The sequence below is a fragment of the Megalops cyprinoides genome, chromosome 23, assembly GCF_013368585.1.
Source record: "Megalops cyprinoides isolate fMegCyp1 chromosome 23, fMegCyp1.pri, whole genome shotgun sequence".
Taxonomy (NCBI): Eukaryota; Metazoa; Chordata; class Actinopteri; order Elopiformes; family Megalopidae; genus Megalops; species Megalops cyprinoides.
The window spans coordinates 23,496,519-23,638,587 of record NC_050605.1 but is presented as its reverse complement, the minus strand read 5'-3'; the positions used below and the strand labels follow the sequence as shown (position 1 = coordinate 23,638,587).

General features: G+C 49.1%; 5 protein-coding genes across 7 annotated transcripts in view; 2 read left to right on the top strand and 3 right to left on the bottom strand.

Moving 5' to 3' along the window:
* Positions 1 to 180, bottom strand: part of LOC118770321 (ATP-sensitive inward rectifier potassium channel 8-like) — a 2,186-nt gene extending 2,006 nt beyond the window's left edge. The window contains exon 1 of the mRNA XM_036517923.1: positions 1 to 180. This exon is cut by the window's left edge and continues 356 nt beyond it. The gene's annotated coding sequence lies outside the window, so the exon portion shown is untranslated.
* Positions 181 to 21,298: 21,118 nt separating this feature from the next.
* On the top strand, positions 21,299 to 101,814 carry plxnb2b (plexin b2b). 3 transcript variants are annotated; one of them, XM_036517532.1, is made up of 37 exons: positions 21,299 to 21,658; positions 57,140 to 57,274; positions 81,535 to 82,652; positions 82,893 to 83,081; positions 83,558 to 83,683; positions 84,244 to 84,344; positions 84,582 to 84,708; positions 85,684 to 85,840; positions 86,361 to 86,472; positions 86,929 to 87,040; positions 87,155 to 87,256; positions 87,487 to 87,582; positions 88,515 to 88,602; positions 89,024 to 89,187; positions 89,556 to 89,704; positions 90,079 to 90,190; positions 90,636 to 90,772; positions 91,248 to 91,430; positions 91,882 to 91,990; positions 92,802 to 93,011; positions 93,325 to 93,504; positions 93,894 to 94,030; positions 94,151 to 94,251; positions 94,469 to 94,698; positions 95,286 to 95,467; positions 95,599 to 95,665; positions 96,172 to 96,318; positions 97,465 to 97,621; positions 97,786 to 97,886; positions 97,978 to 98,062; positions 98,436 to 98,587; positions 98,729 to 98,889; positions 99,583 to 99,730; positions 99,823 to 99,887; positions 100,039 to 100,114; positions 100,917 to 100,991; positions 101,080 to 101,814. In XM_036517532.1, the coding sequence occupies exons 3-37, from the start codon at positions 81,537 to 81,539 to the stop codon at positions 101,182 to 101,184; spliced, it is 5,559 nt and encodes a 1,852-aa protein (XP_036373425.1). In that variant the 5' UTR covers positions 21,299 to 21,658; positions 57,140 to 57,274; positions 81,535 to 81,536; the 3' UTR covers positions 101,185 to 101,814. The 3 variants fall into 3 exon arrangements, with proteins under 3 accessions (XP_036373425.1, XP_036373426.1, XP_036373427.1); XM_036517533.1 differs by lacking the exon at positions 57,140 to 57,274; XM_036517534.1 differs by lacking the exons at positions 21,299 to 21,658; positions 57,140 to 57,274 and adding an exon at positions 79,115 to 79,177.
* Positions 101,815 to 106,938: 5,124 nt separating this feature from the next.
* Positions 106,939 to 108,144, top strand: LOC118770750 (achaete-scute homolog 5). Its single transcript, XM_036518514.1, has 2 exons — positions 106,939 to 107,337; positions 108,073 to 108,144. The coding sequence occupies exons 1-2, from the start codon at positions 106,939 to 106,941 to the stop codon at positions 108,142 to 108,144; spliced, it is 471 nt and encodes a 156-aa protein (XP_036374407.1).
* Positions 108,145 to 115,610: 7,466 nt separating this feature from the next.
* sapcd1 (suppressor APC domain containing 1) lies at positions 115,611 to 120,704 on the bottom strand. Its single transcript, XM_036518528.1, has 4 exons — positions 120,263 to 120,704; positions 117,437 to 117,583; positions 116,504 to 116,665; positions 115,611 to 115,960 (listed from the first exon to the last, which is right to left on the bottom strand). Exons 1-4 carry the CDS (start codon positions 120,347 to 120,349, stop codon positions 115,880 to 115,882), a joined length of 477 nt encoding a protein of 158 aa, XP_036374421.1. The 5' UTR covers positions 120,350 to 120,704; the 3' UTR covers positions 115,611 to 115,879.
* Positions 120,705 to 121,847: 1,143 nt separating this feature from the next.
* On the bottom strand, positions 121,848 to 141,367 carry smc1b (structural maintenance of chromosomes 1B). The gene is made up of 25 exons (XM_036518222.1): positions 141,259 to 141,367; positions 140,562 to 140,753; positions 140,336 to 140,448; positions 138,966 to 139,169; positions 138,586 to 138,824; positions 137,532 to 137,790; positions 134,636 to 134,776; positions 134,360 to 134,442; positions 133,408 to 133,615; positions 132,552 to 132,737; positions 130,809 to 130,994; positions 129,487 to 129,633; positions 128,856 to 128,993; positions 128,186 to 128,302; positions 127,751 to 127,857; positions 127,193 to 127,334; positions 126,753 to 126,898; positions 126,260 to 126,413; positions 126,033 to 126,131; positions 124,700 to 124,856; positions 123,893 to 124,047; positions 122,908 to 123,059; positions 122,733 to 122,802; positions 122,310 to 122,420; positions 121,848 to 121,952 (listed from the first exon to the last, which is right to left on the bottom strand). The coding sequence occupies exons 1-25, from the start codon at positions 141,365 to 141,367 to the stop codon at positions 121,848 to 121,850; spliced, it is 3,720 nt and encodes a 1,239-aa protein (XP_036374115.1).
* Between the last annotated feature and the right edge of the window lie 702 nt (positions 141,368 to 142,069).

Genomic DNA, 142,069 nt, shown 5'->3' with positions numbered 1-142,069 from the left:
GCATAGTACTTAAGCTTTTAAAACATTACTCCTTGACACTTTGGTAACACGAGATACCGAACTTACATTAAAGGTCTTAAAAGGAAACGTTAACAATTATCCATTTTTGATCTGTCAAACAAACTAGAAATACGAAAGAAGATTTTCATTTTGCACCATAATAAAATATTGCTACGCCATCTTCTGTGTTCCTGTAGATGGAAAAAAAAATCTTTTAAAATTCCAAAGTAGTATTAGTTATCACATTCGCAATAATTATTAGCGATGCAAAAACAACGAAAAACACAGATTTTCTGACGACCGTTCCCAAAATTCCTTAGAAGTTTCAGCGGCAGATCAGAGAGTGTCCGGCTCTCCTCGGAAATCTGTGCAACCCAAGTTCTGTTGATGTTCTGATTGTGGGCGGGAGACCTTTCAAGACTTTAGGATGCGTTTCATCACAGGGAATGCAATGATTCAGTTAGCATCGCTGTTCTTTTAACTCTGACTCGTTGTACATCCCACCAAAAGTTTCCCTCTACAGCTGTAGCGAAATATATCAGCGAAGACTTAATTCATGCAACATTTATGGAATGTTCACAATTTTCGAGCAGTGCAGTGTCAAAGTCGTAAAACCCATTGTTAATATATTAGTTGAAAAGTTATCTTCGGTTAAAAGTTGATGGCTCTGGGTGCTTTAACGCATCAGTTGAAGAGTTGTCTCGGAGTGTGCTCTAGTTCGCAACCCTCAAAATTCAGATAACTGATCTTTTTTCCAGCAGGTGGCGCTTATGAGGACATGAAGTGCCGACTGATACTTATGTTGTTACTATAGACTAAGACTATAACTGTGGACCAGCTGGATGGGGGTATTTGTGTCTTATCTATGAAAGCAACTTAGAGAATGATATCTCATTGCATTTTACTAAGTCCATTGCAGTAATACTGTAATAAATGTGCAATTCTGAGGCATTTGGCGCTGTAGTCAGCAGCAGTTCTGTCTTTTTGATGTCTGAATTACAATCCAGAGGCAGCGCATGCACCTCTGCAGTTAACTCACTCACTGTGTTTCTGTCGTGTGAATTCTGTCTCAGAGATTACCAGCCCATTGATGTAATCCCCTGTATGACATGCACAATCAGGCAGTGTTAATTCAGTGCCATACAGCAGCGTAATCCACACACACCTCAGTAAACACAATGATCGAAATAACACAGCCACACATTTGCCAGTAACAAGATCCCCCAGTGGCAACTGATCAGTACTGTAATATCCGGGCAAGACATGCAACACTATGCCCACGTTTTCATGGCAGATATCCTGGTCAGGCTGCTGTGATATCGCACAGACCCCCCTCCCAGGAGGGGGCACACTGGCAGCCTCAGAGCGCCGACGCTGAAAAACACACGAAACCCACATGAGTGATGGCCTGCACACGGAGCTGGGAATCTTCAGCCTTATAAGGGCAAGAATCCAAATGAAACATTTAAAAGCAGCTCCATTGTGAGTCATTCCATGTACACAAAGAGGAGCGGATTGAGTTACCCTGCTGTCAGAACGTCCTCTCAGACATGATAGATAGGAATGAGCCCATTTGAAGATGCAGGGAGCCGGGGACAGTGCTGCTTTTATTGGGTCTAATAGATCACTTACTTATGAAGTCACTCTGTAGAACTTTTTAAACGCAAGACAGCATTCCCACTGGGGCCGCACTGAATATCTGACTTCTCTTAAAAAGAAAAAGAAGCAACAAAACGTTCAAGCTAAAATCACGGAAACAGTCGATGGTTTTACGCACGGGTAATCATATTAAGTTTAAGTATGGTAATTGTTCTACGTTTCTTTTTTATGATTTTGTCTTTCATTAGGGTCCTGCACTGAATAGCTCTGTGTCCACTGTGAGTAAAAGTTGTCAGGATTATACATTACTCTGACAGACACACAGACAGACATGCAGACAGATACTGCACAGGCTCCGCTGTAGCCCGGACAATTTTCCACAGTGTCTGGATAAGAGTGTCTGCCAGGTGAATAAATCTAAATGTAAACCATAAGTCATAAGAGGTCGAATAAGTCTCAGTTTCTCTCTACCTCAATGCCTCAATTCAATGTTTATTATAGTAGCTGTATGTACTGCAGGGAAAAATACCATAAAATGAACACACGTTTTCTTTGATTGTTTTGGTATGTTTATCGTGTAATACCAGAGCATAGATAAATATGGATGAAATGGAGATGAACAGCAGAGTAAGAGTTAAATGTCCTCGGTTCCCCGCTGAAAGAGCCGGAGAGAGAGAGAGGGCTGGAGCGTCTGAACTGAGTCAAGTCTCCTCCGGGCCAACGGCCCTCTGCGGCCTGTTCCAGCTGCAGTCTAACTTCCCTCACCTTGTGATCAATCAGCTGGATACCTACAGCGAGGACACATCATAGCTGGGTACCCAAAACAGGAATACGTCACATGACATCAGGCAGTCTCTCCTCAGTCACCGACAGTTTGAGCCAGTCAGTCTCTCTTGATTTTCCTGCTACAAAAGCAGTTTATGACGCTACTGAGACATAATGGGGTGTAATTCTATCCCTTTTAAACGTAATGTAGAGTGTATAATGTAGAGCACTCAGTCATTTCCCCCTGTGCACTGAGGAAGCGTGTGTTTACCGCCCTCGGCCTTCTCCTGGATAATTGCGTTTATTGTGCTGGCCCTTGTCTCTATTATCCTGAACATGGTATCCTCAGAGGCCTCGTCTGTGTGTTTATTCATACTGAGAGAGAGCAGTGACTGCAGTCAGGGCCTGAGGCACACTCTCGGTCTCACAGTAACCGGACCGACCCGCTGAGCGGAACCTGGTCCTGCAGGATTTGGGTAATCATGGACCACAGCGTCTGCAGTGGTAGCTTGCAGATATCAATGCTTTCAGAAAGCAAACGCTCAAATCCCTGCTGATATATCACCACAGAGCCCTTCCTTTATATTAATACATGTCGCACATGTTTGTTTGTGGGTAAAATCATGTCATATGATACAACTTATATCATATATGCAGTATTATATCATTATTATGCAGGTATATGTACAGTATTGTGGCAATGCATCCAGTGTGTATATACATATTTCATATGTGCAGAAGTGTATTACTTATACCTTTATTACCTCCTTTAGTGTGGTTCTTTTTGAGGCTGAAGCACAGGAAGTGAGTGAGAAGAGCTCCAGGTGCACAGCACTCTGGGAGTTCCCATGACTCTGTGTTAGGACAAACCTTCAAACCCATCGGTCATGTTGAGAAAGGCCAGGGGCAGTGAGGGGTTTGGGGAGTCTGTGTGCTCTCAGAAGCCCACCTCCTGGAGACCGCAGACTCCAGCCCTGGGAGCTACAGCTTCCCCCTAGCACACTCCTTCCATAAACAACCTGACAGCTTGGCTCAAACCTCCTGTATTTCTTTTTAATTTCTCTACTGTGGCTGTGCGTTAGCTGGACAGTCATTCCCCCCCGGGGCATGGCTCATGAAATACTTAACCCATCTGTTTTAAGCATCTAATCTTTACCTTCCTCTGTATCTGAACTTGTGCTGGAGAGTTACACAACAGCCATTTCCAGAGGGATTCCCATATACAGTACATCACCACTTTGCTGAAATTAGAACAGAATTAGTGTGCTGAGATTGAGACGTTCTGTGTGACAGAAGAACATCTTGACAGAGACCGTTCATATCATCCCTACAGGAATGTGAGTAAGAGTCAGGACTGGACATCAAATAACCCTGCCATGGCAATAGGCCTATGGAAAAGTGAGGATAGAACTGGGAATAAGATGGGGAAAATGACCAGTCACTCACAGAGGTCAGCTTTGAGGAGTTCATTTAGAACATCGTCCATCAGGCTGATGAGTTCCAGTAAGAAGGTGATCCACACAGGTAGACTTTGGCCTCCATTAGAGTAATTTGTTGAGTTCAAGTTTGACGTGTTTGTACGTTTTCCCTGCAGTGAATGACCTGCCATCTGAGGGTGATGAAGGCATTGACGTGTTTACAGACAGGCCTCAGCGTCGGATCATGCCACACACCTGGAGGGATTACCCTGTGCTAGAGCCACTCCTCAGGTACCTGGGACACACCTGAAGCTCCCACCCTCCACACAGACACACACGCACACACACACATACACACAGCAATGATTACACAGAGGACCAGACGTCAGCAGCCCACACCAGCCAGCACCTCCTGCACTGCTAACACATCTGAGATGCCAGTCAGATTTCATGGCCATTCAGAACAGATGCTTGCTCGCAGAATCATACGGAGCTGTTTTTTTTTCCTCCGCTGAGGCTACCGCCCTCCCGGCAGCCCCGGCTTTGTTTCTCACAAGGGGGGGTGCTGTACGCAGCTCTGCCTGGATGTATAATCTGCTCCATCCAGGCAGAGATGCACTTGGCACGTCTCGCCTTGTAAGCGATGCTGGGAAACATTGTGTTGCACCTTCCTCTGAAATTCCCTCCGGGCGAATACATTACCTCAGATGCACTGGCAGATCCAGATACAGCAGTAACTGCACTACACTTCATATAATCTGTGGCTCGAACAAATAAATCCATCAGTGTATTCAATTAAAAAAAAACACAAAATAAAAGTTTTTTGCTTGTTTTGAATTGATCTAGAATTTTCACTTAGTGATACAGTCGGCTCAGTGAAAAAAATGTGTCTGCACCTTTATAAAAGTCATACGCATTGTCCCCGTTTACATGGAGATTAAAATGAGTTGTTTTCAGATGTGTGAATAACCGGAGTGTATTACTGATATTAATTCATGTGTTTTTGCAGATCACAGTACATCCACTGCCCTAAGTCTCTATTTCTGCATAATAAGAAAAATGCAGACTATCTCAGAGAAATGAGTTTTGCAGGAGTACACGTAAAAGGAGGCCTTATACAGGTCAGTGAGCTGTAAAAATACCACAGATGACCAGTCAGCTCTGAAATGAGGTGATATCATGGAGCTGTTCCGCAGTTTTGGCCTCTCACCAATATCAGTCATATTCTCCTACTGCATCACAGAGGGTGAAAGAGGATTCTTGAGCCGTCGTAAATCTGTGGGGGTTTAAGGCTATCGCTGTCGAGACAATCTTCCCGTGCAGAGTCTGGCTCCTCTGGCTCCCACGAGACATATCTCTCTCTCTCCCTCTGTTTCTGTCTGTTTATCTCTCTCTCTCTCTCTCTTTCTCTCCACCCCTCTTTCTCTCTCTCTCTCTCTCTCTCCCTCTTTCTCTCTCTCTCTCTTTCTCTTTCTCTCCACCCCTCTTTCTCTCTCTCTCTCTCTCTCTCTCTCTCTCTCTCTCTTTTTCTCTCTCTGTCTTTCTCTCTCCCTCTCTCTCCCTCTCTCTCTCTCTCCCTCTTTCTCTCTCTCTCTCTCTCTCTTTCTCTCCACCCCTCTTTCTCTCTCTCCCTCTCTCTCTCTCCCCCTCTTTCTCTTCCTCTCTGTTTCTCGCTCACTCTTGCTCTTTCTCTCTTATCATATTGTTTTGGAAACTGTACACATAAAGAGCCGCCTCTTTCAGCGGAAACCATAAATTGTATTGTTTTCTTTGTTTATTTATGTTCTTGTTTATTTATCCACTTACGTATTTTGTTCTCCCTCAGTGAAAATGATTCCGTGCGAGGTTATAAGTGTTATAATATGATGAACACTAAGTGGAGTGTTGTGATGAGCCTGTCTGTCACCAGAGAGAGCCATAAAACCTGACACTGACCTCCCCATGAAGCTCTTAAACAGACCAGATCATTAGCATGGATGACTTTGTCAAAATTTAAAAACACAGTGTGTCAGAGTTGAGCCTATCATTAACATCATGTGTACTTTTTGAAAATATTCCCCCCAAAAGATTCAGGGTGATGGTTTTTGTGCTGATATTTTCCAGGGTTTCTTTCTTTCATAGGGAAACCACAGGAAGTGTCTGTCACAGCAGCCAGGTACCCCTGGCACTCCCTGAACCTCTGAAACTCTACAGGTTTACATTTCTAGAGGAATGAATCAAGTTGAACGTCGCTGTTACAGACCTGTACAACCATCATCCTCGTGAAGAGCCACAATGTCTGCACTGTTTTCAATGCAACAAGGAAATCAGCCACCTGATTCAGCTGATCATTGCCTTGGTTGATCCAGTTTAACCCCCCCTCCTGAGTCCCGTCAGAGTGAGTTATACAGTTATACACACCAATCTGGAGAGTCTGCTGGAAGCTGGCACTTGAGGATGAGGGCTGAGGATTTCTACTCCTTCCTTACAAAGTACAATAACGAGGCACCATAAACAGGAAGGACTGACAGCATTCAGCGGATAGCCAACCAGGAGTCACCACCGAGGAGAGCTGCGCTTGCAGGAGTGTGCTGTCTCAGGAGTGTGCTGTCTCAGGAGTGTGCTGTCTCAGGAGTGTGCTGTCCAAGGAGCGTGCTGTCTCAGGAGCGTGCTGTCTCAGGAGCGTGCTGTCTCAGGAGCGTGCTGTCTCAGGAGCGTGCTGTCTCAGGAGCGTGCTGTCTCAGGAGTGTGCTGTCTCAGGAGTGTGCTGTCTCAAGGGTCTCTCTGGGTGTTTGCTTGTAACCGTCCCTGTTTGAGCTTGGCACCATTCCATATTCCCAGCTGCAGTTGTACAGCAGAACAGGGCTAGTGTTAGCGTGAGTATTACACCGCTACACATACACCATGCTCAGGAAAAGGCCCATATGGGTACATATATTGCATTTGTTGATTTTCATATTCCTAGAAATGTCTTCAATGTATGCCTCCATGAGTAGCAAGGCACTACAATATGACACTTTTTTGATAACACAGATTTAATCATAATGGCCACAGTTACTGTGCAGTGTGTGTTGAAATATGTCTTAAATGTGTGTATGTGGACTGATTGCACCTGTGCGTTGATGAGGATATTCAACATCAGAAGTCATAAATATGTTGGAAGGCAAAGGTGGAATGAGTGAACTTTGGCCAGACGTTCCTCCTCCTCTCTCTCTCCTGCAGTGGGCCAGAGAGGGGCGTCATCACCCTCCCAGACTGCGTGGACGAGGAGCTGCAGCTCGACAGTCAGCAGACCCCCTCATGGAGAACCCTCAGGATGCTCTCCTGGGCAAGACGGTCACTCAGGTGAGTGTCCAGGGCAGGTGTGGGGTCATTCTGGCTCAATCGCCAGAGTGCAAAACACATGCTGTTTCAACTGCTTCTCTCCTTCATAAGAAGGCCTGCTTTTTCTTATTTTATTTGGGTGTGGGGCATCATATTTTATTGCATCAATGTATCTTACACAGATGCCAAGATATGTGAAAATATGATCCCGGGTGAGATGTTATGGGTGTGTGTAAAAAAAGGCTGAAAATGAAAATCTGCTGTTTCCACAGGAAATGATCTCGGAACACAAACAAACGCCTGTGCGATGCAGACTTTTCCGTTCTCTGGAATCACGGCACGGCCAGTCCTGTCACCCCTCAGGCGAAACTCTCTCTGGCGGCTGGTTCAGGAAGAGATACGCATCTGCGGAGCCGGGCAGTGATCTGTCCCACATGCCTGCAGAAGCCTTCTATTCCCACACTGCATGGTCCACTACCACAGCCTTCCTGCCTCTGCCAGTGACAGTCTCTGACCTCTGACCTCTGACCTTTCCCCCCAAAATTCCAGTAAATTACTCCTTATTTCAGTGGTATTCCAACTGTGGAGCGTGCCCCCTTGGGGGGCCAGGATGGAACAGCAGGAAGTGGGGGCAGGGGGAGAATTTTGTTAAAGCATGGAAAAATATGCTAAGAATATAGCCAATTCGAAATCAGTTTTTACTGTCCTCTCTCTGGATTGGTTCTTGGCCTCCATTGTGAAAAAGCAGCATTAAGCAGAATTAATGGCTGCCCGTGGCATTTCTGCAAAACAGAATTTACTGGTAGTGCTATTCTGAGTACGTGATATGCCTGTGGAGTTTGGCAAATAACATGGTGGAGCGTATATACCAGAGCACTGAATTTGGCAATGATGTGTTCCCATTCTACATGTATAAATGAAATCCAGTGGAGAGACTTGACAGTAACAACCCTAGAGTATCTTGAATAAGTGAGAGAGCGTTAAACAGGCCAAAACAAAAAAGAGGCGATGATGAGATTTGATGGACAGTGAGAACATGACGTGACTTTGCTCGTTCCATATGCGACCCCCGCAGCTCTGATTCTGCAATTCCACTCACAAACACATGGGGGCAGCATTTCCACTCCCACCCATCTACAGTATGTTCTTCTACCAGGATGCAGTTTCTCTGGTGTGAAATTCTTTTGATTGTCTGTAGCTCTCACAGTACAGACCATACTTTCAGTAATTATGTCATAATGTGGTTGTACGGAGATACGGTTCCTGAAAGATTTCAAGAGCTTCATTTGTGCTGGATGTCACTGGTTTTCAACGAAAGTCCTCCTTTAAACTCAGAGTGTTCACCATTTTGAAGCCAACGTCTGCCTCATTTTGATGTTTTGTAAATAGACATGAAGTCTGTGTTGAGCCCTCATCCAGTGTAAACACCATTGCAAAAATATCCCAGCTGATGAAATCCCTCCAAAAATGAAACTTGTTTTGAAGGTTGGAACACAGCAGCCGCATAACGACCACCCTCTGTGCTCCAGTGACCCGCTCCCATTGTGTTTACGAACATGCTGCGAACATATCCGTATTTCCCTTGCGCGAATGTCTCAGCAGGGAGATGGAAACGAGAGGAACACCCGGAGAGGAAGCCCTGTCTGTGCTGTCCCACTCTGAGAAGCTGGTGGTTACACGAGCAGCTGAGACCTCGTGTTTATCTGCCATCTCTCCGGGACCCAGGCCTGAGAACAGGCATGGCACTCAACTGTCACTGTTTATTTTAATGCAGCGGTGACTGGCTTTCAAACGGGAGGGGGAAAAATGTCCCTTTGAGAAATTGCTGAAGGCACTTTCCCCCATTGTTTTTTTTCCCACAACGTCTATTACCTATGTATTAGGCATCCCAGACTTTTTACCCTTCTGGGAGTTGCCTTTTATATAACATCTTTAAATGCACAGATTTTGTTTGCTTTTTACTGACTGGCATTCAGTAAAGTCATTATCACTCAAGAGAGTCAATTCCCACAGGAATGGAGGGATAAAGTTGTGGGTTCTGACAGCTGAAGCTGTAACCCGAATTGTAAAACTCAGTCAAGGTTGGACCTGCTGGCAACTGAGAAAGTCTCCAGAGTAGGCCTTGGATTTGTGTTCCTACTGCATAAATCATGTGACAGTTCTGAAATATGTCAATCAACTGGTGCAGAAGCGAAACAGAATATGAAAATAACAGAGAGACTGATCACCAGTCAGGAACACTAACAGAAACTGCTGTTGAGCGCTTGAATCAGTAATGCTACATTTTCTGTTAGCCTCTCCTTGAATATAAAGTATTTTGTGCTTAAAGTGATTCCCAGAGTGGATGGAAATTTTGTTGAAAAAAAAAGTTAAGAGAGCAGCTAAAGGAATAAAGGTGACAGTGAAGGATCTGTGACACAGAAGGCTGTCGAGGAAGGACACAAGCCTGTGATCGTCCTTTCAAAAGCAGCCAGGTTCAGCAGGCGGAGAGGAAGCATCCCGGGCCTCATTACGGACAGCCATGCTGGGAAGTGGGGGGGGGGGGGGGGGGGGGTAGCAGCACCACAGGAAGTGGCATATGTGTGGCCTGTTCGGGGGGGGGGAGGGGGGGGGGGTTCTCAGAAACAGAGTATGAGTATGGGATGAAGTGATGGAGAGCATATGGAGAAGACAGGAGAGAAAGAGATGAAGCAAAGGGGTGTGGACCTAAGACGAGCTTTCTAAAGTTGTGACTGCAGTCAGACCGAAGTGGGAATCACACACACCAGTCCCACACCACTGTGCATATGGCTGTGCAAAGAATGAAGAAATAAACCAAGGGGAAACACTACAAACAGGCACTATTTGTTTTTGCACACAAAGAGAACAGAAGAGACGCCACATGTATAAACACAGCTCTTATTTGTTGCTAGAGATCCTTTAAGGATAAAATTTGTGTTTACTGCCCAGCTGCACACGGACTGAACAAGCACCGTTCCAAACCAACATTCCTACTTATGTTTTCTATATTCCTTATTGTAAATACGCTCCGTGTTTTTTATCGTTTATTTTTCAAACTGTTTGACCGCACGTTTGTGACCGAGTAACTTCTCGTACTGAACGAAAAGGCCATTCTCAGCTCTCACCGTGGGTAGGACAGCAACTCTACCACACATGCCTCCGCCCCAAATGAAAAACAGCAGTAGTGACCAGAGGGCAGAGCAGCGGTTTGGATCGTGCCCCGAGGCGATTGGCTTGTGCTGGTTTCCATGGTGACCCTGCGTGAGAGCTGGGATCTGTGGTGAAGCTCTGGGATGCTCTGGCTCCCAGCGTGAGAAATTTGAGCTGGGCTGCCTCGCTCCCCACCCCACCCCCACCCCCCTGCCGAACACTAACTGACACAAAGAAGCTGTCTTTCCTTCTACGCTGCTTTCAGGAAAACATGGCTGCTTGTTTTATATGATGTCTATATGCTGTCCGAGACTACCAAACTCTCACCTGTGCCAGAGCTGTGTGTGAGAGCAGTGGTGTCCTGTAAGTATTTGGAATGGGGGAGAGAGAAACTTAACAAGTGAGGGAATTATGCTGATTGGCCTCACATTAATACTAAAAGTGGAGTTATAGTATTTAAAAAAACATGTATCGGAGACTGACTGTAATATCATACACTTCTCACACTTTTCATAGTGCCTTGTCAAAGACCAGTGCAAGAGAGCCATGTTTGAGGGGGCTGATTGCTGAGTCCCAGATGCTGTTACTTTTTCATCTTCATTTGAGCTTAATCACAGTCATTATACTGTAAGTGCTCATGTGTATATTTACCTGTTTTGCATGAGATCTAAAGTTAGAAACCGCTATTACGGTTAAAACAGTCATTCAGCTCAACCCTGCAGGTGTGCTGGCTGCCAGCCTCCTCATGAGCATCTCTGTTACTGTTTATATATATATATATATATATATATATATATATATATATATATATATATATATATATATATATATATATATATATGTGTGGTGTGTGTGATGCAGTTTTAATGAATACCCCTTCTGTCAGTATTAATAATGCCCAGAGAAATTAATGTGTCCCCTCCATGGAGCACAGTGTGTTACAGGGTGTTGGATGGAGCGCAGTGTGTAACAGGGTGTTGGATGGAGCGCAGTGAGTGTTGTGTGAAGGTGTCTCTGGCCACAGTCTCTGTTTATTCTGGGGAGTTTTGCTGGGGCTGGAGCTCATGCACTGACCAACCCCCCACCCCCCCCCCCCCGCATAAACATGTGCTGAATTAGCATGTTGGCCTGACATTTCTCCTCTCAGACACACAGCCCCAAACATGCAATCCTTTGATAATGTGAGAAGCCTGGGACATGGCTGTCCTCACTAACACAAGTCTAAAGCTCAGTTCAGACCATACCACACCGTACTAAAATGCAGCACCAAGCAGAGTGGTTCTCTGTGAGGTGCTGTCACTGGTTTTGAACAAATGGCCATACTTTCAGGAACATACAAATGACTTAATTATAGGTTCTAAGAATTGTATTCTGAGCAGCTGAGGATTTTATGTGCATAATATGCTCCATGACATTAGGCCCAGACGTTGTTCTGGCCTGAGATGAATGCGTTTGAACTGAGCACTGAACAAGCGCTGATTGTACCGCCAGTCAAGGGTCACTCAGCTACTCAGTCCTGCTTCCCAAGCCTTTCTGAAAACGCTCTGAAGGCAAAGAGCAAGCTGTTAGCACCATCTGTAGGTAACTATTGTGACTCTGCTAGAACTATGGTCTTATCTCAGGATATTACGCTAATGTTGGTATCCGTTGTTTTGGCTTGTGGCTGTCGGCATAGCAACTCGCAGGTTTTGCAGGGATCGTGTTACAGCTTTCTCACGCAAATGGGAGCGTATGCTGACTGGGGACCAGTATGGTAAATTTGTGAAAACAACGCAGAACAGTGTTGCACCTTTCGTCTGAAGACACATTCTTATGCTGTACATCGCAGATCACAAGCTGATGGATATCCTTTGGTATTAGTATATATATACTGTATATATTTTTTTATGGTAACAGACAAGACTCTATGGGAGGAACTCTCAAATTGCCTTATATAGCAGGCTCCAGGTGAACTGTAGCTTGTCAGTCTGTCAAAATCATGCAACTTTCAAGGAATCCTAATGAGTTAAACCCTTTGTTATGTCTGTTTTACGTACTTATAGTATTAATTAATAAAGGGGCTTATTGATCTCGGAGGTCAAATGTACTGATATTTACAGCAGTGTGGCGTAGTGAGCATGGCTTATAACCAGAAGGTTGCTGGTTCCATTCCCCACGGGGGCACTGCTGCTGCACCCTCGGGCAAGGTACTTAACCCACCATTGCCTCAGTGAATATCCAGCTGTACAAATGAATAAAATTGTAACCTATTGTATGTAAATCGCTCTGCAAAAGAGCATCTGCTAAATGACAATAATGTAATGTAATGGTAAGTAAGACCATTATGTATCAGAATGGTTTACATATATTATGCAGTGCTTTAGTATATTTCTCTAAAATACTGCCAGAATATTGAAAAAGTATGATATAACACATGTAGGTTATCTGAAAGACAAATCTACCCTTTGAACTTCATTACATTTTTGTCATGAGCTGCTCTATAGGATCAATGTCAATCAGCCGTGTATCAGCCCATCAGAAATGGAGTCCTTTTGAGGAGAGGACATCCTACCTAAGCAGATTATGAAAATTAGACAGGGGACTTTTGAGCATTAAACAAATCAATCAGTTTTCCTGAGAGTAATATGAGTTGCATTTGGAGGGCATCACTTGAGAATAGGAAGGTACTGTTACTGAATTGAGCAGACCTGCTTTGCATAATTTAGTAAAATACAATTCATTGGCACCTAATGGCGTAAATTAACAATTATATTTACTACCTTTAACGTGACATACCTTCGATTTGGAGGAGCTTCCCTGAGGGAATATGGAGATAACTTTAATTATTCTTTAATTCTTTAATTAGAATGTGGCTGATCTTCAGGGTTGATGGGGCTAATTGAATTTTGATGAGACCGAACTGATGCGCAGAATTAATTTTGGAATTTGAAAAAAGATCAAATTATCTTCTTCTTCTTTTTTTCTTTTTTTTTTCTACTTCTTTACACCTGTCTTTTTAAATCACAGAATTGTTGAAGCTGGACAGTGTGAAACTTTTAAAGGTCAGCGTAATTGTAATGTCATCTGATCAGAATGCACAAACAGACAGGCGGAGTAATTGACTGGACCGAACTGCATCCAGGACCGCCAGCGATGGGCTGCTTTGTGCTGTAATGCTGGAGAGGCTGAGAGGGCAGTTTAATCTCCGCTTTGCACATTATGAATAGCTGTAGGGCTATCAGCAGTAAATGCATATTTCCATTGTTGGAAATGGAATGAATCACTGGAAATGAGTTGATATAGTATTTAGTTTAAAACTAACTTTTTATTGATTTTTTTTCTTCTCACTTGGTGAGGTGATACATGCACACGGTGATGGCAATATGAATATGAGAGTTTGTCTGTTATTTTGGACTTTTGCTGATACGGTCATGTGACTTCCTTGCCCTTTTTTTTTAATAATGCGATTTTGGCTTTAAATCTCTGCAGTCATCTGGCTATCTGGGTAATCACTGGTACCCCACAGAGATCTGAATTAAATCAGCTCCTCTGTCTAATTGTCTTGGCTCACACACCTCTCAGGCTGAAATTCAAAGACACACATGTGGCAGACTGATTGCATATATGTGTACATGCATATTGGAAACCTTCCATAACGGCTGAAGTCTGGTTCCATAGCGGAAGCATGGCTGTGATGTAGTGTGCAACCTCCTGTTTGGACCTGGAACCGCTCGCTGTGACCTCAGTAGCACGGAGGGAGGCCTCGGTTCGGCCCGACAGATAAATATTTGACTTCCACAGTTCATAGCATCAGCGTGAACTCTGCTTGCTCCCGTTCCGCTGACAGAAACCCAAACGGATGCGCTCGGATTCAGAGCAGATAATTAGATCTCCTGCGGTTACAGAGTGGGGGGAAAATCGGTGCGGCAGCCTCTTAAATCTGAACCCGGGATGAGCTGTTAGCGCAAAGGTTTCGCTGCTGTTTGCCGCTGATGGCTGAAATTGTTGAAAAGGCTGGGCGTGTGGGCTTTGGGAGGCGTTTGCGTCTCTGCGTGAATGAGCAGAGGCGAGTTTAGAGGGCTGATGAGTTGGAGAGGAAATGGCTTTTGTCAGGGACACACCGGCAAGCCTCCCAAGCCGTGAGCGGAATTACAGTAAAGCAGGGACAGGTATGCGGATAAGTGGATTACATGGTGTTTGTGCTCTAATCTCCACTGACTTCTGTGCCTAATATTCCTCCCTGGTCTTGCATCATATAACCTTCCTCAACCGGCTGCAACAGAAGAGATTTGGAGGAAAGCGTGAGCTTCAAAGGGCATTTTTAGTGAGTATATTTTATAGCAGTAGCCTGCTCTAGCGCTGCTGATGATGTTAACAGAATTGAATTAGCCAGAGTTTCCTCTGGTTTCAGGATCATCATTGAGTGAGGTGGCAGTGAGAGATGGTCAAGGAGTTGATACGGTAGTCTAAATGCACGTTTGAACCTCAGGTTCAGCACGGCTGTTGTACCATTGGGCAAGGTTCTTAGCCTGTGTTGATGCCATAAACATCTAGCCATACATATGAATACTATATCTAGATATGCAGGTTTCCCTGGATAAGGGGGATCTGTTAAATAAATAGTGTAAAGAATCGGATAAAAACAAAGCTGAATTCTCTCTGCTCTGCATATTTCTCTGTTGCCCTCTTTCTCCATCTTGTTTTCAGTCAAGATCGCAGCGATCGCAGTGTATCTGGCTTGGTGGTCAACCATGAAGTGGTTAGCACCGTTTCACCCTGGCACATGTCATGTTCCCTGAGCAGGGACCTGTTGAACAGGGGACTGCCGGACACGCGGGACTCGGTAAAGGGCCCCGACACGCTGCGTCGTGTCCGACGGCTCTGGACTGTGAGATTAAAACTGGAGCGCGACAGATGGCTGAACAATGGCTCCAGTTCAAGCTGGAACGCTGGGCGGCCCAGATAACACCCGGCCTTCCAATCCAGGACAAAGCAAACGCTCCCAGATCACGGCTGGTGCACAGCAAGCAGGCGCTGTGCTGATCGGCTTTCACCGCTTCTGACTGAATGCTAATTCTTGTGGTTCAGTCAACCCCAGCACCTGGTCAGGACCATACAACAGTCTCACCTGCCTGTGTAATAGTGCTACAGCTTTTTTCCCAACCCCACACAAACAAACATACACCTGTGCCCAGCCCACACAAGGACCAGTCTGGTTAAACTCTGTTATTATTATTCTCAAATAACTTCACAGAAGATCTGATATTTATTTCATGCAGAGTTTATTTTGTTTATTGTGTTCACGTCTATTGCTGTAGTAGGTTTTCATAGTGAAAAAACTTATTTTTTCATAGTGAAGAAAACAAGCTAGTTTGGCACAAACTATATGAAGTAAGCCTATATTTTGCAACCTACTTCAGGCTTTCAAACTCTGATAAGGCCCAGAATCCACTGCTTCACCTGCCGTTCTCCGCTAGCTCAAAATGCTGTTGCATAAGGAGAGACTCCAAACATTCATGCACAAATGTGCATATAGCCTATATTTAGTATGGCGGTGCCTTTGTGGGATCCGAATATTCTGTCCACTCTATCATTGCTAATACACAGCTGCTGTGACCCACACAGAAATTCTATTTTAAGAATACATTTTAACAAATGTATTTTTTTTTTAGCTCAATCAATATGTTGAAAATGTAAGTTATTGCCATTTTGGTGTATTACATGCATTACATCTACTCTGTATTAATATACTTTAAATGTGTTTGAAATACATTTCTGGGCTGAACAACATATTTCTCAATATGTTACAGTATATATTTTCATTTGGGCATCATCTTCACAAGGTGTTAAGGGGACTTGAGAGAGGAAGGAATGAAGTGGGAAGGATTAAATTGGGTTTCATCTAAAATTTCAAGGTAGGTCGATATTTCAATAAGAAGCAAATGGCTTGAATCATTCAGGGCAGCCAGCTATACATGCTTTGAAGGCTTATATGGAGATTGGAGTTGCTACAGGAAGCTGGAAAGTGAGTTTCCTTCCCTAATGAAGGGGAGAGGGGGGCATCACACTCTAGTGTCGAAGCGTGATATTCTTGCGACAGAAAATTGAGATTTCGCCACTGAGAAACTGGTTGCTCATTCTTTGGTATGCATACCTTGTGAACCATTAGGTAAGGAACAATATTTTAATTTTAGATTTTCTGGTGAAGCTGCCTTTTTATGTTTTGTGAATTATAGAAATTCCCTGTTTATTTTGCTATGGAGATTTTTTTTCCCCCATTTGCATGTTTGCAGTTTCAGAAATTGAGTGCGTAATTAACTGGGCCGCTCACCGGGGCTGGCATCTCATCCCGTCTCATAACTATTGCATTGGATGAAACAAAAACATACACACAGTAAGTGGATCAGGCTTTTTGGCCCCTGGAAGAGAGCTTGAGCGATTACATCCAAAATAAATCAAGACTGTATTTTTTGCCTTGAAGCACTGAGTTGTACATTTGGAAAGAATCCCCTGGCGAATCTGATGGACGATGGACCTTCCTCCATGACCCAGCCTGATCCTGTCTACAGTCTTGTTAGTAATTGCGCTCCCACAGCCCAGCTTCTTTTAATTACAGACCTGGCTGATTGGGGACAATGCAAACAGGTCTTTCATGGATATGGCAGGGTGGCCCGATGGTCAGTGTGGACAGGGATGTTTGTGAGACGGGGTGGCCCGATGGTCAGTGTGGACAGGGATGTTTGTGAGACGGGGTGGCCCGATGGTCAGTGTGGACAGGGATGTTAGTGAGACGGGGTGGCCCGATGGTCAGTGTGGACAGGGATGTTAGTGAGACGGGGTGGCCCGATGGTCAGTGTGGACAGGGATGTTTGTGAGAAGTGTGTCCTGCTGCACGGTACAGACTGTGCTAGCTCTGATTAGCCACTGAGCGGGGGCGTGGAAGGGAACACTGCCACCAGTCTGTGGTGAGGTGACAGCCGGTTAGCCCAGTGTGGAGCCACACCCACCTCCACCTCTTCACAGGCTAGACAGCCAAAGACTTGGCTTCTAACACACACGCACACACACACACACACACACACACACACACACACACACTACACACACGCGCGCGCGCACACACACACACACACACACACTCCCCACTGCAGGTCTGCCGTGACCCAGACCTGCCCACCCTCCCAACACCCTTATCCCCACAGCATGAAGAGCTCTGCTCCTTGGGTTTGGTTTCCACCAGCTGCTCCTCTGTGGAGTGGCAGATGTCTCTCTTTTTTGCAGGGATGTGACATGTACTTTTCATCACAGATTCAGCCTTGAGCGCGAGTGAGAGAGTGAGGCGGTTCACATTACTCCGATTCCTTCCCCTTCAGGAGACTGTGTGAGTGTCATAAATCAGGCTGAAAGATGGTAAAGCATTCTTCTCAGTTGTGCGGAGTGAATCTAATTTTCTTTACATTTGAAATCACCTTGCTCTGTGCCTCCCTGATGTGGTCTCAGTTACCTGCCTGCATGTCCTTTGTTAGTCTGTCTTTGTCTGCTCCTCAGTCAGTTTCTCAGCCACAGACTCCTCATTTCAGAGTGTAACGCTGTCTGAAATCTCTCGTGTTATTTCACACAGTGAAGATGCTTATCCGTAAAACCCCTTTCCGGCCCATAGTCTGACGCGCTTGACTTAGCAGAGATATCTGATATCTGCGCAGCTATTCATATGGTTATAACACAGTGTGAGGAATAAGAAGAATGACAGTATTGAAGCAATTAGCGCTTTGTAGGACAACAAAGATTTAGCCACCTCTGACTACTCAGAGACTATATCAAGCACAGGTAAAATTTAATGTAAAATATAATAACCCGCAGATTCAGAGCCCAGGTCTCAAGCACATTTAGAAAATAAAACATCCCAAAACAACACAGACTGAGTCTAAGCATAAACATGCTTAGACTCACTAACTTATTTGGCACGTACCTGTTGACCATCTGCACTACATCTCCATACCAGCAGAGGGCACTGCAGGTACACATTGGAAGTCATATCGCCTGATCGTGAGTGTTCATTGATAGTAATGGTCATTTGCCTGCTCCAACACCAAGACTAGGATGGTGTGAGGGACCTAATGCAACAGAAAAACCTTTCAACAGCCACAACACTCAAGCTCTCCTTTAAATGTGCTACGTTTTAGTGCTAAATCAATCTGTTTCTTCACATAATAGAAGCATTGTAGAATGGCCTTTTACCCACAATCAGTATCAGTTTGTTTGTACAACAATACAGACCGTCTACAATTTTCCTTAACAGGTGTTGCCGGTGTCTTTCTTTAATGTTAGCCCTGTGCTTTTTATTCTTTATCAGACCCTGCCCATGCTGTAAACAACCATTTGAGAGTGCCTTTGAAACCAAAAAATGTCTTCAAAGCCATTGTGAACAATCACAGTAATGTCTCTGGATTTTCTTAGCAACCTTTGTTCGGCACATTGAAGCACATTCACAATGTGTCATTTTGCTGAAGTAGTCTCTCTCCTCTCTCTCTCGTCTCCCTGCGGTCTCTGCGAGGTTCTCTCTTCCTCGGCCTGTGAGCAAGCCTCTCTTCTGATCTCATCGCTCAGAGGTGAGGTAGTGTGAGGGCACGGGCTCTCTCTGTGACACAATTCCAGCACCATCAGCACTGAGAGCTTGACTTACAGCCTCAGATTCACATCCCTAAGGGCAAATGGGGCAGAACTTTCCCTGCAGGCCTCGTCTGCATACTCATAAATCACTCAAAACTGACATCCGCTTTGCAGAAACGCACCGAGGGACACGCTGGCCAACTCACTGCCAACAGCGGAATAGGTTTTTCAAGATGAATGCAAGACTTATTATAGTTTTTCTTTTCTTTTTTTTTTACATTTGTTTAGCAGACGTTCTTACCCAGAACAAGTTACATAGCATCAATTTCTAAAGCTGCATATTTACAAAAGCAGTTCCAGTTAAGTACTTTGCTCAAGGGTGCAGCATGACAGAACATTTCTCATTGCTGAGAAAGATGCCTTTATCCACGGCTACTTATATAGCTTACATATCATCCATTTATATAGCTGGGTATTTACTGAAGCAGCGCAGGTTAAGCGCGTTGAGGACACTGCAGTGTCCCACTGAGGAGGGGGAATCAAACCTTTTGGCTTGCCAGCTCCTATCTACCATCCCCTCCCCTGCTGCCAAAATCACCAGCACTCTGGGAAGTTTGGAGGTGATGTGATAGACATGGCTGACCTGGATTCAGTTTGGAGTGTCTGGGCTGGCTGAACTTCTCCACGCCCTTCCTAGGAACCTGATACCCAGAGAAGAAGGTTTTGCCCTGCTCCAAAAACACATGAGCACAAGAGCCCTGGGGCACAAAGCACATTCCCCCTACTCTGCCTGTGTTTGCATGAGCAACATCATTAAAGGGACGTGGAGTCAAATTAAACCCATAACAAGTTATCTGAATACAAGATGAATTTCTCTGCACTGTGAGAAATATCAACAAGCCCAATGCCTCAGAATGTAGTCTGTGTGAATTCTGAATAAACCCGGTCTTGAGAGAGATCTCTCTAGGCACTGACAGTAGGCATACGCATACACAGAAGCACCCAAAGGAAACATTAGGAAACACTTTATTTCTTAGACTGCCCCGTGTCTGCTGGGGCTGTCGAACCACAGGTCAGTGTGGGTAATGGAAACAAACTATACAACACTAATACTGAGGTTAAAGGGAAGTGGTCTCATCCTGCTGTTTCTCCAACATCCCTCATCCACTCACCACCCAGTAGTGCTGTTATTGCGCTCACTCTTGCTTGCCTGGTGATAAAAAAAAGTGTTTTTTGTCCAATCTGATCATCGTTCAAATTTCACAGTTGCAGTGGCACAGAGTGCCAATAATCACACATGGATGACCACAGACCCGATTTTGACTTTGGGAATGGTTTCAGGAAGGACAGATTTGGCCTCAGTGGCAAAGGGACAGATGTGTCTCACCCAAATATGGTTTTAAAGGGGGAGCAGAGATTTTACATCGGACTGAAATTCAGGTCCCTGTGACATTGCTCAGCATCACGTATCCGAAGTCCAGCTGTGATTACAATCTCAGCAGTACTGGCATGACCAACACAAAAAAGGGAAAATAAATGGAATTTCCATCATATGGAAAATGTAATTAGGAACAGACTCTATGAATGGCAGTGAATATGTAATTTGGCAAACTAGAAAAGTGTTGATGAAATAAAACATGTAAATATAGGTTAACTATTCAGAACATTATGTTTAAGTTGTTATATGATAGCTTTTGTTGATGCCCCTCCCCCCAAAATAAAATATTACAAATTATGTTTCATTTATGAAAAATAATGTCATTAAATATAATTATTATAATTATAAAGTATGTACAATACAACATATAGTGCTCGGGGGTGACTGCATACCCCTGTCACTTTGGGATGGCATACGGTCTACCGCCCCCCTCCCCCCCTTAACTTCTTAGAAGGTAACGGTTGCTCTTGGCGCCACAGTTACTGTAAGATTTACAATGCAAAGGCTGTCCATCACCATATGGCAGTGATTAGCGTCTCGTGTTTAGAAAACAATGCGACCATTATTTCCACTCGTTGCATCATGACAGTAGGGCGACCCAAGAATTTCGACCGTATACAGAGGGGTGGCACAAAGTTAAGCAAAGCTCTCTGTGCCAATAGTTGGGAATAGATTTTCCGATTAATGAAGCGGCCGTAATCTCCCTCTCGACATTAATCTGCGAGGGATTAAAATAAAATCACTTTAAGATTTACATGAAACTCGCGACGAGGAGACAGTGAATTTGCAGCGAGTTAGAGATCAGCGCACAAGTCGAGACAAAGTCACAGTCCCTATTTTTATCTAGAGGGGTGGAAACAAAAGAGCTCTTCTTAAGTGCTTTCTCTGTGTTCTGTTGTTGCTTTCCCTGCCCTCGGTGTAAACCGATCCTCTCTGGAATAAGCCTTTTGTACTGAAAAGGGGTGGAGAGAACGCTTGCACCCTTCCCTCTTTCTTTCGGTGCTCCCTCGTATTTTTTTCCCCGTTTCCTGTTTCAAATGTTAGACCGAGCGGATGTGAGCGGCTCACACAGGTGTGTCTCCAACTGAACCGCTGTTCGAGGCGAACACACCTGGCTGCATCATGTGACCTTGTACCTGGGCGTGGAGAAAATCGGCTGTTTTCCGTTGGCGTGCTTTCATGTAACCCAGCATCGCCGTTCTGATTCTGAGAATTGTCCACCGGCCCCCCAGCGTTTTCAGGGAATGCTGTTTGTCTGATAGCGACCCTCTCCTTGGCTTTTGCGAGAGTAGGATGTGAACGAACTTTTCGCGCATGGTGCATCGGGGGGTTATTTTTGTTTTTTAGGGGGGAAACAGCCTGGACTGCGCGGGTGTGTTTAACCACTGCTTTGAAGGTGAGTTAATTATTTTTTCTCTCGCTTCAGCTACCAAGCGACTAGCCTGTCTTATCGCTAAATGAGGGCTGGATTCTAAAAATATAGACATGTTGCCGAATTTAAAACGCATTCATTGTTGTTGCTGTATCAATACAACACAGACTATTGTGTGGAGAAATACCTTACGTAGCTAATTACAGTCAATCTCATAACATACTTGCGTGTGATACAGCAGCGTTACGCCGGTGAGGTAAATATTTAACGCAAGTGATGCAGAGTCCTGTCTGTTAGAATTTTTCCCCTTTCAGCAAAACTTTGCTTTAAAAAACTTGTATGTAGAAACTGAAACGTAGGGTATTCTAGCTGCTAGCGTTGCTCTCTAGCTGAGTGGCTGGTCGTGTTTTTTTTGTTCGAGCTACAGTTACACGAATGTGATGTGGACAGCTTTTATCCTGTTCGTGAAAGTGAAACGCAGAGACACCGAAACAGCGTCGCCCTGATGAGATGTGTTTGTAAGCAGTGATCTACACGTGTGCAGAGTACATGAAATGTTACATCGCCTATTGTGAAGTAGCCCATCTTTTAAAAAGTGTGGACATGGGTGGAGCTACATTCTTCGGTAAAAAACCGTATTTGCGGTTATGTTGGAAAGGCTCAACCCGATTATTGGGCGGTAGCACAGGTCTGTAGTGCATTACTGAATGAAAAATGAAATTATTTTCCTTGTTACACGAGGTAATATACCTACCCCAAGTGAACAGCACTGAGGTGAAGCTTCGTTAACGCTTGCGTGGTGTTTTGTATTGGACTTGTACGCACGGTTGACACCTTGGTATGAACTATCTGATCCGTGTGTGAGCTGTAGTTTTTACCCGTGCTGTAAAGGAAACTGCTGCTTGGTCGTGTTTGGTAATACGCTTATGCGGCTATGTGGTGCTTGTTCTTAGCCCAGTGCTCGAGCACTGGGGTCAGATGACCGTGCTGTGCCTCGACTTAATTCCCTAATAATTCAGAGCAGAGGGGACTTTCACCCCGACTGCAGAAGTGGAACCACAGAGAAAAGAGGGGACGTTATTTTTATGTCCGTTGACATACTGGCGAGCACTTTCACTGTTTGTTTGTATTCAGACAGGCAAAGGAGACAGTGTCTGTATTCATGCGCGTCCCCAATCTCTTGATCTGTGTTGTCAGTCCGTACCACACTGTCCCCGGTGCGGCCACAGGCGCGCACTGTACGGGCCTTGTTTCCGTTCTCAATTCTGAATCGCTTTTTTCCCCCCACTGCGTCTCCACTGCCCAAATACAAACACAATGAAAAAGAGAAGTCGCATCCCAGGGGATAATCCTCATTAAATAACACCGAACAAACGTTCTCATGCTGGCAGTGCCAGGGTGTGGGATTACGGCCCATCCCCGTTTGATGGGCGCGGGAAAGCGGGGTGGGGGGGCGTATCCGAGCCCCCGAACTCCGCTCGGACCTGGGCCACGGATCCAGAAATAGCCGTGTGTTCACTGGCCAACTCACAGCAGACTTAAAGCTATGCCCCATATCCTTCGACAATTCATCATTCCAAGCTAATCTCTTTCTCTCTGAATAATTAGAAATTTACTTGCCTCCTTATCTGCATAGCCGTATTGAAAATGGTTATTTGCCTCATTTTACCCACAGTAGAGAAATAATACACAATGTTTCACAGATGCGTTTTTTTTTAAATAGGATTTTTTCTTTTGGCGCAATTGCCGTGATTTGTAAGCTAAGTAATTACCGTCTAATTCTGCCGCGTTTTGCATGAGAAGACTCACCGCGTGTGTTTGAGTGCTTGGCATTCGCGGGATGAGTAAGAGGACAGACCTGTGATCGGTCAGTTATAACCGGCAGACTGTAGTCTTTGATGTCCTGACCTCCTGCCATAACATGTCACGGGCAGGGTTTGCTTGGAAACGCAGTGTTTTGTGATGCTTTGAAAATCCTGTATTGCGAGACATGGGAACTTCCCCCACTTCAGTTCAGCTTCCCATTTATCATCTGCCAGCCGTCTCTTTATAAGGGGTCTTAGCTCATTTACTCGGTGCGTAAGCAGTATGCTGCTGAGGGGAATAAACAGACTGAAGCGGCCCTGGTGGTTACTGCTAATAGAAACCCCTGCTCATTCTGAGGTTGTACTGCAATTACGGGTTTAGGTCTTTGTGCTGCGCTCACGCTGGTAAGCATGACCAATGTCTGGAAGAGGTTTTACAGGGAAACGCAGCGTGCCTCCCTTCCCTGAGGACGTCTTTTCAGTCCTCGCGGTAAGCGGCACTTCCACTGCCCTTTGTCCAGTCCCCGCTCTGCCCGCCCCCGAGCTCGTCTGAGCGGCCTGGGGCAACCCCCGCTGTGGTTTGGGGAGAGGTGGGGAAACTTTTGGGGTCTTGCTCTGATGCTGGTGCCCAGTCTCTGGTGTGCAGTCCCAGACTCCAGCTGTGACCTCATTTCTGGGGCTTTGAGTCCATGCTTTGGTGTGTGCTGATATGTTCCTGCTGGTGTAGGGGTTACTGGGTACGGGGTTTGTGGTGTAGGGCGGCCTGGAGTTTGAGCTTGCCTCTGGCAGTTTGCGTTCACTCAGGGAAACTGCAGCACCGTACCTAACAGTGATGTGTCCACCCTCTCCTGTTCTGTGACCCTGTGGCGATGTGGTGAGTTTGTGCTCTAAACCTGAACTCCGTCTCAGTTTGGTTAGTTTGTGTTCTAACTTCTACCCCCATCTCACTGCGGCCACGTGGTGAGTTTAATCTCTAACCCTGAACTCCGTCTCACTGTCAGCGTGTCTTCTCCCTCTCCTGAGCTCCATTTCAGCAGCTAACAGAGCCGTGGGGGTGTTTCCGGGCCTGGGAGGTGAGATCGCATTCATTCTCACAGTCTCTAACGAACAGCTGTCGAGTCTGCCGGCCAGATCCCATCTGAGTGTCACCCCTGAACTGAGCCGTGCGCCCCCCCCCCCCCCACCTCACCCCACCATGCCCCCCCATCATCGCTTCCGTTTTCACACTCAGAAAGGCGCCTGCAAAGCCCCAACCTGGAGATACAGGACTCTCCCCTCATCCCCCGCAGCCCCCAAACGTCCCTTTCCCCCACGTGCCTGGTGACCTCCGCCGAAGGCTTCCAGCCGCGTAACAGAGACACACAGAGGTGCGTACGCGGGCGTGAGAAACACGAGACCGCGACCGTTTCTCAGCGTCTCACGCTCGAGCCAGACAGGCCGGGCCTTTACTGCATCCGTGTGGCGGCTGCCTGCACGTTCGGGAGCAGATGTGCTTGCTCTGGGTGCCGCACGCAGAGTTTATTTATTTACATTTCCTCGATAAGGAAGAAACAAAATTTTGCCCAGAAGCTCTGCTTGGCTTTAAGACAAAGAGTGCTGGGAACGTCTGTTTCGGGCCCCGGTAATACCAGTCAAGTGCTACCTATTTAAGCTGTTCCTCATGGCTGTTTTTTTTTTCCGTCTGACATTGAGCTTGATTCTTTTCAAATGGTAAACAGAGGGCCACCACCTCCTCACTTTTCTTTCAAAGCCTAAGTCTACTACAGAGTCGTGGCTCTCTTTTCAGTAGAATGAAAAAGCTTTGCTGAGAACTGATAGATGGCTAATTCATGGCCTTTCTGTAAATTGAACATTTTGTTATGGAAGCCGTCCTGAGTTAAAGAGTGATTGAAAAACGACATGCTCCTGAGGTACCTCTTGTGCACTCCAAGGTTTATTGTTTTTGAACAAATGTTTTCCATTTAAGGGTGAATAAAATCTGCATTCAAGCACTTGAGAGCATAACTCATTCTACAACCTGGTGTAACGCCGCCGCTAATTCTCAAACGGAACAAATTCCTCATGCCAGGATTACGTTTAATTACACTTTGCACAATATCACTAATACGCAGTCCTTCTCTTTCGTGTGCAGAGCCCAACACCAGTAGGATATCCCCGGTCTTTTCTGTGCACGTTGGGTTATTAATTTTGGAGTGAAAGTGGGCAGCAGCCAGGCCTGCGCTGAGCAGGGGTGGGATTAGGGGGGGCTTGGCAGGGTGGCAGAGGTGGGAGGGGTCAGGTCTCGGGCAGCAGCTGGAGACGAAGGTGAGTCTGACCTGAGGGAGCTCGTCTGGCATTGGACAGGACGGTGACAACACCCAGAGACTGTACTTCCACTCTGACAAAGATTCTCAATGCGCGGCTCCATTTAAGAAATTATACACATAATCTCTCCGTGTGTAACCCACTACGTGGATGCAGTTCAAAGCAAGAGGTCAGTAGGTGAAGTGAATCCCCAGTCGGATAAGAGTGACTGCCTGCCAGAATGGTTTGATTTATTACAGTATTGGCCAGATAATAAGGTGATGTCCATTTTTACAGACAGGAATGGTAAATGACAAGTAAAAGCACTTTGGTAAACCATAAAAATAATACAGATTCAGCAGTCAATGCAGGAAAACAATGTTTACTCACTGTACAATGTGTCAGCAGTACAAGCTTGTGTTCATAAACCAGTGAAAAATGCTCTTCTCTGTGAACGGAGGCTTCAGAGAAGTTGAGTAAGAAGAGATGCATGTTAAAGTTGTGGTTGAGCTGTCCTTAGCTGATGTCACAAAATTATTGCGATGTAGATTTTAGATGGAAAATTCCACCTTGTGTTTGGTACCAATGTGGCGCTCGGCTGATGGAAGGTGGCGTGAGAGCGGTGACATCATCCCCGTGATTTCAGATGGTCACACTTTTATTGGCTCTGTGGACGTCACAGGGTGTCAGAGAATGCGTTTCCTCAGCATCTGTTTCGCCCCTAGAAAAGTGCTACTTTTTGTCTCTGAGAGTCTAATTAAGGCTTGGCAGACTGTTACTGGGTCAACATTATTTGTTTCTCATGTGCTTACTTAGAGTAAATTGCAGCAGAGCGGCTCAGAGGAGCACACGGCCCTGCTTTCATCTGAGGAAAGCACCGCTTTATAAAGCCTGTTTGGAAGTTTTACAGGAGTTGGTGCTGGTGCGTCCCGAGGGAGGTGGTCAGAAAGAGAAGAGCTACAAAGGGCCGCAGGTGATTATTTAGGTACCGGCAGGAAGGTCCTCTGTCTCCCCTTGGTCCTGCGGTTGGGGCTGTTGGTGAGACGTGCGTTCCTCAGAGCCGCAGCGTGAGGCAGGAATCCCAGCAATGCGCATTAGTTTGATGGCGCAGACTGGACAGTGTGCAGATCCCCCTCACAGGCACGACTTCACCAAGGGCATAAACCGTCTGCTTTCACACTCTCACTGGAGCCCGCAAACATACAGTACCTCGCGTTACCGGCATTTAACAGACGCTCTTATCCAGAGCGACTTACATGGGTGACGGTTTTTACTTTTATCCATGCACAGCTGAATATTTACTGCAGGGATTCTGGGTTACTGTAACCAAGGGTACAGCAGCAGCACCCCCGCGGGGAATCAAACCAGCAACCTTTCGGTTCAGGCAATGCTCCTTACCACTATGCTACACTGCCACCCTATACCTTCACAACCATCAAGCTTCTTCCGCCATCAAGCTCATGACTGCATGTGTTCGGTGTCCGAGCACTGAAAGCTGCCGCGCTCTCTCCTGTAGAGGGGTGATGTCATGCATTCATCCAGCCTTACTCATCAGTGCTGAGGGATCCTTGCAAAATTCCTGAGCGCTCAGATGTTTAATCATTACTTTACGTAAATATGGCGAGCGCTTATCCCAGGCGGAAATCTGAGAGCGTCTTCGCTCAGCGTACACGCCTGAACATGACGATCGCCTGTTCCTGTGCTCTGGCACCAGGCCTGGATTGGCCTCCTAGCTTTGATTTCAGCATGGTCCACTGCCTCGCCCTTTCTGCACTGTTTAAACTGCAACCAAAGTGTTTTCCCAGAATTCCCACGATTGCCAGCAACACTGAATCGGATAGGAACTTTTAAACTGAACCAAATGTCCCTCTTTCAAAGGGGTGACATCAGAGGGAGCGGCGTTCCCAGGGCTCGGTGGCTGTGTGTTAGACTTCCCTGCTCTGTACTTTGCTTTTCTCTTACACGCCAGCTCGTCCGGACAGAGGCTGATCTCTGTGCTCCACAGACCTGTAATTACCATGATTAGCTGGGAAGGGGCCAGGCGTGGGATCAGGGTGCATTATGGGACCCTTGTTTTGCACTCGACTTGCACGCAGCGTCAGCCGTGATGTTTACAGCGAGACGCACTGGCAGATTATGCATTCTCATCGCGAGTGCTCTCCAGTTCACCCCCCCCCCCCCCGCCCTCCAAACAGGAGATAAGAGGTGTTAGCGGTGCACACTGGGCCGGTGACAGATTGGGGTTGGTTATGGAGGCCAGAGAATGCCTGGCCACTATGTTCAGTCTCGCTTTCCTCACCCTCATAAAAAGAAGATCTTAGGTTTGTTTCTAGAAAGTGTATCACTGAGATTAGGGGAAGTGTAACGCAGCTCCTCTGACATCAGCTTGTGTCTTGTCCTATTTTGTCTTTTGTCTGCCTGCTCTGAAAACTCTAAACACAGACTGGTTTTACCGTTTCCTCTTTCCTCTCTCAGAACGCCATTAGTTTACTGCCGTGAAAGAAGTGAGTGGTTAAGTAGCCCTGTGGAATCAGAATACGGATGAACTGTCAGTGTGTTCGTATTTTGTCATTTAGTAAGCACTCTAATTCGAAGAGCGCGTAACAGCTCATCTGATGAAGAGCACAAAGAGCACAGCAGGGCATACGGTAAAGTGGCAGAGGAGAGAGAATCGCACGCGTGCACACCCCAGCCCCTCTCCCAGCGCTGGGATAACCCGCGCTATTGCGCACACACGCGCATCTTCCCAGGCAAAGTACATGAGTACAAATGGGGCATTGATGTGAGCCCAGACCGCAGGCTGCCTGACACTCAGAGCAAAGTTTTGACTTTAGCTAAAATGGGAGAGAAAGGAGGAGTGAAGCATGTGACCAGCAGATCAGACTGCAGTGGAACACTTTGGCCTTTGCTTCCTGTCATGGGGCCATTTCGCAAGCCAGGGTGTGACACCAGCGACCCCGCCATGATCCAGCAGCCCTATCAGGAAGCGGGCTGTGTGCGTATCCATGGCGATAAGCGCACCTCCGACAGAGGCAAGCTGTCGCTCCCGAGAGGCGGCGTTAGTGGGGTCGGGATCGGAGGGGGGGGGGGTCTCTGATGTGGGCCAGGCCTGAGAGAGGGGCTCGTGGGTGAGATGGTCTCTGTCAGCTCAGAGTTTCCTACGCACCAATTTTGATATCATGAACAGAGTGTTAAATGTGCTGGCCGGGTGAAAGTGCCCTATAAATAGCCATTGAAAGTGGCCGGCTAAAGTGGGTGCTCTCTTCTTCTTAAGTCAATTAGTTTTGCATGGAAAAACATCAAGGGGCATGTGGTGAAGGCAGTAAGTGGCTCTCTGCAGCGTGTGGCCTTTGAGGAAACTATTGTTTTTCCATCAATGGCAATCAGGGCTGTGCATGTTCATAGCCCTCAGCCAGGCCGTTCAGCAAGCGGCTTTAATTAAAGACCGGTTTGAGGAAAATGAATTCCACCTTCTCGCGTGTACGGAGCGGCCGGGCATATCGATTGGGTCTCCGGTTTTCCTTCTCGTCAAAGTCACGGCTCGCACGCTCACACGCTCGCTCTTCCATGAGCGTAATCCAGACCCTAGCCCCTGCCCCCGCTTCCACGCCCAACCCCCCCGACACCAGCCCGGGGGGGTCTGGCAGCATCACGCAGCCATGAGCTCCTCATAACGCAATCTGTCGCCTGATCAATAATGTAATTCTATCTGTGAGCAAGCATGTCTGGATCCAATCTCACCTGCGCCTTCTCTCCAACTCGCTTTAACAAGGTGGGTGTTGTGCCCTTGGGCTGAGAGCTGACAGAAGTGTGTGTGTGTGTGTGTGGGAGTGTGGGAGTGTGTCTTAAACAGCCAGGATCAAAAGCGGAGTGTCATCGGGGGTTATGGAGTATGTAGATGGGAGGGGGGTGACCCCCCCGATTAGCAGGGCAGAGCAGAGGAGGGGACAGAGGCCAGCTCAGCGGGCTTCGCTGCCCTCCAGCGAGGGCAGAAGTTGGCAGGAGTTACAGCGCAGGTCACGGTCACCTCACAAGGACAGGAGAGCCAGCTCCACCCCACCCAGTGCCAGGAAAACCCGCCCTGCTCTTCTCATTCATGGAGCCATTAAGAAAGGATTTGCTTGGTTGGTTTTCATTGACGAGGAGGTATTTTGTGAATTTCCCATCAGTCCCTCGACATTTCGGGCCGATTCCCAGGCTGTCAGGAGAGAAACTCTTTTTAGAGACATGTGAGCACCAGCCCTGCTGCTGGCTTTCTCAGTCAGTCCATGTTCTGCCCCCTGTGAATGCCAGGAAACGCATTCAGGAAAACCGCAGGATTTCTGTCCAGAGGGCATCTGTGTTCTCTCCCTTTCAGGGAACAGGGTGTGTGTGGCCTGTAATCAGTGGCGCAGAGCGTTTTTGGGTTTTCGCCCTCAGAGGAGCAGTGAGCTGCTGGTGGCATCAGAACCACTAAGCGCCCTGTCCTTGCCGGACCCTGTCGCACCCTGCCGGACCCTGCCGCACCCTACTCGACCCTGGCCAGGCTGAGTGGCCTCTTTGTTCCGACCCGGGCTGCTGACACCTTCTGGGGGGACACTCATCTCTTAACTCAGCCGGCGCCGGGTGACCGGGGTCGTCACACAAGCGGAACAGGAGCGACAGGCGTGACGCTTGCCCACCCCCACGCCACCCCCACCACCCCCAGCAGCACCTCAGAGATACCTGCTATTCTGCTTACTCTGTTTGTTTATATTCCCTCATCAAAGCCTTACAGTTCCAGCAACATCAGCCAGAGCTGTCTGTTTCTCCTACGCCTGTCTTGTGCAATGACTCATTGCATGTTTCAGGCCTGGTTTCGCCACCACATCTTAATAATTGTAATAGATAGGGATTCCTTTTTAATAGATGCGGCTCTGTTTGCCATAAATTGGACAGCAGAACAAATGGGGTTTTTTAAAAGGGCAGACAGAGCGCCCGCAGTTTTAGAAGCCGGTCGCGGCCTAATAACCAATCAGAGCTTTAATTAATGATGTCAGTTTGGAATGGCAGTTGGTTGGCTCCCTGCAGTTGTGCCACAGAGGACGGCAATTGGGACTGATTGAAAGATTGGTTTTGGTTCATTGTTATTTAGCTCAATTGCCGTTTAATTGGGCCATCAGCCTTCTGTGCACCTCTCGTTCATCATGCCCTGTTTGTTTTTGTGTTTAAATGAGCCATTTTTAGACGGATGTTCGGGAATTCGCGTGTACAGCGTGTGTTTGTGTAGTGACTGTAAACGGAGTGGAAAAGCAGAAGCAGTCCTTATCAGAGCCTCTTTGGCCGCATACCGCCAGACACAGGTGCGCTGTGGAATGACAAACACCTGCCCGGCCTTCGCACCAGGTGTAGCCTCTCTCAGGACGTACCTGCGCTCTGACCCTGCTCCTCAGAGGGCCCTGTCTGTCTCACTGTCTCCGAGGGAGGGGTCCCCGTCATGCTCACTCCAGTAATTGCTTGTCCTTGGCCCTCTTGTGTGTGACCTGAGGCTGGTCTTTGTGACTGGACTTTTTTGGGGGGGGTTTGCTTTTCACCAACGGTGTGTAATTCCATTCTCCCCTGCTGTGTGCTGAGACCTGTCTGCTGTGGAGTGCTGAAGCCGGCAGTCCTCCCTTCTTTCCGAGCAGAACCGGTGGGTGATTTGTACTCAGCTGCACCCTGTCTGTTGTGCCTCTGTGCTCTCAGCCTTTTCTTTTAAACGTCGCCGTTGACGTTAACACTGAGTGAAAACAAAAGGCAGCCACTTTCGTGCCGATATGTTCATTTTTGTTACAAACTCTCAGCCAGGAATCGGAGAATGCCTGCAAAGGAACCAATTAAAAATGTGTTTAGTCCCTGTGGGCGGCCTCTTAATTAAGACGAGAATGGGTTTTTGAACGCTGTTGAGTGAGTCACGGTCTCTGTTGTGGAGCCTTGTTGTTTTTGGCATATGGCGCTCTTTGCTGCGTAGCGTAGGGCCGGTGTGGAATATGACGCTCTTTGCTGCGTAGCGTAGGGCCGGTGTGGAATATGACGCTCTTTGCTGCGTAGCGTAGGGCCGGTGTGGAATATGACGCTCTTTGCTGCGTAGCGTAGGGCCGGTGTGGAATATGGAGCTCTTTGCTGCTTAGCGTAGGGCCGGTGTGGAATATGGCGCTCTTTGCTGCGTAGCGTAGGGCCGGTGTGGAATATGGAGCTCTTTGCTGCGTAGCGTAGGGCCGGTGTGGAACGGCGAGTTTAGCCTTCACATCCAGAGCTGCTCTGTGTCTCAGAAACCTGACCACAGGAAGCGGGAGCACTGGAGCACCACTCCCTCCTGCTCCCTCACTCTGCCTCTGTGTCAGTCACAAAAAGAAATCTTTCCCCGTGCTTCCACACTGATGATTTAACCTCAAGGACTTGAGATATGACTTGTTGAATAAACATGTATATTTGGAATTAGATAAGTTTATTATTCTTGGTCACATGATCTGGTTATGAGTAATGTTAGCTCCCTGCTGAAGTGAGCGCTTAGCACCACTAGTTTTGTGTGTCTGTCAGACGCTGTGTAGGAGCTGTGGGCAGAAGCCATGAAAAAAGACTGCAGGTTGCGGGGCTTTGTCTGGTAGAGTTCAGTGATAAGGATGTTGTGTTTCCTGTCAGTGAATGCTGCTTTCTGATATATTAAAAGTACGCAGGAGCTAACAACTGGCTGCATGCAAGACTGCACAGGAGAATCTGTTTCTCTGCAGTCTGCGTCGGCATAAATGAGCCTGTGTCGGTGGGTAATTTCCACTGAAGTCTCTCTTCTGTTTGTGCTCAACTTACAGACAATCATAATGGGCTGAGAAATGAGTCTGTTAAATGTGGAACGGAATGTTGCCGTGAATTTAACATTCTACGTATCGAGCAAGAAGGCAGTGTCATATTTATCCGCGCTTGCAAATGAAGTGGATATCAGCCATGTCACACTCGCATTTAAGTGACAGCTCAGCTCAGTCTGTACAGTCTGCGACACTCTCCATGACAGCACATTTCATTAGCTTGACTGATTGGGGTTAGCAGGCAGAGGGGCTGAGAACTTCGCTGGTCAGCTTTGATTTGAGGGGTGTCTGTGTGGAGCGCCGGGGACAGCCGTGAGGAAGGGTCCTACCCTGCATTCCTCCAGTAAGCAGTCAGCATATTAATGGATTCCTGAACGGGACCGTCATTTCAGGATTGTGCTATCACTCGTTTCATAGGCCTGTCCACAAACAGTCAGCTGACGCCTGCCACCTTAACTCGGAGCGCTCGGGGAATGCTCTCAGTCAGAGAGCTCCTTGACTTTAACAGGCTGAAAGATGGAAAGGTCTGTCTGGCTACCCGCCCTTTCTGTGTCCTTGACTTTTTGGTGAAATTAAATGTTAAAGTTCCTGATAAAACAGGCAAGTGTGTGTTAGATCCTTCTCACCTGGTTTAACACACACCCCCATAAACCAGTCCTCAGAGCTGGGTGGAACCCCTCTGTGTTGGGCCGCTGAGTTCCTCAGGAGTGAACATGTTCAGACGCGTACTTGTAGCTCTTCCCAGGAACTGGCATGTCCATACAGATACTGCTGTATAATTGGATCTCTGGTGAGGGTGGGTGTTAGAAGTCTCAAGAGGAATAGGGTTGAATCCAGAGGAATCATTATAAAATAAATTTTAAATGATGTATTTCTCCATTTTTTCCACTTGTATTAACAGAAGTAATCTCAGGTGTTTGTCTAACTGAAGGCTAATGTATGAAGCAGTGGTGTGTTAATAACAGTCCGGTAGGTAAGCCCTGGGGTCCTTTGGCGTCTCAGGCAGCAGGACTACGCTGTTCGGGGGCTGGATGGTGCTGCAGGGAGAGAGGTTGGCCGCTGTTTGTGCAGCTCTCTCAGTGGCTGTTCTCAGGGACAGCCGGCCCCCCACGTTGATTAGTGTGTTTTCTGACATGTGTGACAGGCAGCACCCGCAGCCGCCTGGACCGCCAGTGGCCTCGTACGTGTGGAAAGGTCACGGCTGTGGGTGTGCGTGATGGCGGGAGAGCTGTCAGCGTGTGGCGTTCTGCGTGTTGACATGCAGGGCGCATGGTGACGTTGGCTGTCAGATTACAGCGCATTGGTAGTTGTGTGGGGGAATCACAGGTGCTGTGCATGGTGGAGCTCTCTCCAGCAAACAGACTGGACTCAGAGTGTGGAGGAGTAGACCATGTTCTGGACTCTAATGCAATTTCACTGAATCAACGAAGCTAAAAAAATACAACTCCAGCTATGAAATATTAACCGAAACTTGTTTTGCAGAAGCACAGAGCATGACCTACATGGCAAAGCTTGCAGCCCATAAACGCTGGAGATGTTAAAAGAAGTTGAGAAATTGGGAATCTGTCCGTGCGGTTCCCCACTCTCAGATTTCAGTGCTGCTTCCACTCCTCCTCGGGAAAGCAGTGCTGGTATTTTGTAGGCAGCTCAGGTAGGTCTGAGTTGGAATGAAACCCATGGAAAGGGTCTTGTTGAACGTACCGAGCATTTCTGAACCTGCCCTGTAAGGTTCGGTGGCCGCAGAGCACGCTCAGTAAGTTCAGCCGAGCACTGCTCTGCGGTTCGTTTTCAGAAACTCCTCCCCCTCAGTTTTTACCGCTGGGGTGTAGTGGTTCAGGAGCCGGGGTTTAACCCAAAGGCTCCCTTTTCCATTCTCAGGTTTGATTCTTATTGAGCAAAGTGCTTGTTCTGAATTGCCTGGGTAAAACACCGAGCTGTGCGCATGTAAGCTATGCAGAGCTCTCAGGACCAGGGCACCGGTTAAGAGTGCCGAGAATTAAACTGACGTAAAAAGGTAGCTGTGCTGTAAATGACTCGGCTCGGAGTTTCGGCCCCCTCAGGTGGCAGGGAGTATTGCAGGCTTTGGAGGCCCAGTTAGCTGGTGTCTGTGAGCCCATCTGCTTGGCTTTAATTAGTTTGGGGCAGCCTGGGACTGCGGGATGCGTGGCTTTAATAAGGTCCTGCCAGTGGCCGTTTATCCAGGGCAGGAGAAATGCGCAGAGTCATTTATCTCCTCAGCCTGATTATGCGAACGGGCAAAGTTTCTGGCCCCCTCGCTCCCTTCTCCACCCTACAAAACTGAAATGAAATCAAAATTAGTTAATTATAATATATAATATATAATAACACGCCAGTATTCTTGAAGAAGCATTTCCAAACTGGGATTTCTGCCTTTTCATCTCTCTCTGCCCGTCTGCTTGCTGTAACTTGTTTCCGGCCGCTGTTCTGATGGGTCATTTTTGGTCGTGGTGCAGTTCTGTGTGCAGGCTGACTGGGGTGTGACGCAGCGCGGGGTGTGAGGCACCGCGGGGCGTGAGGCAGCGCGGGGTGTGGGGTGTGATGCAGCGCGGGGTGTGGGGTGTGATGCAGCGCGGGGTGTGAGGCACCGCGGGGCGTGAGGCAGCGCGGGGTGTGGGGTGTGATGCAGCGCGGGGTGTGGGGTGTGATGCAGCGCGGGGTGTGGGGTGTGATGCAGCGCGGGGTGTGGGGTGTGATGCAGCGCGGGGTGTGAGGCACCGCGGGGCGTGAGGCAGCGCGGGGTGTGGGGTGTGATGCAGCGCGGGGTGTGGGGTGTGATGCAGCGCGGGGTGTGGGGTGTGATGCAGCGCGGGGTGTGGGGTGTGATGCAGCGCGGGGTGTGAGGCACCGCGGGGCATGAGGCAGCGCGGGGTGTGGGGCGTGAGGCAGCGTGGGGTGTGGGGTGTGACGCAGCGCGGGGTGTGAGGCACCGCGGGGCGTGAGGCAGCGCGGGGTGTGGGGTGTGACGCAGCGCGGGGTGTGGGGCAGTGCAGGGTGTGGGGCAGTGCTGTCCCCTGTCCCCGGGCCGCTGGCCGTGAGGGATGCAGGGTGGAGCATTGTGTGCTGATGGGGCTGCAGCTCTGATTGCGACCGTGTGTGCAGGGACAATGCGAGCCGCATCAGAGCGCTGCGTGTTTGAGAGCATATTGTTCAGGACCGCTGGAGGAGGGCAGCTGGCGATTTGGGTCTTTGCTACGGGAGAGTTGGAGAGATTTCCAAGGCCTGACCAGAGAGGTAATGTGAGCCCAGAAAGAAAACATGCCACCATTATCCCCCTCACATTGTCATCAGTGCCTGAAGTCTCGCTGTGTGTGTGTGTGTGTGTGTGTGTGTGTGTGTGTGTGTGTGTGTGTGTGTGTGTGTGTGTGTGTTTGCCGTGTCCGGCCTCTCTCTGGCAGCCGATTGATAAGCCCCAATCCCTGACTGTCCCTCGCGCCTGCAGCTAGAGCTGTGCAGTGTTTTAGAGGAGGAAGCCTGGGATTCTGTGGCTGCTTATCTACCTCTGCTCTTCCAGATGGCTCTCAGCGGACACGAAGCGTGACAACAAGTAGATTCTGTCTCCCTCTCAGTAACTTCTCCCGTCTCTGCGGAAGGCTTTGGTTTCGGGGCCCGGAACAGGCGTCAGGAATCCCGCGGTGGCGGTGTGGACACCAGACCGGCCCCGTTTGCCTGTAAGGGCTCGGCGTGTGGCGGTACACTGACCCGACCCTCTTCAAGGTCGTCAGAGTGGAGCGTCCCGTCTCCTGTAATGATGGCGTTTCTGAGCCCGTTCGTCTGCCGCGGAATCGACAGGCAGTCAAAGTGGGAAATAATCACAGTGCCAGGCGCGGCTAAGCAAATCTCTTATCTGAGTCAGAGCAGCGCGAGCTCATTGTGAGCGACAAAAAATGACCTTTACTGCAGCTGCATTCTCTGAATGCCCCGGCAGGTGTGTTAACAGAGTATTACAGGCTGTTTGTACCTCTAAAATCCCTCAGGCCAACCACTGTTAGACTATGATAGTATTACTATGGTAAAGGTACAGTGGGATGAGGTGAAGTCCTACATTTCTGAGGGTGTAGTTCGCTAAAAGGTTGGCCGTGTGAATATTTCTAACATCTGTTCTTGCAGACACGCAGTAGATATGATGTGTTGGAACAGCTCAATATTTGACAGATTTCCAGGTTTTTTATATTAAGAGCTAACTCTACCCCAGTGGAAGGTATTCCTGGATTAGCGGTGAAAGCTGACGTAGTTTCTCCTGTGTTGTAGTGTTTTCTGTAGGAGTAGAAATGTTCATGGCCATTATGTTCTGCCGGAGTAAAAGAATGCCCCCACAACCGCGAGAGAACCGAAACAAAACAGAACATGAAACACCAGGAATGTTTGAGTGTTGCAGTGCTGTTTTTCAGACCGTTTTCTCCCAACAGACCAGAGGGCAGGTTTTACTCCTCTGTAAGCGCAGGGCAGATGGGAATCCACTGACCTGAGATCAGGTGGAAGGTGTCTGTGTGAGGTGTTTTTGCAGGTGGGGCGGTAGTGGGTGATGGGCAGTGTCCCTGCAGGCTGCCTGTCCCTCTGTAATTAATCAGGGGGATTACGAGCAGTCTGCCAGCTCCTCTTCCTGAAATAAAAAGCCCTGAACTCTCCGAAACCCCCACATCGCCGCTCCAGAAAGCTCCCCTCTCCAAAACATCCATTTACACAGCAGCATTCGGGGAAGAGGGGTCAGAGAGCGTTTAACCCTTCTACTTCCTGTGCAGAGCCATTGGGACACTCCCACGGTGACGGACACACGCAGGCATGCTGAAATTTCCCATCATCCCTCTGTTCTCTTAGCCCTTAGTAAGATGAGAGGGTCTTGCACTCAACACTAACATACCTCATTTGAAATGGCTCTCTCTCCCCCTCTTCCTTTTTTCCTCACTCCCTTCCTTTCTCCCTCTATCTCCCCCTCCCCCCCTTTCCTTTTTCTCCGTCTCCACTCTCCCCCCCGCCTTTCTTCTTCTCTGTCCCTGTCCTGCTCTCTCCCTGTCTGTTTTTCTCTTTCTTCCCCTTTCAATTTTCCCCTCCTTTTTCTCCCTCTCTCTCTCCCTCTCTTCCCCTCTCACCCCCCCCCCCCCCAGCCCCCAAGCGATGGAAACAGATCCCTTGTGAAGTGTGTGAGCAATAGGGTGTTTAACCTGCGACTGTATTATCACTTCAAAGTGTCCTAGTGGCTAAATTCTGCATACATTTACTTAAAACAGTGACTTTTCAAAAGATCCGATTGAGCATCTGCAGAATACGCTTTCGCTCAGCTTTACCGAGCAGCCTTGATCTCGGTGCTTCAACATTAGGGGACGGGACGGAACCTGAGGAAGGGAACCCGATTGCTATCATCCACAGGGCTCTGCTGAATTCCAAGAATGTTGTTTTATGAAAACCCATGCGAGTCGGAGGGTATTAATAGACCGCAGCTAAAACAGTGTGGCTGCCTGTCTTTGAGTTCTCATGGCTTCCGTCTGCTGGGGAGTGTGTGAGAGTCGGAGAGGAGGTGAGAGAGGCCTGCCCTGAGTTCAGAGGTCACCATTTTACAGACCACTTCCAGGCCCTCCGGGGTTTGGGTCCTCTCTTTCTGTTTCTCATCCCCTCACAGACACCCTAAATCACAGGGTGCGGGAGTCAGTTCTGCTAGGACGCGTCCGCTGTCCAGTGTCCGCCTCCGTTTACGTCTGCTGAATGTTTTTTTTCTCACAGGAAAACACTTTCTGTGTCCCTCTTTAAGCTCATTAAATGTTTCCGACAGAATTGGAAATCAATGGAGCATATTAGCGCGAAAGAACTTTTTCTTGATTTAATTTCCCTTCACTGTTGGCATGTCTTTCTCCGCTCTGGTTTTTGAATAAAAATGACCCACCGGGGAAATAAACGGAGAGACCTGACAGAAAATCTCAGGTCTGAAATGCAGGAGGCCTGGCTGTTGTGTTTTGGTCTGTCTGCTCCAGCTATAGCCTGTGTCTGCATTCTTCAGAGTGTGGCCCCCACTTCTGTTTAACTTTCATCCCTTTATTGACCTGGATGGCTTTAAGTCTTTGCTGGAATCATTTGAAGGATGAGATTGAAGGAGATCAGAAGTGAAGCTCCAGCTGAGAACGTGAAGGACTGAGAGAAAGACAAGACTATAGCTCTGTCTGAGTCAAACTGTCCTCTCTCTCTGGCAGGACTGTGGCCCTGATTGTTTGAAACCCTGTCTTCTCTTTCAGAAAGGATTGTGGCTCTGCTTGGATAGAACCCTGTCCTTTCTTTCAGACCGGTCTGCGATTGGTTGAAGCCCTGCTTTCTTGCTGACAGGACTGTGACTGTGATTGGTTGAAGCCCTGCTTTCTTGCTGACAGGACTGTGACTGTGATTGGGTGAAGCCCTGCTTTCTTGCTGACAGGACTGTGACTGTGATTGGGTGAAGCCCTGCTTTCTTGCTGACAGGACTGTGACTGTGATTGGGTGAAGCCCTGCTTTCTTGCTGACAGGACTGTGACTGTGATTGGGTGAAGCCCTGCTTTCTTGCTGACAGGACTGTGACTGTGATTGGGTGAAGCCCTGCTTTCTCGCTGACAGGACTGTGACTGTGATTGGGTGAAGCCCTGCTTTCTTGCTGACAGGACTGTGACTGTGATTGGGTGAAGCCCTGCCCTCTCTCCCTGTGATTGAGGTTGTAGTTTGATGATTTCTGCAGGGCTGTGTAACGTCCTGCCTGGGGGATCCTCTGAGCAAGGGGTGGATCACCACCTTCCTCTGAGCTCACATAACTTCTCTGCTGGGGCTCTCTCTTCCACCCCCCCCCCTTCCTGCCCCCCCCCCCCCCCCCCCCCCGCAGACTGAGCTCTGTGAGTCGTGTTTCCTGTCCTCGCAGAACTCCTCCGTCAGCACTCCTCAGCGCCAGGGACGTGGAAAAGGGAAGTGTGTCTGCGACATCACACCGGCCGAAACAGGCTGGCAGCACCCCCCCCTCCCCCCACCCCCTCGAGCGAGATGCCCCCAGACTGGGCAGTGTGGAGCCTGACTGAGCCTCCCAGCGCCCCCCCTGGGGCTCGTTGCAGGAGATAATGGATGTCGTCACACAACTGGGCTGGACTGGGCCTGGCTGGAGGACTCGTCTCGGGGCTGGAGTGGACGGTGATGAATGGCTCGGAGCTGCCTTGTCCCCGAGATCGATAAGCCACTCACACCCAAATGAGCTGGATGGCCAGGTTCAGAATCCCTCCGCCGTTGGTGAACTTTTCCTGTCCCTCAGCCCAAATGAAAGATTGATCTTTACCCTCGGTTTCTTTTTTTAAACTGCCAGCTCCTTGTCAATTTCTGCCCCACGCAATCATACACAGTTCTGGCTGTGTCTGAGCTACACGCCCCATGCACACACATTTCCTGTTTCAGATTGACAGCACGCAGCAGTCTGTGAAGAGCCGTCTAACTCCCCCTGCCAGAATATGGGGTGTGCTGAGGTCATTGGGAGCTTTTTGAACACAGTCGTGTGTGGGTATGTTGTGGTCAAAATCTTTCATAAATCTAACGGACAAACTAAAAAATGGGGTATCACACTATGGCCAAACCCCCAGGTTCCAGCCTGGGCCTGCAGATTTGCTATTGCTCCTGAAAATGAGCTGGATCGGGACACAAAGGGACCAGGTGTTGGGTTTGATCGTCCCGAGTGTCGCCTCCACACGGCGCAGGAGATCGGAAAGCAAAGGAAATTCCTCCCTGGAGGAGCCTGTGCAAGTCCAAACCTGCAGGAGCTGAGGCGCTCTCTCCGCAAAACGTTTTCCCAAAAAAGGCGAGGAACCTGCTCGAGCTGTAGGTGAAATGGGAGTGGAGGCCGTGCTGGTTTTAATTGTGCGGGTGCTTGCAGTGCGAGTCTCTGTGAGCCGGAGGGTTCTGACGAGCCTCCGGTCAGGCCTGCTGTTGGAGAGCGAGGGAGAGGGGCCTACAGAGAGAGAGGCTGCCTGCCCACCGCCCTGCCGTTAATGAGTTTGGGGGTCAGGAACCGTGTGCAGCTAATTGCTCTAGTTTGCTTGGAGCTCAAACTCCTTTCAATTGAAGTGTCCAGCAAAAAAAAAAAAAGGCTGCTCTCAGATAACACCCACCGTTTTCATCTCCCAGTCTCAACCCCTCTCCCCCTCCCTCTGCCCCACTCTCTCTCTCACACATTTCCCTCTCTTTGTCTCTCCTTCACTCTCTCCCCCTCGCCCCCCCCCTCTCCAGCCACAGTGTGAGATTGGAGCGATTTACTCTCTCCTCCTGGACAGCAGCCAGGGCAAACCTGTGTCCAGCTCCATATCTCTCGCTGTGGCTGTTCGGAAAGCTTTGGGGGGAGGGGTGAGGGTATGGGGGGGGTTGGAGTCTTTGTGTCCTCTCTTCTCATTAAGCGGCTGTACCTGCCATTGTCTCCCCCCTGTAGTGAGAGGCTGTGAGTTTGGTCGGGGGAGGTGCTGAAGGTCACGTGTTTGGGGGGATGGGGTTGGGGGTCACAGGGTCACATGGTAGCCTGTGATTGGCTGGCTCGGTCCTCTACCCTGAGCAAACACCCTGTTCCCATCATGGCCGTCGCAGACAAACTCCAAAATCATGGCCCTGAACTACTCTCTCTCTGTGGAAGGGCAACAGAAGATCAAACGTTATGGTGGGAGCTAATGTACAGCACCTTTAACATTGTGGTCCCCATGCATCCACTGTCATTTCAGTAGCTTGTGGATTTGCCCCAGATTGTGAGGACTTTTAAATGTGGACTGGAGAGAAATACCCAATACTCAATACCCATAGAAACCTTTTTTTTAGTACCACTGAAGATATTGCGCATCATTGTCCAAAATATTTGACATTTTAACAACTGTACTGAGATAAGAGGCATTATTTCATATCATCAATGTGGTCTTTTATGGAAATGCAGCAGTGTACTATCTGTGGCCAGACTAAGAGGAAAGGCTGAAGTGAGTGTGTGAGTGAGTGTGAGGCATTCATACGCATGCGTGTTATGTAATGTAGCTGTTTATGTGCATTTATTCACCCCTTTGAGTTCCTGCCGTGCAGACCTCTCTAGGTTTGCTCAGTTGCGACTTTATGAAATTAAATTTAAATTAAATCTCTGTAGCCGCTGAGAGCTTTGCACAGAGACTGTAGGACATTTCGGCTGAAGGCCACAGCATCTGCACCTCCTGTGGTCTGGTGCAGCCTGTGAAGTCACACGGCTCAGCTTTCTGCGCATATTCTCTGCGCATATTCTCACTCTCCTCCCTCCCTAAACTGGACTAAAGCCTTTCCCTGCAGCAGGGACCATCATCTGCAGCGCTATTACGCTGCCAGAAACCAAAAAAAACAACCGAAAAAAGCCTCTCTCTCCCCTGCAGTCAGGGGTCCGCTAATCTGCTGCTCACCTGGGCTCTGCTGTCTGATCTGCCGTCTGCTTGGGTCTGAGCCGCACGCTGTTACACCGGCCATGTATGTTTTCATTTTCTCATTCATCCCAGAACCCAAAGCGCAGGTGAAATCCGGAGGTGTCCGAGGGGGTTACCTGAGTCCCACTGTCTGAGGACCTGGTGGTGGTCTGGGCCGTCGGGGGGGGCTGGTGTGTATCAGAGAGGATGGACATCCTCTCTCAGGAGGACAGTGTCAGCTTTCACTCTTCCCGTCACTGTGCCTGCTCTCTCTTCCTCCTCCTCCTCTTCCTCCTCCTCCTCCTCCTCCTCCTCCCGCGCTGGCAACCTGCCGCTCGTGGGCGTTGTGTGTTTATCCGTGTTCTCCGTTCTCACAAAGCCATCGGCTGTGTTCAGCACGGCACCAAAAAAAGGAAACGCAGGCTCCCAGGCTCTCCCACGCCTCCCTCTGCCGTACACTGTCAGAAAATGGCAGACGCAGAAGAGTCAAACCTAGAGCCTCCTGCTTTTATACGTCAAACATCTTCTCTGAAATATGAATACTTGTTTTATTGATGTAATCTTAGTCTGTCGTTTAATATTTGATGGCCTCATATTCCCCTTCTGTGAAACTTTACAGCAAAGTCATGGAAAATTTGGTCACATATGAAAATATTGTTATGAAAGGCAATTTGAGGAGAAGTGGTGAAATCCATCTCCATTTTCTGTCCATGATTTCCTTTGAGAGTAGAGGCGCTCAGCATTCCAAACTTAAAATAAATTTAAATTCATTTCTAAAGAAGGCGCTGATATGCAGGGTGTTGCCCTGGGCAATGTATTCACCAAGACTCCCTATTGAAGTTGGTTCAGGTTAATCGCTGAATTCCACTGTCAAACATCAAAAGTCTTCCGAATCGTGTCTAAAATATAGCCAAATCCCAAAATAAATATGCTTTTTTTTTTTTTTTTTTTTTTTAAAGTGTTAATTTATTAGCAACACTTTTTTTGCAAAAGGTTAAATGAAAATTTCATACATTCATCTACAACTCAGTATTGACCTCTAAACCCAAGAAAGTTCTTAATCCCTCATGTATTGATTGATGCATACTGTCAGCATTTTTTTAAAAAGAAAATGAAGATCTGAGTTTTGTATGAATTAAAATGTCCCGATAGGTAACTCCTCTCTTTTGGTAGGGAAGCACGTGCCTGTAAAAATTAATTGAGCTTCTTGTTTTCTTTTCTCTGGGGTTATACATGTATATTTAACCCAGGGCATCAATAATGTATCATAAACATGCCGAGGTCTTTCGCATGAAGCATTAGAATAACACACTTCACATCTGTCAAGCGTTTAAACATGATGTGCTTGCCTCAAGGCCAGTCTGCCTGCTGCCTGACTCGGTCTCCGCGTTCTGTCAGAGAGAGAGAGCACAGAGCTCTGAGGACGGCGGGCGGCTGGGTGGATTGCATTTGCATATTGTGGTTTGGAGCCTGGTCCTCAGTATGCTTTAGCGATGAAACACCCCCCCACACACACACACACACACCTCCAGTATCCCATCACCCCCTGCGTGTTTGCAAGCTGCTGGGCCTCCCGGGCTGGGGGCTCCTGCCAGTGTGCCGGATGCACTGATCCGGCCTGGAGGGCGTTCAGCCCCCCCCGTGCCGAATCCGGCACGGTCCTCGTCTAAATGCAAAGTGTTTCCGAGTGCCGCGCCGGGCCCTGGCCGCCCCCGGGAGTTTGGCAGCGCCGTTTGGCTGTGTGTGAGATGTGTGAGATGTGTTTGCATGCCTAATGCTCGCTGAATGTGGAGAGTGTGAACGCCAGTCGGTCCAGCTGCTCGGAGCGGCGTGGCACAGCGTGGCGAATCACGCCAGCGTGCGCCGGGCGGACCGCGGCGTTCCCGCGCCGTGAGGAGCGAGGGTTTTCGGCGCTCCGCTGGGAGGGGTCACCGCGAGCACCGCCACTGCCTCTCAGGCCACTCTCTCCTCGTCCACTCGTCCGCAGACCGCTCGGGTTTCAGAGTAAGACGTGTCTGGCAGAGAGCCCAGGCCCCGAGGTTCAGCGCTGGTCAGGGAGCTCGAGCCTGATTGGCTGAGAGCACAGTTAGGGTACGGCACATCTCCTGCAGAATCACTTAAGATTAATTGCTCAGAGAGAGAGAGTGTGATTGCAAAGTTTTTTTTGTGCAGATTCAATTGGAGTTAAGCTTTTTGCAGAGGTTGTTCAGGTGAAGCACCTCTGGAGTTCTGGGTGTTGGGAGAGATTATTGCTCTGTAAGTGTGGGGATGGGGGGGCAGTGAAGCCCAGACCAGAGAGCCCGGTTCACAGGGCAGTGCCGAGTTCTCTTCGTTTGGGTTCAAGGGTTTACTTGATGTTACAATGCTTTAGCAAGCGCTTTTACCCAGCGACACTCGCATGGTTTGCATGTTTTACAGCTGAATATTTTAATGAAGCAGTCTGCAACCTCAAAAGATATCCTCGCTCAAGGGCACAACCACTGTGCCCCCACCTGGGATTTGAACTGGTGACCTTTTCCTTTTCTTTTCTCCTTTTTCTCCTGTTCCAGCCCCAGCTCGTACCCTGCCCCACACTGCTGCTGCTCAGCCCTCTGCATGTATGAGCCTATAAGCAGCAGCTCTCAGCCCGTGATTAGGGACACGTTAGCCCAAGGGTGCCGTGTTCTCTAAAACAGAGACGGAAAAGATAACTCCGGGGGAGAAGTGCAGCATTTTCATGTCAAACACAAACACGCACAAATGTGATCTGCCAAATTCCTGCGGGACTCACTGGAGCACATAAGCGGAAGCTTCTCTCTCAGAGAGGGAGAAAGGGAGGGAGCGAGGGACAGGGAGAGGGAGAGAGAGGGGGGGGGAGGGAGAGGGAGAGGGGGAGGGAGGGAGAGAGACAGGGAGAGAGGGGGACAGGGAAAGAGAGAGGGAGAGGGAGGGAGAGGGAAAGGGGGGGAGAGGGGGAGAGAGAGAAGGGGAGGGAGAGGGAAAGGGGGGGAGAGGGGGAGAGAGAGGGGGAGGGAGAGGGAAAGGGGGGGAGAGGGAGGGAGAGAGAGAGGGGGAGGGAGAGGGAAAGGGGGGGAGAGGGGGAGAGAGAGAGGGGGAGGGAGAGGGAAAGGGGGGGAGGGGGAGAGAGAGAGGGGGAGGGAGAGGGAAAGGGGGGGAGAGGGGGAGAGAGAGAGGGGGAGGGAGAGGGAAAGGGGGGGAGAGGGGGAGGGAGAGGGAAAGGGGGGGAGAGGGAGGGAGAGAGAGAGAGGGGACAGGGAGGGAGAGAGAGAGAGGGGACAGGGAGGGAGGGAGAGAGAGAGGGAGGGGGACAGGGAGGGAGAGAGAGAGAGAGAGAGGGAGGGAGAGAGGGAGAGGGGACAGGGAGGGAGAGGGGGAGAGAGAGAGGGGGACGGGGAGAGAACGCAAGTTTACACTAACCAGATTAGGAGGAGAATGCAGTTCTGCTCGTCTCCGTGCATGGAGTCATGGAGCAGCTCTCGCATACTCAGACCTCTGCCTGCTTTCAAGTTTGGAATCTGCTTGAACTTTTTCAGTCACGAAATTCATTAGGCCTACGGTGTCACAGTCAGGCTCTATGCGGTGCGAATCTGTACAGAGCGATTTTCTGGTCTGCTTCCGCTTTCAGCATATAGCTGCGTGTTGGTAGGTAACCGCTGCATGTCGGTAGGTAACCGCTGTTGGAATGGACAGAATCAGACGTGAGAAAGTCTAAATGATTATCACACCACGTAAGGCAGCGACAGGAAGTGGTTGAGCTGTAGCAGGAAGTGGCGGGCCCTGTGCGTTTCCCCGTGCGGCGTGGGAGCTCCTCGCTGTTCCCATGCCAGAGCTCCGGAGCATCGTTCGCTCATGGCTGAGCTATGAGCGTGACGCCCTGCTTAATGTCTTGTCTTGGGACGACATCTGTGATTGGCTGGACGTGTAAATCTGGGCCTGAGACCGATTCTCTCGTTATGTCATCGATTCTCTGCGCAGGATTAGCCTGCGCAGCTGCTGCCGACACCCAGAGGCGCCCGACCTCCCCGCGGTTTGGGAGGAAGCAGTGGGGGGGGGGGACGGCACACAGGCCGTAACTGGTGGCCCTTGGTAGTTAAGCCTGGACTGTGTGCTAAGTCTTTGCACTGTCAGTTGGTGCTGCGCCACGGTTTTTAATGACCAGATCTGAGGTTTAGTTTGTTTATAGCCCCTCTCCCATAAATCCAATATTAGGCAAGATCTGATAAGGGCTGAATGACGACTTTTTCTCCCAGACGTGGGATGGGAATTTGGTTAGTGATCGTGTTTGTGTGTAAACTCATTTCTGCGAATGCCCATGATGTTCTTTCTGTCATCACAGAGCTGGTTTGGAATTTTCTGCTTGAGGACTGAAAATCCGGTCCATTTTCTCCCGGCAGTCAGACGGTGTTAGTTACCCCTGCTAACCGTGAGACCTGACCCACCCCCAGCCTCACGGGCCATCTCAGCGGGCCTCTCAGTGGGCCTCTGACCCCTCCCTAATCCCTGCCTCTCCCTCACGCTCAGGCCTAGCGGGACTGACGGCAGTCACTGCCGCTGCAGTGAAACCGAGGGAAACGACTTCAAAGTTTATTTGCTTTGGCTCTCAGTTGTGTTCTTGTGCGCACTGCCAAAGTGACTCCCCCAGTTTGGTCAGGGGGTGAAGCTGGGTCAGGAAACTCATATACCACAGAAGCCCATCCTAGTGATAAGTCACAGAAAAGTGCCTTCGTATGGGGACATACTCTCTGGGGTTATTTGGGGGTTGGAGCCTACAACCTCCTGTATGCTCCTCGGTATGACTGATTGCCTCTCCCCTCAGGTGGTGTTCTGTGAAGTGCAGACCTGCAGATGCACAGAGAGGTCGGGGTCAGGGTCGGGGTCAGGGTCAGGGTCGGGCCTGGACTGCAGGATGTGCAGGTCATTTCCGCGGTCAGCAGCCGCTGAAGGTTTTCTCCCCCTCGGGGACGCTGACGAGCACAGGACTGGATCGATGGATATCCCTCCTGCTTCGAGCAGCAGGTCGTGGTTGCTCAGGGAGTGTGTCATACAGGCTGCACTGGCTCTGAATTAAACATGCTGCACCCCCTGCCTCGGGCGGCATGGACACCGGAGCAGATTACAGTCGGACAAAACAAATTTTTGAAGAGGCCGCACTGAGACACGCACAGTGTATGCGATTGTAATGAAAGATCCATTATTTTCTGATTGTAGGAACATTCTGTGCCTGGTTTTACGAGTGAGTATACGGTTAGACTTTTCCAGAGCCATCCAAGGCTACAGAGGGTCATGTAAAACATGGCATGTTTCAGAGAGTGGAGTTAACTTTCTCACGAGACAGTGATGGAATAGGTCCTGTGGCATTTTAACTCCCCCCCCGCCCCCCCCCCCCCCCCCCCCAACTGCTGCGGGATTCTGTGACCTTTCCGGAGGTGGTGGTGGTGGGGGGGTGGTGTTGGGGGTGTCTCTGGGAGGAGGTGGGAGGGGGGGGTGTCTGTGGTCTGGGACATGATGCGCTCCATCAGCAGTTCTCCTTTGGCATATTTCTGCACTCACACTCAAGACGGAGACAGCTGTGCTCCTCTGGGACACTTTTAGACTGACACTGGGAGCTTTACCAGCAGGGTGGGGGGTGTTTTCGGGAAGCCTTGCCCCTTCCATTTCCCCCACACAATCCTGGCTGAAGAAAGGAAACTGTGTTTTCAGGGTGTAATTGTTATGTTTTCTTGGTAGTCGGTGCCTTCGGAGTAATATGAAACAGCCAGACTAGGAATTTGAAATATTCTGAGAAGAACCAGATGTGTAACCTTGGCCATATTCTGTGTGTGTTTATACCTCACAGTGTCTGACCTCTGCCTCGCTCTCTGCCTCGTGTTCATACTGTTGGGCTGTGTACTGGCATACCTGTGATTCAAGTACACTGATAGGAGGAATTGAGATGTGAGTTATTGGCAAAGGTCAGGACAGCCCTTTGGTTGTTTAATCAAAGAGGAGCATTCTTGGTTTTCTGCCCTCTTTGTGCAGTCTGAACTGGGCTCACACATGGATTAAAAAATTCATCCTTAGTTTTGATACCTCCCCATCTCTGCAGAATTCAGACTGCGGATTGATTTTTCACCACTGGGTTTGTAAAGCCTCGAGGCTGACCCGTGCTAGCCGGTGCACCTCTCTGAGCCCGGCAGTAAGCTGCTCTGGACTGAGTGGGAAATGTTTGTTAGCCTTTCCGGCTGGTGTGTGGTGTTGCAGGCAGTTATGTAACGAGCCGCTTGACGAACAGAGGCTAATTATGCCCTTTGGTAGCATGAGCGAAAGATTTGTTTCAGTCATAATCACACGGCTATTCCAGCACTCTGCGTGGCGGCAGAGCAGTGGTGTTAGCGGGGGGATGTTGCAGGGCCGGGGGGGTAATCTGTGTTAAGCAGCCGTCAGGGTGGAAAACGGGGTACTGCTGGGTGCCATTCCCTCCAGAGTTACGCTGTTGACTGTCCACAGAGAGGCAAACGGCCGGACACCCACACACACACACGGTGCACACGCACACACGCACGCACGCACACACATGCACAAACACAGGCACGCACGCACGCGCACACACACATGCACAAACGCACGCACGCGCACACGCATACACACCTGCACACACAAACACGCACGCACACACACACACACGCACACACACGAACATACACAAATGCTCACACTACCAATCTCATCCCTCTGAGAGACTCTCTGGAAGGACAGAGAACAATCGGCCATTAGCAGTGAGCGAGAGAGAGAGAGAGAACGCCACAGGGCACTCCAGCTTTGTGATTCTCTCTGCTTTCCTGAAAAGTGCTGGGCTGTCATCGCCCGGCGCAGGTAATTGCAATTTTTTTTTCTTTCAGGAAAAAAAAAGTCAATTTTAAGATATCCTCTGACAGGGGTGTTTTTTTCCCCCTCCCCCCCTCTCCCCCCCCTCCCTGGCAGTTCTTTCATGTTGGGAGTCTGGAGAGTGGAGCTGAAATTAATTGGGTCACAGTTTAATAATGACAGCGGCTCCCGTCGCTGCTGCAGAGGTTTATTGAATGTGAAGAGCAGCAGGTTCCAGACGGGCAGGTTCGGGCCCGGTGCCGCGGAACCCGAGGACCCGAGAACCCGAGTCTCCCACTGCTCCGCCCCGCCCCGCGCACGGGCACACCTGGCTCCGAATCGGCAGACTGCCGTTACCGTGACAGGCCCAGGAAAGGGGGAACCTCCTTGTTTCGGTGGTTTACTCACTGAGCTGCGGGTGATCTCTAAGGAGGTTTACGCAGACAGCTGGGTAAATTAGCCATGGGTGTTCGGCTTAGAGTGGCGGTTTATCAGACATCAGAAGTGGTGGGTGCCAGTCAAAACTCTGCCACTAACGACCTGACCACAAGCACATCAAATGGGTGCCGCAATTTATCCCACAAATAATGGATTACATATTCAGCAATGTCCTCCGATGGTTAAAATTTGCATTTATTTGAAGAAAAACAACTAATGAGTGTGCTCCAGTGGGAACGGTTCTGTATGTGGGACAGCTTTGTGAAGAGCACAGAGTGAATGAGTCTTTGTTGGGGAGAGGGTTAAGTCTTAGGTTTGATCCTCTGTCTCAGAGTTAATGCCTTTAACTCAATAGCCGAGGACCTTGGGATCTTTTGCTTATACTGAGGCTCCGTGCTGTATGAGGTATTGTGTGGTGGAGGTTATGACACAGAGCAATATCAGCACAAAACTGGTTTAGCATACCATGCAGTAGCAGCTGGAATGGAACAGCTACCTGTTCCATACCTCCATAGCCATTCCTCCATAGCCTGGGGTCCCTGCCCTGTGAACACATGAATCTTCACCCCTTCACTCGGTGTTGGCAGCACAGAGATCTCACCTCCCGCTGAGGCTGCTCTCCCTGACTGAGCGTGTGTTTCTGCACAGAGTGAGGACACAATCTGTTAATGAGCTGCAACCACAGGGGGCAAAGATACACTCTCTCTCCCCCTCTCCATCTCCATCTCCCTCTATCTCTTTCCCCCCTTCATCTCCCTCTTCCTCTCTCTTTCTTTCTATCCCTTTCCCTCCTCCTCTCTCTTTGTCTGTCTTTCTGTCTGCCTTCCTTTCCTCCTTTCCATCTCTGTTTCTCCCACTCCCGGTGGCTCTCCCTCCTCCTCTCTCTCCCTCTCTCCCTCTCTCCTGTGTCTCGGAGGGCTCTCCCAGGCCTCCCTGTTTGCTGGGGCTGTGGAGGGTATCGCTGCCAGCTGTCTCACCGGTGGCTCGCTGCCAGCCGCTCACGTCGTGTGGATTTCTTCCCCTCTGTCATTTATCTGCTTCCATCTATTTATTCATTTGTGTTGAAGATTATGGATATGGATGTTTCTGTTTGTTTGTTCTTCATTTATTTTTTTGTGTTTTTGTTTGTTTCCACGAGCGTTTCTGGCGCTGGTGCTGGCACTGAGACCCGTTGTCTTGGGCGTGCCCCAGTCCAGTCTCCGCTGAGCGTGGCGCCAAGGTCAGGCCAGGCGGAGAGTGCCCAGGTCTGCAGTCTGTTAAACGCTGCCCGGGCACCCGCCCCACGCCCTCTGTCCCGCCTCCTCTCACCGCCCGGGGAAAAAACGCAGAGATGGCCGAGTCTGAACAAACTCAGCAGAGTGACCTTTCATTGTGCAGAGAAATGCTCCCGGTTCAGCAGCAACGCTGCTCTGTGCCAGAGACACCTTTCCTTTGCATCTGCTTTTCAGGATATGAAATACGGAGGCATAATAAACCTGAAGCAGAGACACCAGGCAGCCAGTCAGGTCCTACTCCAGGGGTTTTGATTAGTGTAAACGTCTCGCTGGTGGAGCCTGGTTCTCAGTGTCTCTCTGTGATGCAGCTGGAAGATTCTGCAAGTCGGAGCTGCACTTTTTCTGACCCCAGCTTTTTCCCAAACACTGGCCTTGCCAAGTGAGAGGCAGAGAGATGCCAGATAAAAACATATTAGTCTTCAGAAGTGAGCTGGTCGGTCTCGCTGTGTGGGGCACAGTGCCCTGGTAAAGTGATTCAGCTCGGCTGTCTCGCTCAGGGTTAATTGCTCTGAGCTGCCAGCACTTTATGAATGAAGGCAGTGCCAGGCTGAGTTTCAGCAACGCAATCTGAACTGCCTCCCGTTGGAGGAACTACTTATGTGGCCTTTCAGCTCAGTCAGAACACAAACACTTGAGTCATGTCATGTCTTATTTATTGTCTTATAGGTTATTTTAAGGTGTGGAAGGCAGAACACCAAAAGAGCGATTTCTGTGTCTGTGTGTCTGTGTCTGTGTCTGTGTCTGTGCCTGTGCCTGTGCCTGTGCCTGTGCCTGTGCCTGTCTGTCTGTGTGTGTGTCTGTGTCTGTCTGTGTGTGTGTCTGTGTCTGTGTCTGTCTGTGTCTGTGTCTGTGTCTGTCTGTGTCTGTGTCTGTCTGTGTGTGTGTGTGTCTGTCTGTGTGTCTGTCTGTGTGTGTGTCTGTGTGTGTGTCTGTGTGTGTGTGTGTGTCTGTGTGTGTGTGTGTGTTTGTCTGTGTGTGTGTGTGTGTTTGTCTGTGTGTGTGTGTGTGTCTGTGTGTGTGTGTTTGTGTGTCTGTGTGTGTGTGTGTTTGTCTGTGTGTGTGTATGGGTGTGTGTGTGTGTCTGTGCCTGTGTCTGTGCCTGTGTGTGTGCCTGTGCCTGTGTGTGTGTCTGTGTTTGTGTGTGTGTGTCTGTGTTTGTGTGTGTGTGTGTTTGTGTGTGTGTGTCTGTGTTTGTGTGTCTGTGTTTGTGTGTCTGTGTTTGTGTGTGTGTTTGTGTGTGTGTTTGTGTGTGTGTGTATGGGTGTGTGTGTGTGTGTGTGTGTGTGTGTCTGTGTCTGTGTGTGGCACACGGTGTTTCACAGCCTGCTGCTGTACCTGTAGCATCAGGGCCCAGTGCTCAGGATGGCCTTCCTTCTGCAGAGGGATCCTCTCACACAAAACCGATTTCTTTCAAAGGAAGCGCGGAGAGGATTGCTCTGATCTCACTGATACGCCGTGGAAGTGATCAAGCACCATCTGGCTGCGTTTGATCTCAGCATATGGGCATCCTCTTCTACACTGAAATACTGCTTTTTAAAGAAATGAGGTGCTTGCTGGATTATGTCACTTGTAGAGTGGTTCTCCTCAGGCTGAATAAGGTATAGCTATAGCAGTAATGGGTAGGCAGGACGTATCCGTATACAGATTCAGTGTTGCCTGGTGGAAAACGCGTACACTGAGATTCTTTGTTACAAGTGCTCTTAAAATAAATGCAAATGGAGTGTAGACACAGTAGAAGGTAATGAAATCTAATTGATCATTTTCTATTTTGACGGCAGCTCCCAGTTCAGTCAGGCAGTACAGTTCTCTAACTGACCTGGGTACAGACTGGCGATGGTAGAGTAACCTCTACCCAGTTCTGCAGGCTGTGTGGAGACTGACCTCCGGCCCCTGCTCAGCCCACTGCAAAAGCAGTGCTAATGTTTCACTGTCAGGGGGAAAATGAGAACAGAAGCCACATTGGTTGTGTTTCCCTGTACCTGTCTGCATGGGGAGAGTCTTTTATTAGTCTTTGTTAGTGGTCTAGAGGAGAGACAGTGCATGGATTGTGTTTTACTTTTGATTTTCTGTTTGTGAACTTGGTTTAGAAATTAAAAACTTCTTGGCGTTCAGTAAATCTGGACGTTGTTTACACCAAGAAACCAGACAGTCAGAGTGGACCATTCATATTACAGCTGATTGTTTCCAGGAATCGCATCTATTTCAATAAATTCTTTGGCCAGTCAGTGATTTGTTGATGGAACATATATTGTAAACAGGTTAGACAACATAAATCAGAGCCCATGCTTTTCAGATGAAAGAATGGAATTGCAAAAAGAGGGGAAAAAAAAATCCAGATCTCTTCTGATTCAGCCAAATGGAACGCTACTGCAGTTCTGAAGCAGAATGAGGTTAGCTGCTGTTTACTGCGTGTGGAAGTACAGCAACACACACATGCATTTACCACACCTGAAACCTTAGGGTGGCAAAAACATTTCAGCCAGATTTACCAAACTACCTTCAGTGTAGCTATCTGTAGAACAGAAACACACCTCCATGGGACAGTTTGCTTGCGTTTCTGTCTGCTGTTGTTTCCTGAGAACTCATTGGCAGTGTGTTTTCGCTCAAGGCTTTCATTGCCTTTTGAAACCGCTTTCCTCCTTTTCCTCATCCTGCCAGTGTGAGATGAAGCTGCTATCTCGTCTCTGATTGGCTCTTTTGCAGGTCTGCTGGAGGACTTCCTGAAATCTGGCTGCAGAAAGGTATAGAGCCTCACTAGGAGCTGAGCTGCTGGGAGGAAAAATCATGTTTTCAAATAGAATTTTAGGCACTTTTGGCTCCTTTTTTTCAGCACATAAATTAATTTGGGGGAGTTGTCGCTTTGCGTTAAAGCATGAAGTTGCGTATGAGAGGAGTAGGAGACCCAGGCTCTGGTTGCCATGGGAGCGCAGCTTATTGTAGACTTGGGTACCAGCTGTAGTTCTCCTGCCAAATCCTCTGCCCACTTATTTCCTGTATGTGGGTAAAGGCTAGGGGGAAAGAAGTCCTTTTGGAATTTGTCTGCAGGGTTTTTTGCGTAATACCTTCTTTGGAATTGTTTTGACATGCGCTTCAAAAAACTCCTTTTCCCTGATGTTGTGCCTTCATGGTGTCTCCAGGGGAATTCTTCCATGTCACTCCCTCAGTGAGAGCAAACCCCATACTGCCTGTTCCTAAGCAGACTCACAGGTAAATAGTGTCTCTGATCTCCTCGCTAAAGACCGTTGATACAAGCTGCTTTACGGAGGGATTTTTTAATTAAACTTTGTTTAAAAGCAGCATGCTCCTCATAACCCACCCCTAATAACAAAAAAAACCGTCCTACCGCCAAACGGCCTGACCGCTCGATAGGTGTCCCACTGGGCACACTCACACATCCTGCGGTCACAATGCCGCGTGCACCGTCCCGCAGGTCCCCCGGTTTTAATCACATTCTGGGGGCGCACCTGTGAAGGCAGATGTCTGCCGGAGCTGCCGGCTGCCAGCTGCGCGCCTCTCCAGGCCTGTCCCCGTCGGCATGGCGATGGCAGCCGCACGGCCGGCCTCCCGAACAAGCCCCCACAGCTGATTGGGCGATGGGCAGGAAGCCCGCGCTGGACGCTCTTGGTTTTGGTAGCATGTGCCTCTCCTGTGATTCAGGAGGAAAACGGCTTAGTCATGGCTGCAGACGGCCTGCACTCGCTCCACAGGCTCCGCAGAGCAGGCGGAGTGTGTTAAACGCGCTGGTGATGTTCTCGCAGGGCTCCTATTCGCTGGAGTATGTGGAACGTGGTCCCGCTCCAGTCTCTCGTTCCCCGTTTCCACCCAGCCGGTTCAATCCGGTTCTCCTCGGCGTTCTGACCCGTGGCGCTCAGTGGGGTGTTTTCTGATAGGACAGCTGCCTGACGATGCGTTTCTGTTATTCCTCATTCTGCCCACACTGAGGAGGGCGAGAGACGCCACTCCCTGTCCCAGAGACGCGGTACAGCCCGGGCCCCAGCTGCAGCAGCACATGGTCCTAACCTCACCCTCCTGCCCCTCTTTTAACCCTCACTAAAACCACACCTACGGTTTCTGGCCTGCAGTTTCCCCTCACAAAGCCTGGGAGGGAGTCCTGTGTGTAACATCAGAGCAGCTTGTGAGTGGTTCAGGCGCATTACTCCCCCGATCCGCAGAGACCACCAGTGCGCCTGAGCCTGTCCGCACTTCCCTGTCAGGACCCACTCTGGGTCCGATCTCAGACCGACCTCTGTGATGGCACCACAGGGATTCCTCACCGACCCCGCTGCCCTGCAGGTACCTTACTCCAGCTCTCATCTGAGTTCTCACACCGGCCTGGGAGTGGCTGGAGAGGTCCTTTAGAGACACAGAAGCTGTTGTACATCAGCGTCGTTTCAACAGCGGTTTCCTAAAACGGGCCACAGGCTGTGTAAACGCGCTCACGTCACGCGGGGGTGAGGTTAGCGCAGGTGTGAGGAGATATCTCTCGCCAGTGCATTTGTAGGTCATGTGGCTTCCCCTGTGCTGGTCGCCGAGGCAGAGGTTGGCATGTATTTCATCATTTAGTTTATACTTCATGATTTCATGAGTTTTTACCGCTTCAGTTCTGCAGGTAGTCTGTGCGCAGACAGCGCAGGAGTATGTAATGATGGAAAAGGAATGAGATGTGCTTTGTTGCTGTCAGATTGCTGTCGTTCTCTGAGATGTGCTTCTGCTTTAATAGATTCAGTTCAGTTGAAAACGAAATGCTACTGCATTAAATAGACTGCAATTCTCTGCTCATCATTCAGGATTTCAGCAGGGCGGTTCTTCTGTGTTTCTCTCTCAGCGGAGCGGAGGAGCTGTTGACTCTGAAAGCTGAACACTTCGAGATGCATACTGCAGCCGAAACACAAACACAATTCTAATCTAGTAGCCTAATGTATGACGGGGTAAGATCACTGTAAAATCAAATATTGTTAATGTCAGATAATTAACATCAGCTGCCATTGATAAACTATAGTCCTTCCCCTACTATTAAAACACCCATGATTCTATTATAAATGGGTTATGCTTTAGATGTGGAGTGTGTGTAACTCCTTGAGCGTGTTTGTATAGCTCGGCCGTTCTGTGTGTACTGCAGATGATATGAAAACAAACATGTTTTTGAGTTGCGGAGCGGACACTTGGGCAGGACGCAGATGTTTGGACAGTGTAAGAGGATGCTGGACGGTCTTGCTGCAGAGCCGAAGAGATTAGGCTTTAATGTGCGCTAACATCTGGCTTTAAATTATCTTGTGTATTTGGCTAACAGTGTTATCCAAGCGAAACTTACAAAGGCTAAATCCTATTTAGGCGGTTTTTGGGGCACTCTGGGATGAGAGAGGCTCGCCCTTCAGGGTAGAGAGGGGGTCGGCGAGGTCAGGGGTACACCTGGGACTTCGGCCCCGCCCTCTCCGGTCGATCTCCAGCCGTTTACGGCACTTGGAGGTGCGAGGGCATGTTTCCGATGTGTTTCAGATGTGCAGTCTCCGGATGGGCGGGGCCTCTTTCGTGTTGCTCTGTGGCCTCCCATTGGCTGTTGGAGGGGAGTTAGGGACAGCGTCCCAGTCCTGAGGGAGTTTGGGGGAGGGGGGGGTGATTTGCAGTGGTCAGATAGTGTTGACAGGGAGCCAGGCCAGAGAGGAGCTGATTCTCCCTACCCAGAAGTGTCATTGCTCCTCTGTGCTGGGTTAATGTCAGGGGCCTGCAGTTAATATGGGAGTGGGCTGCAAGTTAATGTAAGGGGTGTGAAGTTAATATGGTGGGGAGTGCAAGTTAATATCGGGGGCCTGCAGTTAATATGGAGGATGGGCCTGCAGTTACTGTGGGAAGTGGTGGTGGTGGGCTGGGAGGTGAGGGGGAGTAGTTGGTACTTGGGGCCTTAGTGAATGTGGGGAGCATGGATTTAAAGTGGGACATGGGGGCTGTGAGGGGGTGGCAGTTTTGATATCCTGCCCAGTCCTGTGTGGGAGTTTGCTGCTTTGGAATGTATGAAGTTTTATTTGGAGGCTTGAAAGTGAGCTCAGGTTCAGCCTCCATGAGAAATGAGGAAGTTCAGTCTTTCTGTTGTGTCTGATTTTTTACCAACATTTCGGTTGCGGTCCTTCCTGTCTCCCAAACTCAGAAGCTTCTGAAAGCAGAAACTTTACGCCGGTCCGGGAGCTTTCCCCTTGTGTCACGCTTCACTGTGTTTTGGGGTACTTTTCGAGCTCTCTCTGCACCTCGTAAATCTCCCATGTCAGGTTAGATCTCCTGGAGTTACTGAACCTGTGGGATTCGGGAATGGAAGGCTCGGGTGAAAGGCAGTGATTGGTTGCAGTGCGGCTGCTGGTTCAGTGGCCCTGTGTGAATGCAGAGATGGAGAGAAGAGAACAGGATCTAGATTTTTAAACTCATCTGGACACATCTGGTTCCAATTGGTGAGCGAAAAATTGTGGGAACTGGCAGCACGCTTACAAAACATGTATAGACAAAAGGAGCCCCAAACTCCCCAGACACACACACACACACACACACACACACACACACACACACACACACACACACTTTCCCCACCCCCTCTGAGATTCTGCCATTTCCCATAATCCCTCAGTAAAGCCATGGATTGTACATGTTAACTCACAGAGGCGTATTGTTTCAGGAATGGAAGCAGCCGAAGGCCGGTGAGGAGAGTGAGACCGTCAGGGTGCTGCGTACCCAGAGGACAAGGCGACAGGGTCGTTGTTCACTTCAGCACCTCGCTAACAGGAGTGCGAAAACCCACCGGGGCAGACAGGTACACTGAAAAGGGTCCCGGCGATTATTATCACGCAGGTGCCAGAAAACTGCTATTTTCCGAGCGGCAGCGGTTTGAAATTGGAAAATGCTGGCGTGTCACAGATTGGACACGACACTAAAGAAGCCGCCCGGGCCAGGAGGGAAGCGTGCTGCGCTTTAATCTGACAGCGGCGGTTAGAGCTGTCGGCCCAGGGGACCCCGCTGTGCAGACGCTCCTGCGTGCCGCCGCTGCAGGGGATGATGGGGGACTGGGTGCCCTGCTCCGCAGACCGGCCTCGCCATGCGGGCGGTGACCTGCGCCCACCTGACGCCAGCGTCAGGCCCACGCAGGAGCTGGCCTGGGGGAGTAGACGAGGAAACGTTGAGGGAACGTTCAGGCAATGTTCAGGCGATGCATTGTAAAAGCAGTCAATCCCTGCTGATGAGATTCACAAGCTGCTCCTAATCCTCCATCACCAGCAAAATTGCATCTTTGGCTTTTTTTGCTTTAGAACTTTTAATGCTGGAAATAATTTATGCAGAAGAGTAAAGGGAGGTGGGGGGAGGGGGGGGGTTCTGTGGGCTGCATTTAGGCCAAGACCTTTATCCCTGTAACATGTCTGACATGGTTAGGGTGGGGGAGGGGCACAAATGGCAACAGTCCTCCAGAATAATAAAGAAATACAGTGTTTATCTAGGATTCGAACCTGAGGTCTTAGGCTGTGGGGGGGCAGGAGCTCCAGTGCTGTCGTTTTGTGTTTTGTGTGATTGCATTTCAGGGTGTGGTGCAGAGTAGAGCTCCCACATCCTGAGAGGTTCCAGGTTAACGGTGAGCTGTGCTTGCTCTGAGAGGTTCCAGGTTAACGGTGAGCTGTGCTCGCTCTGAGAGGTTCCAGGTTAACGGTGAGCTGTGCTCGCTCTGAGAGGTTCCAGGTTAACGGTGAGCTGTGCTCGCTCTGAGAGGTTCCAGGTTAACGGGGAGCTGTGCTCGCTCTGAGAGGTTCCAGGTTAACGGTGAGCTGTGCTCGCTCTGAGAGGTTCCAGGTTAACGGTGAGCTGTGCTCGCTCTGAGAGGTTCCAGGTTAACGGTGAGCTGTGCTCGCTCTGAGAGGTTCCAGGTTAACGGTGAGCTGTGCTCGCTCTGAGAGGTTCCAGGTTAACGGTGAGCTGTGCTCGCTCTGAGGCTCTTCCTGAATCCCAGCTCATGTCCTATGCGGAGAATTATAAGCACTTATAAAATACACAGTAGCATTTATGCATGTGCACAAATATTACCTTCTTGTGGTTATTCTTGGTGTTTATATTTACTTTGTGTTTATGTTTGGTTTCTTTTCATTTAACATGCTGGTAAACTAATTTTGATAAGCAATATAAAAGATTTCATGAGATGGTAATAATCATGATGGTTTCATAATCCACAGGTTTGAATATAGCCCCAGGACCCTAAGTGTTACAGTGCACATTATTTTAGAAGTGTAATTGAAGGGCTTCTATTTTCAGCCTGCTTATCTGTCATTGGCTTCAGTAGAGGTGGAACAGGAGCTTTTGTGCTGTTTGTTCCAGAAGGCTGAGTCTCTCCCTGTTCTCGCCTGCACAGTCGCTCTGAAGGGACCTTGCAGTGGTCTCCAGCTTCTCCCTCCGTGTGAGTGAAGACTGCACTGGCCTGGGAGTGGAAGCCGGGCGGGTTGCGGAAAGGTGGTTTGCAGTTCGATCACAGTTGCGTCAGACTCTCCTCCTCTGTGAGAGAGATGAGCCCTCACGTTGCGGTGATGAATCGGGTTTGAACTGTAGCTCTCTGTTTGTTTGTGTTGTTTCCAGGAACAGGGAGCTGTGCTGGGTGCATTTCTCTCAACTTCTCTCTGCTGTCAGGAGCGGTTAACTGCTTACCCAGCCGCCTTTGGCCCGCAGTGCAACCGGCTGCGTGATGCATTTTCTCAAGTTCTGAATAAATAAGCAGGCAGCCGGTCTGGCTGATTCCAGAGCAGCTCTCTTTGTGTTTACTTTTCAGATCCTGGCTGCTCTTCATGGCCTTTACTGCGCTGTGTACACAGCATAAGAAATGCGTGTAGGGAGGTAACGAGTGTTTGCCTACAGCTCAGCCGGAACCCTATGGCCCGGGTTCAAAACCAGCCATTTGCTGCTGTTTGCCAGCGTCATTTGCTGACAATGACTGGGATCCCACAGCAATGCAACAAACTGGCTTTGTTCTACTGGGGATAGAGGTGGAGAGGTTAGCGGGGATTCCTCTTCTCACCACTCTCAGGCACTCTGATTCATCAGGCTCCCGTGAGTTACTCGGGTGACATCAGTGGAGTAGTGGCTATTATCCAGTGAGCCCCCACCACACTGTACTGCACTGTGTGGCTTTTAGCATGAAGCATACCCATTGGCTGTGTTCTGAGTGTATCGGAGGATTGCATTCACAGGGAATGAGAGAGAGAGAAAGGGAGCTGCAGAATAGCGGGGGTGATGCTCTGTCATGGTGGTTTGTAAAGTGAGTGTAGAGAGGACCTCTGGGATCTCTGCTCTCTCCCGCTCTTTTCTGCAGCCTCTGATCTCAAAGCTCCTGCTCTTTTGCCTCCTGTGAAGTGAAGTGAAGTGAAGTGAAGTTCTGCCCCCGCCAGTCTACTGTACGCTTTTCCTGGTTAAGATGGGGGGCCACACCCATATCTGAGGAGGCCACACCCCCGCCACAAGCCCCGCCCACAAGAAGCTGACTATCGCCAGGCGTTCGCTAATGGCTCTTGACGCCATATTGCTTTTTGTAAACAAACAAGCCAGATTCACTTAAATCGATGTTATGAGCGAGAGCCTGATTGTAAAAAACACAGTTCCATGAGAGTGAAGGCGCTCTCTGTGGAGGAAGCCTTTTCAGTCAGCCTCTGTCAGACCGTCGGCTCAGACTGCAGAGGGATGAGGCTCTGAGACTCGGGGCCTGAGCAGTGCCAAACACTCGCGTTCCCTCCAAAACCAGACGAGAGAAAGACCTCGTATAAATATTTACCTTCTATCCTCGTTTTTTTCCATGGTTCTACAAATGGATCATGCTGAATCATACGCAATTTCATACTGGTTTTGTAGCCTTTTAATTTAGCGTTTGCCTGTCTCTCATTGAAGGGAAATGATTCCAGTTTGGCTGCCTGTTATGAATGCGTGTTTCGTAACAAGATAAATGGGTCTCTCGAAAACAATCGCCAGCATTCTGAGAAACCGTGAGCTTTATGTAAATGTCAGCAGAACACATTCCCCTCTTAGACCCTGAATAAAGCAATAAAGCAATATTCCCACAGAGACAAAGACAAAACCACGGCGGGGGGTGGGGTGGGGTAGGAAGAAAGTAATATCATCTTCCAAAGTAACAGACCTAGCATACCAAATAATGGCACAAGTAATCTATAAACAAATAGCATTTTCTAATTACCCCCACCACCCCCCTCACCACCCCCCACAAAAAAAGATATAAAAATTCCATTATTAAAGTAAACAGAGGGAGAGGTAAGGAAAGGGAGTCGCCCGTCGCTGCCGGCAGCTCTGTCGCCGTTTGTTTTGTCAGGCAGTCCTGGTGAGGGGGGGTGGGGGATGGGGGGGATGGGGTGTGCAATTTTGGGCAGGTTTGGGAGATATGGTGGCCTCTTTGGCCCCTGGCTGTTTGTGCTGCGCAGATCCCAGCGGTGGTGTGTCCAACTGCGCAGACGCTCAGGCCAGACTGCGCTGCAGAAACTGCTGCCAGTCGGGGCCCCCCGAGGAAGCCCACAAAACGGGGCACGCTAGCTGTGGGGACCCCCCCCCCCCCCCTCGCTGCGGCAGGTCCCTCGCGAGCAGGAGGCCGGAGGCGCGGAATCTGTAGCCCTCCGCCAGCAGCGGCCCATTATCACTCTGATTGAGAAAGAGAAACCGTCCCGTGGCGGGAGGCCTTGCAGCCGAGCTGCGCAGCTGGGTGCTGTCTGCATGCTTTCTGCTGCGCCCCTGCGTGGTTGCTGATGCTGCCCCCGGGCCCAGACAGTGCCCATTTCCATAAAGATGACTGACAGGGCAGGGGGACGCGGGGGGGGGCAGGCGGGCCATTCCCGCTCTCCGGGATTCAGCAGTATTAGATCAGAGGGGGGAAGAAAGCGACTCTGATCATTTCTGGGGAGACATGACAGCTGACAGAAGCGCAGTGAGAGGTGAGCCCTGCTCGCTCTCGGTGGGGATCTGTGGCGGGGGACGAGGCTCAGTCTTCCTCCTCTGACTCTGATAAAAGCCCTGCGTACACGTGTCTCTCAGTGATACAGGAAGCGCGCGGGGGACTGTGGCGTTAGCGTCTCGCGGGGTGCGAAACGAGCACGCTCAGACAGCCCAGCGAATGGCATCGTCCCAGCGGTCGCTCGCTAAAGAGCCGCCGTGATTAGCGCTTCCTCTAAATGACATCCGTGCAGGAAGAAGGGGCCTCAGTGGAGTGACATCCTGTCATCTGTCATCTAAATCACCAGGCCGAGTGCTCGCGCAGCTGCTGGCCTGAGTGACACACCGATGCCGTCGTGAGCGATTCCTCCAGTTTTTCAGTGGGCCAGCAGCGACCGTTCCTATTGGTCAGCTGGGAAGAGCACCTTCCTCCGCCAGCGGCAGCAATTCTCAGCTCACCATGCAGAACCTAAATGATTGCATAAATGATCTTAAAATGGACCAAAAAGCAGAGCTATTAGATCTGACCAATCAGTGAATACCTTGTACCCCTTTTGCCCAATGCCATAAGAGGAGGGTACATATTCAAAAACATCTCACTGGTTTGTTAAAAAGTGTCATGATTTCCTGTCAGTATGGTTTTCTCCTCCGGTAGCTAAACAGCAAATCCTCAACCGTCACCCCACAGTTAATGTTTCCCACAATGCCCCTGGATCGCAGCAACACGTTTTCGGACTGCGTTCATATTTGCATTTTAATTAAGTGGGGCAAGAAAGCAGTGAAGATATCTGGTCAGAAGAACTCGCTGCAATGTAGACCATCCAACCGGCACCCCAGTTATCTGGGTAGCTGGGAGCATACTGAATGTGCTCTCACGTCCAGTGTTGGGTTTATAGAGTGGCACAGGGATTAGGTGAAACTCATGTGAAAATCTCTCTAATCCACTGGCCCCTCTGATCAGTGGGGCCCAGATAGCGCTGAGTTTCTGCTCTCTTCTAGAGCACTGGTGTGGTTTTGAAAATTAAATGATTCTGTGTAGCTGGTGCTAGAAATGTGGTTTCATGGGGAAAAACTGAGGGAGAGATGGGAAATACATTTTTTTTTCTATCAAAAGTAGCGTAGTGGCGTTATGCCATAAAGCTGTGGAACGTCTTCCAACGTTCTCTCGTGCACTTTGCCAAAAAACACAGTGCTGTTTGGGGGTGAGTCGCAGAAGCAGGAGAGCAGTATATGGGCTGTAATCCCTGCAGTGTACAGGGCCAAAATCTCGGGAAATACTAGCTTTACGTAACGGTAAAGCGGAGTCTCATCCCCTCTCAAAAACTGAATCGCTGCTAAGAATAATGGGTCATTTTTCTGTGTCTGTCTGATCGGGCTGGTGAGGAGCTGAGTGTAAAGGCTTTAGCTGAGAGAGAGAGAGAGAGAGAGAGCGGCGTTGTGCAGAGCTGGCCAGGGTGGTCTGAATTCAATTACAGCACTATTGCAGAAGGTTACTGTCAGAAAGCACACATATGTCTCTGACTCTAAGAAAAGGAAAAAAAAGAAAAGTGTAATTCACTTAAATGGCTTATTCAATTTTGATTTCGCTGGCACAAGGAAATCTGTTCTGTTTTGACTTTTATTAAAATGATATATTACCTGCGATGTTGGTGATTTGCCTGTGAATGGAAACATACCAAATTGAGTCCAGTGGCGACACGAGTTGGGATGAAGGGCTCTCACATTACACATTTCCAAACCGTTCAGATCAATAAAACTGAGGGAACCACCTGGGCAGAAAGTGCAGCCAGCACAAGCGAAGGTGTGTAAGGACGTGATGGACACCTGGCGTGAACGCAGGTGTTCTGAGGAGGGACACGTGAGGTGTTGCGTAAGCCGCAGTGTCGGCGATGTGCGCAGCACGACGAGGCGTTCAGACTCGCACAGCACCAGAACGGAATGCGCTGCATCCGGATGGAATGCCATCGCCAACGGTAACGGAAAATATCAGCCCTCGGAAACGGGCGGATCTGAGGCACGCGCTGAAAATAAGATTCCTCGTTAGAGTGAGACTCCGGAGCGCAGAGGTTGGACACCTTTTGGAAAGGCATGATGGGACCAGACTGAAAGGGCCAATGAGACGGACAGGATCATAGGATAGAGGGGGAGTGGCTGGAGGTAGGAGTGATAGGAGAAATAATGAATGAATTTATCAGATGGTACAGAACTAAGACTGCTGGATAAGTCTCAGGAGCATGAGAGAAAAGTCTTAGTAGCTCTGCTACTCTGCTTTTTCTATTTTGAACTCTTTTGAAAAATACACCCACAAAAGGAGGGTCTGGGACTGAAGTTGATGCTAAAAGTATTGAGGATTATCAGTATCCACACACTTAGCTGGGTTCTGTAATAATCAGCCAGTGTTACTAAAGAAAATCTTGTGTCTGTAGGTATTACTTGATGGGATTAGTCTGTACGATTAGTTGAAATACACTTTGCTGTCCTTTAAAACTCAGAACCTCTCAATCTCATCTCTCCCCGGATGTTTTCCAAAACTGAGAGTACCTTCTTCCAATATGTCCATGACATGTTCTCCTTGAAAATGCTGAAATGGTCTGGTATCTCACCTAAAACAGTGCTTTGTCTGCTCTAGTCCTGACAGCTCACAGTCTGTGCCTGTTTTTTCTGTAACCACCTTTAATTAATTAGGTGTTATTGAGCCGTTAACTGTATACTAATCAGGTCACATATGCTTAAAGAATCAGTTTGACTGTTGAGTACAGGGTCAGGTGATGAAATTCAATTCTCACCTGAAAGTTGCACCAAGAAGATTGTTCCTAAAGGCAGTAATTTTCACTGAGGAACTGGGACAAGCTCTCAGAAGGTAGACAAAACATCTTATTCTGTGGCTAGGAAAGCCATTATGCTCTAGAATTTGCACGCAGACATTTCCCTCCAAATATTTAGGATTAATCTGCCACATTGACCTTTGTTCCCAGCTGCAAGGAATCGCACAGTGATAACATCACCATTCTCTGTGTTATTAATAAACACACAGATACAGAGACACAAAGGGATATCGAATGTGTATGAACACACAGAAAGGAATATAGGACCTTTAGTAGCTGAAGTGAAACAGATTGTGCCTCTGTAAAATTATTGAAATAAATAAATATTTATCATCTCTGCTATAAATGGAGGTTGTTGATTCAGTTATGGACGGCATAAAAATGAACTCACACTGTGGAACAGTAGCTACATGGCTTGCAGTGTTGTCAGCACATTTAATGTGAGAGAGGCATTATTTGGTGTGTGTTAGATCTTGGAGATCTTCAGTCTTGAGTGAGAATTGCAAGCTTGTTGTGATAATTTATGACCTGCAGCAGGGCTCCTCTTCAAATTCTCAGTTCTCTGAACATACTCTGAAGTCGTCCTCATTAACGCTTCTAACATTCTGCTGTTTGCTGTCTTTGTAAGCAATTCTCAGCCTTACCCAAGTTTTATCCTTATTTTTTGAAATTTCACACAATTAATTGCTATTCTTTGCACTAAGAATTTTATATGTGCAGGCTCTGGTGGTTGATATCACTTTGTAGTCAGATCTGCATTAAGAAATGTGTTACTAGAGGTTTATTATTAATGATACAGATCAACAGTGTTTATTCACTATATCAGGTCCTTAAAGCCTGGGCAGCTGTCTCATTAATCTTAATTGGTTGAAAGCCTTGAAATAGGCCATTGGAAAAACTAGTTTATCCTACAACCTCAAATCTGAATACTGTTTGGTATTATGAGTATGTCCTCTAATTTTGGATTTTGCCATTCCCACCATTAAACAGAACAACCAATATGCCTCCAGTGAGCTGACCATTAGTGTTAATTACATAATTGTGAACTACATATTTGCATGTTGTAAACTGTAGTTCACCTAGTTGAAAGCACATTAGGAGCATCACACATCTCCAGGGTCACAGCCAGATGGCTTTTATCCAGAGTGTGTGAGCAGAATAATTTCGCATACCTTCTTCCCCTCACATCGGCGGTGCATCAGAAGGTGATGGGCTGGAATTTGAATTTCATATATGAAAGGGATGCAACAGCTTGATCACACCTCGCTGATAGAGAGTTGAGAAGTGGTGAAAAGCAGACCCTGGTGCATTGTGGCCCCAGGATCAGCGCAGAAACGGCCACGGTGTGTTTCATGCGTCCCACCAGGCAGTTTTTTCTCTGACACAAGCACAGGGATCATGCAGAGATTATGCAGGCCTGTTCCACCACAGCTCGTATGACGCTCTGATTATTATGCAAACACCTCGACTCTCGCCTGTGTGACAGCGGCGGCACGCCATCGCGCTCTGCAGAGACGAGACAATCTGCTGTGAAACTGAGCTGCTCATCCCGCATTATCTGCTCATTACGACAGAGCTTTTCCTGAGACTCCGTACTGATTTGCAACCTGTGGTAGCTGAATCAGTCAATGCAGACAAATAAACTTTTCAAGCTGAAAATAAAGGACAGATGGACAGCATGCGTGAACACAGTCGAGAACACAAAGACTGCGGTTGCCTCCGTGCAGGTAGTTCAGGGGTCGTTGCATCAGCCAATGACATTACAGTGTGGTTTTTCGAAACATGAATACAGTCTGTAACGCCCCTCACAGAGCACTCTGCAGGACGGCCGTCAGCCCCCCCGCCAGAGGGAATCTGTCTCGCATGCTGGCAGCCAACTCCCTGAGAAGGATCAGAAGGTTCAGATTTTCGACCAGAGATGGAAGAACAAAACAAATTTGAATGGGAACATGTGTGCGAGAAAGTTTCCATCATGAAAAAGTTTGTGTGTCTGTTTTGTGAGCATTATCAGTTTGAAGCGCTGATTCAGAGGAGTGGGGATGAGGATAGTGTCCTGTCAGTCTCTGATCTGAGACCCCAGAGCTCACAAACTCCTTTATATCAGGATTAAGTAAGAAGAGCCTGGAACAGACAGGCCAAAGATCAAACCTCTGCTGTGGGGAAGTGCCGTTTTTATTTTGAGTCGGAATAGATAGCTGCATGTGCTGCTATCTGTGGGGTGTGGCTTAAGGAATGCTGGATAGACTGCCAACAGAGGGCAGAAACGGGAAAATGTCTACATCTCAGAACGGGTGGGCCTTCAGAGTGATGGAACTGATGATCTGAAACTAAATTGTATCTCCCTTCTGTAAGACTTGAAATCTCATTTTATTTATCTCACAAAGGTGGAAGGGAGGGAAGTTGAAAGATTGGACCTTCCTGCTGACATCTGGAGAGGTGGATGTCTCTCACCCTCTCTCCTAAAGCAACCTGGCTGAAGGATTTTTCCCTGGCTGTGATATCTAATAATGATTATGACCTAGAAGCAAGGAGCAGCAGGCAAGCTTGTGCATTCTGAAACAGGCAGGACTGTGTGCCATCAGTATGTATTGTGCACAGTGGATATTTTGCACTCTGACCTTCATTTTCGCTGACCTTACTCCAGACACAAAGAGGATTTCATCATTTACAGGAACCGCAGCGCAACAGCACAGAGGACAAAGCACCCCTCTCTTCCGCTTTACTCCGAAATCATAAAAATGGGTTGCGTATGAAGCCGTAAGCCTCTTGTGTGTTCCGGACGTTGGCCTTTGTGAGTGATGGCTCGGCATCACAGTAGCCTTTCTCAGGGACTTTGAGAGAATGCTGATTTTTTTTTTTTTTCTCCTGTCATCTTTGTGGCAGCCAGCCAGTTTACCGGACAGCTTGTCAATCTTTGTCTCCCCGCACTGAGAGCCGAGTGGCAGAGATGTTAGTCATCGTTTTCTCATTGCCATTCATCTGCGTTGTGCAAGTCGTCTTCTGTGTCGTTTCAAATGGCAAAACTCCACTTAACTCCAAACAAAACCGCTGTGGTGATTAACGATTCCCCCACGCGGCTCGGCGCTGTGTTTGAAAAGTGGAGCATGTATCACCAGGGCGGCGGTGCCAGCAGGCCGAGCTTAGGGCCGCGGGACCAGCGCTGGATGCCTTTAAACAGATTCACTAACATCTTGCGCCGAGAGCCGCAGGCCTGGCTGGATTGCATTGCGATTACTCTAACAATCTGGATGGGGTTTGTTTGTGTTTTTCTGGGACATCGTAATGTAGTATGTTTCAGTAAATCTGACTGAGGGCAGCGACACCGGGGGGGGGCAGTAATGATGATGATAGCGATGATGATGATTGCTGCGCTGCATTAATGGTAATTAAAGCTTGAACTGGGGATTTTGACTGTTTTACCGTAGATGTGTTTCTAGAAGAGCGATATCCTTGCTTGTCGCCATCCGCCCATAGGGCTAAAGCATTTTATTATGTCTGCGCTGGAGGTCAGCATCAGGGTGTTTTGGTCCCCTGAAGAGCAGCTTTTTGAAATATGAGCAGCTGTTTTTTCCTTGCTGTATATCACATAGTTCTATCTGCATTCTTCCTGAAAATCACTACCAGAACGGTATTTTGGTCTGGTGCGCTGTAGGTTTATAGGAATGTAGTGTTTCTGCCTTAGGAAGACTGTACATAGTCGACCTTCGTTGGGGCACGCTGTTGATGAAATCGCATGCCTGTGTCTACTCAATATAACATTATATTCTGTGTGCTTTTTTCAATTGCAGAAACAAACCCCTGAGCCTTAACTGAAGGAAGATGTAAAAACCGGACAGCTGCATGTGCGTGTTTGCCTTTCTGAAGCATTCTGTGCACCACGTGTTGCTAATGTTAAATATTACTGCATCCTTCCAAGTCTCACCATTGAGCTCATTAAACGGTTTCCCTCTTTAATTCCGGTGCGCTTCCTCTCTCTCATGCCGAGTCTTTAATCAGTATTATTTGCCGTGATAGAGATTAAGGACAAAGCTACCCCTTCCCCCATATGGAGGAAAACTCTGGGATTGTCATTTTCTTATATTCTTAGCGTCACATGAGCAAATCCATAGATTTACTCAATCCCACATCCTCTTAGCGCTCACAAAGGGGGGAGCGAGGCAATCATTTTTCACCATTTTAAATGATTGTGTTTGGAGATTTATCGGGAAAGGGAGCACATTCGCCAAATATCTGGGACAGCGCACACAGCCTGTCTCCATCTCTCTCTCTGTGGAATTCTGCTGATGTCGAATGGCAGAAAAAAAACGAACCTAAAAAAAAAAAAAAAGAACAAACACACATGAGCTGACTCACGTGAGCCGGGAAATTAAGCAGATTTCTGGCATTGCTCACCTCATCTGGAAGGGCTTTAGCAAGGCTGGAAAGACCAAGGAATGAGTTCCTAGCAGAGAGAGAGGGGAGAGAGAGGGGAGAGAGAGAGAGGGGAGAGAGAGAGGGGAGAGAGAGAGAGAGAGAGGAGAGAGAGGAGAGAGGGGAGAGAGAGGAGAGAGAGGAGAGAGGGGAGATAGAGGGGGGAGAGAGGGGAGAGAGAGAGGAGAGAGAGAGGAGAGAGAGGAGAGAGAGAGGGGAGAGAGAGGGGAGAGAGAGAGAGGGGAGAGAGAGAGGGGGGAGAGAGAGAGAGGGGAGAGAGAGAGGAGAGAGAGGGGAGAGAGAGGAGAGAGAGAGGAGAGAGAGAGGAGAGAGAGAGAGAGAGAGAGGAGAGAGAGAGGGGAGAGAGAGGGGAGAGGGGGGAGAGAGGAGAGAGAGAGAGGGGAGAGAGAGAGGGGAGAGAGAGAGAGGAGCTGTTCAGAGGAGTCTGGTGTGGAGCAGCGAGTGAAGCACAGCTGTAATTGCTGCCTTGTGACTCACACTTGTTTTTCCCCAGTGTGCTGGCTATCAGGAATCCCCATCTGATAAGAGCTGCTCTCATGGCCTCCACATCCTCTGATTTCCATCTCCAGGAAACAATGACAGAAATCCTTTTTGTCCCGCTCACATTGTCTCAGTAATGCGGTGTCGCACCTCTGACTCCGGGGTCGGACAGTCCATTAAGTAAGACACGAAGTTCTCAGGTGTTCACTTCCCAGAGGGTTTTAAAGTTTCAAAACATATCCAGGAACAGAGAAAGGAGATTAACACAGTTTCCTGTTTGCCCTTTTATTATTTTCATGTGGAGGGCACTAAACGTAGTTAGATGAATGACAAACTGTAATAATTATTTTTTGTTGTCCATTCTCTTTTATGGAAGAGCACATCAGTTCTGTACAGCATATTGGAACAGTGCACTCACTCCCATTAGGTTACACAGACGGCTGCTATATGAAGTACAGTCAGTGCGGCTTCAGGGGCAAACTCACATCATCACTCTCCCCAGCTGCTACTGATCATGGTCCAGTCAAAATAATAACGCAAATGGGCACGTTGTTCCGCGTAAAAACTATCAGCATCTCCCATTCGATAACGCAACTGCGTGTCACTAGTGCCATGCTTTCATCTGGTGAGCCTGAGAGATGCCTCTTCTTGCAAGCCCTGTTTTTCGGGTAAACTGAGGCTTGGCGTTGAGGATTAGCCCTTTTTGCAGAAATGTTTGCCTCTGAGTAGAAGCCCAGGCAGGAAACACTATAGTGAACAAAAGGCCCACCGAGATGAAACGCTCAGTGTCCTTACTTCATCTCATCCTTTCTCAGTGGGATCCTGTTCCCGCAGATAATGCTCTGTGTGAACAGCAGGGCTGTGTAACGTAAAACGCAGTTCGAGCTGCCCAAACACTCGCTGTCAGTATTGAAAAGCTATTGTCAGAGAGATGATAGGTGTAGTCCTCCTTAGGTGCGGTATTAGTGCACTCTAATGCACTGACTGGAAGTTAAATCCCACATTGTGGAATGTGATCGTCCTGCATTTGTGACAAAGAGGCTGTAATTAAAGGCATGAATGTGAATTCACCTTCGCTTTGAGGCTTTGCATTCGTGTGAATGGATCTGTGGGCAGCACGGCCCTAATTAAGATCAAACGTGGAGTTACTCAGCTTGTGCAGCACCCACAGACCGTGGGCTTGTATATATATCGAATAGCTATTTTTAGCGCAATAACAGCTATCCCTGGTATATGGCGTTGGGTTTCTTCCTGTATTTTTCTCCCTTTAGTCATACCTGATGCGGGAGCGCACCTCCAGTTTTCCGAGGCCATGTGAAATGCTCCCGGGGGAAAAAACGCCACTCATATCTATTCAATGTTGATATCACAGCAACAGCGCTATGTAGCTATGTGTTTCTATCTACCACATGGAAGCAGCAAAGATAAAGAGTGAAAACATATGCTATGTGTTTTTCAAAGCTAATAGGTAAGTTAACTAACATATAGATACAGGTGATATTTTTCTGCCCTGGAAGCATTTCACTGAACTTTGGAGGTGTGCTCCTGCATCAGACTGAAGGGAAAAAACATACAGGAAGAACCCTAACGCCACACACCAGGGATAGCTGTTATTGCGCTAAAAATAACTATTTGATATATCGCGATGGCTATATCGTGCAGCCCTAATTTTGGTTCGGGTGGTTGTCCAGAAGGGTTACTCCTCTGCTACGAGGGAAAGATGAACGCTCTGCCTCAGAGCTGCGTTCCGGACCGCGTCAGCACGGCTTCCGAGTCAAGATGGTCAGCATGTTTTTCCATCTGTTTGACGAGGAGGGTACAGACCTGAGGACAGACTCCCTGTGTGTCCTGCATGTATTAAACATATCGGTTGAATACTGATTTATTGTATTTCCCCTCAATGAGTGCTGGGTGTGGGTGTCGGTGAGGGTTTAAGACTGTGGGCCCCTCAGTACAGTAGGCAGAGAAATTAAAGACAGCTTAAAGTACAGAACAGCCTGTTAGCCAGATTACCTCAATAAAGCAACAAAAGCCATGGAAATAGGTCAGGCGCTTTACAGGCGGTTTTGGATTAAATAGCATCATTAGCGTTTTTGCTTCATTGGTGATAGCTCTACATTTGTGCCAATGTTTTTGTCTGTGTTCATAATGCCCATCGCGGAGGTGCCACTTGACAGAATGGGCATATTCGCATGTACACTGTCACTGAACGCTTTTCTAAAGGAAAGAGAATTCAGTGCCCTGGAAACATGTGCTAATCCAGGCAAAGCCCTCTTTGCCCTCCTCCCACAGGGCCAAATCTCTGAGAATGCGGTCATGCCAGTGCTCTCAGATGCTACTCGTTTTATTTTGGGCCAAAATTAAGTTTGGTTTGAACAGGCTACTAGGTAGCTCTCATATGGAAGTAAAAATGGAGTTAAAATAGATAATTTGCTCCAAACTGAGCACAGGCACATAGATGTATAACTACATTATAAATAACTAGGCATGAGATGATTCATTCAGCTCACAATATGATACCTTACGCTTAATGTAGTTCAGGATAAAAAATATTTCGAAACAATATTCCCTGAATAGTAATGTTGATGGGAAATGTATAACAATATTGAGTAAAATTTCCTTTTCTTTTCTTCCTTTTAGATATCAAACCCCTGTTTGTATTAGAAAATCGTTTTTCAAAGACAGATCCATAACTGTATATTCTCTGGAAACTTTATTTTCTGCTGTTGCAAAATTGGAAATTTCCCGTCATTGCACATAAAAAATGATTCAAAACCTGCATCATGCTTAATTAGAAAAGTTGTTTTACAGAAATTTCCTGTGTTTCTCTTCAGAGCTTTCAGTTGGCCTTCTCTGCCGCTGTTGCCGAGATATCATATGCTTTCTGACCATAGATTTTAAGGAGGTTCTCTGAACGCTTTCATGTGGAACAGACCGTTGCAGTATCAGAGACAACCCCCTTCTGCTACAGTTAGCTGTTCTGCAGACTGGCTCCATAGCCTGGAGGGGGGGGGGGGGGGGGGGGCAGTGAGAGCTGATGAAGCCTCCCTTGGTCAGACCCCTATCGATCAGGACAGGCCCGTCTGCAAATTTCCTCTCGCCCCAAAACAAGGGGGAAATTCCATGAGAGGTAAACAAGAGAACATCAAATAAGTGCTGTTTACAGTCTGGGGAAATGATGCGGGGTAGATCCCTGCTCTGGCTGTAAGCTTTGATTCAAGCTTAATTAGGTGTATGTTAGCCTCCGGTACGAAGGATACAACCAATTAGGCTTTTGCACAAGTAATTAAAATGATGCAGTGCGGATGCTTTAAGAGGATGCATCTTTAATGAAAGCAATTAGGAAACTTATCACCTGGAAATCGGTTTATGTCTCAGTGCCGGCCTGGAGTAGAGAATTGGTTCGTTTAATAATAAGGGGTATTTAGATCTTAGATGAAGTCAGTGGATCAGTGGTTAATTTGATTAGATCTGCCCGGCTCTTTTTTTCTTATCAGGACCGGGATGACTGGTAGTAACTACTAACCAACCTCTGTGGAGTTTCTTCACATCAGAGTATTAATTTGAGGCTACCTACAGTACATCAATACTGCTGTGTATTTTTTTCACCAGTTTAATTGGTTGTGTCTAATAAGGATCTTCAGCGTAAGGCCTTTAATCTGTCATTGAATGGGGGGGTTATCTTTTACCCTTGTGGGTGAGAACAATCACTTGAATCAGAAACAAAGGCTGTGTTGTTGAAGCACTTGTGCTCTCTCTCTCTCTCTCTCTCTCACACACACACACACACACACACACACACACACACACACACACACACACACTTTCTGCCTCTTACTTTCTATCTCACTCCCCCCTTCTATTGCATACACATACACAACTTGCCATGTAGAGTCATACACATGCACATGAACATTTTTGTAGTATAATGTGGATTTGATCTGGCAACCTCTCTCTTGTCCAAGACCTCACCGGGCTGTGGGGTATAGCAGGTCATAGTTATACTTCCTCATATAAACTGTATTCAAGATGAAAGAGAATTATGAAGTAAGCACAATCAAAGATTATGCTTTAATTTACAGGCTTCAATGCCATTGTTTACTTGTGAGCTCTAGGAGAGCCCTTTCCTCAATGGAATAAAATCGTAATTATGTAGTGCAAAAAATATGGTAATCTGATTATTATATTTAGCTTGTGTTAATTGATGGCAGCGTAGGGAAGATTTCAGTTATTAATCGGTCTTATGTGGGAGAAATGGAGGTGATAAACAGCGAAAATTGTACTTGCATAGCTCAGCTATTAATAATTCTTAGTGCCAAGATATGGAGTATTACCTTTATAAACGTGTGTTTTGAAATTGTTTTGATTCTGTCTGTCCTTCCATTCATATTCCATCAGAGCAGTCCTTTGTTGTGGCCATGCTGTCCACCTCCATAGAAGCACAGGAAGTAGCTGAACTCAGAACAGTGCTTTGTTATGGCAACTCTACCCACAGAAGCACAGAAAGTGGCTGAAGTCGGCCTAGCCAGCACATTTCCAAAAAGAGCCTCATCCTGAACTGAACTGTCAATTTCCATTCAGCTGTGCTCTCTGAATTTTTGAAATGAATACTTCCTGTGTGGACAGAGCTGAAGGGGGCCGGAGAGAAAGCTGGTGATGTGGAGGAGTCAGAGGCCGAACTGAGCATGGACTGACCCTCGATCTCCTGCTCTTCTACAGGTCATTCCAGGCCCGGCCATGTGGTCGGGCTGGCGCGGGGCAGGCGGGGTGATTATCAGCAGAAGGCAGGAGAGATAAAGCACAGGAATCGGGGGGCTGACTGGCAGACAGTCCTGCTATCTGAGCCTCAGACACCGAGCTGAGCAGGAGATACTAATAAACCACTGCCAACAAAAGCAGGGCTTTGATGTAGCTTTAGTCCTGCTTAAACCCTGACAAAATGTCACAGCGTACACATGACGGGAAAAGCATAACCTCCGCAGGAAGAGCGGGCACACAGAAGCTAGCGCGGGACCTGCTTTTCTGCAGCGGTGTCTATGGTGTAGCTATCATTCCGTTTTAACCAGATGAAACCGGTTTGTTTTGAAGAAAAGGGGTAATTACGTTAACCTTTATACTCTCCCCCAGATTAGGAACAGCTGGGTTTCACACATTAGAGGGCTGGGAACGAGCGCTGGGATCAATAACCAGGGCCCTGAGGACAGTGCACGTATCCGCGGTGATATAAAATCTGTTCTTTTATTGGTTCAGTACCACAGTCTGCTTTTCAAGGATTACAGCCCTGCAGGCCCTGACCACGCTGACAGGAATTCCTAATGACTCCACAGAATACACCAAATTGTCCTTTCTGATAGCGAAAATGCATTTATTTATTTATTTTACCAAGATTAAATGTCGGAGAGATTTCTGGAGAGGAGTTGTGCTGGTAAGTAGTCTAGACACCGCGTGCGGAGTTGGTACTTTGGGTACATTGTGTTTCCACCTGAATTTGTTGCTCTTGAGGTTGCTGATTTCTCTGCACACAGAGAGGTGAGGCCTTGTCTCCACACCTGTCAGACACGCGGCTGACGACACTGATCATCTCCCCGATTTCAGACTTAATTAACCTCCACGTCCGAGCTGTCGGTCTCATCTCGTATCTCAGACGAGATCTTCAGCACGGCAACACCTCGGGCCCGGGAACTGCGAATGAGAAATCATAATTAAAGCCCTCGTGCCTGTTTGAGAGGAAAAAATACACTTGCGCTATGTGTGGAGTCTGCGTGTGTGTGAGCGGAAAAAGGCTGTGTGGATCAGAGCAAGGAAGTGTTTGTACTTTTGGTTCGTTAGTAATGAGAGCACAGCGCTGTGGGATTGTGATTAGGGAACATGGTGCAGAATCACATTGCTCGTCTCAGACTGGCCGGGGGTGAGGGCTTTTTTGGAGCACGCTCGGCACAGAGGCAGTGGGGCGGAGGGGGCACAGTCACGTGGCACTGTTCTGCGTGGTGCTATCCTAAAATCCCACAACCACTGGGGGTTTAAAAATGAATGCCATTGGCGATTGTGAGTGCATACGAGCCAACTGTGGAGCCTCTGCCTGTGGAGTCGAGCCTGGCGGCTCGTGTGTTGAAGCTGACATTTCGTTCCGAGTGACGGGGACAGGAAAACACGCACTCATGCTGGTCTGGAGGAGAAGGTCACGGATCTCTGGGCTTCTCCGTCACCACTGACCTGTAGCCAGTGTCTCGTCTCTGAAGGCACGGAGATCTTATGCGTACGGACATTGTGTGCCGAGCTTTCCGGGCTTCAGAGTAAACAAGAGGCCTCCTCTTCCCCATCTTCATCCAGCAGAGTTTTATTGACTTCACCAGGTTTTTTTGCCTCTTGAAGAGCGCTAATTGGCTCAAACGGCAGGGCCTCATTTTGCCTCCAAATGCAGTGGGCTAGCAGTCTCTGGCTGTTCAGCGTGCCGGTGTAGAGCTTTTCATTAGAGCAGGGAGACGGCCAAGATTTGCACAGACTCAGGTCCGGTCTTTGAGAGGGCCCACGGGGCCAGATAATGGTGTTTGTGTAGCTATTAGACAAGCCCTGTTGATTTTGTGTCTTTAGGGTGTTTGTAGAGTAGGTATGAACAATGTGAGAGGGTGGTTTGTGCTAGCTTCCTGGAAAGCAGGCCTGAAAAGGTTTAGGAATGGTAACACTGGTCGTGTGTACCAGACAACTTTTGAGGTTTGTTTAGAAGTGGAGTCAGACACAGGGCCTGTGTTCAGTTTTTTATTGTGACACTGGGGCTTTGCGATCAATTACAGGGTTTACAAACTGACCAATCAGGTGAAACAGCATATCCGACAGTCTCTTCAGCTGAAGTGTAATTTTGCGTGGTGAGGAAATGTCTGTTCACACAGGTACAATGCAAGGTGTGTGACCGTAATCACATGGTAAGGCGAGCGGAGGGCGCTTTCTGACAGCTCCAGCTGCCAGGGACTGAAGTCACAGCAGTGACTCACGAGGAAGTTTGAGACCGGAGTCATCCCAACTGAAGAGTCGGGCTGTCCTCGGTGCAAACATAACACTGACCTTTTTTACTGCGCTTTTGCAAGCGTGAACAAAGCAGGCTTTTGCTTCCTGCCACAATGAATAGCCCTCAGACCATGGCACCCCCACTCATGAAACATGCTATTCTACATACAGTACAGCCCGGGCTTTCAGAGGACGTTCAACAAAAGGGCGGTCAGAGATGACATGAATGGCCGGTCGCTCGCTGTGGAATCAACCGTGGCTTTCATCCTGAGAGGTCATGTGACGGTGACTTGTGCGAGTGCGAGTGTGAGCTTGTGTTCAGATGGCCAGTGTGAGGTTCGGAGATGTGCCCTGGAGTCTGGAGGGAGGACAAGGATCTGTATTCCCCTCGAACCTACAACCTGAGGATGAGTGAAACTGTGTTGCGAATACCTTCATGCCTCATTGGCATTAATGCGTCTGAAGTTTATTCATTATAACCAATAAGGTGTGTAATAGATTTCCTTTCTATCCTGTCATGAATTCTTGATTACACAGAAGTGTGGCTTTGTTTGCTAATGAAAGAATTAATTTAGAGTGGGACTTGCGGTGGAAGAGCTTCACTCAACGCAACCTTTGACCCCAAACCAAGGCGAAGCACATCTTCCTCTTGTACTTGCGTCCAGCAGCATGCCAGATCCAAAGGCCTGGACCCATTATTCCATTATTTGAATATTTGAGATCACTATTTCCTCACTTGGATCAGTGTTAAAACATTTAATTCAGAAAATAAATGAAAAGTTGTACTTGTTTCATTAGTATGCATGAAGGAGAGCCCCAGAACCCTGCATCAAATAAGATAATTCCTTGATGTTATTAATTTTCCTGTCTGAAAATGTGAGTGCACGCAGGTTTCTAAGCACCGACTCATTATTTACACACAACAGAAATTTCATCCCATCAGGGGGGAAGGTGAGTATGACTGAAAAATGAATATTCAGTCTCGGGAGCCGTCGAATGTTGGAATATGAAATGAATCTGTGCATACACGCCTATCCAGAGCCCTGTGTCGTAGCGCGGGGTGTGAGCGCTGGGGTAACTGCTGCAGGAGGGAGGGGCGGGGCCGGGCGGGGCCAGGGTGGGGCCAGGGCTGTACTGTCGTCCTGGCACAGGGCAGCAGGGAGTCTGGGGGGGCCTGTCATGGTGTGGTACAGTAAGGTGCAGGGAGGCATGTTGTGTGGTACAGTGCGGTGCGATGAGGTGTGGTAAGGTGCAGTATGTTGTATGGTACAGTAAGGTGCAGGGAGGCATGTTGTGTTGTACAGTGCGGTGCGATGAGGTGTGGTAAGGTGCAGTTTACTGTTTGGTACAGTAAGGTGCAGTGCAGTGAGGTGCGCGTGATTTAGCTGAGGTTATGCCCTGGTTGGGAGGGAAGGGGACAGAGAGAGAGAGAGAGGGGGAGGGAGAGAGAACCCTGGCCCCTTGCTGCGTGTGCTCTAAAGCGGGGGTTTGCAGCTACTCTGTTAGCACTCTGAGATGGTGTCCCTGTGGTCTCGGTGGTGGTGGGGGTTGGATCATTTTCCCGCTGGGTGTTGGGGCCGCCAGGTGTCGGGGCGTCTGTGCGGACCTCCCCTGGACCACGGGCGTCCTCGCCGCTGCCAGCACTCCGGGGCTGCTTGTCTCGCAGCCGACCGCAGAGTCAGTCAAATTGAAATAAATGAAGTGTCAGGCCTGACGGCAGGGTAATTGTTCATACGGAAATTGGATTGGCGTCATGACGCGAGCTTTCTAAGCAGTCCTAAAACAATTTACAGCCGCGTGTGCCGGGGGCCGGCGCGCTGAGAGCGAGCCCCTGCGCACACATTTATCTGCACAATGAGGGAAGCCTTTGTGTCGTTCTCATTCAGAGGGAGCGGCGTGCGATTCACACTGCCGGCACCTGAAGGAAGTTTGTTTCTGCTGGCTTTGCTCTCATCACTCCAAATCCCTTTGTAATATTCCTTGTATTTTCTTTATCGCCACCGAGCAGAACACCAAAGCGGAGAGAATTAGGAGCCGAGCCGCCGCTGAAAATTAACCGTCTCCTCACCGACCCGGCATGCAGGAGGAGCGCTGTAGCACGGCTCTCTGTCGGAGTAGTGTGTGTTGGGGGGACGGGGGGGGGCACGGCTCTCTGTCGGAGTAGTGTGTGTTGGGGGGACGGGGGGGGGGTGATGGTCCCTCACTGCCAGGTGTGGCCGGAGTCCCAGGTGACACTGACCCGAGGAGGCCAGCTCAGAATGCATCTGGGCTGCAGGTGCTGAAGCCTCACTCTCATTCTGTCATGTCACAGTTGTGCCGCATCTGCCACTCAAAAATGCTTCATCACTATCGAGGCCCGAGGCATACGGCCCTCTGGGAGCGGCCTTAATCCCGGCTGTAATGATTTCCTCCCGTGGGTGGGGGTGTGACCCGAGAGAGAGGCTGTGTGAGTGCATGCTGGGGGGGGTGCAGGGGTGGTGATGGGACGAAGGGGCTGTGGAGCCTCTGCCCTGATCCCGGAACGGCTGGGGCCGATACCTGACACAGAGTCTCAGGACTGCTGTCTGTGGACCAGACAGGGCGGGGCCCAGCGGTCCAAGGTGAGGGGTATTGTTGGGGTTTGTCTTGGCTGTTCAGATGCACTCAGGCCGGTAAGAAATGGCTGCAGAGTGTGTGTGTGTGAGCCTGGAGCTTTCCGCTGTGCGTCCCCTGTTTCTTTTTACACCCCGGAGGCTGACAGACTGCTGGGCTCTGCCTGTACAAACATGCCGTGGCCATGCGGGGAGGCGCAGAAAGACGAGCAAACCTTTACTTTGGGGGCTGGCCAATAACAGCCAGGAAAATAATCAAAGGGCCACACCCTGCCTTGTGCTGACTTTCAGGCCCGTACAGGTGTGTGCTGGAGTCTCTCCGGCGGCTGTCGCGGCACAGAGAAAACGAAACCGATCCCAGTTTCTCCAACGGAGGAAGCACACGTGGAGTAGCACACATTACTGAAAGCGGCACGTTCTCTGCTGAAGGTAAGCTCGCTCTCTGCGCTGTGCCTGCGTTACGATTGGCCAGCGGACTCTCTCACCGCTGGTCCAGATGTGGCTGCTTCATTGTTGTTTATTTCCAACCGCTCGGAGCTTCATTAGAGCCGCGCTGTAAACTCAGCCGCTACATTTAGAAGTTCTTATTAATGCAGGGGAGCGTGGGTGGCCCACTGATAGACCCCTCTGGGATGTTTTAGAAGTGTGTGTGTGTGTGTGTGTGTGTGTGTGTGTGTCAGAGTGTGGGGGAGCAGGCAGGTGGGGGGAGGGGGCTAGCAGAGCCTTCTGAAAATGCTCGGGGTTTCTGTGCCCTTGCCTTTTGTGGAACACAGTGACCCGCAGACAGACACCACCTGAGAGAAATTCACTCAGCAGCAGATTGGATTTTCTGTTCTTTTTTTTTGGGGGGGGGGGGGTTTTAGATGGGGTTTGGAGGTGCGCGGCAGCCGGAGATGGCTTATTGAGGTGCTTTGTTGTGTGAAGGGCTGAGTGAAGCACAGGTGGAGCCGGGTCTGTGCTGACGAGTCTCAGGGAGACTCAGCCGATCCCAGAGCACAGAACAGCAGTCTGCTGCAGCTTCACTCACCGCCTTAGTTAGAACTGAAAGAGTAATTGGTGTACACTTATTACTCTATTGAATATGGACTGCACTCTAGTGAATTGCTCAGTTTGTAATAAAATTGCTTGTGGGCATGAATTAAAAAGAGAGAACGGCTGGAATATACTTGAGCAGCGGAATAGATTGTAAATTAAATGAGCTTCATTTGAACGCGAGAGATGTAAGGATGCTTGTATGGAAATGAGAAGCTAAACTCAAATTAACCAGACCCAAAGGGTGCATTCTGCTCCCCCCACTGCCAGCACCCCCCCGTGTGCAGAATTCAGTGGGAGGGCTGGGTAGCTTTGTAAAACGCAGATTCTGTGGGTTCTCTCCCAGGACACTGTAGCAGGATTTTCACTTTAATGCAAGTGTCTGTGCGTGAATTCAACAGAGGCCACAGTGCAGCCCTCTGTAGCTCTGAAGATGAGTCGAGCATTGTGTGTGAGTGTGTGAGTGTGTGAGTGTGTGAGTGAGTATGTGAGTGAGTGAGTGAGTGTGTGAGTGTGTGAGTGAGTGTGTGAGTGAGTGTGTGAGTGAGTGTGTGAGTGAGTGTGTGAGTGAGTGTGTGAGTGAGTGTGTGAGTGTGTGTGTGAGTGTGTGAGTGTGTGAGTGTGTGAGTGTGTGAGTGTGTGAGTGAGTGAGTGAGTGAGTGAGTGAGTGAGTGAGTGAGTGAGTGAGTGAGTGAGTGAGTGAGTGAGTGAGTGAGTGAGTGAGTGAGTGAGTGAGTGAGTGTGTGAGTGAGTGTGTGAGTGTGTGAGTGTGTGAGTGAGTGTGTGAGTGAGTGTGTGAGTGAGTGTGTGAGTGTGTGAGTGTGTGAGTGTGTGAGTGAGTGAGTGTGTGAGTGAGTGAGTGAGTGAGTGAGTGTGTGAGTGAGTGAGTGAGTGAGTGAGTGAGTGAGTGAGTGAGTGAGTGGTGGACACGCATGCAGACGACGGCGCGGTTGTGTCTGTGCCCTCACAGCGCAGTTGAGAGCAGGTTAATCAGGCGTGGAGGAATGCAGCCTTTTCATCTGCAACAGATGGAAAAACAATCAGCTGAATAAGCGGTGACCTTGTTCATGACTCTGACTTTGATCCGATCCGAGGAAGCCTCCCTCAACACCTCTGAGATCAAGATGAGCATGTGCATTACTAACATCAGACTTGGTTTAGCTGGCAACAGTGCTGTATAGCGGGGTTTGTAATCCAGGGGTTGCCAGTTCGATTCCCACGTGGGATACTCCTGACTCAAATGGCTTTCATAAATAACCTGCTGTATGAATGGATTGTACATGAGCTATGTAGGTTTCTCTGAATAAGGGTGCGCTCTAGGGAAATAAATAGTGTAATTTAGCTGTGAATTATAGTCATTGGCCTTAATTATGTGAAATTGTAATATGTGTGTAGTGGTGTGTTCTGTATAAGAAAATTCCATAGCCACTCCTTGACTGTAGAGTGCAGCTCTGACACACTTTCTCTCCCTCCCTCTCTCTCTCTCTCTCGCCCTCTCTCTCTCTCTCTCTCTCGCCCTCTCTCTCTCGCCCTCTCTCTCTCGCCCTCTCTCTCTCTCCCTCTCTCTCGCCCTCTCTCTCTCTCTCTCTCTCTCTCTCTCTCTCTCTCTCTCTCTCTCTCTCCCTCTCTCTCTCTGTCTCTCTCTCCCCCTCTCACTCTCTCTCTCTCTCTCTCCCCCCCCCCCCTCTCTCTCTCTCTCTCCCCCTCTCTCCCCCTCTCTCCCCCTCTCTCTCCCTCTCTCTCCCTCTCTGCAGAAATGGCGAGGTGGGCCCACACCGCTCTGCTGCTCCTACTCTTCATGCGTGCTGCTTGCTGTAAGGAGACCCTACAGGTGTTCAACACGGAGACGCCCGTCAACAACGTGGTGCAGGACCCACAGAGCGGCCGCGTCTACCTGGGCGCCGTCAACGCCATCTACCAGCTGGACGCCTTCCTGCAGCTGGAGAGAAAGAAGGAGACGGGCCCCAAGAGGGACAGCCGCCAGTGTACCCCTCCCATCCACCTCACCTGCCAGACCGCCCAGATGACCGACAACATCAACAAGCTGCTGCTGGTGCACAAGAGCAACGGCTCGCTGGTGGTCTGCGGCAGCCTCTTCAAGGGCATCTGCTCCCTGCTCAACCTCACCAACATCGAGCAGCAGGTCTACTACAACGACAGCAAGGGCGAGAAGACCTACGTGGGCAGCATCGAGGAGACAGTGTCGGTGGTGGGCGTCATGTCCACCTTCACCAAGGAGAGCGACACGCTGAGCGTCTTCCTGGTGGGGAAGGGCTACGGAAGCCTAGACGGGGCCAAACTGATCAGCACGCGCATCCTGCAGGATTACCGTGAGTGGGTGGTGTTCGAGAACATCGTGGAGGCCTCCACCGTGCAGGCCAACCCCTTTGTGCCCAAGTACATGCACGACTTCCGCCACGCCTTTAAGGATGGCGACTTTGTCTACTTCCTGTTCTCCCGCAAGACGGGCACGACGGACAAGTACTTCACCTTTGTGTCGCGGCTGTGCGAGAGTGACCCGCACTACTACTCCTACACAGAGCTGCAGCTGGACTGCGGGCTGGACGGCTCCTTCAACAAGGTGCAGGCGGCGTATGTGGCGCCCCCCGGGGCCGAGCTGGCGGCCTCGCTGACCGGGTCCGGCCGCTACGGGACGGTCCAGGCCTCAGACAGGGTTCTGTTCGCGGTGTTCAGCACAGTGGAGGGCAGCACCCGTTCCGGCCTATGCATGTACCCGCTGAATGCCATAAACGACCAGCTGGTGAAGATCATCGGCGCCTGCTACACCAGCCAGGGGAAGATTGACAAGAAGATGGCCGTCACTCCACCTTACTCGTCATCCACCACAAACTTCTGCTCCGTCCCTGGTTCTGTGAGTGTCAGTCATTTCAAAAGCTCTTTTTATCCAATAACACATGCAGTTCCAAGATGAATAGTATGAAAGTATATCTGACAGTGGCTGATTAGGTCCAGAGACGTGAGAGTGAAATTATGAGTGCTGTGTTTAATGTTTTAAAGATTGGAGCTGTGTATCTGCGTGCATTGGATGAGGGTGTTGAGAGAGAGGCTGTATCGAAGGACTGGTGGAGACCTGTGAGCTTCTCTCCTGCAGGCGGATTTGGTGAATGAGTACCGGTGTGGAGCGGATTTCCTGACCTCGCCGCTGGCCAGCACGCCGGACTTTGCCCTGAAGGCCGAGGCTGTGTACCACCGGCCTGGCACACTGACCGCAGTGGCTGTGTCTGTGGAAGAGGAGCACGCCGTCGCCTTCCTGGGCACCAGCACCGGAGAGGTGCACAAGGTGAGAGAAAGAGAGAGAGAGAGAGAGAGAGAGAGAGAGTGTGTGTGTGTGTGTGTGTTTGCGTGCGTGCATGTGGCAGAGATGGTGCCTTAATACTTTGGGGAAGACTACTAGGCAAGAGGAGAGGGCTCCAGCATTAGGAGGTATAGCAGGGTTGCAGGGTTATAGTTAGAGGTAGATATAATGTGGTGGGGTACCGTGTGGATGGGGGAGGGGGCGATTAGGGGTTACTCTCTTGGTAGGGACTTATGAAGTGACATGGGGATCCCACAGGGGTTTATCATTTAAATGATGCGATTAAATGAAAAGATGAACTCAGAATCACAATGCTCCTTATCTTTAGCACCAAGTGCGGTTTTGATATGTGACCTGTTGAAGGGGGGTTTCCCTGTGCTGTGTCTGTCTCTGGTCTCTTTCACAGTGCTGTGTCTGTTTAGGGGCTCTTTCACAGTGCTGTCCCTGTCTGCTTTGCCCAGGTGCACCTGTCCAGCAAACCTGTGCCCTACGGCAGGGGGCCAGGGGACAACACAGGTCACAGAGTGAATAAAAACCTCTTTTTCGACACAAACCGCAGCCACCTGTACATCACCACCGACAAAAAGGTACGAACCCATCACCACCAACACATACTCCACCTGTACATCACCACTGACAAAAAGGTACGAACCCATCACCACCAACACATACTCCACCTGTACATCACCACTGACAAAAAGGTACGAACCCATCACCACCAACACATACTCCACCTGTACATCACCACTGACAAAAAGGTACGAACCCATCACCACCAACACATACTCCACCTGTACATCACCACTGACAAAAAGGTACGAACCCATCACCACCAACATATACTCCACCTGTACATCACCACTGACAAAAAGGTACGAACCCATCGATCAACAATTAGAAATTAAGATGAAATCACAGTATAATGCAAATTGAGTAAGGTGAAATGATTTAATAAATAAATAACATGCATACAGTGAAGTAAAATATCTGCACAGCTACACTGCAGTTCTTTGGCAACGTTAATGAAATGTGTGCTTGTGTGGAAACTTGTGAAGTCGTAGCGTCCTCTGAGGATGGTGTGAGAAGCCTTTTGCAGCCTGTAACAGGCTGGTTGCACAGCGCTGTAAGCGTGATGTCTGTGTGGCAGATCACCAAGGTCCCTGTGCAAGCGTGTCACCTGAAGACGGACTGCCAGTCCTGCGTGGCTCAGAAGGACCCGTACTGCGGCTGGTGTGTGCTGGAGGGCAGGTAGCGTGTCCCCATCTGCTCCTGCTCATGCCATGAGGGGAACACATTTACATTCTCTATAAAGCATGTCATCACAGGCCGCACAGCGAGTCTGCCCCCCCCCCCCAGTCGTTCTTTTTGTTTTAACGTTTTGTCTCCGGCGGTATGCTGAATTTTCCCCGATCACTCGCCAAGCAGGAAGCGGTAAGCGCAGAGCGGGGCTGAGCGTCGGCCAATCGGTGTGCTGTTCCCTCACAGATGCAGCAGGAAGTCGGAGTGCGGGAGAGCGGAGGAGGAGAACGGCTGGCTGTGGAGTCCCAGGCAGCAGTGCGTGGCCATCGAGTCCTTCTCTCCCCCGAGCCTCAGCTGCAGGAAGACGCAGCGGGTACGGGTGACTCGCTTCCTGTGACAGCACGCTCTGTCCCACAGAACTCCTGAAACCAGCAGCACTTCAGCTTTAAAATAAAGCGCACCCCACCAAGAGGGACCCCATCTGGCAACGACCGTCTGATTCTTAGAAGTGGCTGATTCATAAATAGGGAAAAAAAAGCTACAAATGAATTTATTAAATGGAGGTTTGAAGCTTCCAACAATGTTGATCTCTTATTTGAGAGAAGTTCTCAGATAAGTTTTAAATAAGTTGTCAAATATGGAACAAGTCATGTCTTTTGTCTTTTGTCCCTTTTCCTCCTGCATGAACTGACATCTAAGCAGTTAGCTCAGCTGCAGGACTTTTTCTCTAAATGTTTTAAATTCAGGGAGCCGCGGTAGTTAGCACATGATGTGAAATTCATTGTAGTCGCATTCAAAACGTCTTTTTTCACTTATTCAATCAAGTTTAATGCTGCAGATCATATCACATGTTCTGAGTGAGCCCAAAATTATTCTAACAAGCTCAATATTTAAGCAGTGTCACAGGAACAATTCTGCCTTCAGTACGTTGAATCCTTATGAACAGAGTGCTATACTTTGAATTACCGTGGAGCTGAAGTCCCTTATAATGCAGCCTCTGTTTTCGATACCCATCAGTTCACTCCAATTAATCAGGTTCAGGCTTTTAGCTCCTGCTCCGGTCCCTGAATTGACAACCCAGTCTTCAATATTAATTGCATCTACTTCAGACTGACCCCATTTGTCCAATGGAACCAAAGAACTTTATTTCAAGTCACTTAATTATTAAATAACTCAAAGGTCAGAGGGCAGAGAGGTTCAGGAATCTGTCATACATTTCCAGAATCTCTAAAAGGCTTAGAAAGGTTTCTGTTTTGTTGTAATTATCCTTTTTTATGAGGTTTTTTGGTTGTGTGCTGGTGACCTGATTCTGGCTTTGCTGATATGAAACTGCGGTTTCTCTTTGCAGGTGGAGATAAGCGTGCCCTCTCTCCCCACTATCAGGGAGTCTGACAGACTTCAGTGCTGGTTTGGGCGTTTCAGCAGCCAGGCAGAGGTGGAGGGCTCAAAGGTCACCTGTAATCTCCCTGACCTTGAAAGCATCCCAACCACTCCTGATAAACAAGGTGGGTCCCTCAGTCCTGAATTCCTGCTGCTTGGGGTCATGTCTCTGAACTGTCTCTGAGCTGAGTTCCCTTAAAGTGGCCTTACAGTTGTCCTTAGAAATGCATAAACCCAGGGCAACTGTTTGGTTGGACAAAGCAATTGATTTATACTCTTGTAAAGAGTGTCATCTTTGTGTGTTCTTGGCGTGTTCGAACTGAACACATTCCCCGATTTTAATTTTGTCTGTTTAGAAATCATGAAGCTGGATTAGGGATCTCAAACTGTGTAGTGTGTGTGTGTGTGTGTGCGCGTGTGTGTGTGCGCGCATGTGCGCGAGTGTGTGCGTGTGCACAAGAGAGATATGAAATGTGTTTATGTATAGAAATGGTAGTATTTAGTAGTAAATGGTAGTCGTTGCCAGGTGAAGTTGCCTCTTACCCTGTGTGGGTCTCTGCGTGTCGTGACTCTGCTCCTCTGTCTGTGTGTGTGTGTGTGTGTGTGTGTGTGTGTGTGTGTGTGTGTGTGTGTGTGTGCGCTCAGATTTCGTGGCTGTGCCAGTGAAGATCTTTGTGAATGGAACTGTGGAGGTGGCTGTCAGCGAGTTCCGATTCTACAACTGCGGCGCAGCCGTGAGGAAGAGTGAGAACACCCCGTGAGTCTCCACGGCCTCCGCTCGGGTGCCAGAAATACAAACAAATCTCCAAACACAAGCTGTGATGCATGGCTAATACTGTAATCGAGCGTGCGTCCTTCTACACAGCCTGTACTTGGTTTGTTTTTTTTTTTTTTTTTTTTTTTTTTTGAAGCAAAGGAAATTGCTTCCCTTTCCTGTTCATTAATCAAAACGAAACGCGATCCTTCATGTGCATTATTTTTCTGCTTCCCATACGCTCATAAGCCCGGGCAAAATATCTGATGAGTGGGCTCTTCTCGTCAGACGTTGGAGAGATGTATTTCACTCTCGGAAGTGATTGGAATCCAGTAGAGTACGTTTCAGTCTGGTGTTTGAAATGTGTGCAGTACAGTGGAGACCCAGACTCCCGCTGGTACGGTCCCCCCCTCCCCTCGTCTGACACCCCCCCCCCCCCCCCCTCCTGCCCCTCTCCAGGTGCATGTCCTGTGTGACCAGCAGGTGGGGCTGCCAGTGGAACACCCAGGATCACACCTGCAGTGACAGCGATGGCTCCATAGATGGCGCTCATATTATCAAACACCAGCAGGTGAGACACGCAGGGCCTGGCCGGCTTGTCGTCCCACACACACCCTCCCTCCCCCCATGGGTGTGCTGTACTTTTGGAAAAATGTTGAGAGTAATTTCACTCCTCTCTGCCCAGGCAATGAGCTGTCCAAGATTTGAGAACCAGGAACCAGGACTCATTCCTGTGGGATTTAAAACACCAATCAGGTTTGAGGGAGTCAATCTGGACAGGTATAAGGTAAAGTATACTCATTTGCATACATTTTGATGATACTTTTGTGTATATTTGATGTAAAGGTGGAAGATGGTTTGACATGGGTGTTCCCATTGCTGGTCCCAGTTTAAAGATTTAGATTAAATATTACCGAGCTTGCGTGAGGTAGGGAAACATTGACTGGTGTTCAGCCAGGCAGTAACTGATGATGTTTAAAGTGTGATCTCTCTTCCGTCCGGCTGCTCCCTCTGTAGGGTCGAGAGTTTAAGATCGGCACTGAGCTGATGAAGCAGACCGAGGAGGAGATCACTCGTGAAGGAGGCTCACAGTTCAGTTTCGGGGGATATGAGGTCAGTATCCCAGAGTCCTGTCACCATTCTTCATCATGTACTCCTCTTCACCAGACTGATCCCAGATCTGCTTTATGTGAAGTCCTCCATTCAGAGGTGACTGTTACTGCCGTTTACTCTAGCACAGAGGGGGGTGATGTCCTGCATTGGGGGGGGGGGGGGTGCAGGGAGAGGGATGTAGGTGCTTTCTGTTATACCTCATCGACACGGCAGAAGACAGTCAGACAGGTTGGTTGGTTGATTGATTGATTGAATTTTAGCCTGCACAGCTGTACTTCCCCAAGGAATGTGATACACTGTAGGTCCTGACCTGCGGTGAGCATCACAGTGTGGTGTGTGACTGTGTGGAGCTGCATGCAGAGTCCCGGAACAGCCAGCCCCCACTTGGAGTGACGGCAGGGACATTCAGGGCACTCTTGTCACTAAATCCACACCCCCTTTCTGCCCACGGTGCCTCCCCCAGCTCTCTCTGGAAGGGAAATCAGATTAAAAATGTCCTCTTTTTTCTGTTTCTGATCCCTTTTTCGCTGGACTGCCTTAGAAGCTGTTTGATGCTCTAGCTCCCCCTCATGGCCAGAGACAGTATCTCAGTTTCTCCACACTAAACGTGTATGCACTGATCCCACAGAAATCCATACGGCTTCTCTTTTGAGCCAGTCCTCAGCTAGATTCTCCTTTCATGTATTGATTTGTTTTCATACAGTACTTGAATGTCTGCCAAATGGTATTCAATGCACTTCGGCTGTTGTTTTTCTGGGAAATCTTGCAGTAGCAGAATTTAATCAAAAACGCACCATCTTTTTGATTCACAGCACAAGCTAGAGAATGTATATTTAAAATCCTCCAGTGTGTGAGAGCTGCAGTCTGCCTCTGTGTAAGGACTCTGATATGTTATTTTTAATATCTTTTTCTTCTCTTTTTGCTTTGGCCAGTTTTTCTATGATAAAGCACAGACGGTCGACGTGCTGTTCCATGTGAAGGACGTGGCCACAGATAAGAAGATAGACAGCACTCTGAACGGTGTGTATGTAGCGCCACGGTGCAGGATGGTGGGAAACTACAGCCAGAGGAGTGTCGAGTGCAGTAATAACCCCAGGGCTTTATCTAATGAGCCAGAGAGTAGCCTTGCTTTGAATGTGACCTCAGAGAGATGGAGAGAGGGCTGGATCTCAGAGTGGGAGAGAGGGATGGGTTTCAGAGTGGGAGAGAGGGATGGGCCTCAGAGAGGGAGAGAGGGATGGGTCTCAGAGAGGGAGGGGGGGGGTGGATGTCAGAGAGGGAGGGGGGGTTGGATCTCAAAGAGGGAGAGAGGGCTGGCCCTCAGAGGTAGGGGGGATTGGTCTGAGAGAGGGAGAGAGGGCTGGCCCTCAGAGGTAGGGGATATGGGTCTGAGAGAGGGAGCAGGAGGGTTTGATTGGAGCATCCTGTCCTCCTCCCTCAGTGACGCTGTATAACTGCTCCCTGGGCCGGGAGGACTGCAGCCTGTGCAAGAACGCTGACCCTCAGTACAGCTGCGTGTGGTGCTCCACCATCAGCTCCTGCATCTACAGGGAGCTGTGTCTGGGCAATGAGATGCAGCACTGTCCTGCTCCCAAGATCACCGACGTGAGTCTCCCTCTGTGTGTGTGTGTGTGTGTGTGTGTGTGTGTGTGTGTGTGTACATACATGCTTTGGAACAGAAGTCCTTATGAGGTACAAGAGAAGAACCAGTGAGGCAACCAAGGTTTGGGATCACAGCTTGACCAGACAGAAATGAGATGTTGTTTATATACTTTCTCTAGTGTGATATGTGTATCCTTAATCTATATAATGAATTATGGGCTGGAAGCATCATACGTGTATAGTGTTGAAGCAGACTCACTCCAGTGGACATTTCTTACCTCACTCTCCTGTTGCCATGTTGTCTCCTGTCTCTTACAGCCTGCTTACGTATGACAGCCTGCTTGCGTATGGCTTTGACTCTCTTTCCCCAGATCGTCCCTCGCTATGGACCTCTGAAAGGGGGAATTTCAGTCACCATCAAAGGGTCCAATCTGGGCATCAAGAAGGAGGACATTAAGAGCATCAGTGTGGCCGGGGTTCCCTGCACCCACCAGCAAGACAGATACTCCGTCTCCACCAGGTACAGCACGATAACCTGTACTCCAGAGTCGGGTTTGCTCTGTACCCTGAGTATAGCACAGTAGGGTTCACTCTGTACCCCGAGTATAGCACAGTAAGGTTTACTCTGTACCCTCAGTATAGCACAGTAAAGTTTGTTCTTTACCCTGGGTATAGCACAGTAAAGTTCACTCTCTACCCTGGGTATAGCATAGTTTGCTTTCTGTATCCTGTGGGTATAGTTGACATGTCTTTAACACAGCCGCATTGGAAATTTAAATTCATTGGACACTTTGCATTGTTCTGTCCTGGACGGCTGGTGCACGCGGTCGTGGATGGTGTCCATGTGTGCGGTCATGGTCCTGCTTATAACCCATGCTTCTCTGCCCGTTCCAGCGTGGTCTGTGAGGTTGGTCCTGTTGGCGCTGACAGTCCCCGTGAGGGTGTGGTGGAGGTGGAGGTGGACGGAGACAAAAGGGGGACCTCTCAGGTCCTTTTCACATTCAGGGTAAAGTGACCCCCCCAACCCCCCCTCTGTTCTCCAAATCCATCACACTGCCCTGCTCCGCCTCTCAGAGCTGTAACCCATTTCATTTCCAGCTGGTCCCTGAAGTGCTTTTAACAATAGTGATGTCTGAATGACTTTAATTGTCTTTTTTCATTTTCTAAATGCCAGACATTAACAGAAGCAGAAAAATTTCAGTGCAGCCCAGAGTTACAAGATTAATTCTCTGCTGAGACCTGCCTCGAAATGTTTATGAACGTAACCATTTTTGTTGAATAGCTTTTATTGCCATTGAAAGCTTTTATAGATTTTTTTTTCCATTACTGTGGACGCTTTAGTGAGACATTATTGTTAGACGTATAATGTTTACTTAAACAAAACAGAGGTAAAAGACTGAGTGGTTCATGAAACCAATAAATAGAATTTTTTCTCCCTTTGTTTCCCGCAGGACCCCTATGCCGCAGCAGTCCAGCCTGACAAAGGGCCCAAAGCGGGAGGGACGGTGATCACGATATCCGGCACTGACCTGGACACAGCCACTAAGGAGGATCTGAGCATCAGTGTGGGGAGAGTGGCCTGCTCTGTGTAAGTAGAGCGCCCCCACCCCTGGGGAGGTTCTCCTACACCGGGAGCATTGTGACATCTCTCAGTCTGGCTGCACGCGAGTTGGATTTGTCTGCAAACAGGGTGGTTTAGGGGTTAGGATCAGGGCTCATAAACAAAAGGTCTGCTGCCGTTCCCTTCGGCAAGGTGCTTAACCCGCAACGGCCTCAGTAAATATCCAGCTGTATTAATGGATAACATTTTAAGTTGCTCTGGATTACAGCATCTGCTAAATGACAATGTAATGTAATGTAGTTGAGTTTGGCTGTATGGAAGTATAGGAGTGGAGTTTGCCTGTATGCACATATAGTGTATATAGAGTTTGGGTGAATGGGGATATGGGACCCACTGGTGAACCGGGATTGGTTCTCTCCCTCTCTGAGGGCCAGCCCTCTCTCCCTCCCTGGTGCACTGTATCCTGCTGGAAGCTCGCTGACTATCTTTTTCTCACCCTCAGGGAGACATTTGGCAGCGAGATCACCTGCAAAACGGGTGAATACAAGGACCAAAAGGTCCCCTCAGACACGCTGACTGTCACAGTGAGGTACGGGAAGTACGCCAGCACAGAGGTGTCCAAGGCCTTCCAGTTCTACGACAACCCCAAAGTGGACAGGCACCACCCCCAGGGCAGTTTTGTGTGGTGAGTCCTTCGTGCACGTCCCGTCCCCCAAGCAGCTCCACCAACGCCCCCCTCACCCTTGCACCAACGTCCCCCTCACCCTTCCACCAACGCCCCCCTCACCCTTCCACCAACGCCCTCCACCAACGCCCCCCTCACCCTTCCACCAACGCCCCCCTCACCCTTCCACCAACGTCCCCCTCACCCTTCCACCAACGCCCCCCTCACCGTTCACTACACAAATATGTGAAATTTGCACTTCAATGGCTGCACCCAAAACTGGTGGAGGCCTTACCGCACGCTGAAAACATCAGAGGTGGTGAGACAGGGCAGTCAGTAAAACCCTCTGCTGTATGTATGTAGTCTATAAACGGAATGAGGACACCCTGGGGTTCAGACTGAATGCAGCGGTGCCAGTCTCTCTGACACCCTCTGAAACGTGAGAGTGACTGTAGTGTTCTGCTGCTTTCAGTGGGGGCAGGACCATCGTGGTGACGGGGGCCGGGTTCGACCTCATCCAGAGGGCCACCATGAGGGTCAGGCCCTCCTCCCAAGAGTCCAGCAACCCCAATCCAGTCGAGGTGAGTGTCCATGTTCAACCCAAAAATGTCTCCCCTTTTCCCTGTTATATCACCTAAATCTTTCCTTTTCTGGTGTATCACAGTATTTTTACATCTGTTGATTTTATTTTATTGCAGCATTTATGTGTTCAGCATGGCATTGGTTATTATGAAACTGAGTGACACATTCAGACGTGTTCTGTTGGTTTCTGTATGTACTGTGCTGTTCATGTGAACATGCGCTCGGCATTTCCCTCGCAGTTCCATCGTTCTGTTGTATCAGGCAGTGAGGGGATATGAAACGTGTGTAATCCTCACAACCTGACTGAAACCCATCAGCCAATGGCGTGAAATTGTGCTGTCATCTCTGACTCGCGGCCCGGTGTGACAGGAGAATGTTGCTTGCAGTCGGTTGCATCAGGCAGCGAGTCCCTTAGCCTGCCGTGGCTAAGCACCTTACCGGGCGCGTCGCTAAAGAGGCCAAAGCCTCCGCGCGGTTTGAGTCACACTGCTCTCTCCCACGCTGTTCTGGACCAGTTGGTTAGAGCGTGGCGTTAATAACGCCAAGGTTGCGGGTTCGGTCCCCATACGGGCCATGTCTTTTGGGGCAGCAGTGTAGCATAGCGGTAAGGAGCAGGGATACTAACCCAAAGCTTGCCGGTTCAGTTCTCTGCTGGGGCGCTGCCACTACCATTGGGCAAGGTACTGAAACCTGAATTGCCTCAGTGAATATCAAGCTGTATTCATGGGTAACATGTTAAAAACTGCTCTGTGTAAGTCAGTCTGGATAAGAGCGTCTGCAGAATGACTGTAATGTGATGTAATGTTGCAGTTTGTGCAGGAGGCCCTGAGCAAAAACGACACGGTGCTGCAGTTCCTCTCTCCGGCTGTGAACGAGACCTTCCTCAGCCAGGGCCTCAGAACCTTCGTCTTCCTGGACAACGTCCAGGCAGAGCTGGACCCCTTCGATTACCATGCCGACCCCATTTTCGACGAGCTCACCAAGAAGGTCATCACAGAGGCCAGCATCATCATCGTCACCGTGAGTACGACGCTCTGCCCTGTCAGAAGTGATCTCTCAGTACTCCTGCACGCCCCTGCAGCATTCCTGTTACGGTTAACATGCCGCTACTACTGTTCTGATTGGTCTTCATGGAAAAACACTTTATTTTTTGATACAGTAGATATGTTTTCACCACTCCAACGACCTGGCACCTCATCGGTACCGTATGCCAATATTGGAGATATGAGATTTGTTTTTTCCTGATCACCCCTTTCACAGGGTCAGGGAATGCATCTTCATGCTGTGTCCATGACAACGGCCAAACCGCTCTGCTCTGCTCTTTCTCCCTCAGGGCCAGGGCTTTGCCAAGGCGATGACCGCCAAGGAGGCGGAGGCTTTTGTGGGGGACGCTAAGTGTGTGGTCAGCACCCTGCAGGACGATCGGCTCTACCTGGACCCCCCTTCCACACAGCCCAAAGCCCGCTCCAAACGGCACCGGAGGGACACCAGCTCCGACCCACTGGACCTCATGGTGAGACACTGGTCCATGTAGAGGAGCCTGCAGTTTGGAAGGCTTTCAGAGGGCTTTGAGTGTTAGCTTAGCGTAGCATATAGTGTCTGTATATATAGGGGGCGGCACTGTAGCATATTGGTAAGGAGCAGGGCTCTTAACCGAAAGGTTACTGGTTCATTTCCCTGCTGTTGCTGTACCTTTGGACAAGGTGCGTAACCCAGAATTACCTCAGTAAATATCCAGCTGTATAAATGGATAACGTAAGAATTGTGATCTGTGTAAATTGCCCTGGATAAGGGCATCTACTAAATGACAGTAATGTAGTGTAATGTATGTTTGATCTGTGGTGATTCAGCAAGGGTTTTCTCTCAAGCTTTGTGCCTTATATCTCTCTGTATCTCTATCAGATTAAGTTTGGGAATGGAGAGTGGGTGGTGGGCTCAGTGCACTACGAGAGGAAGTACGAGGTCCCCCTGCCCATAATTATCCCAGCAGTAGTTTTCCCCATGCTGCTGATCATCGCCATCTCAGTCTACTGCTACAGGTAACGGACTTCATTTCCCATCATGCTCCTCTGCAGCAGGGTCCTGAGCAGTGATACTCATCTGCCTGTGGGAACTCCATGCACTGACAGTCCGTGTGAATGTGTGTTGTCCTTGTGCAGGAGGAAGAGCCAGCAGGCCGAGAGGGAGTACGAGAAGGTGAAGCACCAGCTGGAGAACCTGGAGGAGAGTGTTCGCGACCGCTGCAAGAAGGAGTTCACAGGTCTGCCTCCTCATTCAACACCACTCCACTCAGGGTGTATGCTTAGCTATCACTGCTAATGCCTTTAAAATGGCTGTTAAAAATTCTAGTGGTCATAGTCATTTGTCATCCTGCCGTTTTCTAGTAAAGCCCACTCAGACAGAAATGTGAGGTGTGGCCAATTGAGATGGTGATGAAAGGTTGTCGATGACCCAGGCGGTGACCTATGTCCTTTCAGATCTGATGATTGAGATGGAGGACCACACCAGTGACCTCAGTGAGGCTCGCATCCCCTTCCTCGACTACAAGACCTACACCGACCGGGTCTTCTTCCTGCCCTCCAAAGACGGCGCCAATGACGTGATGATCACGGGCAAGCTGGACATCCCAGAATCCCGCAGAGCTATCGTGGCACAGGCCCTCAACCAGTTCTCCAACCTGCTCAACAGCAAGACCTTCCTCATCAACGTAAGTCCCACTGCTGTCTGTCTGTCTGCTTGCCTGTCTGTGTGTATCTGTCTGTTTACCTGTCTGTCTGGGTGTCTGTGTGTATCTGTCTGTTTACCTGTCTGTCTGTCTGGGTGTATCTGTCTGTTTACCTGTCTGTCTGGGTGTCTGTGTGTATCTGTCTGTTTACCTGTCTGTCTGTCTGGGTGTATCTGTCTGTTTACCTGTCTGTCTGGGTGTCTGTGTGTATCTGTCTGTTTACCTGTCTGTCTGTCTGGGTGTCTGTCAGACTGTTTCTTCCCTCTCCCTCCACACACGTGTCTGTTTCTTTGTGCGAATTCTGCAGTCTGCCTGTCAGGCTTATGGTGCCTTTATTCTGCTACCTCTGTTGTCGGATGTGTTTTCACAGCCGTAAGGTATGCATTATACATCTGTGGGAGTGAAAGGAGTACACATGGCTTAAGGTTGCACTGCAAACTAATGAGGAAAAGCAGCCATTTTTTTGTGAGATTAATGGAAGGCGTTGTCTGAGGATGACGTGAACACTGGCCACATTATGTGCTTGTTGGAATGACCACCTGACTGACGCCTCCTGTCTGTGTGGTTAGTTTATCCGAACACTGGAGGGGCGGCCCGACTTCAACGCCCGAGCGAGGGGTTATTTCGCCTCCCTCCTGACGGTGGCGCTGCACGGGAAACTGGAGTACTACACGGACATCATGCGGACCCTGCTGCTGGAGCTGATGGAGCAGTACGTCCACAGCAAGAACCCCAAACTCATGCTGCGGAGGTGAGTGCCAGGAGGCGGGGTCTGCTGTGAACCCGTCCGCATCGTCACACAGCTCTGCTCTGATTGGTGTTTGCTGTGAAAACTACACCCTGATAGGCTGTCCTTGTGTTTCCCCCACCCCACACCTCCAGGTCAGAGACAGTGGTGGAGAGGATGCTCTGCAATTGGATGTCGATTTGCCTCTACCAGTTCCTGAAGGTAACGCCATGCTTCCATGCTGTTACTGTGGAGGACTTCATCTGACTGCTGTTTGCAGCGCGTTTCATTTCCTCCTCATCCTTGTAGGATGTATAGGCATCGCTTTATAGTAGTACATATGAATATAACCTTTATTTGTATAGCACCTTTAATATAATGAAGTTGCCATGGCAAATGACTTCTCAGCATGGGTCTAACAGGCATACAGAGAACTATAATAACAGATATAAAATATGAAAAACCAATAATAGCAGCTTTTGTCTAGAATAAAAAAACATTATTTGAAGTCTACTGGGTAGCAGCTTATTGATTTTGAAACAAGTATTTTTTTCTAGAGTTTATCTAATGATACACTTTATACATGGATCATCAGTCTGAAGCAGTGCCAGTGGATGAAGGCTGTTCTGTCATGACATGACTGTACTGTCGTGATATGACTGTGCTGTCACAATATGTCTGAGTGTCAGTGAGTTAGCCTGCTGACTCGGGCTGCGCTGTTTGTGCAGGACTCTGCCGGGGAGCCTCTGTACAAACTGTTTAAAGCCATCAAGCACCAGGTGGAGAAGGGTCCGGTGGACGCGGTGGTGAAGAAGGCCAAGTACACGCTGAACGACACGGGGCTGCTGGGAGACGACGTGGAGTACAGCGTGCTGGTGAGTCACGGGACAGCCGACCCATCATGCATCAGCACCGTCATGCAGTGATGGATGGCCATTTCAGAGACACTCAGGACACTAGCGGCCAGTAATTTGGTACTTGCACACCCAGTGCAACGTCTCCCTGCCCCTCATTGTACCTGTTCATTTCTCTCCATCTTTCTTCATTCTCTGTGAATTAATAGCATGCATATGTGCCACAGAAAGGAGGGCTTTGGGAGACTGAATGATGATAAACGTATAATTTTCTCTGATTTGACAGCTTATGTTATTACCTCTGGAAAAGTTATAAAATTCACTAAGAATATATTAACATGGCTCATGCATAATGTATTCGTCATGGTACAGTAACTATGCAGGCTTGACGTAAGGATTATTTAATAGCGTTGCATGCGGTAATTAAATGTTGTCATAATAGCATGTCATCATCTGGATGAGAAATTGGTTTCAGATTCAATAATGTATGTTTACGCAGGCATATGGAGACATGCCCCACCACCAGGGGGCAGTTCATTTATTTAGATGTGGCAAATGTAATTTGTGTGATTGATGTCTGCGTCCAGCGTAACAGCTTGTGGAACGCGGGAGCCAAAGCACAGGATGTCATGGTTACAGTGTAACTGCATCGTTTGGATGAGCTCAGCTGGGGGAGAAATGCCGCTTTGAACCTCATAGCAGGATAAGCCTGAAATCAGCCATTCCCCAGACTGGGGATGGGGCTTCTCTTGGGGGGAGGGGGTCAGAGGGGAGTTTAGCTGAGGAAAAAAAAAAAAAAGGCTACTGTATTACACCCCCTCTTAGACATGCACTCTGATCTAACCAAACAGAGCTTTGGCTTGTTTGCATGTAGTCATATATTATATGACTACACACACGTTTAAAAATATCTCCTTTATTTCAAATTTGACAATATGTTAGGCCCCATTTTCATGTAGAGTGGGTCACGGTAAATGTAATTATTCAGTAATTAGGTTCTATGTTTAGGAAGTTCAGGAACCATTGTTTTGAAAAATATGGAGCCTGGCAGCCAGTAATGAGCCTGATGCCTGTATGAGTAGAATAAGTGTATGGAATTTGCATTGGCGAACAGGTGGGTACAGGTGGTTTTGGAGCTCCAGGTAACAGGTGACATGTCGCTCTCAGACCGTGCAGGTGCTCGTCCACGGGGAAGGTCCGGACGTGACCCCGGTGAAGGTACTCAACTGCGACACCATCTCCCAGGTTAAGGAGAAGATCATCGAGCAGGTGTACAGGAACCACCCGTACTCACAGAGGCCCAAGGTGGACAGCGTCACTCTGGGTGAGGAACATCACTTCACAGTATGGGCCCAGCAACAGAGCACTGTTACCTGGAAGACAGTGTGTGTTAAATTAAATGCAGCGGGAATGTTCAGGAGGTTATAGTCTGAAATGTGCACAGATGTGACAGTTTTGTTCATGGTGCAATTTCTGCCCCCTCCACAGAGTGGCGCCCTGGCTCCACAGGGCAGATCCTGTCTGACCTGGACCTGACCTCGCAGAAGGAGGGCCGATGGAAGCGCATGAACACTCTGGCCCACTACAACGTGAGTGTGGAGTCCTGGGGAGAGTCCGAGGCTCTGAAGTAATGAAGGAAAGGGAGCTGTAGTTTTGATGGTTTCTGTGTGTGTGTTTCAGGTGAGAGACAATGCCACACTCGTCCTGTCCAAGGTCCTGCACCCACAGCAGTCCTACGATCAGAACCAGGACAGCCACGAAGAGAGTGAGTGATCTACCACCGCTCTTTACCTTCCCAGAAGACTGGGGCTGCGAAGCTCCCATTGGCTCTCTCTCTCACTGCTGCGATGCTCCCATTGGCTCTCTCTCTCACTGCTGTGAAGCTCCCATTGGCTCTCTCTCTCACTGCTGCGATGCTCCCATTGGCTCTCTCTCTCACTGCTGTGAAGCTCCCATTGGCTCTCTCTCTCACTGCTGCGAAGCTCCCATTGGCTCTCTCTCTTTCACTGTGTATCTGCTGCAAAGCTCCCATTGGCTCTCCCTCTCACTGCTGCAAAGCTCCCATTGGCTCTCTCTCTCACTGCTGCAAAGCTCTCATTGGCTCTCTCTCTCACTGTCGCATGTGATTCCTGGTGCAGGAAATGCGCTGCTGGAGGACGATAAGGTGTTCCACCTGGTACGGCCTGCGGAGGAGATCGACGAGATCAAGTCGAAGAGGGGCAGCATGAAGGACAAATCGATGACGAAAGCCATCACAGAGATCTACCTGACACGGCTGCTCTCGGTCAAGGTGAGCAGGAAACCCCCACTAACTGTAAAGCTCCTGTATGTTACATATGATTGATCTAAAAGATGACCGCTGTGCCAGTGCGCCCCCTGGTGGTCAGTCTGTGCAGTGCTGAGACCCCCTGCTTTGTGCGTCTGTGTTTAGGGCACGCTGCAGCAGTTTGTGGATAATTTCTTCCGAAGCGTCCTGTGCTCCGGTGCTGTGGTACCCCCAGCCGTAAAGTACTTCTTTGACTTCCTGGACGAGCAGGCGCTGAAACATGACAACGTGGACGAGGAGACCATCCACATCTGGAAGACCAACAGGTACCAGGGTCACTGTGCCCACAGAGTGGCTGCCAATCATGGCAGAATCACTTCCAACACCTGTCTGAGATGCGCTTTTCACATCCTCACACTGTTCTTTACTCTCTTACCTGACAGTTTTTGGAAGAGGTGATGTGTAATTGTCAATCAAGTGTTCAAACTGTCTGTTGTGCAGTTGATTGGCAGGGGGAAGTGGGAGTAGATGTGGTGGAGGCTGTTAGGATGGGATTAAGAGTAGAATTATTTCCAGATGGCACACTATTAATGATCTATTTTTCTCGCTTTTTTATTTTTCTTTGAGGCCTGAAACGGTCCTACAAATCAGCTGTGAATTTCTAAAATTCCTCATCCCACACACTCCACTATTTAAAGGATCTATTTTCTGCCTGTTTGAAGAAACATCCAACACAAGCACTGGGTTTATGGCAATGGCTTTGTGTTTCTATTCATTTGCAAATGCAGAGTGAGCTGGTGCCTGATGCTGGCTCGTCTGATTGTGGGGAGATTTGAGGGAAGAAATCGCAGGCGCTGGTGCATGGAATGACAGAGATGCGCAAAAAGCACATTCTCACGATCTGAACAGTGTGCTGCTTCTCCCTGTGTGTGCGCTGCAGTGTGCGAACAGTGTGTCTGACAGGCCCGAATCGGCACAGTTGCACGGTGGTCTTCACGGTGACTCTGGTGTCTCCACAGCTTGCCTCTGCGGTTCTGGGTGAACATCCTGAAGAACCCCCACTTCATCTTCGACGTCCACGTGTCCGAGGTGGTGGACGCCTCCCTGTCGGTCATCGCTCAGACCTTCATGGATGCCTGCACCAAGACGGAGCACAAGCTGAGCCGGGTGAGAGCAGAAACTCTGCGTCAGGGAGCGAGGGGCGAAGGGTTTAACGAACCCAAATCTCACTCTCCCCCTCCCTCAAATCTCTCCCCCAGGACTCCCCAAGCAACAAGCTACTCTATGCAAAGGAGATCTCCACGTACAAGAAGATGGTGGATGAGTAAGTCCGCTCTGCTTTTCTCACCCATTCCCCCAGGCTGAGAGATTTACATACTGTGGAAAACACTGGGCTTATGATGCTGATGGTGTCAGAACACAGAGCCTTGTTTGTGTTGCTAGGGTAACGACACTCTCCCTCCCTCTCTCTGCAGGTACTACAAGGGAATCAGGCAGATGGTGTGTGTCAGTGACCAGGACATGAACACTCACCTGGCAGAGGTGTCGCGGGTAAGAGCCCGGAGTCCACCTTCACCCTCTAACCCGTTACACACCGACACTGTGGTCCAAACGCCAAGCGTACAGAGCCTGTGATTTTGAGGACAGGTGGAGGAAGCACATTGAATAAAAACATCCTTCTATTGAGCACAGAGCAATGTGATGTTGAACTTTATCACATACTGCTCTCTAAATGTGCCATCAGGCCCCTCCAGCTCATACAGAATGCTGCTACTTGACATGCAATTATTTTTGCTGTTTAGAAACAAGACAAGTCTCATCTCCCTCTGCTGGTTACCAGTTGTAGCCAGAAAAAAATTCAAATCTCTGGGCCTAGCCAATCAGCAGGAAGAGCACCTGCACCCTCTTACCTTCAAACCATTATCAAACCATAACTCCAGTCTGCAACTTCTGATCGCCTCGTGATCCCTTTCTGTAAGGGACCATCTTCTCAGTCATGTCTACTCTGGTCTCCCAGTGGTTCAGTGAACTCCCTACAACACCCAGAACAGCTGAATCACACACCATCCTCTGCCACAGACTGAAAACCCATCTATTCAGCTGTGTTTTGGTTCAAATAAAACTTAAACACATTTGCCAAATCCTTGAGATTCAGCTTGTACCTGCTTCGGCGCTTAACAGAATATGAAATGTTACATAATGACTCCTACTATCAGTCTGAGACACTTGACTGAGTATCACCCTCTGCCTGTAGCCTAACCTTGTATACGCTTTTGTAAGTCAGTCCGAGTACGAGCCTCCGCTAAACGACGGGATGTATATTTATATTTACATTCACTTTCGTGTCTTCCAGGCGCACACAGACAAACTCAACACACAGGTGGCTCTGCACCAGCTCTACCAGTATGCAAGCAAATACTATGATGGGGTGAGTATCTATGAGTATTTCAGCACATATACGGAGCACGGTGGGTTGGGGTGTTCTCCCTCTAACGGCTCCTCCCGCCCCCCTGCAGATCATCACCTCCCTGGACGAGGACCCCGCAGCGCAGAGCAAGCAGCTCACCCTGCGGCTGCAGCAGATAGCGGCCGCCCTGGAGAACAAGGTGACGGATCTGTGAGCCCGGCGTGGGGGAGGGGCCAGCTCCGATGGAGGGAGGGCTTATTTCACACGGGGCAGAGCGAGAGAGACTGGGAGGCGCCCAGCCGCGTGGAGGCTGTTTGGAGTCTCCGAGAGCGTTTCACCAAGGGAAACTTCAGAGGGCTTTGAGTGCCCCCTTCAGAGACAAACCGTGAACTGCAGAAGATGAGGGTGCTCCATGAACTGCACATCTGCGCCCTAAACGCTCGCCTTTCCGAGTGGAGATGGTCTCTCTACACAGTGACGTTCCTTACATTTCTGCGATATCTCGATCTGCAGCGACCAGCTCCTAAAGCGTTGCTTACCATTTCAGCCGATGAAATAAGCCCTGCATTCATTACTGGCTGTATAAGTAATCAGATGTTCAATTTCTTCCTGTGCAGAGAAGTTTAAGAAAAGTGTTATATACATATTATATATATATTTTATTGTGCAGTCTTTATTTGTAAAGCTTTATAAGCAGAAATGATCTTTTTAATCGCCGGCCATTTCATTTGATTGTGTTTCTACCTGAATCCAGTGTCACCTGCGTATGATCAGCTGCCATTGGCCCGCTGAACTCACCTGTGTGTCCAATCATGTGCTAAAACAGACTCTGGCTGACGTGTTCACTGCCTAACTTTTTTTTTTTTTTTTTTTTTTAAAGCTTGCTTTTATTTTATTATCTATTCAGTTTTGTGCTGTGTCACTGGCACACAGTTGTAGGTGTTGAAGCCAAGGCTTGCTGAGAAAGGTTTTTAATCCCTTGTATTTAATACTGTTACACCAATGCTAACGTAAAAGCACATGTGTTTTTTTTTTTGTCAGAGAAATGCTTGGGATCACGTTAGCTGCACTGGCTTCTCCACAGCCTCGGTGGAGAGCGTGCCAAAGTGCTGATCCGTTCAAGTTGTGCATCTTCTCAGCCTTGCCAGCATTTCAATCCCCAGCATAACATTTACTTTTTCTGTCGGTTCCTGCCTTCAGATACGTCGCGGACTGAAAAGATTGTACAAGGCGGAAACGCAGCTATTAGCTTTTCTCCGATTGGATTCGTTTGCTGTGTATTTGGAATGTGCTCTGTGGTGATCTGGTGTTCTACAGGGGCACCAAGTTACAAAGCTGGCTTTGTTCTGAGGCCAGAATGCAAGCTGAGGGGACACAGGGTCTGTACATCAGATTAACTGTGCAAACGGGTGATTTTGCTCTCTGCATTTCCTGTAAGATCAGACTGTGTTGTAAAGGCATCTGTGAAAATTTCTTCTTATTCAGAACTTACAAGTGTACCAAGGGTGCTTGCTGTGTTCGTCAGTTGCTGTGCTTTTTTCCTTTGGGTAACAGAGATGCCTACTGACACAAGCAAGCAGACTGTGAAAGGTACAGTCCTCATTGCAAACATTCAACTGTCGAGCGTTTGTTAGCTGTCAGTACTGGTGTTACAATGCTTTCAGGATCAGTGGCCTGGTTGAATCGCTAAATCATCCCTGATCTTGCATTAGAGCTACATTTCATTTCAAAATCACCACTGCTAAATTGCAGTGGAGTCAAGTAATATGGTATGATTTATTTGAAATGGTACAGCATAAGAATATTTATACATTTATACATATAGTGTTCTCATAAGATTTTATAGAGGTTGAAAATGTACATGAATTGTGTAATTTAATGGTACGTACCTTTTAAAATTTGATGACTAAAAGGCAGCCAGCACACTTTAGCCTAAAATCAGTGCTATCAGACTTAACACGTGCTTTGTCTCCGGTGGCCAGTGGCAGCTTGCCTCATTGTAAATACCCGGTAACAGTTGCTGCAGCTCAACTCCCTCATGTTCTGATTGGTGCATTTTGTTCAATGAGGTCATAAAGCTGGCTGCCAGTGCGGTGTAACCAGGCAGCTCTTTACTCCGCCCACTCAAATCCATACAATGGATTCTTACTGGAGGCAGAATGGAACCATTAGGAGAAGCTTTGATCTTAATTCCATCCAGACTTCAGATTTTTTTAAAATTTTATTTCTAATACCAGTACTGATAGATCCATGCAGAGCTTTTTGCCTTCGATTAACCAAAATGTGCCTTAATAATGATATTAATACAGTAATACTTAATGGTGGTTATGATAGTAATAAGGATTCAGCTATGTTTTAGCAGTTGTGTGATACCATGTGCTGTCAGGTAATAGGTGTGTGCTGCAGTGACTACGTGCCAACATTTGTGCCTGGACTGTACAGGTGAGGTGCCGAGGATTTGCCCACAGGTGGAGGGGTTTCGTGTTAGATGTCTGGAGTGATGTTTGTTGGAGGGAGAAGGCTGTCAGTGGCTCAGACTGAAAGACAGTGGCAAACATACTCACTGTTTCACCACTTCTCATTGGGTCACAAGTATCAAAAGCAAACTATTGAGTAGCATTAATTGTTCCTATGTTTTTCCTGTGTTGAAAAAAAAATGTTCTCGAAAATGAACTCGTTTTCAGACTATGTGTGAAAGGCTGTGTATCTGTGCTCGACAATAATGACCTTTTACTGCTGTGCAGTTTTTTTTAATTTCCCATTTATTATGACATATAACGATTGTAAAACATGTTGACATACTGTAGTCCAATGGCGTGATCCTATGCATTTTAAGCCTCCGAGGCTTGGTTTGTGTTGCTGTTGTCGAGACCTTTCCTTTCATTGTGAATGTGCCGTATTAAAAGAAACCGGGACAGCATGATCAATATGTAATAAAACCATTATCCTTCCATCAGAGGCAGCTGGAAAACACTTTCAGACAAATGTATACATATTACACACCCGGACTGCTACTGCTGTTTAGAAGAGTAGGATTTCAGTCCCATACTGCATTCTGCTCTCTGCCCCTGCCCTTGGTTTCTAGCATTCCTTTGCTTTTATTCCCTTTTTTAAATAAACTGCTTTTAGATGGAGCTCCACAGGCTGTGAGAGATGTGTTTTCTATGAGTAACTCTACTGCGGAATACTAAGCATTGTGTCTGGACATCTCGGTGGTAAACAAAGCAACAGGGAACAGCTCCAAGCGACTGCTGAGTCTTAATGACCTCCATGAAAAACTATTACCACTCAAAAGAAAAGATGATGTATAGGTACACTTTTAAGGTAAAAAAAAAAAACAAAAACAAAAAAAACTAAGACCTTGAGCAATGGCCTGAAAGCTCTGTAAAGAAATATTCTCATTAAACCACTAACAGCTTCTAAAGGTAAATAAAAAGCTGAACAAAAGATGGTTCTGGTCTCATTTCCTAACAACACATTAAGTGGAAGAGGGGAGGGAAAATCAAATAACACCCTGATTCCCAAGAGGGTACAACTTCTGATTAAAATGATGCAGTGAGAATACAGTAACTTAAGGCTGGTGCAGTGGGATCCTGTAATATTATTAATGCAATCTGCACTCATGCTGTGATGGGCCTGCTAGATGCTTAATGTGGAAGATCAGTCTTGCATTACATTATCGAAGGCAAATATGGAAAAGAAATGTGCTCAACATCACATTCGTAATTTCTGGCTTTTAATCCATCGCGTCTGATTTTCACCACTGCGCGTCACCTGACACGCTCACCTGTTGGGATGTTCACCGCAAGGTGGCAGTAACGAGTTACTGAGAACAGTTTTTATGAGACACTAAAGCAGTGTTCAGGACACAAGCTTTATAACGGTTTCCACACATGAAGAAAAGGTTAACTCTAAAGCAGGATGGTATCTGTCTACAGGCGGATCTTGTACAAAGGGCAACACTATGCAATAGGCCTAATGTAGCATCCAAGAAAAGGGTTCGGGCAGGGAATATCGCCTCACAGGTGATACATCAAAAGCTCTAGAACTCGGGGATAACCGCTAACGAAGCGACTTTATTCCCTTTGTTATCATCCCCCCCCCCCCCTACTTTTCACTCTCGTACATGTCACTCTATATCAATCATCTAGGCATGAAAATCAACCTGCCGCACATTTGTTCCAAGGTCTGCTTCCTGGCTCAGAACATAAAGGTTGCTGGTTGCTGGGCTAGTCCAGCTGCACACATGAATGTCCTGTCAGAACTGTAACCTACAGTCACATTGGATGAGTGCATCTGATAAGCAACTAAACACAGCTAAATTATTTTGTTAAAGTTACTTTAATATGAATTACTTACTTCAAATTATTGTTAGTGTTCCTCCTGTGCCTCCGTGGCAATTACTTAAACCTAGCCAAGTAACCAGCTATACATGAAATGTTAGAACATGAACTATCACTTGGTAATCACTATAAGCGACTGAGGGCAGAACAAAGGATAGCGGTGGAGATTCTGCGATTTCCCGTCTGTTCCTCCTGCATATAAATTAGCGAAGAGTGCATGCACGCTCAGACTATCACAAACGGGGAGGAAAGTAACGGGTTAACTTTTTTAGATCGTCCAGGGATTATGCTTTTGATCTCATCTCATTTGACTTTAAAAAAAATCGACATGTCTCCTTTTTCTGCCCATCCCTCCTGTCAAAAGATTACACCCGGAGCGGAACGGCCGGGAGCGAGAGGCTGGCGGAGCGCTGACGTGATTATATGATGATTTTGACTTCAAAACAGAAACAAATCCTCTGCAGTAACTCATCATCTTCCTCCTCTTAGAGGTACACGGGACTCCGTGGAGTCACACAGAGGATAATGCGGAGACTCTACACAGGCTAGCGAGAGAGGTAGGACCTGCTTATTCAACTTCATACAAGTAAATTATTCGACAGGTGTGCAACGTGGGAAACTAAATGCATGAGGAACTTTTTTTTTTTTTTTTTACAACAAATAAGTTACTGATCAAGATATTAAAACGCAATCACGATATACTCCCTCAGATATTCAATTAAAAATGGGGCCTTCGATTTTAATCTAAGATATGAAAGCACTCTACATTATTAAACACAAAAATGAATGGTCACAGCAAGGTAGCCAACTGCGCTCCGTCTGATCCCTGCAGCTTTACTGTAGCTATTCCATTTCCATTGTCAGTATCTTTCTGCTTAATTTTTAACCCACGGAAAAACGGACAATTTCTTTAAATCATACCTCGGGATATTTTAAACATTTGGATGAGGGAAGCGGACAGAATTTCCTCTGAATTCTCACTGTTAGGAAAATTTAGAACGCTTAAAGCCTAGGCTATCCTGTCTCTGATTTACCAGCGATTTATGTTAACATATAGTTTCTTAACAGACGCTCTTACTCAGAGGTGACTTACATATAGTTACAATTTTCACATGTTTGCGATGTTACGTTATCCGTTTATACATCTCTATATTTACTGAGGAAATTGTGCATTAAGCACCTCACCCAAGTGTACATTATTGGATGGATGTGTGTACACTCGTTACACAGAAAATTTAGATTCCTGCATCTTCCGCGACCCCCTCTACACCCACTTGTCTTTTAAACATTCTCATTTACTTGAGACCGCAGTTAGCATTATGTTGAATTCATTGGCAATGAACTGTATATAAAATTGGCTATGAATATCATTTACACTGCATGCCTTTCTCAAGGTATTCTGCCAGTAAATAGCAGGTTTTTTTTCCATATCTAGAACCGTGAAGGCCTGGAAAGCATGCTGGTGATGACACAGAAGTAAAACATTAATGTTCTTTCGATATTGCTCCTCATTGTTTTACACTAGAAGAACAGAGTGTACCTCTTTATTTTGTATGGCCTGAATTTTTAGTTGAACACATTTCTCATCTAGCCATTCACTCAACTTTTTTTTTCACTTTAAAGAAATGACAGCCGACCACAGTTTCTTCGAGCGACTGCCCTACACGCGGCCCATGCCGCTTGGACTCCCCGTGGATCACCAGGGGCCACCGCTGAGAGACGCGTTTGGACTGCCGTTTCATTTCGACGCGAAGTACCTGGATCCATCATACGGGCACCGGTACACCGGCCGCTTCTCTTACATGCCTTTTCCCGGGACCCTGGGCGTGTATGATTACTCCTTCGAACCGGCGTTTATTAGGAAACGGAACGAAAGGGAGAGACAGCGGGTCCGGTGCGTGAACGAGGGCTACGCGCGCCTCCGCGAGCATCTTCCGCAGGAGTTTGAGGACAAAAGACTGAGCAAAGTCGAGACGCTGCGAGCGGCTATAAACTACATCAAACATCTGCAAAGTCTGCTGGATGTGCGTGTGGCAAGCGCGGAGAGCGGAGAAGGGGCTTCATCGCCGGAAAGGGGGAGAAGTCCAGCTGCAACACCGCAGCGGACCGAATGCAACAGTGACGGGGAGTCCAAAAACAGTTTCAGCGACTGTGGCGAACTCAGTTGCTAAAAATTTCTGAGACGTATAAAATGTACCAACAATGGCTTTCCCTTGATTAATGGTAGAACGTCATGATTTTTGAACTGAAGATGTTATGGTGTAATAAACCAGCTCCACCGGAAGTTGGTTAATGCAGCAGAATGGAGAGGACAGCGTAAAACGGACACCACCTTTAGTAAACCGGTCCGCTCACTCCGTGAGGTCAGGTACTCCAGGTAATAGTTTACAGAGTGTATCAAGGAACTCCCCACACTGTAATATGTCTTATACCAAAGCACCTAGGTAACCCACACAGCAACCCTCACTCGCAAAGGCACGTTCATAATCATATTTTAGAACTGTTCACGCTTTGAATTCAACGCAAACTGCATTAAGGCTTGCATACCCATCATAAAACCACGCCTAGAAGCACATTAAACCACACCGTTAGTTCTCCTAATTTCCCCCTCAGTAACCCACATCCCCCTAACCCAAAATACCTCTACAAATATCACAAAGACGCACAGAACAATATTATGAAAAGTTAAAATTGTCTGACCTTCCTCGTCCGGTGTCGGTCGAGACGCTCCCGTGTGCTCCTGATGCGGTCTTTTGCAGTGGGCTGCGGTTGAAGGCGCACCGGCGTCCCGGCCAAGTGTTCACCCAGAACCAGCGTCCCTCGCCGTGTAACGTCATCAGAATACAAAGTATTCAACACAAAGTCTTTACATCTTAACATTCAACTTCTCCCATGAAAGTCTTTACATGCTCAAGCGTCTGCCCTACTACAACCTAACAATGCATAACCACCAGCATCTCCTACCTCCGTTCCATTTTCCAATTTGAAAAGTTCAAAACGCCAAACTCACCTCTGGGTCCAGGTGTCAGTAATCAATAACTGGGGCTATACAGTTAAGTCCTGGTAACGCAGTAACGTGCAACGTGCTTATTCACTACACTGGCAATGGCGATGATACTGCTGTCAGAAGAATGAGTTCCTTCCTTTTTTTCTTGTTTTTCCCGAGGGTTAGCTGTGTGGTGTCCTTCTCTTCGGGTCCAGTACTTGCACAACGGTTCTTTTCAATACATTGGGGCGAACAGCTGCAAAAAGCAAAGACTGAAATATGGAGCAAAATATTTTGTAAATGCTGTGTGTTCTGTGTGATTTAATCACACTTGGCTTTCACCTCTCCAGTAAGCATTTCATACTTTGTAAAGTTTAATACTGAAGATAAACACAATACCCCAGGAGTGGAGTGGTATATGTTCATCAGTGTAAAGATGGGAGCTTTCATGTTAAAATTACCATTATTTAAAAAAAATATATATATATAGACAGTGCAATGCATTAATTGCTTTGTGATAGAGGGAACATTAACTATAATCTATAAATCATGTATGTTTGTTCTTAAGTGTTCTTGTTTATTTTACATAAATACAAGTCTATCATATCCACATACCTGTCTGACACTAATTTCATTTAAGATCTGCAGGTGCAAATTATAAGTGAAATATGTGTGTACTGTACATTAGACTTACCTGCCCTTGTAATACTGTTAATCATCAAAATGTTAATCACAGTCCCAACATGTTTTAAATATTCTTTCAATAAACTGTCAGTCAACATTTTGCACTTCTTAAAATACAAATAAAGTCAGTCTGTATAATTACCACTGTCATCTGCAGTATGAGACCTTTTTCCATGTCACAGAACTGCAGTACTGTCTGACAGACAGCACACACATTTTGAGGCTTTATGAAACAGACCATCGATCGGTTTATTCTCCTACTCTAACACTTATCAGTGGGAAGCATGAAGTTATAATCTCCAGAAAGATGAACTAATCACCACATTCGCCACTGTTCTTTCTGAATGCAGTGTCTTCACTTTTCAGGTAAAGAGAAAGCAAGTCAGGCCTGTATTCACACCCTTCATATAACAGTGTGGCTTCACGGAACATCATGCTCATTTCTGCGCAATAACATGGAATTATCATGTGATAACTATAATTTTTAAAACATTTAAAATAGTTGACACAGATAGAACACGTCTGAATGTATTTTCAAATAAATGCCACTCAAACCTGCATGTGAAACACTACAAACATATCTGAATGGATTCTCATGTGCACTCATATCTCCAATTCTGTTTTTAAATATATTCCTGAATTCAAATACTCTGACTTTAAAATACAGTATATCATGTTATGAGAAACACTCTACAATGCTGAAGTAAGCTACTTGGCTCAATGTTTGAACAGGAAATAGTGTTCTGAAGAGATAAACATTGCTGTGAGAATGGATGAGTTTGTACTTGCCGGAGTGAAACACTTCTCCTCCTCTCACCTGATGGAAAGGATGTAATTAAACATCCACTGAAATCAATCTGTGTGATGTAAACAAGACATCACCATCAACAGCACCATACCATGTGACTAAGAACACTGCCAAATGCACCTGGAAAACATTCCAAAACCATCGCATGCACCAAAAACACTGACTATAAATGACGTGTTCAGTGCACATTGATGTCACAGTCAGTTCAAAAGATCTACTGATTTTTTGGAGGACCCTTAAAAACCCATCAGAATTCTGTACCAAACAGATTATTAAAAAATCATTGCTGAAGTCCAGGAGACCTTATATCAGAAAATTAAAAAATATCAGAAAAAAAAACATTTAACTTGTGGGAGATGGTAAATGTTAAGTCCACAAATAAACCAAGTAGAGTGCCAAGTAGCATGCTTTCACTGAATTCTGTCACGGCATCTTGACAAGTTTTTTCTACACGCTCTGAATCACAGATCCTGGATCTGTGGATGACCCACAGCCTGCATCTCCTTCCTGACACTGTGAGGAAAGTACCTCAGCAAGGCCCTCACAGCTCCCAGGAAGAAGACAGAGACCCTGAAAACCGCAAAAATGCCACCTTCATCCAGGTATCCGTCTCTGCCTCCATGTGTGAGAGGTTCGACAGGCAGGGGCACGGGGCGCACTCCTTAATTTGTCTAATAGAAAAACAATCTGTGAACTAACCAAAGCCAGTGAAAGAGGGCGAGAGGGAGAGAGAAGGGAGGACCAGCAGGGCCGGGAACCGCTGAACCATGCAGGTAAGGAAGAACGCCTTTCACTGTCAGAACAGCGTGACATCCCAACAAAAGGGGCCTGCCTCTACAGCGTGAATTAGACCCAATAATTAACGTTGTGCCGGTACCCTGGTCTTGATGGTTCAGTGGCAGGCTTTGGGAGGAGAACGGCAGCTACTTACATGAAAGCCAGCTCCATAATGGCTGTTTTCCCCGAGATTCTAATCGCACATGAAAATCAAATTCCTCAGTTTCATCTCTCTCCCAGAACTTCTTTACTTTATTATTTTTGTTGTGTAAGACAGGGAGTGTGAGATAAGGATCTGTTTCCACCTTGGAAACAGTGCACATTCTTGCAGCCGAATGAACTGTACAATAAACAGCAACACAACAGGTGAGACCACAGGAAAAAGGCAAGTCTAAAAAGACAATTTCCATGTTCCATTTTGAATACATAAAACAAGACATTCTAAAACTTCTAGCAGAAAACCTAAAACCCTTAAGCAGGAAATCTTTCATGTGAAGCCTATAACATTTAGTTTCATACAAAGGGCAAATACCTGCACTTCAACCTCTAAAAAAAAAATCACCTCTTACCTTTCAGATCTGAAAAGCGAAGAATAGCATACCAATTATTTCAAGTACTCCATCTGGATCTGATTTTCTATTTCACCTGGATAACCAATATCTACTTGTAGAGGTAGTCTGAGACCATGACTCTGAAATGAATAAAGATCACTCATTCGGCTGAAATTTTGTTCACACACAATAAAAGAGCTTTAAAGGAAGCTGTGTGCAGGTAATTCTCTTTAATAGACTATGTATCACTCCCAGGCACTCGAGTGTATGGACGCACATACAGTATGTTTTACGGGTGTGCATATTTTACAGTTGTATGTTTTATGGATGTGTATGTCTGTGTTCCTGAACTCAGAGGCAATAAACAGAGTCCTTTTTAGAGTTTCATAAAAGCTTCCCTTTAGCTTCCCTTTTCATCTTCACCAACGTTTAACTCCTCTATCGCTCAGCCTGAATCTCAGGCTGTGTCTCAGAAACCAGCGGCTGTTTCTCTCACTCTTTCAAAGGACCCTGTGCACACGGACATCCTCTCATGCTCATCCAGCATGTGAAAGCTGTGAGCCAAACTGCAGGGGCACACGGCTTGTGGAGGGGTTCGTTCAGTTCGGCTGTGATTCTCTTTGAATGAGCGCTGTTGTCTCATTTCCTCCTTATCTTCCCCACACACACAGACAAGCTGAACATCACATTTCTGTAACTTCAGGGCAGCGGATACCCGTCACTCATCTCTCACCCGTCAGTCATCATTCAGACTATCAAATGCTCCCAATGAAGGGTTCTCTGAAGGTTCCCTAAGGGTTTCTGGGTAACAGAAAAGCCCAAGGCTTCTCCCCATTCCTTTTTCAGGAAGATGTTCAGTCCTGTTGGACAGAGGGTGAACAGTTCACTGGTGATGTGCTGTGCACGGTCACCTTAGCACAGGGGGAAGCCACTGTAAAGCCACTGTTCTCTCACTGATTTTCAGCTCAGTTCATCTGCAAAATGAAAGTTCTGAAATATGAATGATACATTTCCGTACCCAAACTCCTGCTTATTATTTCACAATAACTTTCTAATCACCCACACAGAGACAGCACCGGTGGGGAGTGGACGGCTGTCCCACTGGACAGCCACTCACCTGGGAATCACAGGTGGTCACAGGCAGACACAACAGGACCGTGCTCCCTGCACCGGCAGGTGAGCAGCGCGATAAGCAGGCTGGAACAGAGTGCCGGCGTGGGCCGGCCGTAAACACACCGCCAGCACAATGCCATTCCTGCCGTCTGCAGAAGATTACACTAACCAGACTGTCAAGATCTTCACAAAAACAAGACATATCTGCAAAACAGAAATCAAAACAAACAAACAACTACATGTCTGTTCTACTCGTGCCAATGCTGACAGGAACAGCAGGGGTCGAATGACAGCCAGGAACACGGTTTTTGGGATTTTTTGGGGGGCAGCGCACAGCCAGGCAGCCAGGCAGTGCAGAGCTGACCTTTACTCTGATGGTGTGTGAATGAGCCCGGGGCCACCTGATGCTTCTGTGTGTGTGTTTTACGCTCCAGAGAGGAAGAAATCAGAGTGTGGAGAGGCTTCTGTGTGTTTATGCTGCAGAGAGGAGGAGAGAGGAGCTCCTGTAAGTGTGTGAGAGGAGGAGAGAGCGCAGCGTGGAGAGGCTGCTGTGTGTGAGAGGAGGAGAGAGCGCAGCGCGGAGAGGCTGCTGTGAGTGTGTTACGCTGCAGAGAGGAGGAGAGGCTGCTGTGAGTGTGTTACGCTGCAGAGAGGAGGAGAGGCTGCTGTAAGTGTGTTACGCTGCAGAGAGGAGGAGAGGCTGCTGTGTGTGAGAGGAGGAGAGAGCGCAGCGCAGAGAGGCTGTTGTGTGTGAGAGGAGGAGAGAGCGCAGCGCGGAGAGGCTGCTGTGTGTGAGAGGAGGAGAGAGCGCAGCGCAGAGAGGCTGCTGTGAGTGTGTTACGCTGCAGAGAGGAGGAGAGGCTGCTGTGAGTGTGTTATGCTGCAGAGAGGAGGAGAGGCTGCTGTGAGTGTGTTATGCTGCAGAGAGGAGGAGAGGCTGCTGTAAGTGTGTTACGCTGCAGAGAGGAGGAGAGGCTGCTGTGAGTGTGTTACGCTGCAGAGAGCAGGAGAGAGCGCAGCGCGGAGAGGCCAGGCTGTGCCAGCGATGGAGGATCAGATAGCGCTTATCGCTGCGGGACCACCAGGGAAGGGCTCTGCGTGCCGCGACAGGAGCCTCGCGGGGCGGGAGGAAGTGCACTAAACAAAACAGCAGGAGAGGAGAGTGCCGGGCACACGACACGGGCACGCTAACCCTGCGAACCGCCCGCACACGACACGGGCACGCTAACCCTGCGAACCGCCCGCACTGCACCGAGCCACTCTGCTCCACACTGCACTGAGCCACTCTGCTCCACACTGCACTGCACCGAGCCACTCTGCTCCATACTGCACCGAGCCACTCTGCTCCATACTGCACCGAGCCACTCTGCTCCACTCTGCACTGAGCCACTCTGCACCGAGCCACTCTGCTCCACACTGCACTGAGCCACTCTGCTCCACACTGCACCGAGCCACTCTGCTCCACACTGCACCGAGCCACTCTGCTCCATACTGCACCGAGCCACTCTGCTCCACTCTGCACTGAGCCACTCTGCACCGAGCCACTCTGCTCCACACTGCACCGAGCCACTCTGCTCCACACTGCACCGAGCCACTCTGCTCCACACTGCACCGAGCCACTCTGCTCCATACTGCACCGAGCCACTCTGCTCCACACTGCACCGAGCCACTCTGCTCCATACTGCACCGAGCCACTCTGCACCGAGCCACTCTGCTCCATACTGCACCGAGCCACTCTGCTCCATACTGCACCGAGCCACTCTGCTCCACTCTGCACTGAGCCACTCTGCTCCATACTGCACCGAGCCACTCTGCTCCACACTGCACCGAGCCACTCTGCTCCATACTGCACCGAGCCACTCTGCTCCATACTGCACCGAGCCACTCTGCTCCACTCTGCACTGAGCCACTCTGCACCGAGCCACTCTGCTCCACACTGCACTGAGCCACTCTGCTCCACACTGCACCGAGCCACTCTGCTCCACACTGCACCGAGCCACTCTGCTCCACACTGTACCGAGCCACTCTGCTCCACACTGCACTGAGCCACTCTGCACTGAGCCACTCTGCTCCACACTGCACTGAGCCACTCTGCTCCACACTGCACTGCACCGAGCCACTCTGCTCCACACTGCACTGAGCCACTCTGCTCCACACTGCACCGAGCCACTCTGCTCCACACTGCACTGAGCCACTCTGCTCCACACTGCACTGCACCGAGCCACTCTGCTCCACACTGCACCGAGCCACTCTGCTCCACACTGCACTGAGCCACTCTGCTCCACACTGCACTGCACCGAGCCACTCTGCTCCATACTGCACCGAGCCACTCTGCTCCACACTGCACTGAGCCACTCTGCACCGAGCCACTCTGCTCCACACTGCACTGCACCAAGCCACTCTGCTCCACTCTGCTCCACACTGCACTGAGCCACTCTGCACCGAGCCACTCTGCTCCACACTGCTAGGGGAGGGACAACCAGACAGGCCACACCAGGCCAAGGGGTTTGTGTTAACGGCATCTAAATCACCAACCAGCACCCATAACCATTACACTTACAACACCATAAAGACTGACAGGAACAGCAGTTATTTAAACAGTGCGTGCCCCTTCTGTCTACCGCACAGAGGACTGCCAACACTGCCAGCTTCTCCGGAAAAAGGTCATAGCTTCTGATTTATGCATAATACATAATAAATGATATATATACACATTTGCAAACTGTAGTGTTCTGGATTCATTTTGGGTCCCACACCTGCAGTGCCACAATCTCAGCCTTAGTGATTTGCAGAACAAAAACAACAGAAAAAAGATGAAATGAACAGCTCTGAAACGCCAGCCTGGTTCTCTGTGGATGAGCTAACCTTTTCTTCATTCTGTGGAGCTGAACTGCGCAGGTGCTGCCATCTGTTGTACAGGATTGAAAGTTACAGTTTTCATTTGCTTTCCCACAATGCAGTGCAAAAGCACTGGAGGCACACTCCAGGTGCTCTGTTCTCATTCTCAGATCAGCTCCACCACCCCAGTCCTAAATGCCTACCATTTTGTGTGAAGTGAGACTGCTTATCCAGGATCAGTGTTTCAAGGCAGACCCCCGTCTATACTTCATCTACTATACGCAGGATCAGTAATACACTAACACACCAGGCAGACAAAACCATGGAAGCTGGCGCCTGTCATTTTTTGCAGTGATAGTTCTCAATTACAGCAGGACAGGGTTTACTCCAAATGGCAAACCAACACCAACTGCGACACATCTCAGATCTCCAGCTTTCATAAACCAACATCAACAGCTCCCAGATATGTAGTCATTTCATCATTTTAATAAGCACATATTGGTTATATTAAATGATATTTTTGTACACACAGTATGCAATTATGGTATAATTCACAGGAGCATATTTACAGTAAAACTGAGGGTTGCCATGTAACCGAAGGGCAAGACTCTTCTGAAAACTCTTGCTGTAGTTATGAGTTGTTATCACTGTGACTGAATGAAGTCCATTTTGAAATAAAGACATGTGGAAAATATACACACAGACAAGCGTGTAGCTAGCGCGTCGGTGTGTTGAACAGTGCGTCGGAGAGTGACAGCGTGTAGCTAGCGCGTTGGTGTGCTGAAGGGTGCGTCGTAGAGCTGCAGGGCCTACAGCTCACCAAGCTGCTGAAGCAGGCTGTCCCTCTCCTGCTCCAGCCTGGAGATGCGCAGACTCCGAGCGCTCACCTCCTGCAGGAACACACAGGAAAAGCCTAAGCACACATTTTCAGGACTTCCTTTTTCTGTAGAAAACTTTTTTGACATTTTTTATAAATGGTCATAGAGCCTTATTATTTACGTATTTATATCTGCATTTTTGACAGAAGTACTATGATTCTGTGCTGGAGAACAGATTTTGTCTGCTGTCTGTGGCTTTGAGTGATATGTAATTATGTCGTTGTAAAATCCAAAATCATCTTCATAATCCTTTTTTGGGGGGAATGGGAGGGGTGCCATGCACACTGCATCTTCCTCTTTAATTCCAACCTTGCAGTTTGCATGATGACCGGCATTCAGTATAAAAGCAGCAGGATGACGCAAGAGATCAGCTCTTAATCACTGAGCTGGGGCTTTGCGTCAAACAACAGACGCTCATCGCGAACAGTCCCTCTCAGGATGAGGGCAATGGGAGAGGCTGAATGAACATGGGGAGAGAGAGAGACTGGCAGAGAGAAGGCTACCTGCATGAGCTCTATAAAGAAAGCTACCTTTATGTGCTATAGAGAAAGTTACCTGTACGAGTGCTGTGTTCCGCCAGCGGAGGTTTGACAGAGGATCTCTGCTTCGTTCTGCGTAGGGGACAGCAGCAGCAGCGGGGTCACATACGAGGTCTCCCAAACTCCCATTCACTCTCTGCATACAAATCCTGAGGAAACACCTCCTGGCTGGACTCTCCTAATGAGAGAGAAACAGGAAGAGAGGGAGACGGGGAGGGAAAGAAAAGGACAAGGGGAGGCAGAGAAAGAGAGGAAGAGGGAGGAAATGAGCGGTGAACACAGGGAGGGGAAAGGGGGAGAAAGAGAAAAAAGGTGGGGAGGGACAGAGAGAAAGAAGGAGGGAGAGGGAGAGGAGGAGAGAGGCAAGGCAGAGAGAGACTGAGTTGCTGTCAGATTAGCGATGTGATTCATTTATCAGATTGTGGTTTACTACTTTAGTGTGGTAATTTTTTCTGTTTTCCAATGTGAACAACATTTAAATGGCACAACATGACAATCAAGGCTTTTTGGACCTTGATGCTAGGGTCTGGGGCGAACTGGCTCTCTGACTGCAAGCTCTGTATGTCTGGCACTCGCTCTGGCTCTCTAATTGCAAGCTCTGTATGTCTGGGACTTGCTCGGACTCTCTTGGAGGTCTGCACGGCTGGGACTTGCCCTCACTCTCTGATTGGGTGCTCTGCACACCTGGGACTCGCTCTCGCTCTCTGATTGGGTGCTCTGCACGACTGGGACTCGCTCTCACTCTCTGATTGGGTGCTCTGCACGGCTGGGACTCGCTCTCGCTCTCTGATTGGGTGCTCTGCACGGCTGGGACTCGCTCTCGCTCTCTGATTGGGTGCTCTGCACGCCTGGGACTCGCTCTCGCTCTCTGATTGGGCGCTCTGCACGGCTGGGACTCGCTCTCGCTCTCTGATTGGGTGCTCTGCACGGCTGGGACTGGCTCAGGTACCTGGGCCCATGGGGCTTCCCCAGCACTGCCCTGCTTGTGTCGGTTCTCCTCCAGCCGGCACTGGTACCACAGCCGGGCCTGCTCCAGAACCTGCAGCCCGGCCCACAGGCAGTCCTTCTCCTTCTCCAAATCCTTCAGCCTCTTCAGCTGAAACAAGACACAGCAAACGGGTAAGAGCCTGTTTAGCTAATCACTAAATCTGTGAGGTCAAAGCAGGGCTGTGGTCCAGGGCAGTCTGGGAGGTTGAGTACTGGTTCCACCCAATGGAGAGTTAAGGCTCATGAGCAGGGAAGAGGAACCAGGATAATGGAAGGTGACCATCCGGGTGCTTGACAAGGTGCTGTGAATGGAGAGACTAAACAAATAAGAATGTGTCACTGAGGTGACCACCGGATTCAGGCTTAAAGCAGAGAGTGAGTCAAAGCAGCAATGTGAGGAATGGCCCACTCAGCACATCATCACTTTTACTGTAAACCTCAGTTGTACACCTACAGTTCTTTTAAAAATGCAGTTCATTTACACATTACATTACTGGCATCTGGGATCTGAAGACACCACCGTCCATTTCAGTTCATATCCTATGAAATACTACCATCCCATAATAACATCTGTGGTGTGATCCAAGCCCAGGACAGCCACCTGAACATGCTACCAGTGCCCATATTGAGATTGTAAAAATAGCGGCATGTGAAATAAGGCATCCGCTCACTCCTAGTCTGCTGAAGAGGAGAAATAAAGTTTCAGTTTTTAGAGCGAGTGAAGTGTGAGAACTGAATGCTGTGCTGCTTCTGACTGAATGACAGTGCTGTTTCTGTGACAGCTTTACGGACAGCGTCTGGACACCGCAGATTAGGAGGCAATGGTAAAATAGGCTTGTTCTGCAGCTCAGTGCGGCTCTAACAGGAGCGCGATGTGTAGCTGCCAGAGGAGCATTCGCAGGTTCTGTGTGCGGCTTCGAGTCCTCTCATTACACACCCTGCATCTCTGCTCCAGTTCAAACACATTCACTCCCACTGTTCTGCCTTCCAGACCAGGACCCTGAGCTCCTCCACACCCACATTCTGAGGCGCCTTTCCCTGTAAAGCGTCCCGCAGAGACGCCCCCCACGCCCTCGCTGCACACGACTGCCCTTTCCGTAAGACGTGTGCATTACTCAGCCCCACTGCTATGCAGGGGTGTGCGCCACCGCCCCAACACAGAGCACAGCCAGAGGAAAACGCAAAACCAGCAACACGCAAATACAGACCTGGGGGATCTCCTGCTTTCAGACTGCACTGCGAGGGCAGAGAAACTCAGCACTGCCTTTAACCCAGACTCAATCACACGAATACTGACAGGCACAGCACATGCTGATGCCTACAATCACTGTATCCACTAACCTGTACACACTCACAGTATTGCTCTGTACCCACTCACAGTAACGTTCTGTACCCACTCACAGTAACGTTCTGTACCCACCCACAGTAATGCTCTGTACCCACTCACAGTAATGCTCTGTACCCACTCACAGTAACGTTCTGTACCCACTCACAGTAATGCTCTGTACCCACCCACAGTAACGTTCTGTACCCACTCACAGTAACGTTCTGTACACACCCACAGTAATGCTCTGTACACACCCACAGTAACGTTCTGTACCCACTCACAGTAACGTTCTGTACACACCCACAGTAATGCTCTGTACCCACTCACAGTAATGCTCTGTACCCACTCACAGTAACGTTCTGTACCCACTCACAGTAACGTTCTGTACCCACTCACAGTAACGTTCTGTACACACCCACAGTAATGCTCTGTACACACTCACAGTAATGCTCTGTACCCACTCACAGTAATGCTCTGTACCCACTCACAGTAACGTTCTGTACCCACTCACAGTAACGTTCTGTACCCACTCACAGTAACGCTCTGTACCCACTCACAGTAACGTTCTGTACCCACTCACAGTAATGCTCTGTACCCACCCACAGTAACGTTCTGTACCCACTCACAGTAACGTTCTGTACACACCCACAGTAATGCTCTGTACCCACTCACAGTAATGCTCTGTACCCACTCACAGTAACGTTCTGTACCCACTCACAGTAACGTTCTGTACACACCCACAGTAATGCTCTGTACACACTCACAGTAATGCTCTGTACCCACTCACAGTAATGCTCTGTACCCACTCACAGTAACGTTCTGTACCCACTCACAGTAACGTTCTGTACCCACTCACAGTAACGCTCTGTACCCACTCACAGTAACGTTCTGTACCCACTCACAGTAACGTTCTGTACACACCCACAGTAACGCTCTGTACACACTCACAGTAACGCTCTGTACCCACCCACAGTAATGCTCTGTACCCACTCACAGTAACGCTCTGTACCCACTCACAGTAACGTTCTGTACCCACTCACAGTAACGTTCTGTACACACTCACAGTAACGTTCTGTACCCACTCACAGTAATGCTCTGTACCCACCCACAGTAATGCTCTGTACCCACTCACAGTAATGCTCTGTACCCACTCACAGTAACGTTCTGTACCCACAAACACTCACATTCACATCAACAATCGCACAAATACACTCTGTACCTACAATACCAATAAATGCCCCTGGCTCAGGGAAACTCCAATGCACTTAGAGTCACACAAATGTAGACATACTGTACCTGATAAACCCGGTCAACTGACAGAAATACACCATACCCACATACACACACACATACACACTCCACTGACAGAAATACAACATACCTACACACACACACACACACACACACACACACACACACACACACACACACACACACACACACGCTCGGTCCCCGTCTCACCCAGAGGAAGAAGCGCAGAGCGTCCAGGCTGTGTAGGCTGCTTTGGAGAGGGATGATGACCACGGTGTAGGACTCTGAGAACGCCATGGAGAGACCCAACACACTCGGGACAGGAGGGGAACCGACAGAGAGGGAGAGACAGAGCGAGGGGGAGAGACAGAGAGGGAGAGAGAGACAGACTGAGAGTGAGAGACAGAGCACGAGAGAGTGAGGGAGTGGAGTGGGAAGCACCGCTGCAGGGCGAGCTGATGAAAAATTCCACGTGTCGCTGTGATGGCTGCGTTATTGACAGAGAGGCTGGGGACTGCAGGGTGAAAAAAACGCTGGTGGAAAACAGGAAGTTTGGAGCAGGCCGGTCAGGGCCCCTGCGCCTGGACACCCCAGAGGAGAGCGCACAGGCACGGAAACGGCAGGGACTCCCCAGGGATCCAGACCCTCCTATTCCAGCTGTCAGTCAGACAGGAAGAACGGGCACAAACACTTTTTTAGAGTTTCACCCTCTCCCTGTTCCAACATGTTGTGGAATGTGCCTTAACTTGGGCTGAAAGAACACACAAGGCATGGAGGTGCTTAAACCCAGAGATGACAAATACCAGCTACAGTATAAAACACCATGAACTTTCAGTGTGGACCGACAATGACCTTTTTTATCATCGTATTTACATATCAATACAGATATTCATGGACATAAAATGCTAAATATAAGTAAACCTCATTAGAACACACCAGCAAACTCCAGCCACACAAATACACACACACATACTATACACGTGCATGTAGCCTCTCACACACATACAGAATCAGTAGTCAATGAAAACATTGTGATTAGTCCGACAGCAGCATCGGCGGCTTACATAACCAGAGCTGAAGGTCCTGAGGTCAGAGGTGAAGAGAAACACAGCACTGATCTAGCACTGCTTTAACAGCACCAACCCAGGGATTTTAACACCCCTCCCCCTTTCATGAATATCAACAGTGTCATCTCCATCCCTTCACACCGCAAAAACACAGCTTTACTCCAGGACCATATTACTCCTACACTAGTCACTCTTTACTGCCTCACAAGCTGTAGCTACATTAGGATTAATTATATCGGTATATGAATGTTGATACACTGAACTAATAAATACAGCTAAAATTACAAAACTCCAGCTCTCTGTAAGTTGCAGAGAAAATAACAGCAGAAAATAACTTCCTGTGAACCCTAACACACCACAGTCTGTGGACTAGACAGCTGCACAACCAACCACTTACAACTGGATGCAGTAAACTTTTATTCAGGACCAATGATATCCATTTAAACAAAGGAACATGGTGGAGAGTAATGAGTAACAGGTTAACATGAACATAAACTTCAGGAATTTTAACTTAACGTTAACAATGATAAACACAAAACACAATTATTCAGTAATAACAAGCTCAGTACGCTTCTGTTCCATAACATCAAAGGCTGAACATAATTTCTTCTTGGAACGATTCAAACAGAAAAAGCTAACAGCGTAACTCTTCCACACCAAACAGGCTTTTGGATTAAAGTGATTATGAAATGAGGTAGCTCCTGAACCATGGCTAGTGCCTCTTCTCCTCACTTCTGCTCCTCTCTCTCTCCTTCCTCTCTCTCGTTCCCTTCCTTCAGAGGATAGGGCCGGAGGTCCAGGGTGAGGAGGCGGCTGACCATGCACTCATTGAACTGGGAGAGAGCAAAGCCACCATCAGCCTGGTGAAAGGCTACGATTGGTCCATCAGGACATATCACATCCACGGCAACCAATGATATCTAAGTGAACCAGGCTGGCAGCTACTGGTTCAGCCCTGTTCCACTCTGGGTTGCAGCCTCATCCATACAATATTACTGGACAACTGCAAGCCCCTACAATCACTGTAACAGCCAAACAATCCCACTCTAGATGGTCTTATGGGAACATCTTACTCCTTGAGTTACTAACAAGAGACTAATGCAGACTTATTTGACTCATGACTAGTTTTAACAAACATTCTTACTATTGTTATTACTATAAAATACATGTACGGTGAGGGGTATGTTAACCTCTGAGTAAACTCCAAGCAGAGCGTCGGCCCTGGAATAGAACTCCTCCTTCAGAGAGATGACGATGATCTGGAAGTGCTCTCGAGACTTCTCTCTGATGTAGCTGGTCACCTGCAATCCCAACAGAGACGCAGGGTCATCATTACTGTCTTCATCTTCATCATCACCATCACCATTATCATCATCACATTCCTCTTCATCAGCAGTGTGGTGTACTGAAAGAGAGTGCGAGCTGTGGGCGGATGGTGCAGAGCTGGTAAACGCTCAGCTCAGTAAACCCCGAAGCAGGACTTCAGGTCCCCTGCATCTGCGTGTTTGCATAGCAAATGAGAGCCCTCCACTGGCACTGTAACCTGTCTGACTGGCCGCCCCGTGACCCTGCCTCACACCGCTAGGGGGCGATACAGAGCCTGTGGGGCTCACCTTGCCGATGTTGGTGTTGTCCAAGGCTGCATCAACCTCGTCCATAACCAGGAAAGGGGCAGGTCGAAAGCTGCAAGATAAAACCACATGAGCAGCTCCCAGCTCACAGAACAGCCAGTCCATTTCCTCTGACCCCACTCTCAGGGGGAGCAGCAGGGTCAGTGACATTACCTACCTGTGAATGGCGAACACCAGGGCCAGCGCTGCGATGGACTTCTCTCCCCCAGACAGGTTGTCCATGGCCATGAAGCGCTTGCCTGGAGCCACGCAGTTGTAGTTAATCCCACCCAGGTAGGGCTCATCCGGGTTCTCTGCTGCGAGGATGGCCTGAACAAGCAGACAGACAGACACACACACACACACACACACACACACACACACACACAAAGTAACTGCTGGGACCTTGTGTTTAGAGGTGAACATGGATGATACAGCAGCGGCACTGCAGCAGAGCGGTAAGGAGCAGGCTCTGGATAAGAGCGTGCAGCAGAGCGGTAAGGAGCAGGCTCTGGATAAGAGCAACGGAGCGGTAAGGAGCAGGCTCTGGATAAGAGCGTGCGCTAAGCGGCAGAGCGGTAAGGAGCAGGCTCTGGATAAGAGCGTGCGCTAAGCGGCAGAGCAGGCTCTGGATAAGAGCGTGCGCTAAGCGGCAGAGCGGTAAGGAGCAGGCTCTGGATAAGAGCAGCGGAGCGGTAAGGAGCAGGCTCTGGATAAGAGCGTGCGCTAAGCGGCAGAGCGGTAAGGAGCAGGCTCTGGATAAGAGCGTGCGCTAAGCGGCAGAGCGGTAAGGAGCAGGCTCTGGATAAGAGCAGCGGAGCGGTAAGGAGCAGGCTCTGGATAAGAGCGTGCGCTAAGCGGCAGAGCGGTAAGGAGCAGGCTCTGGATAAGAGCGTGCGCTAAGCGGCAGAGCGGTAAGGAGCAGGCTCTGGATAAGAGCGTGCGCTAAGCGGCAGAGCAGGCTCTGGATAAGAGCGTGCGCTAAGTGGCAGAGCGGTAAGGAGCAGGCTCTGGATAAGAGCGTGCGCTAAGCGGCAGAGTGGTAAGGAGCGGGCTCTGGATAAGAGCGTGTGCTCTGGATAAGAGCGTGTGCTCTGGATAAGAGCGTGTGCTCAATGAGAATGCGGTGATGTACTGTGCAGATGCAGAGGCCCTCGGCTCACCTGCGCGCTGCTGTTCCTGCACAGCTCTTTGTAGATCTGGTCGATGATGACGGAGACGTGCTCGAAACACTGGCTGAAGAGCCGGAAGCGCTTGGCCTTCACCTGCTCAAACTCCTGGGTGCATCTGCGGGCCAGTCTGGTGCTGGCCTCAAAGGCTGCCGGGACACAGCGCACATCCACACACATTCACACACTCCAGGACTTTTCACTGACGCTCTCAGGATCAACGTGTGACTTAAGGATTATTTTTATTGCTGTAAATTACCATGAAACTGGGAAATTCTGAGGATGGACATTCCATGACTTTTCTACAGCTTTCCAGAGTTAAAATATGATCAAGGACTTCCAAGGACCAAGGAGATGCTTAAAGTACATCTGTTCAAATAGTCATCACAAACCTTTATTTGTGTGTGAAAGTTGTACTTAATAAACATCAACTTTCTCCAAAATGCTAATCATGTCACACTATTTCATAAATATCCACAAGAGGTCACTACTGACTCGCCTCTTCAGACCGCATTTTTGCAATTCCTACCTACACGTAACACTGGTTTTCCTTTTTTCTTATATATTGCTAAGAGGTAGAAGTATTTTTTTTTTATTGTTTGTGACTTTTATCATGGCACTGCTATATTCAGCAAGGTCCTCATGATCAGAGCACTGTGTGAAGGACATGTTCAGGCTCTCTGTTATTCCTGTGCCCTGAGTATTTGTGCTTCTGTGCCTTTCCCCTGCCTGTTCTCTGTCAGTCACTCTGACTAAGAGTGTCCTGTGAGTGACCGCATTTGTTGTTCTGCAGCCTCGTACCATCCACCACTTCCTGGAACATGTCCTTCACCTCCCTCATCTTCTCCAGGGATTTGAGGTTGGGGGCGGTGGTGCGTTGCAGCTCCGCCTCCAGAGAAGACACCTCCCCCCGCAGCTTCTCCACCTCCGCCTCCACCTCCTCCTCTGCCTCCAGCTCCTGCAGAGAGGGAGGCGACAGCACCACAGCCAATACTTTCAGAAGCGCAGCTTTCACACCAGCACACACCACGGTGCCCGCTGCACCCGTCGCAGGGCAGACACACGCCTCTCTCAGTAACCCAGCCCACCAATCAGACGCACGCCTCTCTCAGTAACCCGGCCCACCAATCAGACGCACGCCTCTCTCAGTAACCCAGCCCACCAATCAGACGCACACGCCTCTCTCAGTAACCCAGCCTGCCGGTCAGACACACGCCTCTCTCAGTAACCCAGCCTGCTGGTCAGACACACGCCTCTCTCAGTAACCCAGCCTGCCGGTCAGACGCACACGCCTCTCTCAGTAACCCGGCCCACCAATCAGACGCACGCCTCTCTCAGTAACCCGGCCCGCCGATCAGACACACGCCTCTCTCAGTAACCCGGCCCACCAATCAGACGCACGCCTCTCTCAGTAACCCGGCCCACCAATCAGACGCACGCCTCTCTCAGTAACCCGGCCCACCGATCAGACACACGCCTCTCTCAGTAACCCGGCCCGCCGATCAGACACACGCCTCTCTCAGTAACCCGGCCCGCCGATCAGACACACGCCTCTCTCAGTAACCCGGCCCACCGGTCACACACACGCCTCTCTCAGTAACCCAGCTCACCGGTCACACACACGCCTCTCTCAGTAACCCGGCCCACCGGTCACACACACGCCTCTCTCAGTAACCCAGCTCACCGGTCACACACACGCCTCTCTCAGTAACCCAGCTCACCGGTCAGACACACGCCTCTCTCAGTAACCCGGCCCGCCGATCAGACACACGCCTCTCTCAGTAACCCGGCCCACCGGTCAGACGCACGTCTCCCCTGATAGCCCAGTCTACAGGACACCTCTCATGGGGTGGCCATATATGTGTGGGTGCGTTGGCAAGGACACCTATCCTGGATCGCCAGTGGCCATTGTAGTGATGGAGACCACATGCCTATGACACTGTTACGGAAAAGGCACTGGGCACTCCAACTAAAAAAAGAAATGTATCTGCTTTCCTCAGGTGACTGTGTTGGTATGAAGCACATGGATAATCAATACACTCACAACCAATGAAAAATGCTGAAGCACAGAATTCCTATCAATGTTAAAAAGCATTAAACGCATTAAACAGACAGGGGGAGAGGAGGCAGGTACCCTGACTTCTGGTCCCAAGGCACTGTAGTCGATCTGCATCTGCTCCTCTCGCTCATAGATGTCCAGAGTGGCAGCGGTGCTCAGAGAGTCTCCATCCAGCTGTGAGGGAGGGCACTGTCACAGCCAGGTATGCAGTGAAACACCAGTGCCACACACACACAGGCTGACCTGGACTAGAGCTCTCCACCCCTGCCTCCAATCTCTCCCTCCGAGACCCAACCTCTCACCTGCACCTCGCTGATCTGCTCCAGGGAGCCGGACAGCAGAGCGACAGGCAGGCTCTGGACCTTACAGCCCAGTAGCAGGTTGTGTCTCTCCATCCTCCTCTGCTCCAGAGCCGTCTCCGTGGAGATGACCTCCTTCTGCAACTTCACCAGTTCCCTGAGAGTTAGAGACGTTTTAGTGAAAACCTCAGGACTGGAGAAGTCACCTTCACCTCAGCTGAGTTACACCTGGCCTCTCTCACTGCACTCAGAGTCGCTACAGTGCTGGAGCCCTGAAGGGTGTAAGGGCTGAGAGCAGGGAAGAACGTTTCATCTTTTCCCCTTTCAGGGAGCTCCTGAGCAGCCTGTCTCACAACAAATAAATGAAAATATGTAAAATAAAACAAGCAGTTTGAGCCATTTCACTGGGTGGAAAACCTTCTAAGTGTAATAGTTTGAAGTGGTTTGGTCATTTAGATCATCAGTCACCAAGTGCTGCCTCGTGGGCCTCCCTCACCTGGACCTCTCCTGAAGGCCCTTCACCTTCCTGTCCAGCTCGGCCTTGGCGTCGGCCACCTGGCTCTTCTTGGCCAGCTGCTGGTTTCTGAGGTCCTGCATCTTCGCCAGGGTCTCATCCACAGCCTTCAGTAGCTTCTCCTCCTCCTGACACACAACATACATGTAACCACGGAAACACAGAACCCCCCCCCCAGACAACTACCCAATCAGCTCTAACATCCTGGGTCGTCATGTAGACATTTGGTTAAATCTGAGTCATTACATAGATTTTTAAGTAAATCCATCAAAAAGATATTTGGTTAAGTCCAAACAGATCCCAGATCATTACAGAGATATTTGTTTGAATCCAACTGGAACTCGAATTATTATGTAAATACTTGATTGAACCCAACCCTGCCCGTTCCTAACACCTGAAAGATGCGTAACGCCCTTTATTGCCTTTTTTTGGTCAGCCACTTTGTTCTCTTCCTTGAGGATGGTCTCCTCCCACTTCCAGCCCCTGTTCCTCTGCTGCTCTAGCTGGGACTGCTCATACTCCAGCTGGGTGCTCAGCCTGGTCCTCTGAGTCTCCAGCTGCAGGCTGCACCGGGACAGGGGCGGGACAGGGGCGGGTCAGAGCCAGCACGCCCACCTGCCAAACCCTCTCCCTGCCTTACACTGAAAAAGCAGCTGGACATTTCCTGCAATACCAGACTACCTTGCTCAAGGGTACGATGACAAAGCTGTGGATCAAACCTGCAACTTCCCAAGTATCAGCCCAGTTGTTTAAATTACTGTCCCAAATCCTGTCCAAGGTGAGCTTTGCCCCAAGAGAAACATTTTAAAAATACAACTCTCCCTGTATTCTCAGACATGTTTTTGCAAAAATATATATTTTGGTGGCATTAGTGGAAAGTGCATTTTGTCTTTTCCTTTGTGAAGGGGGTGTCATGTGAAAATGGGGACAGCCTCGTGCGTGGGTCAGCACTGTGAAGCACTGTGCACTGTGGCGCTTACCGCCTCCTGTCCAGCTCCTCCTGCTGTTTGAGGTGCTCCTGCTCGTACTGCCGGATGTTTTCCACCCCGATCTCAGCGCAGAAATCGCTGAACACCGTGTCCTCAAGCTGCAGGGGGCACAGGGTCACGGCTAAATTACCCCTCAGTCTAACAGGGCTGTCAGAGTTACCTGCCACAGTTTGCTCCTGTTTGTTCTGTGACATGTTTAGCACACGGGTCCTTACAGGTGGAGACTAAAGTGGACTACAGTGGTTTGGGATCCTTCTTCAAGCCTTAATCAGGATCAAGCTATGAATTCAGAACACCTACTCACTGCTTTGTTTTCGAGTTTGAATTAAAACGGCAGCGTGAGAAACAGTGGAAACGCCGGCAGAGTTCCAGGCAGCCCTGTCCGCAGAGGACAGTGCAGCGTCCCCACTCCTGCAGGTACAGCACCTTATTCACACTGTCCCGGATCTCCTTCATTCTGGCCTCCTTCACCTCCACACTCTGTCTCTGCATTTCAATAAGGGAGTCCAGATTGGTGAGCTCACTCTGCAGCCTGGACAGCTCCTGCAGGACAGAGTGACAGCCCTTACAAACACACTCATCAGCACCCACAGCAACTTCCCGCTTTAAAATCATTCAATGCTGCTGCTGATGTGAATGGAAAATGGAAATGGTGCACTGTGGTATAAATGGTGAAAGGTGTTGGTTACTTGGAGGGCAGTAGTTGTGATGTGAGTGATGCTGGTTGATTTAACAGGAACTGTTGAGAACAATTTGACAGACGTTGGCTATGCGAATGGAAGTATGTGCTGGTAGCAAGAACAGGAGTGGTTGACCGCAGCGTGACCGCGTTGGAAGTAAGGACAGCGGTGGTTGACCGCAGCGTGACCGCGTTGGAAGTAAGGATAACGGTGGTTGACCGCAGTGTGACCGCGTTGGAAGTAAGGACAGCGGTGGTTGACTGCAGCGTGACCGCGTTGGCAGTAAGGACAGCGGTGGTTGACCGCAGCGTGACCGCGTTGGCAGTAAGGACAGCGGTGGTTGACCGCAGCGTGACCGCGTTGGCAGTAAGGACAGCGGTGGTTGACCGCAGTGTGACCAGCGTTGACAGGGTTACCGCCTGACATGCAGGGATGTCCTTCTTGCGGATGGTTTCCACCTCGCTGTTGGTGTACTTCATGCGGGTGTGCACCCCCTGCATCTGCGCCTGCACCTGCTTCAGCTCCACCTCCTTCCGCTTCACCTTCACCAGCCCCTGAACAGGTCACACACACACCTAACACATGCAGGCAGTTCACCTTCATCAGCCCCTGAACAGGTCACACACACACCTCACACATGCAGACAGGTCCCGTTGAATGAGGCCTTTCCCACAGCAAGCACTAGAGGGCAGCATTTAGCTGAACACAGTGGCAAGCCGGGATAAACAGCACTGTGCTCTGCCAGCACCAGTGTTTGGCTTTCTGTCTGAGATTAGTGAGGAGTGCAGGTGTGGAGTGCAGGTGTGGGATGGTGTGGAGGGCAGGTGTGGGATGGTGTGGAGGGCAGGTGTGGGATGGTGTGGAGTGCAGGTGGGGAGTGCAGGTACGGGATGGTGTGGAGTGCAGGTGTGGGATGGTGTGGAGTGCAGGTGTGGGATGGTGTGGAGTGCAGGTGTGGAGGGCAGGTGTGGGATGGTGTGGAGTGCAGGTATGGGATGGTGTGGTGCAGAGGTAAGGGACGGAGCTGTGTGAAGCTGCAACACTCACGCGCAGCTCGGCCGTCAGCTGGTCCCTACGCTCCTTCAGCGCGCTCATCTCCTTCTCATCCCAGCGACGTGCTTTGCTGCGCAGGTTAGCCGAGCCCCCCGAGATCTCCCCCGACTTCGAGAACATGGTACCGTCCAGAGCCACCACCTGCGCAGGCCGTCGGACACAGTCATCTTCATCACCATCATCACCGTCGTCATCATCATCAACGCCACCATCACCATCATCAGTATCATCAACATCATCTTCACCATCACCATCACCATCATTAGTATCATCTACATCATCACCACCACCACCATCATCATCAGTATCATCTACATCATCTTCACCATCATCATCATCATCATCATCAGTATCATCTGCATCATCATCACCACCACCATCACCATCATCATCTTCACCACCATCACCATCATCAGTATCATCTACATCATCACCACCACCACCACCACCATCATCAGTATCATCTACATCATCACCACCACCACCATCACCATCATCATCATCATCTTCACCACCATCACCATCATCATCAGTATCATCATCACCAACACCACCGCGACCTTCTTCATCATCATTATCACTGGCTTAAGACACCACTGGCAGTAATCTGTAATGAGACCTTTTTAAGATGGCAGCCCCCTGGTGAGGACAGCATGGACAGAGCTGTGCACTTGGCATCATCAGTAATTTAGAGCTACAGAAAGGGCCTGGTTACGGCTCTGCTGGAGAGGGGGACAATGCAAGGCTACAGAGGCACAAATTAAATAAACAAAAGCACATTTACCCCATATGCCACACACCGTCACAGCATGGCATCAGAATCACAAAAACTCTAATTTAAAGGAGGGATCCCTTTCTTAAGTATCTCCAAAGGAATTCTCTCTGCAAATCAAGGGGCAGAAAGCCAAAAACATCCCTCAGTCTCAGCAACAATCAATATGAAACCCAAACCTTCACGCACAGGTGCAGGACTGTGTACAGCTAACACTAACACTAAACTCATACCCCAGCATCAAGGTTTACGCTGTTTTCTGATACCCTCAGGGCGAGAGGAGAGCTGAAACACACCCTCTCATTCCCAGAGAGTGGTTAATGCTTTGTGTGAGGGTGCAACCCTGCAACACTAGGCATGGCAAACAACCAGACAGGCGCCTCTACACTACAATTGTTGGTACGGAGCTGTCTGTAAAGTGTAGTCTTTAAAGTGCGTGAGTGTTTTAGCGTGTTTTTGGGGTTCTGACACTGTCGCAGAGGTCGGGGGGGTTAAGTGCTCACTAAGGGTGATTTAGTGCCTTTGACAAGAGGGGTGTGTTTACTTTGTGGCGCTCGGCTCCTTCGAAAGCCATGTGCTGCGCCTCCTTCAACGTCTCGCAGACGAGGGCGTTCCCGCAGACGAACTGCAGCACCTCCCGCAGCTGCGGCACGCCGGAGGCACACTGCACCACGTCCAGCACCAGCTTCGCCCCCCGCAGCTGCCGCAGCCGCTCCACCAACGGGCTCACCTGGGTGGCCCCCGGGACAAGCACAGAGACAGAACCCCCGGGATAATCACAGACATAACCATAGAGACAGAACCCCCGGGATAATCACAGACATAACCACAGAGACAGATCCCCTGGGATAATCAGAGACATAACCAGAGACAGAACCACCGGGATAATCAGAGACACAACCACTGAGACAAGCACAGAGACATAACCACAGACACAACCACAGAGACAGAACCACCGGGATAATCAGAGACACAACCACAGAGACAGAACCACCGGGATAATCAGAGACACAACCACAGAGACAGAACCACCGGGATAATCAGAGACATAACCACAGAGACAAGCACAGAGACATAACCACAGACACAACCACAGAGACAGAACCACCGGGATAATCAGAGACACAACCACAGAGACAGAACCACCGGGATAATCACAGACATAACCACAGAGACAAGCACAGAGACAGAACCACTGGCATAATCAGAGACATAACCACAGAGATAATCTCAGAGACAAGCACAGAGATAACCACAGAGATAACCTCAGAGACAAGCATACAGCAAGCATAGAGACACCCACAAAGATAATCACAGGGACAAGCATAGAGATAACAACAGACAAAACCTCATGTCATTATGCATCTCACACACTGGCACATTCTCACAGGACAAGATCTCTACATTGTTGCACATCTCAGTTAATCTATCCTCATCACCTAAGAGCAAAATAATAAAGTTATAAATAAAATAAATATATACAAATACTATATATATTTATAAATAAATAAGTTGAATGAGGAGAGCAGATCATTCAGCCCAGCCTAGGTGTTGAGACTGCTCTCTAACTCTTTAAGGGTCTTGTTTTCCACCGTGGATCCTGGGAACTTATTCCCTGCATGCACAACTCTCTGGATGGAAAAAGACTTTCTAGTGTCAGTGTGACTTTCACCTTGAACTGATTTTCTTTTGTTCTGCTGAAGAAACTGATCCTAAAGCAAACAGCAGCCTGTCTCTGCCTCCAGAGATGCCTTCATTCCTTGCCACGTTTGTAGTTAATGTGTTAATGTGCAGTCAAACACCCACAGCCTGGGGGTGTTGTGTTTGGATTGTTATGGCCGTATGTTTGTCTGTTCGCATCAAAAAGACGCAGCAATGACATCTCTCCCCTACAGGTCAAGGTTACTTCAAAAGCATGAGGGTCTGCAGTCTCTGATTGCTTCTTTCCCTGTAAAAACTCAGATTTATTTTCACTCCAGGGTGAGGCAGAAGGTTGGTCTTGAACTAAACACATCTGGTTTCATGTAATATTTCACCATAAGCACCTCTGCACCGCTAACAAGTTATAAACCATTTCTGCCTTTGACCAGACAGAGAGGTCAAAGTTCAGGAAAAACACGAAACCTGGAAAAACAGTCTTGAGAGACATTGCAAGTTTGGCTAAGGATACAGTGCAGTGTGGTCCCAGACTTCACTTCCTAGAAACAGGCCTTATTTCTACAAACTGGGAGACAGTTACTACAGGCTGTTACTGCTATTGCAGAGTGAGCTAAATGTCCAGACTCACCTCCAGGTAGTCAATAGGCAGGAAAGTTTCTGGCTCGGCCCTCTGCTCCTTCAGAAACCTGATGCAGTCACGCGCCACCTTCTCTGACGAGACCACGATGGCGTTCATGTAGCGGCCAAACACCTTAGTCACAGCAAGCTGGTACTTCTTATGGATGGGGTGGCAGAGGTCCACCAGGCGGCCAAACTTAAGAGGAGGGGGAAAAAGGGACAAGAAAAGGCATTTTTCCGAGAAGGAATATGAACTCTTTTTTTCTTGTTTACATGCGGTCTTTTTCTAAAAAGCAGAGTGCGGTGAAGGCCGTGCCTGACAGAGGCTCTGTGCCTGTCAGGCGTAATGGGGACGTGCCTCAGTGGACGGGGGAATGTGTAGGAAAACTGCACAGCTGCTTCCCATTACGCCACGCTCCCATGAAGAGAGCACTGCCAGAGTGTAAGCGCACTGTAAGCCGGAGCGCTGCGGCAGCCAGCCTGTCAGCTGAGAGCAGGGACTGATCACTGCAGTAAAGACTGACCACTGACCAATGAGAGCTCTCTGTGCTCAGAGCAGGGGGAGAGGGAGCAGTGAGAAGCTGTGAGGAGCAGTGTGTAGCAGTGAGGAGCAGCGTGCAGCAGTGAGGAGCAACATGCAGCAGTGAGAGCAGTGAGCAGCAGTGAGAGCAGTGAGCAGCAGTGAGGAGCAGTGAGGAGCAGTGAGGAGCAGCGTGCAGCAGTGAGGAGCAGCGTGCAGCAGTGAGGAGCAACATGCAGCAGTGTGCAGCAGTGAGAGCAGTGAGCAGCAGTGAGAGCAGTGAGCAGCAGTGAGGAGCAGTGAGGAGCAGTGAGGAGCAGCGAGCAGCAGTGAGGAGCAGGCTCACCAGGGTTTCGGGGTACAGCCTCTTCAGGCTCTCCAGCACCTCCTCGCGCCGCTGCTGCCGGCGGCTCTCCTGGCTGTCCAGCCGGGCATTCTGCAGCTCCGCCAGCACCTGGCCCAGCTCCTGGTTCACCTCCTCCGAGCGCACGCGCCCCTGCTCCAGCTCCTGCACCAGGCCCTCCTCCTGCTGCTGGTGCCGCTCCAGCGCCGCCCTGCACAGGGAGCAGAGCTACCACACGGCACAGCCAGGGAGCAGAGCTACCACACGGCACAGGCAGGGAGCAGAGAGAGCAGAGCTACCACACAGCACAGCCAGGGAGCAGAGAGAGCAGAGCTACCACACGGCACAGCCAGGGAGCAGAGCTACCACACGGCACAGGCAGGGAGCAGAGAGAGCAGAGCTACCACACGGCACAGGCAGGGAGCAGAGAGAGCAGAGCTACCACACGGCACAGGCAGGGAGCAGAGAGAGCAGAGCTACCACACGGCACAGCCAGGGAGCAGAGCTACCACACGGCACAGCCAGGGAGCAGAGAGAGCAGAGCTACCACACGGCACAGCCAGGGAGCAGAGCTACCACACGGCACAGCCAGGGAGCAGAGCTACCACACGGCACAGGCAGGGAGCAGAGCTACCACATGGCACAGGCAGGGAGCAGAGCTACCACATGGCACAGGCAGGGAGCAGAGCTTCCACACAGCACAGCCAGGGAGCAGAGAGAGCAGAGCTACCACACGGCACAGGCAGGTACACACCAACATGCCACACGCAACAAGCAGGATCAGGGGAGTACGTCTCTCAGACACACACACACACACACTCTCACACAAACAGCAGACAGTGCTGTTACCAGGCCAGGAACATTGCAGCTTCTGTTGGTTATCAGTCACCTCCAGCAGACGCGCACAGTAACTCATCCTTATCTTTCAGATTAGCTCTGAGCTCTGCGGTGGTACCTGCAGGAGAGGGTGTACTCCTCCAGCTTCTCGGCTCTCCTGCTGTAGCCATCCAGCTGAGTCTGTGCGTGCTTGATGTTCCCCTACAGACACACCAGCACGGGGAAAAGGCAACGTTAAAATAAAGATGTGAAGCATCACCTTTCCACGATCGCTGAAAAAGTACGCTTTAAAAACTAAATCATCACATTAAACACATACACGCAAACACTGACACACACACATACACATTCACGCCCAGACACACGTGCACAGAAACGCACACACACACTCTACCTCCACTTCCTTCTTCCTTCTCTGGTCAAACTCCAGCTTCTCGTTGTCTGCCTTGACATCCCAGCGAAGTTTCTCTGCCTGCTGCCTCAGAATGGCACCCTGCTTCCTGGCCAACTCCTTCAGCTCTCTGTAACGCTCCAGCTGCACCAGCGCGTGCGCACACACACACACACACACACACACACACACACACACACACACACACACACACATGCACACGCACACACACACACACACACACACACAGACACATACACATGCACACGCACACACACACACACACACACACACACAGACACATACACATACACACACACACACACACACACACAGACACATATACACACACACACACAGACTTAGCATTACAGCCTGTTAAAGGCCTATTCAAACACAACACCTGCCTTGGTCTTTGGATTCTGAGGGTAATGCTGAGGCCTGAAACATGTGATGCACAACAGTTTCTTGACTTTGTACATCAACAGAGGGCCACTGCTACCCGCCGGAGAGGACTGTGGATCCTGTGCGGGATGCGGAGCCCAGCGTGTGGATAGGAAATACCTTTCTAAGCTCAGTGGCTTCCTCCACTTCTCTTTAACATGGGCTGTAACCTCACATTCACAGGAGTACTGGCACTCCCAGCCCCAGGTGCATATGCACACACACCCGCAAAAACCTCGCATACAAATCATTTTAGGCATTTCCTCCATTAAAGCTCTGCCTTCGAATGAAACATAGAGTTTATTGTTTTCAACAGAAAATGGCATTGTGCTGCCCGCCGGCGCCTGGCCCTGCCCCCTTCAAGGTGCTCCTTCCACAGAGCAGGTTCCTGGAATGTAAACCATTTCCAGGCCTTGTAGCGTACCTGGCCTTGAGCTCACAGGCCGCATGCCGGATCGAGCGGTGACAGAAGGCAGGCCGTGCCGGCCAGCGCACCCTGCTACGAGCCCGGCAGCCGCTCTGCCTCAGAGAGGGGCTCAGAGAGGCAGCTGCACCCCCACCCCACCCCCACTCTGCCCATAACGGCCCGCTCCACACCAGCACCAGCACCAGCACCATCTCCAGCTGCAGGCTGGGGCCCTGCTCATTCCTCTCCGCTTTCACACGCTTTACACACACGCGCGCGCACACACACACACACAATTACACACACTTAATTACACACACACACACACACACAATTACACACACACACACACGCACAATTACACACACACATACACGCACATGCACAATTACACACACACACAATTACACACATGCACAATTACACACAATTACACACATGCACAATTACACACACATAAATGCGCACACACAATTACACACACACATGCACAATTAAACACACACACGTACACAATTACACACACACACACAATTACACACATAGGCAAGCACATGCAGTTACATACATACTTAATTACACACACACAGGCAAGCACACACACAATTACACACACGCAGTTACACACACACACAATTACACACATAGGCAAGCACATGTAGTTACATATATACCTATTTACATACACAGGCAAGCACACGCATTCTTACACACATACACACAGAGAAGCACAATTACACACACATGTATGCTTAAACACATACATACATTCACACACATTCTCACACAATTACATACAGTATATACAGACACGTACATGCTCACATACACTTTCACACACACAAACACACACAATAACGCATACATCCAAGTGCACATATGCTTACACATACACACTCACACATACATATGCCAAACGCACAATTATACACACGCGCATTTGCGCACTCATGCGCGCGCACACACACACACACACAGACACAGATACAGTGCTTCTCACAACACAGATCCCACACACATGGCAGATGGGTCCCATATGGAAAGCAGAAAGGAAAGCACATAAATAAGGCTCAGCCACTGAACACTGTGTACATGCTATGTGTTCCTACCGTGTTTTCAGCTTTCTGACACGCCGCATCGCTAGCGTGCTGCTTGCATTTACAGCTATGAGGGTAAAGGTATACCACACTGCAGGGCCTAACTGTCATGGGGCTGGTTTAAATGGACAGCAAGGAGGTCCTCAGTTCATTCCTCTCCTGGTCATCTGGGGAATTGGTTTGTGAATAAGTCATGTCACAAACTCACACACACTCACTCATAAAGACACACACACTCACTCACAAACTCTCTCACACACTCACTCATAAAGACACACACACACTCACTCACAAACTCTCACACACACTCACTCACAAACTCTCTCACACACTCACTAACTCTCTCACACACTCATTCATAAACACACACACGCTTGCTCACAAACAGATACACAGTCCCTCACACACACTCTCTCACTATCTCACACACCCTCACTCACAAACTCTCACACTCACTCATAAGCACACACATGCTTGCTCACAAACCCACAAAAACACACAGGCACTCACACACTCATACGCACACTCACAAACACACAGGCACACACACACTCATACGCACACTCACAAACACACACGCCGATACACAGGCCGACAGCCGAAACAAAAGCCTGATTTAGCCTCCAGTCCCAGCAGCTCTGCTCTCCGCGCTGGCCCAACACCCTGACCCAAAACCAACATTTCACAAACGCAGGGACATTATCACCTCAAATCTCAAGCACATTTTGGAAATAAGGGGCTGCTCTGTGCCCCTCTCCACACGGCTAAATTATCCCCTGTGCTTTCGCCGGGACCCACACCTCCCAGCCCCCCAAAACAAACACTCAACAACCCCCCAGGAGCATTTCATCTTAAACCCGTTCACCCCGACAGAGGAACCTCCCCCAGCGCAGCGCTGACAGTCTCCAGCTGCCGCGGCCGTGTGTGCTGTAACCGGAGCTCCCCTCCCCACCTGCGCCTCCTCCAGCTGCACGTCCCCGCCCCGCGCCGCTCTCTCCTCCTCCACCTCCCTCTGGAAGCTGCTCCAGGCGTGCTCCAGCTCCTGCAGCTCCCTGCGCAGCTCCTGCAGCTCCCGCTCCTTCCTGTGCTGCTGTGCCACGCCCTTCTGCAGCGCGGCCCGCGCCTCCTCCGCCTTGCGCTCGTGGTGCGTCCTGTTCACCTTCGCCTTGATGTACTGCGGCCGCTGCTGCCCCAGGACCTTCTCCTGAGCCCTGCGCGCACACACACACACACACAGTTACCACACGCACACACAGTTACCACATCCACACACACACACACACAGTTACCACACGCACAGTTACCACACGCACACAGTTACCACATCCACACACACACACACACACACACACACACACACACAGTTACCACATCCACACACACACACACACAGTTACCACATCCACACACACACACACACAGTTACCACACGCAGTTACCACAACCACACACAGTTACCACATCCACACACACACACACAGTTACCACACGCACACACAGTTACCACATCCACACACACACACACACAGTTACCACACCCACACACAGTTACCACATCCACACACACACACACACAGTTACCACACCCACACAGTTACCACATCCACACACACACACACACACACAGTTACCACACACACACACAGTTACCACACCCACACAGTTACCACATCCACACACACACACACACACACACACACACACAGTTACCACATCCACACCCACACACAGTTACCACATCCACACAGTTACCACATCCACACACACACAGTTACCACACACACAGTTACCACACCCACACACAGTTATCACATCCACACACACACACACACACACAGTTACCACACCCACACACACACACAGTTACTACACGCACACACGCACAGTTACCACACCCACACACATACACACACAGTTACCACACACACACACACAGTTACCACACACACACACAGTTACCATACACACACACATGCAGTCTTGCTCAGGGCTAGGACGGGACCCACTGGATTTCCTTGTCGATGTGCTGCAGCTGGCGGGACAGGCCTCCATGCGCCTTCTTCTGGCCCTTGACCTCCCCCTCCAGTGCCTCCACCGTGCTCCTCTTCCCCGCCACCAGGGCCTGCTGCTCCTGCAGGGTCCGCGTCAGCGCCCCGATGCCCCGCTCCTTATGGAACAGCTGGCACAGGCTCAGCTGCAGCCTGTGACCGGCCAGCTCATCCACCAGCGCCTGGTACCTCACAGCCTGAGCAGGAAACCACCACACTCCCGTAAGAAATGCAACACATCCACCCATAAAGCAGCACTGCCAACTCTCCCCTCCCCATCCCGTTCACCCTGTCAGAGAGCAGAGTGGCCCCCATTGCCCCTGCCCCGAGTGGCCCACCTCTGCCTTCTCCAGGGACACCTGCTTCTTCTCGGCGGTGGCCGTCTTCTTCTTGTTGAAGTGGAACTGCGTGTCCTCCTTGGCCCGCTGCTGCGCCTCCTTCTTCCTGTCGTACTCCTCCGCCAGCTCGAGAGAGCCGCTGATGCGCTCCAGCATGCGGGTCCTCTCCCTGGGGTTCATCATGGCGATGGACTCCACGGCCCCCTGTGCCACACACACGCTCACTTACTCACACCTCTCACCACTGCGTGCCGAGGAATTTCACTCAAAAACGCAGGAGCCATGCTCCACGAGTACTGCAACACACAGGCCAAAGCAACGGTACTGAGCATCTGAACTAAACAGTGTCCTTACTGCAAATGCTAAAGCAAAACTGACCCCACTGTTAATAACAAAGCACTCTGGCAAGCAGAGACTGGAGAATACTTAGTGTACACGCATACACACTGCACTGGGTGTATTCAATCTACTCTTATCTTCCTTTGGCACTGGCTTCATCCCACCTTGAGGGGGCAGTCTTAATTCCCGTAAGGGACATGACCTCACCTGGGTCAGGTGAGACTGGACTTCCTGTTGGTGTTTGAGCACATAGCTGTAGCGTTGTTTGTGGACCAAAGCATCCATATTGTTTTTTTGAACCACACTTGATGTCAGAAACAGTGCTGTTTCCACCTAAATGTGTTTTGCCCTCTCTCTCTAACCAGGAACTTTGTACATATTAATTATTTACTTGGCACAGGGATTTTTTTTTCTTTTAGGACACTAAACTGAACGAAAAAAAAAAGACACCCAGCCTCAGCCAAAGGCCTGGACAGAGCCGGCCCAGTGAGCTGCCAGCAACGGGCCCTCCCAGAGCCACCTCCTCCAGCCCCGCCTCCCAGGTGGGTTTCTGGCTAACCTGACATGCCACCTGGGGGACTGTGAGCTGCTTCAGAGCAGCACCTTTTATTTTGTTTCGGTTCATTCTTTTCTTTCATTTACACCTCCTTTCAATATACACATCTCAATGATGAATGTATGTGTGTGTGCATGTGCGTGTGTGTGTGTGCATGTATCTCACATCTCATATTTCACATATATACTCAACCCAACCATAAAAAAGAAGTTTCTCTGGCAGATTTTACTTAGAAGTTACCACTAAATACCCTCAGCAGGCAAATATTTTATTCAATACAATAATGACATAAAATGAAGAGATTTTAATAAACATATTTTTGCATGTAACAGACCCAAAACCTGTTTTTATTGTGTTTTTCTCTGCAATAAAGAGATGCAATGCATGTGCTGGACTCTAGGGCCTTATATCCGACAGTGTGACCCTTTCCCTCGAAAGCTGAATCAGTAGGTGCTGCGATCGGCGCCCTACGTGCCTGAAACACCAGGCAGTTCCTGGCTTTGACCACGATGCCGATCTTCTCCAGCTCCGCCGTGTACTTGGCGAGGGTCACCTGCTCGCCGTTGATGCGGTACTCAGAGGACGTTCCTGGCAAAAAAATATACCAAACAAACACGAAACTGAATGAGCGATCAGGCCGGCACGGTGGCCAGCACCACCGCACTGTTCCGGTGACCGCAGACTGTGAGGGTGGGCCTCACCGCCGGCGATGGTGCGGCTGAACGCCCGCTCCTCGCCGCTGTCCTCGCAGTAGCGCATGGTGACGCTGGCCGCGGCGGCCGCCGGCCGGCCGATGTGGGCTCCGTGGATCAGGTCGCGGGTGTGCCGGACCCGCAGGTTCGCCGCCCGGTCCCCCATCACGAAGCTCAGCGCGTCCATCACGTTCGACTTCCCTGCGGCAGGGACATTAATCAGGCTTTTCCTGACGTTAGCACAGCTAATACACATAGCACATAGCTCCTCCGATGCCAAAGCTAACGGCTAACTGGGCAGCTGTATGTGCCGAGAGGAAGCGAGACTGATGTAAATTACCTAAGAAAATAACTTCTTTTTTTACCTCAGCTGTAACCGGTGTAAATTACCTGAGCGATGCACTGGATAATTTCCCCGAGTCGTTAGTGATATAATTTTTATGTATAATTTACCCGAGCCCTGACTGATATAATTTTTATGTATAATTTTCCCGCGTCGTTAGTGATATAATTTTTATGTATAATTTACCCGAGCCCTGACTGATATAATTTTTCTGTATCATTTTCCCGCGTCTTTAGTGATATATTTTTATGTATAATTTCCCCGAGCCCTGACTGATATAATTTTTCTGTATCATTTTCCCGCGTCTTTAGTGATATATTTTTATGTATAATTTCCCCGAGCCGTGCCTGTGCTGATATTTACCCGAGCCGTTGGTGCCGATGACGCAGTTGAAGCGCTTGAACGGCCCGATCACCTGCTTTCCGCGCCACGACTTAAAGTTCTCCACGTCTAACTGCCTGAGGAAGCCCATTGCGCCGCCAGACACCGCCAGGACGCGGGTTGGGCTCGGCTTGGCGTGACTCTGCGGGGGTGAAAGCTCCCTTCGTGGGGGAAAATGACCGTTTTTCCGCTTTAAACGCTGTGAGGTTTCACCTTTGCGGGTGCAGCGCCCGTCCGCCAAAACTTTCGCGAAACCGCTCGCGAGCTGTCTGGCCTGATGACGACATTTCCTGTCTGAAAAGCGGGAAATTTTATTAGCTATAGTGAAGGCGAAATGGGGCTGCATTAGTGGGGAAACAATATCCAAAGAACTTTAAAGCTGTATACACTGCCTTATTTTCATATTTTTAGTGCGTCACGGTAATGTAAAATACATGAGCACACGAATCAGCCATAGATTGATTACGACCTTAGCTAGCTAGCTAATTAATAGCTTAGGGCTCAGTCGTTCCAGGGGAAATGCTGCCGCCTAGCGGCTCGAATGTGACCTCACACCGGTAGCCGGTGGAAACGCTTACCATTGTCGGTATCAGGAAGCCTACCTGGCAGGCAGGTAGCCTAGTATCCTTGTTAGCTCCCGTCCTCGACAGCACCCCTGAGTAAACCTACACCTACATCTATGGACGAATTCGTCTCCCCCTGTCCTTATTTATTCAGATGGGAAAAATGGCGTTCATAATAATTACATATACAATAACAATAATTACATTACTGCATTACAATTAATTGATAA

What these genes read in the sequence shown, in the direction of transcription:
- plxnb2b (XM_036517533.1), top strand. Translation starts at nt 81,537, where the DNA reads ATGGCGAGGTGGGCCCACACCGCTCTGCTGCTCCTACTCTTCATGCGT. An exon ending in TGGTGTGTGCTGGAGGGCAG is followed by an intron (nt 84,345 to 84,581) that starts GTAGCGTGTCCC and finishes GTTCCCTCACAG; the next exon opens with ATGCAGCAGGAAGTCGGAGT. An exon ending in CGGAGCACAAGCTGAGCCGG is followed by an intron (nt 99,731 to 99,822) that starts GTGAGAGCAGAA and finishes TCTCTCCCCCAG; the next exon opens with GACTCCCCAAGCAACAAGCT.
- LOC118770750 (XM_036518514.1), top strand. Translation starts at nt 106,939, where the DNA reads ATGACAGCCGACCACAGTTTCTTCGAGCGACTGCCCTACACGCGGCCC. An exon ending in ATCTGCAAAGTCTGCTGGAT is followed by an intron (nt 107,338 to 108,072) that starts GTGCGTGTGGCA and finishes GGTCTTTTGCAG; the next exon opens with TGGGCTGCGGTTGAAGGCGC.
- sapcd1 (XM_036518528.1), bottom strand. Translation starts at nt 120,349, where the DNA reads ATGGCGTTCTCAGAGTCCTACACCGTGGTCATCATCCCTCTCCAAAGC. An exon ending in GGGAAGCCCCATGGGCCCAG is followed by an intron (nt 116,666 to 117,436) that starts GTACCTGAGCCA and finishes CTCTCTCATTAG; the next exon opens with GAGAGTCCAGCCAGGAGGTG. An exon ending in GGAACACAGCACTCGTACAG is followed by an intron (nt 115,961 to 116,503) that starts GTAACTTTCTCT and finishes GTGTTCCTGCAG; the next exon opens with GAGGTGAGCGCTCGGAGTCT.
- smc1b (XM_036518222.1), bottom strand. Translation starts at nt 141,367, where the DNA reads ATGGGCTTCCTCAGGCAGTTAGACGTGGAGAACTTTAAGTCGTGGCGC. An exon ending in CATCGGCACCAACGGCTCGG is followed by an intron (nt 140,754 to 141,258) that starts GTAAATATCAGC and finishes TCCCTGCCGCAG; the next exon opens with GGAAGTCGAACGTGATGGAC. An exon ending in GCAGGAACAGCAGCGCGCAG is followed by an intron (nt 123,060 to 123,892) that starts GTGAGCCGAGGG and finishes CTGCTTGTTCAG; the next exon opens with GCCATCCTCGCAGCAGAGAA.